This window comes from Diplotaxodon limnothrissa, linkage group LG1 (genome assembly GCF_057381915.1).
Source record: "Diplotaxodon limnothrissa isolate DT_005_m linkage group LG1, D_limnothrissa_male_GT1.1, whole genome shotgun sequence".
Classification (NCBI taxonomy): domain Eukaryota; kingdom Metazoa; phylum Chordata; class Actinopteri; order Cichliformes; family Cichlidae; genus Diplotaxodon; species Diplotaxodon limnothrissa.
The window spans coordinates 8,076,908-8,195,257 of NC_140596.1; the positions used below are offsets into that span (position 1 = coordinate 8,076,908).

General features: G+C 39.0%; 5 protein-coding genes across 6 annotated transcripts; 3 read left to right on the forward strand and 2 right to left on the reverse strand.

Annotated features, from left to right (window-relative positions):
- Positions 1-1,436: 1,436 nt before the first annotated feature.
- Positions 1,437-4,065, forward strand: cox5ab (cytochrome c oxidase subunit 5Ab). The gene is made up of 5 exons (XM_085352033.1): positions 1,437-1,573; positions 3,116-3,232; positions 3,343-3,464; positions 3,609-3,731; positions 3,942-4,065. The coding sequence occupies exons 1-4, from the start codon at positions 1,501-1,503 to the stop codon at positions 3,720-3,722; spliced, it is 426 nt and encodes a 141-aa protein (XP_085208159.1). The 5' UTR covers positions 1,437-1,500; the 3' UTR covers positions 3,723-3,731; positions 3,942-4,065.
- Positions 4,066-5,217: 1,152 nt separating this feature from the next.
- fam219b (family with sequence similarity 219 member B) lies at positions 5,218-13,085 on the forward strand. Its single transcript, XM_085352044.1, has 7 exons — positions 5,218-5,405; positions 7,282-7,390; positions 8,118-8,211; positions 8,344-8,421; positions 9,308-9,359; positions 10,689-10,839; positions 10,930-13,085. The coding sequence occupies exons 1-6, from the start codon at positions 5,331-5,333 to the stop codon at positions 10,836-10,838; spliced, it is 558 nt and encodes a 185-aa protein (XP_085208170.1). The 5' UTR covers positions 5,218-5,330; the 3' UTR covers position 10,839; positions 10,930-13,085.
- A 3,860-nt stretch (positions 13,086-16,945) lies between these two features.
- On the forward strand, positions 16,946-73,979 carry LOC146639358 (AT-rich interactive domain-containing protein 3B). Of its 2 annotated transcripts, none has more exons than XM_085361739.1 (9): positions 16,946-17,299; positions 18,281-18,913; positions 47,535-47,609; positions 48,273-48,345; positions 66,343-66,526; positions 68,519-68,778; positions 71,116-71,388; positions 72,154-72,246; positions 73,399-73,979. In XM_085361739.1, the coding sequence occupies exons 1-9, from the start codon at positions 17,264-17,266 to the stop codon at positions 73,599-73,601; spliced, it is 1,830 nt and encodes a 609-aa protein (XP_085217865.1). In that variant the 5' UTR covers positions 16,946-17,263; the 3' UTR covers positions 73,602-73,979. The 2 variants fall into 2 exon arrangements, with proteins under 2 accessions (XP_085217865.1, XP_085217914.1); XM_085361788.1 differs by lacking the exon at positions 16,946-17,299 and adding an exon at positions 17,342-17,452.
- An 8,509-nt stretch (positions 73,980-82,488) lies between these two features.
- LOC146639359 (semaphorin-7A-like) lies at positions 82,489-96,666 on the reverse strand. Its single transcript, XM_085361832.1, has 14 exons — positions 96,444-96,666; positions 93,832-93,959; positions 93,679-93,717; positions 93,480-93,578; positions 93,102-93,189; positions 92,721-92,837; positions 92,480-92,622; positions 92,199-92,377; positions 91,570-91,675; positions 90,952-91,147; positions 89,235-89,350; positions 88,863-89,008; positions 85,313-85,368; positions 82,489-83,076 (listed from the first exon to the last, which is right to left on the reverse strand). The coding sequence occupies exons 1-14, from the start codon at positions 96,538-96,540 to the stop codon at positions 82,706-82,708; spliced, it is 1,881 nt and encodes a 626-aa protein (XP_085217958.1). The 5' UTR covers positions 96,541-96,666; the 3' UTR covers positions 82,489-82,705.
- Positions 96,667-100,513: 3,847 nt separating this feature from the next.
- On the reverse strand, positions 100,514-112,786 carry LOC146639360 (semaphorin-7A-like). The gene is made up of 14 exons (XM_085361846.1): positions 112,585-112,786; positions 110,574-110,704; positions 110,414-110,464; positions 110,227-110,325; positions 108,541-108,649; positions 108,210-108,317; positions 107,968-108,110; positions 107,687-107,865; positions 107,277-107,382; positions 106,737-106,932; positions 104,914-105,026; positions 104,578-104,723; positions 103,740-103,801; positions 100,514-100,846 (listed from the first exon to the last, which is right to left on the reverse strand). The coding sequence occupies exons 1-14, from the start codon at positions 112,682-112,684 to the stop codon at positions 100,524-100,526; spliced, it is 1,866 nt and encodes a 621-aa protein (XP_085217972.1). The 5' UTR covers positions 112,685-112,786; the 3' UTR covers positions 100,514-100,523.
- Positions 112,787-118,350: the final 5,564 nt, after the last annotated feature.

Below are 118,350 nucleotides of genomic sequence, written 5' to 3' on the forward strand. Positions count from 1 at the left end.
TTCCAGATGACTTTACATAAGAACAGTAACTTAAATTGTAAAGACTCTTATAAGAGTCTAATATCATTTCAAACTCATATGGGAACATGAATGTTCTGTGTAAATCCAATTTAAGAAAATGGTTTTTTTTCTGCTGCTGTTCCATGGTGAGGTCAGAGGTCAGGGAGCTTATCTAATTACATGTTTAAAGGAATTCTGAAATTGAGGCTAAATGCCTAAACATACAACGTCAACATGGATATTTACAGAGAAAAGAAGAAAATAAAAGCCTGACTCGGATAGAGAAAGATAGAAAGAGACAGGCAGAGACAGAGAAGGAAAGATGTGCAGCAACACATTACACTAATGGACATCTACTGTGGTGCTCTGGGCTTAGGGGGGATTACAGTTCACCGCGTCACTAAGAACACACACACACACACACACACACACACAAACTTGAATCAACACATGACAGAGTGATCCACTGTACCTTAGTTACATCCACAGCAAAGGCCTGTCATGTGACTACAGACAACCCCCACATAAATCAGTATTTGAAAACTCTAAAGTATTTGATCATTTGTGTTTTGCATTGACATCTTCCACTTCTTTGACTTGGGCTGCACCTGCAGCCATACTAGAAAATTACTCGTGCTGTTACAACCAGAGGGCTAAAGACTATATTTTAAAACCAACAGCTCCCTCTGCTGGTGTTATAGGCCATTACCAGTGGTGTTACACTGTACCAACTTGAAATATGAATTTTAGTTTAGTAATTTACTAGTCTACTCCACTATTAAATTAGTTTACTAGTCTAATATATAAAACTATTAAACTAGTTTAGCTTATGAAGCCAAACTAGTTTGCTAGCCAAACCTCTGCTTAACTGATGTAATTATGGGACGGACAAATGATTTCGAAGATGGAACTGCCAGACAGGTGGAAAGGAGGATGACCACGGAGAAGATTCGTGTATTTAGTGAAGGAGTACATGCAGAGGATTGGGCTGACAGAGGAGGATGATCGGGATATTGTGAGCATCGATACTCAGCTATGGCGACCCCTAAAGGAAGCAGCCAAAAGAAGATAAGTGAAAGCAAAAATTCAACGCAAAATTCGAAAATATAAAACTGTAATAACTTTTATTTCTGCATATATGACTATATTGGGCATAATACTAATTTTCCATAATTGGAAAACGAAACTAAAAATAAAATGGAAACTAAAATGAAAAAAATATAAATGAGCAAGAAGAAAAAAATTCTTTTTAGAAATTTTATTGTTAAATCAATATATTTATATATTACTTTATAGTAGCAAAAAAACCCAAACAAAACAACAACAACAACAAAAAACAAAAAAACAACAAAAAACAAATCGCTCACGTCAACGGCCTGGAGGAGGCATTCGGCTGGCTTCGTTCAGTCACGTGACCATGGCGCCCTCGTCGTGTCCTTCCGTAGGTCCAGAGTACCCCTTTCTAGCACGTACAGGACGGTTAGTATCCAGTGCGGTAACATGTTCCGTGCCGTTTTCCGACTGTCAGCTTCAGGAGCGCGGAGTCTGACTCGGTCACGACCCTGCTACTCAGGTAGGACCGTCTGCTTTGCACCTTACTTGAAATTAAACAAACTGTGTGATAAATTAAGTAAAATGGGCTCGTATAGCTACCCAGCTAGCTTAGCTAACCCTGTGTGCTTGTATGTAGCTAGAAGCTAACATGGGGTGACATTGAATTAAAGTTGTGACCTGCTGTGTTTAAGGGTCTGAAATTAAAATAGTCTGGTGTTTTCACCTTTCGTTGTGTGATTTAAATATTGAGGCGCGAAGTGACTTAATGCGTAAAAGTCACGACCTTGCGATGACCCTCCTCGGTTTGTTTGAGAGAGTCAGCGACCGCAGTTTGCACGCAGCTCATATCAACACGTTGAACTATGGTCAAAATTGAATGCAAATCACAATGCTACAGAGTTTGATCTAAGATTTACACCATGAGTATGTATTTTTGGCCTTTTTAATGCTGCTGTTCTCCTGAAATAACCGACCCGAGCTCACCTGTGCAGGTCATCTAATGTTAGTTGACGGTATATGGCAGACGGGTTTAGAACATTAATGAGTGCTATGTAAAAAGTTAATCATTATTCAGGATTGTTGGACTAAATAAATGGAGGCATTACAGTATTTGGTAGAAGTGGTTTTCACTATCTGTCCTTCAGTTAGTTTAAGAAGGTGCTCTGCTGCCTGTCCAGTAAGCGGTGCAGAGGGTCATCTGGATTATCCATAATGCATAACAGTTTGTTCAGTGACCTCCTCTCTACGACAAATTCTTAGTTTGCTGGCTTCCTACACTGGAAATAAAGAAACTGAAACCAAACTCGTTTACGTCTTCAAATGTACACGCAAACACCAGCTACTGTGATCAAGGCGATGTAGCAATAAATTGCATGACCCTATTTCACTTTACTCCCTCAAAATGTGTAACGACTACTGTTGTGCGTGTTTTCACTCTTTCTGTAATGCCGCTGGAATTTATAACTTTGGTACAGTACTTTGAGTTCTGTTTCTGTGTATAAAATGCAATTTCATACCAGAGTAGAAATGAAAAGGAATTAGAAGGTTTTTGACAATGTACCCTTGTTCAAAAGCCTCTGAGGTTGCATTCAGCCAGAGTGAAAAGTGATAAGAAGCAGCACTGTTAATGATAAGGCCATGCGAAGAGCAGTGGGGCTTTGAGTACTGTGGAAAAAAAATCAGTTTAACAGCAAAATGAACATATTGTTTTAAAATATATTGTTTGTTAAAAATGCTTTTGATATCTATTTAAAAAGGTAAATGTTTATTACTATGGTTCAGCACCAAGATGCACTTCCTGTTCATTTGTAGATGCAGGTAATTTTACAGTGTGTTCCAAAAGTTTAAAATGTCACTGTGTGTATGTTTGATTAAGGACCTGGAATGTTTTATTTACTTTAAGTACAATACAGTGTTTTAGAACTTTCTTTGTCTCGGGTAACAAAAAAAATAAATATGTTTTTTTTAAGTCCAAATTAGTTCAGTTTTAAACTGTATTATTTATGTATGTATGTAATACAAGTATGTCCTTGAAACTTATTTATTGAATCCTTTTTTCAAGCTCCCTTGGCCTCCAGGTGCTACTCCCATGGAAAGGTGGAGACAGATGAGGAGTTTGATTCCCGTTGGGTCACTTACTTCAGCAAGCCTGACTTAGATGCTTGGGAACTCAGGAAAGGTGACTTTGAGTGGATTATTTTTGTATTGTTATAGTTCAAATGAGGGTTACTCTAAAAATCATAACTTTAAAATGACGTTGCTACTTCTGTAAACTAAACACACACACAGGAATGAACACCCTAATTGGATATGATTTGGTACCTGAACCCAAGATCTTGGATTCGGCATTAAGAGCTTGTCGGAGGCTGAACGACCTGGCCAGTGCCATCCGCATCCTTGAAGCTGTCAAGGTGTGTAAGACTCATTTCAATAAAATATGCCATTAGAGGAAATGAAGTCACATAAATCGTAGTCTTTGAGATTACAATTGGATGTACACCTTGTTAGGATTTTTTTGTGCCTTACAGCTGATCACATTTTTATCTTTATCTTAGGACAAAGCAGGCCCCCATAAAGACATCTATCCCTACCTGATCCAAGAGCTAAAGCCCACCCTCACAGAACTCGGCATTTCAACACCAGAAGAGCTGGGAATTGACAAGTTGTAGATTATCAAGGTGAGACTGCACCATACTGCAGCATGCTACCTGGATGGGCAGTGTGGATTTTAAAAAGAATTGCTTCAGGCATTAGTAACTGATGCTGCCCAGTGCTACCTCGAACTGTGCATTTGCATGCTGTTCTACTTTATTGCACAATATTATTGCAGATTATGTGGCCCGTTACGTACTTTCAATTGCAAACTTGTTTTGTTTCTCTTTCCTCAGGTTATTAGATGTATAAAGAGATGAGCTTTCCCAATTCTCTCCATGCTGAATTGCCAATATTGTTTAAATCCTAGCTGTCCTGTGGTGTACAAAATAATGGACCTTATAAATAAACCAGAAATTGATGATGTGTGCTTGTTCTTTGTCTATGACTAATACATCCTTTGATGTACTTAATTACACCTTCATAAATATCTGATGTGAAGAATAGATAATAACCAGCTGAACTCTATTTAAAAGGATAGGAACTGTAGCATTTTTTTTTTTTTAAACGGATGGTCATGATGAATTCGATGAACCAGTGTTTTAGATTTTAGTCAGTCCTTACAGTACCCATGTTTATTGCCTATAAATTAAAAAAAACAAACAACAAAAAAAAAACCCCACTCCAAAACCTCCAGGGTCGCAAGCAAACAGGAGGCTGAAGACGATCAAAGGAGCAAAAGAAGTGTGTGAGCAAAATCCATTTTAGTGAATCAGAAGACTCCCTGATGGCTGCAGATCCTGACTGTAGACTATGCAGAGCTGGGCTAGTAATTACATCTCAAAGAGAGCAATTAATTTGTATTTTGAACTGTTTCTCATTCTCATATTTTTATATATTATATACACAGATGAAACCCTAATGAAAATGTAATTTTTAAAGTAATTCCCAAGTTAAAGAATTTTAAGTGTTTCCTTTTGCTCCTCTTGCTTTCTAAAGAAACCTAGTTTAGATATGCTATGTTAAAACTCCAAAGTTATTTTTAATAATAAAATATTTTTATCCAGATATTTAGGTGTATATGTAATACAAATGTAGACTTTTTATTTTTCACTTGGTCACAACCGTTTTAGACCTCTCTCTGGGCTCTTATTTTTGCCCATCAGGTGGCGATGAGAGGCTAGAAATCATCCTGGTTGTAACTATATATTTGCGTAAATAATATATTTAAATTGATACGTGTATCTTATTCATTTTTGCTTAATGTATTTATTGTATTACTGTAACTTGAAACCAAGTCATTGCTTGAAACTGCTTGAAAAAACTTTCGTTTAGTTTCACGTGAACCGTGAACATTAATTGGCAAATATGACAGTCTAGTATTATGACAGTTTAGTGACACATTTAAGGCCCCTTTAATATTTATCCCCAATTTTCTTAATAAGCTGGGCCGGGCTGCTTTGTCGTACTTCATGATTTTATAAACCATTTAAGGAAACATTCTCGAGTCGAGCAGGGTTTTATTTTGAAGTTTCTGATTCCCGGAAGTAGTATGAAACCTGTCCCGCGAGAGCACAGCTAGCTAACAGAAGTTCCTGTTTGCTTATGGACTAAAAGTCCCTTCCCAATGGGGCAGCTGTCAACATGGGTGTGTTGCGGCGTAAACTGTGACAACTAAAGCCAAGATGATGAACGACATTTTGGAGGAGCCGGAGAAGGACTCCCTGCTGGAGGCACAGCAGGATTCGCAGGGTTTGTCGGTAATGTCAGCTAAACCTAGCTAACGGGGGAGGATAGCTAACTAGCTTAGCTTTTGATTTTTGACATTTCGCTAATTGGGAAATCATTTCAAAATCATTATAAGGATGAACAAGACTTCGTTGATAGACCTTAATAAGTGTGGGAGAAATTAATGGAGAGTGAGTGAAATGAAAAATTATCAGAAGTATAGCTGTTTTTGCAAATCGAAAGGACTACTATAGTTTTTAATTTCTCTTATATTCTTTGGCTGCTGCAATGTAATAGACAGCCCTGGGGAGGAGCTGGAGCTAAATCAAAAATGAATCCAAACGAGATTCGTTGCAATATTAAACATATTAACTAATTAATTCAGTTTCTATTTCTGTTTTGTAAATAATAGCACTAGGATATTTTTCTAAAAAGATGATTAATTACAATAATATTTGACTGATGTACAGTACTGTGCAATTGTCTTGGGTAGCTTCTCATTTCTGTATATTGTTCTGCAAAAATGGGAAATAGTTGCAGTGATTTTTTTTTTAAACTTGTGCAAGTGTGCATGAAAATAAGGCTGTTGCTTGGTCTGAAATACACTGGGAAGCCATGTTGGGAGAAAATCCTCCTGAGTTTCTGTGACAAACCTGCTACATAAAATACAGCAGTGCTGTTACAGTTTTTATTCTTTCTTCCTGGTTGGTGACTGGCATTCATTCATATGCATCTTTGCTGATTTGACAAAAGTCCAACTGGGATAACCGCATGTTTTAAGAGCTTTCTTTACACACCTATATTACTTTTCTTTCTGTCGGTGCTATAGAGTGCTGGCTATCCCAAGTTTGTGTTCCAGTGGCTGGTGGAAAGTGTGTGTTTCCAGTAAACTTAAAGGTTTAGGCTTCTATCCTCCTCAATGATCACAGCACAGACCAGGGACAATAACCTATTATGCTTCGTATCCTCCCTGGTGAACCTTGTTTTTATCCACTGTTGATTTGTTTGGTATAGGCTTCTACTTGTTTTTTGACCCAGTTGTCATCCATGTATCAGTACCAGTGGCTAGGTGTTATCCCTTTGAAGGAGCCCAAAGCTTTAATTTCCACTTCCTCTGTGTAAAGGTTATGTACAATGGGTTATAGGGGGAGCCCATGGTACATCCGTGCTTATGTCTGTAGCAATTCTAATTGTTTTTGATACATGTGGTGGTAAGGCAAAAGTGTACTGCAGTGCAAATCTGATTGTAAAGCTGGTTCTGTTGTGTAAGGAACTTTCTTTACTCTTACTATACTCATTTAATGACTGTCTCCAATGCCTCGGTTGTAGGTAGGTATACAAACGAAAAGGTAGACAACATCAAAGGACCCTATGGTTTAATCTGGAATGAGTGCAAGTTTGCGGACCTTGTTGGTGAAGTCAGTGGAGTTTTTGAACAAATGTGTTTTTTGTAACAGGCTACTGATAAGAAATTGGTTTTTCTTATGGTTTCTCTTATATGTAGATGCAACACTATTTTATACCTTAAGTTAAGTGTTTTTCATGGTTGAATGTTTCATAAGTCTGTGTGAAGTGGTTTTGAAAAACTTTGAAAGACCTTCAAAAGCTGAGAGAACTGTTGCTCAAGACATGTGAAAAGATTAGAAGACAGCTTCTTGGAATCAAAATACTTTAAAAAAATGAGTGGTGTTTCAAGACTTTACACGGTGCTGTATATCTTGTTCTGTCCTTTTGTTCCACCCTGTTATTGTAACATGTAAACCATTTTATCTTTTCAGTGATTTTCACCATATAAAGGACAGTCACTTCATTTCATTGTACAGTACATTGTATTTTGACAGTGAAGCTGATGATTGAGTAATTTATTAAGTAAGATACTGATTGTGCTTTCAATTTTTGAAACTTGAGGGGCCAAGTAGTGGCACAAGACCTAAGAGCATAGATGGCGGCATCAGGCCTGTGGAAAAAAGAGGACCTTACATCATGTCCAGAGCGCCAGCCATCCATCTCAAACTACGTAAGTATTTCCTCACCTCAAACAGTTGGTGGCATAAACACGTCAATTTTATCTCTGTCTGTAGGTCACCAGTCCTCCTGTGATTGTTGTTTTTATGAGGTGATTTATGCTGATGTGCATGAATTGTGTTGAATGTGCACCTAGCAGGAAAACAAATCCTGAGTCATATGACACTGTTGGGCACTCTCAGCTTAACTTAGCCACAAAATATCTTCCTCTTCTTTTTTTTTTGTTGTTGTTGTTTGTTTGTTTTAATGCAGTCCTGCCTAGGGGCCTGAAGATCTTAGCCTAGTCTTTTTTTGGGGCCCTGTCCCTTGCACAGAGTTTCTTTTGGATTTTCTAAATCTTGTAATGATACCCCGTACAATGTACAATAAGACTCTCATCTTATGTTTTTCGCAGAGTGGTAAACCACTGCCAGTCTGCCTCTCCCTGGGATGTTCTTTATATCCAAAGTCATGTTACTTATTAACTAAATAGATGTTAGACATTTCATTGGATACAAAACTTTTCTAGTCAATGGTTCATACATCTCAATTTATTTTTAAAAGTGCATAGGAGTGTTTTTAGTCTGACTCACTATGAAATTCGTAGGTGTTATGAAAATGGGTTATAGGTTATATAGGTTAAATTTTTCTGCCTGTGTAAACTGTCAGTGTTTACTTTCATTCTCCACTCCCTCTATGGTCAGTTCTGCCCTAACAAAAATGTCTTTTGTTATCTCAAGAGAAACACAGGGAGATGGCGAGGAAAGCGCTGAAGAAGAAAGCTCTCTCACCGGGGCCTCCAGTGACGCACCAGCCCAGACAGGGAGCCAAGAGGTCAGAAGAAAAGAATATCAGAGGAAGCAGCTTTTTGTGATGTCAGCATAATGAAGATGAACTGTGATTTATTATTCTAATGTTGTTTCTGGTTGTCTTTTGGGTTTGTTTGTTTGTTTGTTTGTTTTTTAGGATGGTGAAATATAACAAGGGCTATGCTGCTTTGAGTCAGCACGCTGAGGATACTTTGGTTGCAATTGACTCAGACAGGTATGGTCAAACCTGGTATTCATGTTATTAGGTTAAAACAGTAGTACACTAAGGACTAACGGTCTGGTGTTATCATTCAAATCCTTACCTACTTAACTCTGTCCAAAGAATGTAAGATGAATCAAGATGTTAAACTCATTTAGACGTTAAATAACCACATGATGTCTAACCCACCATATTTCATATCTTACCAATTCAGGTTAGTGTCTGTAAACCTATACTCTACAATCTACAATCTAAAATGTAAACCTGTTAAAAAAAGGCAATGTCTTTTTCAAATCGTCAAAGAGAAAGCACACCATTTCAAATATTAAACAAACCAGAACACTTCATAAATTACAGTTGCACTGTTAGGTTTGATATTTATTTATAGGAGTTTTGAACTCTTCCAGCAAGCTCAAAACATTAACATATAGTGCATTATGATTGGTGTTTGGGTCCTTAAAAGTGGAGGAATCTAGAAGAGGTAAAATCACAGCAGCTGTTTGTAAAAGACAAGCGATTACATAGAATAAGATGTGGGTATTTGTCCAGTATAGTTTTGTAAATAGAAAGTATACCAGTGCTTCTGGGCTAATGAAGGCCAAGAAGCCAGATTATAAAGTACACTCATGATGTGCGATCGATAATGAATTTGATATAAACTGTAACACAGAATATACGAATGTAGTCCAAAGGCAACAGCATGTATGCATATAAGTAAAGTTACTATAATGAATAGCGTTTAATAACTTGGTCTGTACAAGTATTTTCCTAACTGTTAAATTAAAACAGGCCCATTTTCTGTAATTCAGTCTAACCTTAATTTTCTTCACTGGGTTCTCAATTTGCTTTCTAAAATTGTGCCTCCTAAGTTATGAAGAATCTGTCCTTCATGTCTTAACAGTGATGAGGAGATTGATTTTGAGCAGTATTCCTCTGGATACTCTTCAGCTGAGGTGAGTTATTTCCACAGGACATTTTTTAGATTCTCTTCGAATCTGTTAGCATTGTGTCAAACTGGTTGGGTGACTTTTAGCCACAGCATGCTGAACTATAGTTTATGTTCTTATCAAATCTGGCTTTTTGATTTTTGTTTTAATTTTAGCTCCCTGCCTTGGTGCTTTGGTGCTTTTTTCACAAACACATTGGATTGACTTGTCAGCACACACCACTGAAACGAGACCACTGAACACACTACCCTTTGCACCACCAAATTACATGCAACCTTGGGATTTTTTTTTCTTCATTAGCATTCAAATCTCTCAATGAATACAGAAGAGAGACTTACCACAAAGCAAGAAAGCACGAGATAAGGCTAATCAAAAAGGTATTGGCTGAAGCACATGATTATTATGCCAACAAAGGTCATTCAGCAAGCAGCTCATTTACAGCTGCACCAGAAATGCATCAGACATTCACAACTGGTAGCAAATTGTTTTTTGTTTGAATTTGTACGCATGCTAGAAACGACATGTACTGAGTACATTTGTGAATAAATGTGAGAATAAAGGATAAGTTTTACTTCTGTTATTTGTCTTTCCCAGGCACTGAGTCTCGTGATTTAAGATTATTATCTTGGTTTGTACCTTGTGGCAAACTGTCTTGTTCTATTCTAACAAGACATACAGAGACTGAGTCATAAAATCTGGAAATAACTTGGCATGTTTCACTTCCAGTTCCTTCCTCTTGAGGTTGGTGGGTTTTTTGAAGGTTTTCTGGTGACAAAAGCTTTAGACACTTTCAAGTTTACTGTCCAGCATGCAGGATGCAAGTAGATACCCCCATCATGAATTTGGACCCTTTTACATGTCCCAGAAGTGTTTGCTAAAGAAGACTTCAGAGGTTGTCAGCTATAATGGATACATTACAGCTGAATGACTTCCACATTGTCACCACAATGTTTCTGACATTAGTGTTTTAAGTTTGATCAAGGCTGCATTGATTTTTAAAGATTTACATTCCAAAACGAATATAATAAAGTAACATAACAAAATAACATAACAACACTTCCAAGCTGGCTTACAAAACTATGTGCTAAATGGACTGGTACTCATCAAGAGCCAGGGAATCAAATCATATGCCTTCTGTTTAATAAATGAACTGTTCTACTTCATGAGCACAGCCTCTCACAGAGTGCAGCAGCCCTTGATAGACTTGCCTTTAAATATGTAATTTTGAGGGGGGCAGACTTTCCATGTAAAAATTCATTAAGTAACATTATTTTTAAGTGGTTACACTATTCTGGTTGCATCACATCTCACTTATATTCTGTCTTTGCTCTCCAGATCCATCCTGATTTGAGCAAGCAGCTGCTTCAGGATGGCTATCGCCTGGATGAGATCCCTGACGATGAGGACCTGGACCTGATTCCACCCAAAGCCATGGGCTCCTCTGTGTGCTGCTGCTCTGAGGGCCCATCCTGCCCCATACAGTGATGTCAGTGCAGTGACTCAAATCTAACAAAGTCTTGGCTCCTGCTTCAGCTTACTTTAATGACTGGTGCCTGACGCCTTCTTTGTCACGCAGCTCCACTGCTGCACTGCTAGAGGACTTCCAGCTCTAAAGCCAAACACCTCTTCATGCAGGACTGCGTGCACTGAGATTGCTCAACCCCCTTTGAAAATGCAGGTGGACGTGAGAACAAGCCTTATCCACTGTGACCCCAAAGCTTGACCTATTTTTTTTTATTTATTCTTTTTTTCTTTTGTTTCTTAAAAAAAATAGGACTGTGTGAAATGCTAACTACACTACTGCTCCTAACAGATTAATTCAACATTTAGGATGATGCCCTTGTTAACCCAAGGGTGAACTGGTTACTGTCTTTTGTAATCAGGCAGTTACTTGTGCAACCCTCTAAGCATGACATGCATACAGATATGCTATACAGTCTTACTGTTTCAGCTCTTTGGTGAATCTGCATTACCCAGTTATCAACCAACAGCTACATGAAGTAATTGTACCTTGTTTTATCAATGACATTCCCAGATCACTGAAGTATTAACTATTTTTTTTTCTTTAAAATTACATTTGAGTTTTATTCCTAAATGAAATGGCCACCACATAAATAGTCATGTCTCAACAAAAATAACTACTTACAATCTGAAAGATATAGTTTTTGAGTGGACTCATTAATAACACAAATAATCACTATAAAAGGTCACTACGTTTTACAAGTTGTAATTGAGAAAACTGCGACAAACCGAGGAGGACTAAGCCATCATCTCCTTAAAAAAAACAAAACAAAAAAAAGGTCATTGGACAGGACTGGATAAGGAGAAAGTGAAGCATACTAGTATTCTAGTTGGCAAATGCCACACTGCTGTTTAAGGCACAGCTGTGAGCAGATGGAATAAAGTGCTTTGATACATTTAACTACATTTGGACTTCATAGAAGTCATTATGTGACATTTGCATTTCAGTTTTTTTTTATTCGATATGCATTAAGTAACATGGTGTGGTTGAGAAAAATTCAAATATGGATTTATGTTAAAAACTTTTGTGTTCAAAGATGGATATGTAGCATTTTGATTTAGAGCCTCATTCAGGGTATGATTCAACTAAGAGTTACTTTATTTTATTTATATATATATATATATATTTGTCATTATTTGTTGAAGACACTAACTATTGTGACACGATAACATGACAGCAGATCACCATTAGAATCAAACTTTTAGTCCAGCCTTATGTTATTTTATTAAGCTTATACTATATGTTGGCCTCATTTTCTGTGTTATGTGTTGCTGATGCCTACATAATGGACGCACTTATGTACTGAAAAAAATTAAACTGGAAGACAATTTTTCTTTTTCCACTTTTAAAAATGTATGTGTTCACTGACATGCTACAGCCTGGGTGATATTTTACTGTTAACTGTTTGAAACCGTAGTAAAAGGAAAAGATGTTAAATGTCAGAGTAAGTGGTAGTGATCACTTCTCAGGAGATTTATTTGTGTGTATGTGTGTGCATGCGTGAGTGATGGATGGATGGGTGGGTGTATGATCATAAATAGAAATGATTTGGTTTTCCACTTACATTTACGAAATAGAAATTAGGAAACTGCACAACGAGTCAAGTGCAGGGAGGACATGTGGCTGCTATTTTTACTGAGATACTGGCCACTCTGTTACTTCCTTTGCTGTGATGTTAACTCTCAGTGGTGTGAATAAATGATATAGCATACCACTTGATCAACATAACAAATTGAGGACTGGAAAAGTGACATTTTGTGCAATGACAAAGTAGGAACCTTGGTTTGTACTTTACAAAGTTGGAATCAGTTCCTTTTTTCCCCTTACACCTTTGCACTGTAAGGTGTTAGAAAATCTTACCTTACTAGTATTTGTCACGCACACCATCTCCTCCCAGCACTACTTGGTTGTAATGTGGTTGTTTAAGGAATAAAAGCTGATTCTACTATAACACTTAAGTGTGAGTTACTCGATACAGGTGTGAACTAAATGCTTTATAATGGACCAGCTGAATTTATAGTGTATTGACGCCGGCCCTGGCTCTGCACGTTCTTATGTACATACAATTTTGCACTTAACACCAGTGGTCAGTAGCAAGTACACTTGACTCACCTGTACTATGCAACTATTGGGACAATCTGTATGGTGTACATCCCTGTGATGAGATAGTGTTGTTGCGTGCAAAATGCAATAACAGGTTGTTTTTTTTATGATGGTAAATGCTAATCTTTTTATTTGAATTGTATTGTTAATTGGTTTACATTAAAAAATAAAAATCAGTTGATTATGCTTATGTGTCTTATTTTTGATTAGCTATTATTAGTTGTTCTTTGGTAAATGGGTAGTAACCACTTGCCTGCTACTATGTGGATTTTCAAGATATTAAAACTCATGAACTCTTTAAAACTTCTCAAGGTTTCCTGTAATATCAGGCACGTAGACATTTGCAGCTTTAAATCCTGGATTTTTTTGAGTCCTGGACCTTTATGGATTGGACATCCCACAGACTCTCAGTCAAAATAAGATTTGGGGAATTTGTAGAACAACCTTTTGTCATGTCCCTCAAAGATTTTATGCTACTGAACCATTGTTGCTCTATCAGAATACATTTTGCTCTTTCTTTTAGTGTTTAGTTACATTTACATTTACATGAATGTTACGTTTCATAGCAGAACATTCACCAGAATAGCACATAGTTCTTCTGTGTTTTGCTGCCATTTCTTTTAGGTAAAAAAAACTGCAAACACACCTGAAACTGTCAGTGACACCTGGAACATCTCAGAGGACACGCACATTTTGATCACATTTTTCATCAATCAGTAATTAAAAAAAAAAAAAAAAAAAATCCACCTTAGATGTTACTTTAATAATAATCAGCACAACAGCATCAATAGCCTAATTTGTTTTTTCCCCCCCTAACAGCCCTCCCCATCCTTATTTATATTAGTTTCACTTCATATTTTTCTCCAACTTGTCTGTGCCCCACCAGTGGGGACCCACCCAACCCCTCACAGTTTCAGAACCACTGCTGTCAGGAGATATTCAGTATTACAGACTGCACCTATCTGTGTCTTCACTGACACGGCTGACTACTGCAGTTGTTGTAGTTTTCACTCGTTTTTACTTTCATTCAGCACTTTTGTTTTCATTACTTTCCAGGCTGCATTTTCTCACTTCAATTTGATTTTTGTTGGCAAGTTTTATGGAAACACATTATAATAATCACACACTATTAAGCCTTTGCAAGATGTTAGTTAATATGTATTTCATCATCAAAGTATTACTTCTTCTTAGTATGTCGTTTATAAACACTGATATAAATGCTTTACTGTTCCTTAACAAGCTCACCTATAACGTGTTCAACGACAGCATTTTTATATTTTATAAATGACGGATTAACAATTTCTAAATACAGTTACATCAATTACATCAAGCACAAACAAATGTTTTATAAATACTTGTACTACATTGTAATTCATGAATAATTAAAACAGCTACTAGTCGTTAGTAAAGCATTTTGTGTGAATCTAAAGGGAAGACAATCTATGTCTGACAAAGCTTTACAAATGAAACTGAACGGTCAGCAGGACCTCAAGACTCAAACAGGCCTCAGCTATCTTCACAAGAGACAAAGGAAAGACACAAAGCACAAGGGGATCCAGCACATACAAATTTCTACTGCATGATGCAAACATAATTCACTGTTTTCAGAATAATGAAATGTATGTTGGGCCAGAGACACAGCGTTTAGCACTCTTTAATATGGTTATCAGCCCACCCTGTGCAGCTATAACAGCTTCAACTCTTCTAGAAAGCTTTCCACAAGTTTTAGGAGAGTGTTTATGGGAATTTTTGTCCATTCTTCCAGAACCGCATTTGTAAGATCAGACACTGATGTTGGGCAAGAACGCCCGGCTCGTAGTCTTCAATCCGATTCATCCCAGAGGTGTTCTATCGGCACTGTGGTCGGCATGAAGCTGGACACTCTGGTGACAGTGGCAGAGAAAAGGACATTAAAGAAACTGATGGACATTATGAACAATGCTGGGCATCCTCTGCACACGGCCATTAACAACCAGAAGAGTCTGTTCAGTGACAGGTTGCTTCTCCCAAAGACAAGAACTAACAGACTTAAAAACTCCTTTGTCCCACACGCCATCAGACTGTTTAACTCCTCTCTGGAGGGGAGAGGGAGGGGAAACAGGAGGACAAAGGAGGGAACAACTAAGCTGTAGTGCCTCTTCACCTCACTGTGCAATACCTTTTGTGCAATACTTTTGTAAATAGTCAACGGTGCAATAGACTCAATACTTGAAATGTGCAATTCACTTGTATTTTTATTTTTATTCCTATTTATTCTATTTATCCCCTTCGTATATTTTATTTATATTGTCTCTGTATTTATATATATATGTGTGTGTGTATAACTCTGTAACTTCTGTCGGTGCTGTGCTTTTTTGGAAATCGAATTTCCCAGAGGAACCCACCCGAGGGATTAATAAAGTTCTATCTTATCTTATCTTATCTTACTTCTATCAGCACTCTGTGTCGGCCAGTTAAGTTCTTCCACACCAAACTCGCTCATCCATGTCTTTATGGACCTTGCTTTGTGCACTGGTGTGTAGTCATGTTGGAACAGGAAGGAAATTGTCCAAAATGCCTTGGAATGCTATAGTATCAACAGTTCATTTCACTGGAACTAAGGGGGTGAGCCAAACTCTTTCAAATCAACACCATACAATAATCCCCACTCCACCAAACTTTACATTTTGCACAGTGAAGTCACACAAGTACCGTTCTCCTGCCAACCACCAAACCCAGAGTCATTCTTTGGATTTCCAGATGATTTTCTGTCTAGAGAACAGGTTTCGACTGCTCTAGAGTCCGGTGGTGGCGTGCTTTACATAACTGCACCTGATTTTTTGGTGGTGTGAGGTTTAAACGCAGTTGTTCAGCTACAAAAACCTATTTCATTAAGCTCTCTACACACTGTTCTTGAGCTAATCTGAAGGGCACATGAAGTTTAGAGGTCTGTAGCAAAAGTCCGCTGACCCTGCTACTGTAGTAGTAGGGTAAATATTTAGTAGTGAGAAAATTTCACAACTGGACTTGCTGCACAAGTGGCATCCTGTCACAGTACCACACTGAAATTCACTGAACTTCTGTGTGGGTTCTCAATCACCTAGGTCATTTTCGTCTAAGGGACTACCATGGAAAGAAAGTTTTTTGAAAGTTAAAGAAGTGGGTATTCGTCAGGGTTCAGAGGAATTAATGTACAACACAAACACCGAACCAACAGCCATCTACATATCTCAGTTTCAAAACACATAAGCACCAAAGCCTTGTGACCAAAATGATAAAGAATAAAAGTAATATTGTTTATATATAGTTTTTGGTTACTTTATATAAAGTCTATTTTTTTTAAATTTCAGTTTACTATAAAATTTTCCCCAACACGTTTTAGTTCTTAGTTTAGTTTTAGTTAACTGTAATGGCCTCGGATCAGTTTACGAGCTAAGCAGCATGAACCATACACTGTCTGTGGTTTCCTCAAGGGGGTAGCAGGGAGCCACACTGCAATTTAATGATTATGCTGCGCTTCAACCTCAGCACAGCCCTGTCCCATTAACTTTTTGTAGAATTATTTTAAACCTTGCTTAATAATGGTTCATGTTTCATTTTAAAAATTAATAGAACAGGTTGTTTTCTTTAAACTTACTAACCGTCTACCTATTGAGAGACCAATATCCATGTGCAGAAAGATCAATTTCAAGCTTTAAAACTATCCATTTGTAACTGACAACATCCACATCTACTTGTGCTTACATTTTCATATATTGTGCCTGCATTTGGCACTTTAAAATCAGTTCAATACCTTCTGAAAATATACCAATTTGGTTCGAGTTTTTAGTTGATCTTATGCGAAGAATCGGAATTAACACATTACAGGTAAAAGAGCTTAATAAAAGTGGTGAACTGAAAAGGGCTGATACTTGTTGCTGTCGCTGGGCGGGCCTAACGCTGTAGTGCGCCATGCTGGGGGTGTCAATTGAAGGCGAGGAAAAAAACCGACTGGGAGTTACCTCAGCGCTTTCCGAGATATGAGATCTGGCCGTTTTCCAGTCGGTGCACTTTTTTATTAAAGAAGAAAACCCCGAAAATCACGGGGCAAAAAAAAAAGAAAGAAAGAGACGCACACGCATTTGAAGAGGTCACCCAGAAAAACAGCGTTCAGCGGCTTTCTGCCGGCGGATCAGTCGGAATCTGCGGTGTACGCTCGGAGTCTCTCTCCCCCAACCCCCCCGTGCGCGCGCGCGCGTGTGTGCGTGTGTTTACAAGTGTTTGAACGACTGCCAAAAGAAGGGAGGAAAACGCCAAGGAAGGAGGGATGGTGGACAATTCAAGCAGTAGTAAGGCACAAATGGTGAGTCGGGGTTCTGCTTCTCGCCCTTTTGCACTTTCCTAAACGGCAGCGAGCTGAAAACGCTCCGATTGTTTTTTTTAATTTTACGCCATTGGCTCGTTCAACGTTGTAAAATTCAAAGAAAAAAACTTTTTAGGGGTAATCTGACTTTTGGTAGGTTACTTTTATTTATTCATTTGATAGTTTTTCGACAACACTGTAATGACTTTATTCATTTTTCCCTAAAGCGTTGTTGCATATTTTGCATTTGTTGGGAGTATCCTGAAATCGTATCCAGGTTTGAGGTTGTGGCACCTCACTATATAAACGCGGAAAATGTGTTTTGCCAGTTTTTTTTCTTCTCTTTTTTTCACTTTGATGGTTGTTTATCTAGTTTAGTTAAACTAGTAGTTAATCTAGTTTATCGGGATAACTACTTTTATGATTGTAGATACATGAATATCCGTTTAACTTTCTTACTAATACACACCTCTTACTGCGTTGTCGTTTTGACAAATTATTGCAATACTTCCTTAAGAGCTTAGCAAAACTCAGGGTGGGTTACTGCATTTTAATTATTTCCTCTAATCTTAACAGAGATTTTTCTGTGGCTGGTTACTGTAATGTTAACTTTCCAAACTCTTTATGTAGATTAGTCCTTTGTGTAAAAGTTTGATTTGGCTACTTTCTAGTCTAGTATTTTTTTCTGCTTTTATTCATGCTCAGGTTTTAAGAGCTCCAGTTACCAGCGAGATTTTTGTAATTTTTTTTCAATTTCTTTATTTAGCTTAAAATAATTTAAATTTGTTGTTGGGATATTGTAGGTTTAAAAGTACACAAGCGTTTTACTTCTTTAATCTGAGGAAAATCATGTGGGTGAATTATCCAAATTTGTTTGAGTTAATGTTTAAATCGGGCTTCGTTGGCTCCACTGTAGCTTTCAGGAGTAATTAGGTTTCAGTATACAGTAAGTCATCCATGACTCCTCTCTTCCTCTCACAGCCCGGAATGTCTCAGGAGCCTGGTGTGGCCTTTCCTCCAAGCACCTCCGCAGGAGGAATGAAACTCGAAGCAGTGATGGAGCAGCTCCAGCGCCAGCAGCAGGCACGATTAGAAATGGAGCGCAAGGAGAGAAAGATACGAGAAGCCCACATCATGTACGCTCAGCAGGTTGCTGCCCAACAGGCCATCTTAGCAGCTGCCCGGGCTTCTGGAGCCAGCTTCATGGGGAAAGGCCTGCCTGGAGGCATCGCTGGTGGTGGATTGCCTCCCCGGGTGTCCAATCAGAGCAGTGTAGACTCAGACAGAGAGGACGACGAGGACAGAGGTCGGGATTCTGGAGATGAGGACGATGACAATGAGATGATGGAAGGGGATGAGGGCAGCGATGATGATGAGGGAAGCGCCAGTGGTCTGGAGTTCCTCCGCAAGCAAACCCTTGCTTTACAGCAGAATGCCTCGCGAATCCCAGCCCGTCCATTTGGCAGTTACTCTGCATCGGCTCCCCAGAGGGCTGCTTCCCCACCTGTTAGAGTGAAGCAGGAACCTGACGAGGGCCTGTCTCCTGCAGGGGCACACTCTGCTACTTCTCCTAATGGACAAGCTGACTGGGGCTTTGATGACCACTTTAGACAGGTTAGTATCTTGCCAGTTGTTGCCCTTCTTTCCACAGGATTTCCTTTGTAATCCATCTGATCCTATTATGTCCTTTCACAGTTATCTCATTCAAATATGAGTATAAAACTTCAGAATTTAAAATTGTCCATCTTTCCTTAAATATTGCAAATCAAGGCAGAATTTTTTTTTGTTTTGTTTTTTTTATAATTTAAATTGTCACTATAGTTTACTGAGATCCCAATGAGTATGTCCTTATACTGCTTGTCAGTTTTCCATTTAGGGTCTTGTTTGTATTCTAAGTCCAGCCCCCTGCCGTGAGAGACAACTTAATCTTAACTGTGGCTTGAACCGCTCCAGGAGTATCTTTGTGAGTCCCTTCAAATCTCTGCGGAGGTTTGACCGCCGATTGGCTTTTGTGGCAAAAAAAAAAAAAAACTACTAAGTGACTGCTGGCAGAGGGCCAGGCCAAGGCGCAATGTTTTCACGCTCACTAGTTCTCTCCCCACGCGCTCTCATTTTGTATGCCTCTCTCACTCTGTGTCCCTCTTGGCGCTTTGCTTGGGCTCTGGTTTGGCTCTGATCCAGGTAGTGGAGTCAGGCGAGACATAGCTGCTGTAAGGCTGTGGGTGGTTTGCTGGGTCAGTTGGAGGATTTCGGGTGGGTGGAAAGGTTGGATGTAGTACACAGCAGAAGCAGTCTGTCACACCCCACTCTCGCCTCCCCAAGAGTCAGGGCTCTGTGCCAAGTGTAGGCTACTTTCACTTGAAAGTAAATATTGCCTCAGCACAGTCTTACTGAACTCTGGAATGCCAACTGGGAACCAAGCCGAGCTGCATGTTTTAGCATCATGGCAGGTTAAAGAGAGCGCAGCAGGCTGCGGGTGATATAAAAAGCCTTAGCTGTGCAGTAGTTGGCAGTGTCGCAAATATATATGTGCTCTATCAGTGGGCTGAGGGTGCTGGACTATCATGTGTCGGGATTTTATTACTGTCTATTTAAAGGTAAATGTCTTTGCATGGTGCTTCTCTAGTTCACATTTCCAAATTTAGCTTTAGAGCGTGTACATTTGGTAGTGACACGTAGAAGTGCCACAGCGTGAGATGGTGAGAGAAGCCAGTATATACATGTTGTGGAAGGAGGCACAACGTTCTTTATATTGTTCATTTGCTAAAGTCACCGGCTTCACATGAATCTTCACACTTTATCAAAGGGATGCTGCTGGGACTGTTTAAATGGAGAATAAATGAAACTGTCTTTCTTATGTTCTTCAATATTTATTATTTTAAGTGCTGCTGAAATGTGCAAAACTTGGCAGTAGATGTCATTGGCAGTGTCAACACCAGCAGCCTTATTTTCTTTCGGGTTAATTTCCATGTCATGCCAGCATGAGACACCATTGACTGTCATCAGATGAAGGTAGCCTGTGGGTTTAATGGCCATTGTTCTGGTATCTGGGCTAAGGGGTACATTTCCAAGAAGCTAATAGCTGATTGTTTTCAGATTGGACAATGTCTTCCTCTCTTGCTCTTCCCATGGACCGCTTGTGTGCATCGAGCCATATGCTCGCTCAAATGTGATTGGTCAGTGATACTTTCATTATGAAAGAAAACCAGAAAGTAGGGCTGAACGATATATCGCATTTGCGATAATATCGCGACATGATCAAGTGCAATTTTCTAACCGCAAAGGCTGCGATTATACTGCGATTATAAGGCTGTCCAAATTACTACCATATCCCAGAATTCATAGCGCGGCCCAGCCAAACTCCAGTTTCCAGCAATGGCGGCCGCTACTAAGTTTTAAAATTACTCATACTAATCTTTCTGGGTCACAAAATAAACTTTTAACATATTTTCAGGCGAGAAAGTAGTTGTGTAAACATCAAATATCTGCTCGGTTTATCAAGATATCCCATATTCGCAAAAGTGCTTCGACGTTTTCAGAGGCGTCTGCTACCCACCAGCTCGACAGCTAGCCGGGAGCTCGAGGATTACTGATGCGGCCGAGAACGGCACAACTCCCGGCACATCATTTTCAGATCACCGCGGAGTTTCGCTGCTCGGGTTAAACGTAATATATAAGTCACTTAGACAACCTAAAAATGTTATTGTTGGGCTTTTTTCAGTGTTTTGTTTGTTCGTGAGTAAATCGGTTTGGCTGAGATTAAAGTTATTAGATTAGATAAAATAAAACTTTATTAATCCCCCGGGTGGGTTCCTCCTTGGTTTTCACACAGCTGACTAAACGTCAAACAGAAAACTTATTAAACAGAAGTATGAGACAGTCGAGAATTTACACCAGTGTCTGGTTATATTTTAGATAGCAAGAAGCAGACGGCCGAGTTTAATAAACTCCACCGAGACAGCGGTGACGCTAATCAGAACTAGACCGTCCAATTTCACGCCTTTAAACTTTAAAGGCGTGTTTGTGTGTGTGTTTATACAATTGCTATTATGTTTGCACTTTGTGTAATGTTACTGACTGCAGAGATCAGTAAGATGTGTGTATTTTTTATTTATTAGTTTTATTTATTTAATATTATTTTTTAATTGAATGACTGTCTAGTAGTTCACAGATGTCGAAAAACTGAGTGTGGTAAAGCCACTGATTTTTTTTATGTATATTTCTGCAATCTGCACATTGTACTGACTTTCATTTTAATGTTTACACCAGGGTTCCTTGTCAGCACTTTATGCTCAGATGTTTGTAAGCTAAAAATAAACTATTGTGTATGTTCAAATATACTGTTGTGATTGAAGAAGTTAAATAAAAATGTCAGTCATCAATTCATGCATCACCTCATGTCATCATAACAGAGGTCTGTCTTCCAGGAAAGAACAGTTTAAAATTAATGTAATATAGTATTGGCCATACTATATGATGTATTGCTTGTCTTTGTTTAATAATACAGAAGACAAAGACCTTAAAAAATAATCGCATATCGCATCGCAATCGCAATATTGGGGCAAAAAATCGCAATTAGATTATTTTCCATAATCGTTCAGCCCTACCAGAAAGCCTGTTTTTTTTCTTATGCCCATTGCCTATAGATTCTGCATAGTCATATACAGAATCTGTACATAGAAACACACTCCTGTTCCTGTTCTTATCAGGATAATTTTACCCTTACAGACACTCTCATTGATTCTACTCTGAATGAAACCAGGTATGTGTGCAATTAGTCAACTAGATCAATTTTTTAAAAAGTTGGTAAAAACTGTTTTTACTTCATTAATATACAAAGGCAGTTAACTGTTGGGTCTGAGATTTCATCCCCTGGAGGTGACAATGGAAATTTGTAAGCAAGCAAAGTTAAAATAACACAGTTGAACGGCCCCGCAAACAGTTGCACTTCTCGTGCAGTTATTTTAGAAAACTAATCGTTATATGTAGACTTTGTCAACATCAACTCTGGACAAGCATGTGAAGTTTTTTTTTGTTTTTTTTTTTTTTTTTTAAAAAGCTACTGGTATAGCAAAACTAGCATTAGCCACTCTCGGCAAACTACGCTGTTACACATGGGGCTAAGTCAGCAGCATTTAAAATGTTTTAGCAGCTTCAAAAGTCTTTTAAATACTAGAGTATTTCTACGAAAGACCTTTAACGTCTATTCTTAAAAATTGTGTTTTTTCAAATTTTCAAAGGTTTTCTTAGTGTTTTTGATTTTAGACTTGCCAATTTGTAAAACTTTCTACTCGCATTTCATTAACAAATTAGTCACTAGGAGAATCTTTGCTTAATTTGCAAGCTAATCTGCTAAGATAAGCAGGTATGAGCTTGTTTCAGAATATGCCTCTGGCATCAAGTGCTGCATTAATCTGAACAGTTAGAAGTGTTCATTAGATTATATATTTTATTAAATTAAATTAAACGACTATTTCTGGACGTGACTAACAGGCATATCAAAGTTTGATTGTCATGTGACAAATCAAACGTGACAAATGATGACTATATAGTTTCTGTTTCTGAATATATGTATAAAATTGGGCTTTCCTGCATTGTGTGGGATGTGTTTTAGTTCCAGATGTCAAGGTGTCAGAATGAGTGGATGAGTATTATTTGCAGGGATGAGCAGGCTTTGTCTCGGCATTGTTAGAGCTGAAGATCATAGCAGCAAAGTTGTTGCTGACCAGTGTCCTATCTGTGGCCTGGTGTCTTTTATTATAGAGTGAAGGCTGAGCCAGGGGGTTGGGGGAGGCATTATGGGACGAGAATTGGTCTGGCCTTTTTTTTTTTTTTTTTTTTGTTTCCTCCCTTTTATCTTTCCTGTCATTATGTCAGCTCTGCAGTATTTAATGACGGCTCATCTCTTCAGGCAGTTTCAGGTTGCACCGCTGTAGGGGGAGGGGGGGCAGTAGAGGCAGAACAGTTTTTTTTCTTTCCTTTTTCTTTCTTTCTTTTTTTTTTTTGATGTCATTGTCTTCTAGAGGCCAGAGACAAGCCTGGCGGATGCCGCAAATACCAACCCGCTATAATAATGGGGGGAGCACATTTATTATGTTCTAAAAGCAGTGACAGAGGAAAGATGAGACGACAGCTAAAGAGCCAGTTGGATGGAAGACCATTTACATTAACATTTAAATTTCATGTAAACGGTCAGATTGGACCAAGGCTTTTATCCAAAGAACTCTTTGTATGATATCTGCCATGCTTCTTGAATCATAGCAAACCACATTCAGAGAGAGACTCTGGATTTCATTCAGCACATGACATATTAATGACATATGAATAAAATAATAATACTCATGTGCTAGTTCACCAACAGTTTACTGAAATAAAAGTGTTGATTGTAATGATCTCTAAACAATAGGTAGAGTGTGTCAGATATGATGATGAACAATCAGTGTATATATGTAACATATAGATATGAAGGGTTATTTGTTTTAGTTTTTTTTGACCGCACACAAATGTTGATGGACTATACAGGTCAGACTGAGTGGACAGACATGGTAGCCAGTGTTTTCTTGTCAGTGATGTATGTATGGTGACCTCAGCCCCATCCTAAACAGCAGAGTAAATAATTGTCAAACAAGGAGATGGACAAAGGCGTCGCGTGGTGAGAGAGCTGGACCGGATAACCGACCGGCCCCAGCGCTCTGGCCTTTGGACAGAGGCTACATGACCTCTGTAATCCAGCACCCACCCGCCCCACCTCTCCTGTCACAAACACACACATATCCAATGTCCTCCTCTTCTTGCCATAATCAGTCTGTGACTAATTGTTTTAATTGTGCCTGCAGATTGTGTACTATGTCCAACTCTATTGGCAGCGATATTGCTTTGGTTGGATTAGCTGGATGTTTAACATGTTGGGTGTTGTGTCTGTAGAAGCAGTAGCCTTGTTTTAGGTTCAAGAGTTTACCAGTTTACATCCAGATTTTATTTGAGGTTTTGAGTTTTATGTATGTGACCTATGTCGTTGTAGACTATTGAGAGCAAAACGGTTTGGTTCAATCTTCCTTGTGTCACATAAACTAATGGCGATGAATATTAGCACAGGACATTTAGATTATAGTTTTGCATGGTAATACATTTGCATGCAGTTGATTTACATGGTACCTGAGTAATTACCCTTTGCAGCCTGATTAGATTTGTAATTTTATTTGCTTAGACTGGATGACTTTTTGTTATGGAGATGCTGAAAACCTACTTGCCTTAGCATTTCAGGCTTAAGTAAGTCAGTGCAACAAATGAGGCCCAGTCAGAACAGAAAAAAGGCAGAATAGGTGTTCGAGTTGGATGAAGGATGCGTAACACAGGGAAGTGGTAGAGATGCACTGATTGATTACCTGATGACTGGAGTTGGGTGTTTTATTTAAGTTGATCTGCCATGGCTGGCTTGTCAGCCATAATTGAACAATCATTTTATCTGACGTTCTCATAATGATAACAGTGTAGCCAGTAATGTCACTGCTGCCTTTATGGACGTCTATTCAGAAGATCACTGGTTCAGTTCTAGTCGGAGACAAAAATCCTATTTGGGTTTGTGTCAGAAAGGGAATCTGGCATGAAGGTAGAGGTAGAGCAGATTATCAACCAATTACAAGGTTGGTGGTTTAATCCTTGGCTGCTTCAGTCTGCATGCCAAAGTATCCCTGGGGAAGATACTGAACCCCACGTTGCTCTCCCATGCATTCATTGGCGTGTGGCATAGAAAAATGTGTATGAATGGGTGAATTAAGCATTTGCGATAGAGCACTACACCACAGAGTGCTACAGTAGAGTAGAAACACACTATATAAGAACAAGTCCACTTACCAAATCTTCTGTCCTTTATATATTGCAGCAATTTCAGTAAAAGTGATGATCATGCCACAGATGGATTTAATGACCAACTCAGTTATGCCAAGATTGTTTACATAAGGTATGCAGTTGTGGAGAAGACGTAAAACTACACCTAGAAGGGATTAAAGAAAATATGCAGCCAACCGGACCAACTTGAATCCGATGTCTGGCCAATGGTTATGAATAAGCCCTGGCATCGCTATCACTCTTAAGCCCTCTTTTTGCTATTTACTACTTCTGTTGAGGCAGCGCTGTTGCATAATTTAGCTGTCGCCCCAGCAACATCAGCCAGGAAGTGGGGAGCTACACAGCTGCAGCAAGGAGATCAATAAGGATTGTGAATGAGCTTTAAGAGGTTTGAGTGTTTGCCCGAATTTTCCCCTCATTTATGATAGATGAGCAGGACATTGTATTTAGCAAACTGACTTTTAGTTAGAATTTTGACAGGTTTGCGGAGACTTTACCAGCAGGTTGCTGTTTTTGTTGGGCGCATACAGCTGTTTCTCCGTGTCTTATGTTGAAGTGGGAGAAAGGAGGCCTCACTGCCATATATGCCACTCTGACCTTGTTTGTGCTTTCTCAGTGTTATGTTGTTTTCCCATATGCCATAACTGTCAGTGGGTTTTAAAAGTACTGTGTATTATTTTGTTTACTGGAATTCCTGTTATGTTGATTTTATGAGGCTGGAATTGCTGTCTGACCTCTGCTTCCACAAACTGCCTGCAAATGGAGGTCATTCAGATGAGACATAATGAGGAAGGCTGAGTTCCTTTAAAACATGCTGCAGTGCTTGTTCAGAAGAAGAAGCTGCACGGTAATGCGTGAGAACTGCATCATTTCTGCCATGCTGTTGAGCCACACAAGGAATTGAAAGCCTCAACCCTGACCGTTCACTTATTGGTGTAAGTCCTAACAACTGCTTGCATTTTCAATTAATTAATAATTGAAAAACGCTGAAAAAATCCTCTTTGACAGCCCAATAGGCATTTCTAAATTTCGTACTTGTCATTTAGCACAGTGTAGGTGGGATATGTTCGTTTGGTTCTTTTTTTTAATCTTGCATATGTGTAGCACTTTTGCAAGTAAAAATTCTATCTACTTCTTTTTGTTTGTGGCAAAGTAAATTCCACAGTTTCTTTGTTACACGCTTTACTGATTTGCACTCGAATCAAAGTCCTTCTAGATGCCACTCAGCATCTTTAGTTCCTTTTGGGCAGTCATTTTGGGATTACAGTCAGTTGCGGATTATCTCAACTGGCTGTAATTTCAGTTTCACACTGACAACCAAACTGCATGTATATGCAGTTTATCTGCCAGATTTGATAACATGCTTAAAAGGTTTGGTGCCTAAAACCTAAAATAAGGTTTGAAAAGCATTTCTTTTTCCCCACTGGAGCTTATGCTTTTATTATGATCTATACTTCTGTGGAGTCCTACAGATTTCAGTTTAGATTTTGTGTGTTTCTCTAATATCGATGGTCAAGTATATTTCTTGTTCAGTCTTTCTTCTGAGCACAATTCTTTTTAAAAACCTTTTCAGCTTTTTTGTCATGTAGATAATGACTGCTTTGGACATTAAAACGATTTTACCTAATTTCTAAATCTGCCACATTGATTTCAGATTAGACTGGCTAAAAAGGTCATATTTCAGCTGTGTTTTTAGCGCATTAGTGTGAGTCCCTTTCTTTCTATATGTCTTCATGTCATACATAAAATCAGCCACAGCAGCATAATAATGAATGTGAATCTTAAACTGTTTACTGTTTAAGTTCCCATAAACATGTTCGGGTTTGTTCCTCAAGCACTTAACTCTTAAAACTCATTTCCCACACTTTGTTTGGGGATCTTTAAACAGATCTTTTATAACACAGTGAGGTTGTCTTATATCCGTGGTTCAGTGCTGAGTGAACTTTGGTTTACCTCATTAAGGCCAGATGTAAGCTGGCTGGATTGGATGGAGATGTCTGGGCTTTTAGCCTTGTGTTTCCATCTTTAATGTCTGATTGATGCTGCTCTTAATGTAGCTTAATGTTGGTCACTGGCTATGGCTCCACTCGAATTTGTGTCAGGATGGAAACAAATAAAGGTGACGCATAATTGTGTTTTGCACCCCCATTTGCTAGTCGAAATATTGTAGAAGTAACATCAGAACATCTAACTTCATTTCATCTGCCCATTGTCTTAAATTGATACATATGAGGAAATCAAAAGAATAAAAAGCACATTATCTAAAAATTATTAGAATTAATTCACTTAATAATCTCAGTGCTGTAGTGCAACTGTTTGCTCAAACTTTAAGCAATAAAATACATTATTCTCTTTTTTTCTGATAAAAGCAGCCAGCTTATCAAACATCTAGTTGAGAATGTTTTCTCATTCGAATCTCTGAATCAGTGTGTAAAGTGTAATTGCCCTGGTTATAAAACAAGCCTCATTTTGTGCAGAGCTCCTCTTAACAGTTAAGTGCAAAAGACCCCCCCCCCCCCCCCCCATCTGAAATAGAGGTATTGAATTTAGTAGGGAGATGAAGGGGGAGGGAAAGGGGGAGGAGATGCTATGGAACTAGAAGAGGGTTTAGTGGTCTGGCTCAGCACACTAAACTGCCCCACCCAGAGGAAACATTCCAGACAGAATTAAAGAGTTAACTCTTCAAACAGTGAACATTCCCACTGGGGGCTCCCATTGAGGGGGTTTGATGGGGGTGGGTGGGTGCATGCCCATGTTGTAATCGTGCCTCTGATTGGTGATCTTTCTATTCATTTTGCTCAGTGTCACAGGGGCTGTAAAAGAAAGAAAGCCAAAGGCCCTGAATGGGAGGAGCTGGATGGGAGGACACAGTAGTCCAGGCAGAGACAGTTTTTTATTTGTCTGAGTCCCAAAGGGCACATCTGCTGCTGACAGGCAGGAGGAAGCTTCTCATAGTGAAACCAGTCACCTCTGTCACAGTGTGGCTTGGTTAAACGCAGCACTAACTACCAGTCTTGAGTCTGCCATCCACGCTCAAAACTATAACACTTATAGTTAATCTTATAGTAGTGTTTCACATGCTGGGCACAGCAGGCATTTGCCTGTAAAAAGTTACATTTTAAAAAATGTCTTTGCACATTCAGAAGATAAAAATGTTATCATTTATCTTTTGAGGGGATACTCCCACTGGGTTTAAATCTGGGACTCTCCACCATTTGACCCTTAGAACTGAAGAAGCTTCTCGGATGAGAGGTGAAACATCTTCAAGCAACTTAAAGAAGTCCAGACGCTTTTCTTTCCAAGCTCCTTAGACTACGGTGACCTGGATGACTGAGAACCTTCACAGACATGTTGTCATTTATTATCATTTTTGAAGTTTAAATAATAGTTTGAGTTATTACAGATACGAGCCATGGTATCAGTGGCAACAGCTGTAATAGGTGGTTGTGTGTAAGAGTGCTTTTACATCCATTTATGGACTATTGAAGCTTGTATATGTTTTCCTGTTTTCACTGTGATTTAGATCAAACTACACCGGCTTACACATAAGTCAGATATTAATCTAATACTTTATTTGAGCCTAGCAGATAAGAAGGGATGAAAAAAAGATTATTGTATAGTAATGGTCGTGTATACAGTATACCTGTTTACCGGACATGATGTCTTATTACATCAATTTCAAACAGGGAGACATCTGTAGTGATGTGCAGCACATAAATACATTCAGATAGAGGAGACAATACTGCCATTCTTAGACTGTAAAGTGCCATAAATAGTGTCTAATGAAGAAAAAAAACAAAGCTTGAAAGAGAGCTACAACGTCTGCCTTCTTTCTCACCTCTAATCAGCTGGCCCCTCGTGGCCTGAATGTCAGTTTGTCAGGGTTGGAAAGTTACAGATAATAGGCGACACAGTCAGTGAAGTTGACTTTGGAAAAGTGTGGGCGTGAAGAGATTTCCAGTGCCACCTGACAGGCACTCAGACAGTTTGATGGATTGCTTCTGCAACATCATGCAAATGACATTTAAAAAGACCCATCTTGTCTGGCAGTGATGGCCACAGTTTTCCTTTCTGTTTAATTGAATTGAATAACAAAAATTGTCTCATTTAAATGCAGATTGCGCATATCCGTTGGGGTTATTACACTCTTAAATTGACCCTGGAGGATTGACTTTCTTGCTTCTAATGGAACTGGAGTTACTGATGTATGCTGTAATTTGATCGGTTTGTAGTAAAACCACAAGCCCCCACCCTTCGCACACCATCTCTGGTTCTTTTTGTTTTTTACAAGCACTTCTACTGAACATATCTCAACACCTGCTCTTTAATGACGGCAAACATAGAAAGAGGAATAGCCAATAGAGCAGGGCGATATGGCCAAAAATATTTATCACGATATATATTTGAAAATTTGCGATAACGATATAACCGACGATATAATTGATGCGAGACAAAATACAACTCCACAACATTACTAGCGCAAAAAGACAACCTTCCATTTATTTTCACTTAAACAAGAAGCTGGTTTTTATGTACATTAAAGCTTTATAAAAATATAACAGTGCAAATGCAAATTCCTTGCTGAAAGTTTAACCAAAAGGCATTTCCAGTAGAAATGGGCTGACATATCCTGAGCATAACCATGTATAATATCCACTGAAGTTAAAAAGAGGTGCTTTGCAACATTAAACTGCAGTGTGCAGTACGTATTTTTCGTACCATAAGGTGCACGGGATTATAAGGCATATTAAGCGAAACAAAGCAGTCAGATAAATCAAACTTTATTAAACTCATTCTTCTTGCTTCCTCCACTTCTGTACCATTGATTCATTAATGTTGAATTCTCTGGCAGCTGCTCTATTCCCATGTTGCTGCAGTATATTAATGACTAACCTCGTATTGTGGATGGATTATCTCAGTTGTTCTCCTGACTGAAGTTTGGTCCGTTTACAGCATCCTGCCATGCGATTGCATTTGTCTCTAACCATGAAGAACCTTCACGTTAACTTTTATAAGTGGAAAAGTGTTAGTGTTCGTCCTCCAGCTTCACTGTTTATGTTATGCTAACATAGCTGTGTCGCTAGCGATCACGTAGCACATCATTATATACCAGCTAGCCCAACTTCAGTAACCCTACAAACGTCACTGCTGTTTAGTTTCCCGTCTTCATTTATGTTGGAAGTGATAGCAGAGCTGTACGTTTGATTTTTTTCAGAAATCTCTCAGTCAGAACATGCAATATCATGCTTAGGTAACTAGCGAAACTAGCGAGCTAACTTCCGCTAGCTTCCTGCTAACTTCTAACTCCGTTAAATGTAATAACTTTTGTTTTCATGGATGCCTGGAAGTTAAACTTCATAGTTACACCTGGTAAAGCAGCAATGCTGATCGTTTTATTAAAGATGAAAGAATTTAGACAGTTCTTAACTCTAAGTGATGCTGCAGTGTTGTTTGACCTGAAGCATACGGAGTTTAGGACCCAGATTACTCCCAGATTTAAGAGCATCTTAGTCCGACAAATATGACAATAACAACGGCCGCTTGCATGTTCTGCAAAAAAATGTGCTTTGTTGTGTATCTGATGGACAAACACCAAACCAGTTCCACATCACGGAAGTTGCACCATTTTTACAAACCAATTCTGGTTCATCTGTTTCACTCAACAATCGGCCATGTGCGTATGAAAACAAAGGCACTGCGCACGCGCGTTTTACTCCCATTCTATCGCGATATTTCATTTTCCTATCGTTGCCTAACATTATACCGGTATTACCGTGAACGGTATAATATGGCCCAGCCCTAATAGCCAAATTAAAACGGAGAGACACCCGGCCTCAACTTTGGCAGCTGGGGGGAAACAGAGGCAAGGTCATATGACACCTTGGAGAGAAGTCTCCTTGAGTTTTATATAGGTTGGCACCATATAACAGTATGTACAGTGCACGTGTGAATCTGTTACTGTTAACACTCGTGCAGTGACTCTTGGCACACTATGTGAGGTCATGTTGTCCCCGTGATGTGTATGCTCTTATTTGTCTATCTTGAGTTCATAAAATTAATTACATTTTAATGAATGATGTGCTTTATGTGACATGTAAAAACAAAACAATGTTATAGCTGCTTTTTTGCTAGCACAAAGTCTGTAAAGCAACTCACATCTAACCAGTGTTAGTTTAGTAGCTCTCACATTAGCTTTCCCCCACTGTCCGCCATTTTCCTAAGGTGGTTTCTCCGTCACTGGCAGCTAATTACCATTGGTTCTTAATAATTAAGGGAGCTATACCACAAGGAGTCATTAAGCAGTGACTCTGGTAAGTCAAACTGGTGGGTGGAATTTGTTGGAGCACCAGCATGTTCAAATAAAAGAGAACGTGAAGTGATATTTTTGTCGTATAGATATTTTGTCCCATCCTTTTTACATATCTTTGAATCTTGATGTGAATACTTTGCATTGAGACGTATAAACAAATGTTAGTCTTTTTGCAAGAGATGCAAAAAGAATAAAATAAGCATGTAATGAAAACATTGTCTGCCTCGATTGTGTCCTCGCTCAGGGTGAACCTTTTTCAAGGGTGCTGTCAGGGAGTTCTATGAGGAGCTCTATTCTCAAATGAGCTCAGTCAGACAAATTGAAATAGTGTTTGTGAGAAAATTACTTGGAATTATTTGAATTGGAAATTGGCTTTAGTCGTTTTTCATTGTCTAGTGGCTCTTTTTTTTTTACATCATTCTTTGAATAAGGAAGCTAAATGGCAGATTTTTTTTTCTTCTGTGTGTTCGCAATAGCGGATGGAAATGCACAGAAATGCTTAAATGATTTTCACATCCATACACTTTCTTAACTAACTTCGTTGAAGGTTTTAGTGTTGTAGTCCAGATTGGATTATGGGATTATTATCTTGATACTGATAACCTAAAAATATCCCAGCCCTGCCAAAATCACCAACAGCAGGTGTTTCAGAAACATAATGCAATTAAGGTATAGACCTTGTCATGGGAGGAACATAAAGCAGCGTGACATTTATGAGGCTGTCTGTGTTGTAGCCACAACATCCTCCAAATGGTAAATTGCAGATGGAGTCAAAAGATATGGTCTCTTTTTTGCACCTTGTAGAAAGGCAGAGGCTGTGATGAGGTGAAGGGTGAGAGTTGTCTATTGTTTTTGGCTTTCTTGGCCGTCTCGTGCTACTGGTTTGGCTCAGCTCCAGGCTAGAGTGAGGGGGCTAAAAGTGCTAACTGGACCACTGTGTCAAGGCACTTGGGTAAACATTGCAGCTGACTGGGACCTGGCACAAAGCCACGCAGAGTAGAACAAGTTGAAAGAGGTGCAAAAGGGTTTCCTTTCACTGTTGCCTCTCTGCTTTTCAGTCTCCATTCCACTGGCTGCCAAAATCCCATGTAGTTTATAATAGCTTGTGGCCAGATTGTTTTTCAGCCAAGTCTTCAAACACAAGCTTAGTATAATCATGTACTTGTGAGAGGGAGAAAGGAGCAAAAAAAAAAAAAAAAAAAAAACCAGACTCCCATACGCTCAGAAAATGCAATGTGTTCAGACTCCGCCATCCAACATTTACATTCTACGTTCAGGGATTTACATGCCCCAAGTTTCACAGTTCCTGAATCACAATCACCACAAGAAGTGAGCTTTAAGTGGAGTGTCTGTAAAAAAGCCACAGGCTAACCACTGGGTAAATCCTAAATGTTGTAAAGGTTTATGGAAAGTTTCATATTAAAGAAAAAAGAAGCTTGTTTTTTATTATTTATATGAGTTTTGGATATATTATTTGATAGTATCTTGTAGGGCTGTGCGATAGGACCAAAATCTCATATCCCGATATAAGAATTCTATCGTCCCGATAACGATATAAATCACAAAAATGTGACATTTTCTGTAAATTCTGTGAATCTCGGGCAGCTCGTCTTGCGGGAAGTGTTTCCAGCTGCGCGTCATGTACCCTGAGTCGAGTGTTTTAACCGATGCATGAAACGATACATTTTTAGACATAAGTTGTAACGGCCACCGTTTTCTTTGTGAGTATTTATTACACGGCGTGCTGCGGGGAAAAGCCTGTTCTAACGTTTGAGTCTAAGGTTTATTTTTTAGCACCTGGCGGCTCTTTTTAAATTCTCATCCGTAAATAATCTGCTCTTTCACGTGATTCAGTTTATTTTGAAAAGTCTCAACAGGATCTTGAGCTTTATTGTGAAAGGTTAATGTGGAACATAAGCAAGCGGACACGCGATGCTGTTACCGTCGTTGTTGCTAACGACAACGCATAAAAACATGCGCTTGTCCATCTGTAGTGTGGTTATATTAAATATAAGAGAAAGAGAGAACTTTAAGAAATGAATATAGCCACTACAGTGACCATCAAAACGATGAAAAAATATTGCCGTAAAGAGTTTATTTTGTAAACATGTAACAAACGATAGTGGAAAATGAAACGATAGACGTTTTTATATCGTCATCCGATATATATCGTTATATCGAACAGCCCTAGTATCTTGTACAAAACTAAATAATCAAAAAAGAAACTGATAGTATATTTTAAGAAGCGTAATGAAACTTCAAGCTTTCATTATTGTAGAGATTGTAGATTAATGTCAGCAGCATATATATTGTTAGATTCACCAATGAATTGCTTATACTGAATTATATCAGTTGCCAAAAAACCCACCAGGCTCTGACCTGCAGTCGATCTGGTTAATAGACAATCGCTCTGTGAATGGAACTATGGACCACATCAACTTAAGTCGATAATTTCAAAAGCCACGGTAGTAAATGATTAAAGAGTAGCACAGAAAATTAGAATTAGTAACAGCAGGGGCTTCACTGCACCCACATTATTATAAGAAATACGTGTAGTGGCTTTAAGAAACACAAGAAAACTACACCTCCATTGTTCAGTTTCTTCTCAGCCTGTAATGTATGGAGATTTTCTGTTGAGTTCAATTATTAGTCAAAATATAATGTATACTGCTGTCAGTGCCCAGGCATTGATCTTTTCCGAAGAAGCTCTTTTTCTAAAAAAGACAAGCATAAACATGGGACTTTTTTCAATAATGTTTGTCACAGATTTGGGAGTCCCCCCAACCCCCAGTGGAGCCAGCCTAATTAGCCAGCCATCTGGTCAAACAAAGACAACTCAGGTTTTTCCTGCCCTAAATAAATGTGATTAGAAAACCTAAAGAGGCCCTGTGCTTTCAGTAAAATAAGGATGTGTGGAGGCAGACGTTCATAAATTCCAAAAGGATTAAAATATGAAGTGAAATGTAATATTTGCAGACAGTAATTTAAGTTTCTCATTTAGAATTTGGAAATAAGTTGTTGTGAATGCATACTTTAAGTGGGTGCGCATAGATAGAAAATGAAAGTGCAACAATGATGTTTGTGAAAGTTTAGCATGCTTTTCTTTTTCATATATTTGAGGCACTGGCAAAATGTTAATTGATTTCAATATAAAAACTGCACTGTTTTTTTTTTTTTTTTTTTTTTTGCTTTTTTTAAAATTTATGTATTTATTTATCATGTCTTTCAAGCTGTATTTAATCTGCAGTTATGTATACTTTAAGCTGAACACCACTGTAGTAAGTGACCAAATATTTTCCAAAGTGTCTCGAGCTTTTGGTGTTGAGGTTGAAGCTGCGAGGAGGTGGGGGTTTTCTGTTTTTAAATCGGTCAATATTAGTCATCTTTAGGTATAAATATAAATATAATAATTAATATTTAAATACTTATATATTATTTAAGTTCAATTCAGTTTTGTTTGTATCATGCCAGATCACAAGAACAGTTGCCTCAAGGCGATTATCATTACTCCCCATCCATTTGAGAGATGAAGCTACTGCTGTCTAAATGTAGAGCAAGGTTTCAGTTCTTCATCTATAGATTGCCTACCTTGGTGTGGGCAGGTGGTCCTGCAGAAGGCAGTGGGAGGGGAAACGCATAGTTTACAAAACACACAGTTTTTAAGCCGTGTAAACTCTCTATTTGCACATGTTTGCCTAAATACATTTACATCTATTTTTAGTATAAAAAGCAAATAAAAAATTTGGCTCAGATTTAAATATTTAGATAGACTAAGCACAATACTTGCATGCCAAATTTCCCTTTATACCAGCCTGTGCAGAAAAAAAATGAACTTGCACAGGACCTTTTCTAAACTCAGTTTTGTAAGATATGTACAGTGCTGTGAAAAAGTATTTGCCCCTTTCCTTATTTCTTAGTCTTTAGCATATTTGTCGAATTGAAATTTTCAGATCATAAAAAAATTGTAATATTAGACAGAGATGATACACATTATGTAGTAGGACAGCGATCCGAAACACACTAGCAAGCGCACCCCTGAATGGCTAAAATTAAGCTTTTCGAGTGACCTATGTCCAGGCTCACATCAGATTAAGATGCTTTGTCCCGATCTCAAATAGGTTGTTCATGCTCGAAAATCTTCTAATATGGATTAATTAAAACAATTCTGCAAACAAGAATTGGCTAAAACTCCTCCACAGTGATGTGAAAAACACACTGCAAATTATTGCAGTTGCTTGATTGCGATGTTGGCTTTCATGGACGGCACAACCAATTACGGTGTTAGGGAAGTTTAGTTCTAGGTGTATTTTTTCACACATGGCCTTAATAAATGAAATTCTCAAATAAAACAGCTTTTTTCAGGTTATCTGTATCTAGTATTAAAAATGTGTTTAATGATTAGAAACATGCAAGTGTAACAAATGTGCAAAAAACTAAAAGAAAATAAATCAGGAAGGTAGCAAATACTTTTTCATTGCTCTATATATTCTGGTACAACTAAAAACAAACCAACAACAACAACAACAACAAAATTATGTAGGTCCCCTCATGCTGCCCAAACTGCTCTGACCTGTGAAGGTACAGACTCTATGTCTAGAGGTGTCCTTTGGTATCAGACATGATGACAGTCAGAGATCCTTTTAGCCCTAAGTTGGGAATTGGAGCCTCCATGGATTGAACTTGTTTTTTCAAGAGATCAAGACACCAAGTCAACACCTCTTTGTGATATTCCTTAGTCCATTCCTGAACACAAATGTGAATGGGTGCATTATCCTGCTCAAAGTAGCCAGTGCGGTTAGAGAATAACATGTTCATGTTCAAGCGGTGTATGTCTACCATTACTCCATTATCCTGTTCTAATGCCAACATGTCTATTGCGGGTACTTTTAAGTGGTGGACAGGAGATTGCGATGCAAGCTTTTTTACAGTGTTTTGAAGCTCTTCGCTAGTATTAAGGTTTTCATCCATGTGATCTTCTGTGGGAGTGGGCCACAAAGACCACCCATTTCACTCCATGTTTTAAGAGGCCTAGTGTGCTGATGATGGAATCAGTTGTTGTCATTCATTTACTTGCCACTTTTGGTAGCTGCTAATTATTGCAGACAGGTAACAACATCTGTCTTTTTGGAGATGCTCTAACTGGTTGTCAGTCCATTGCCACCCTGAGATCCATGCACTTATTCATTTCCCTGCTGCCAAACCATCAACTTCAAGAACTGATTATTAACTTGACATTGACAGTTGTCTTAATGTTATGGCTCATCAATGCATATGCTAAATGTATGTGGAAGCAGGTGTGGCTAAATGCAAGTTAAGCTGTTTGATCCCGATGGCCTGCCAATGACTTACATAGATGCTCGTCTGCTTTGGGTGTGTCTTCGTGTGATTTGTTGAATAAGAAATAGTTTCAAGTGCTTTGTAGAACCATTATGGTTATAAGTTCAAGCCATTTCCACTATATCTTAATGTATAAATGGTGACTGAGTAATGACAAGTAAGAATCTGGTTGATCAAGAAGTGTGAACAACATTATTCTATAGGTATTTGCAGTATTCTGCAAAGCACAATTGATCCCAATGAACAACCACGATATGGCATTTCTGGAAGAGTATGTTTTGTTACAAAGATAGCTTTCTCATTATTAAACTGTCAACAGACACTTTGATTTTTTTTTAGTTTTGATTTGGTAGTTTCCACAGTTACTGTGAGTTTTAGTGTTTGTTCGTTTCAAGGTTTTGGTCGTTTCAGCTATTCTCTGCACCCAGTAAAGATGTAGCATATTGACGGGCTGTGGAGATGAGCTCCAGATGCGTGACGATTGCAACATCTCGGCCCCGATCCCCAGGGGGTGCTGGCCTGTCAGCGGTGGAATGCCCCTGCACACTTAACGCTAGCTGAGAGGAAACAGATCCCTTTGGTTCGGAAGAGAGCGATCACATCCTATCGATTAGACTCTACATAAAGCTGTGAATTGGGCTTATGGTTTTAACATTTGATAGTGCAAATTCAGAGAGGCAGTCATAACATTAGCGTCTCAGATAGCGCGCCTACCCCCAGCCCGTATCTGCCCCACTGTTATAAGCCTGACAAAGAAGTAATTTACCCATCTGACTGCAGGCATTGCGACCTTTGTCATTTCACATGTAATTAAATGTGACGTGAAGGTTTTTTACTTGATTGTGAATATATCAAGTTCCTGCCACTGTCAGTATAATGAAAATGTCTATAAAGGCCTATCAGGTGTGTGTGATGTCTCCAGCTGCCATTAACGTGGGGGTGAAGTGGATGCTTGCTCTTTGAAAGATGTGAGATATGCAAGGTATTTTTAACCAAAGCTTTTAACCTAGAAGTAGTAGCTAATAGCTCCTTTAGCCTCAATGCAGTGCTATGGCTTCTCGCTTAAAGAGTCGCCAGTGACACGTGGAGTCAAAATATACATTTATTATCCAGCCATTAGCTTTCAAGCTCTTCGAGAATCTTCATACTCTTGTGTCATTGTCATATAATCTAATATCTATCAAGTATGATAGAGGAAGCAAAGGGGATAGGCACCAAGGGGCCAATGTTTTACCTTAAAGTTAAGTTTTAATTATAAACACTATGGTAAGGAGTTAAAGTATGAAGTACTGTATGTGATTGACTAAAATGTTTGCCTGTGAAAGGGTCTTTGAACCAATGAGTGTGAACTTCTGGCCACACCACCCTACAAACGTTGCATTTGTGTGAGGCAGCGAGAGGGGCCAGCTATGTGATGGGGGATGGGGCCTCTGCCTGTGGAATGTGGTGTCTTGGTGAAAGGGCTGGAGCTGAACAAATGCAGTTTATTTGGCAAACCAGACCTGCTGGTCACCAACAGACATGTTTACCCAAGGACTAAATAGGGAGATTCACCTCTCTCCTCATGTCTATCTTTTTTGGTTCGAGTGCAGCCACTTTCTCACACTCTCTGGCTTTAAAATTGTACAAATGCATCGATCCATCTGGACGTTTGTTTTTCCCATCTGTGTGCCTGACTACCTGTCTATCTTTGTCTTTCTATCCATTACCTTTCACCCCCCACACCTTTCTTTTTCTCTGTTTCTCTTTTTCAGCTTTGTAATTGGAGTGATTAATGGAGGGAGGGGTGGTCTTGCCTGAAGGCCTGTTTTTCAGTGGCTTATTCAAAGGTGCAGCACCGCTGAGGCCAGGGCAGGTAGCAACACGTTCTGCCCCTGGACGTTTAGCCCCTTGTCCCCGCCACTTTGTCTGTTCCCTTAAAAGCCAGAAATCTCTCAAACATGACTGGACACTCAGAGGCAGGCACGCCCCTGGGTCCTGTTCTCTGCTGCCGGTCTGCTCTCATGTGATTTGTGACCTTTTTTATGCTCCATAATAATTCTTAATGAGAGCACAGAGTAAGGAGTGGATCTGGCCGTAAGCAAGAATTTTACCATATGTTCCCGAGTGGCAGTGAGATTTACTTACATCTTGTCACACATGGGATCACGATTAGCCCTTTGTTGGCGGTGGTGTATGACCAGCTCACCATGAGATTATTTTCAGTAATTAGGAGATAAAGGACGCCATCCACTCAGCTCAACTTCCCATGCACCCACCACTCGCCCTCCACCCCCTCCTGATAGACAGTGCCCCAATAAATGATTCCTGGAGTCCTACAGAGGGATCAAGACCCCAATTATTTGATTAGGATTAGAGATGTCTGCCCCCGACATTGTTCGTTATTACTGCCATGCTGAGAGGAAGCACATTCACTTTCTTTGAGATCGTGAAGGCAAATTGGCAGATGGGCTAATTGATGGCTAGGCTTTTATTCTCTAGTAAATGTAGAAAACTAGGGATGCACCAGTTATCAACATACTTTTTTTTTTTAGTTTGTTTGCCTTTTTGACACCGATAGAATAAATAAATAAATCTTTCAAAAATAAATTTAAAGCTCTTTGTGACTATTTTTGTTTTGGGACACTGTGCAAAACAAAACTGTTGTGATACTACAAATAGACATCAGCAATTGTCATCTTATTTGGGAGAAAATAAACAACTGTAAATGTAATCTTCTTTATTCTCATGTCCAGTTTATTACAGAAATATAAACACGTGCTTGTATTTACTTATTTCAGATCTGCACGTTGCATTGTTACCAGCTTTTTAATAGCAGACAATGAATAATATTACTGGCCATTTCAGTCAACTATCCAAAAAATCAGGTTTAACAACAAAGCAGGCCTGTAGCCTCTTTCGTGGGTACTTCCCATTTATCACTATTGTTGGCTGCAATCCAGATATGTGCTGGAGGCCTTGATTGTGATTAAATTACTGCTGCCGTGTCTGTTTAAAAGATTTTCTTTGCTGAACTGTTTTGACAGGCAGCAATTTGGCTAAAAAAGATTAGTCCGGGAATGAGATGTTAAGAGTACCTGTGGGATGAGAGGGGCTCTCCTGTTATTGTGAGATCCTGTTTCTGGTGTACAGGAATGTTGGTGAATTTAAAGCCAACCTCCCTCCTATCTGTTCTGGCAGAGCTCGCACTGAACTTTCTGTTGCCCTTCATTTAGTGCCTGCGGTTGCTATAGGGATTTTGCTTGTATGAGCATGTATTTTGTTTTCATTGAGGTTAGGTGTGGCTGCCTTACATTGTTTATTTTAGTAAAACAGCAATTTGATGAGGGTCCTCTTTGAAAACCTGTGCCGTGTTACTTAAAGTAAGGTTGCGTTGATGAAGGTGCAGAGGAAGGTTAACTCTGGGAGCAGTGATCTTGCCCTCGTCTCAGTCTCTCTGGCTTGGCGGTAGATGACTGAGGATGATGAGTATTGACTTATGCTGTGAGATTGCGTCCGGAGGGGGCTGGGGACTTCCCTGTGTTTGCACATCCAGGGCTATTGATTTGGACTGCCTGTTCAATGGCTGCGGCCCAGGGGACTTGGTTTGCAATGTTCAGCTGTGTAGGGTGCGACACAGGGCTGTAACGGTGCGTGAATAAGGAAGACGGGGGTTATGGGTATGTCTCAGGGCTAACAGGGTTCTAATATGGCACAGACATGCGCCTCTTGTCATTAGCCTTTGTTTAGTCTACAGGGTCACTCTTGCAGTCTGCAGAACAACAACTATTTTGTACTCCATGCTTTAGATGAGCTTGCTTTTACTCCCATCCCAACAGTCATCAACCTGTTATCTATAGTATGAAAACGACCTACTTCCCTCAGGTGCAGTACTGCTTACAGGCTATTCAAATGGATGCTAATCTGTTTTAAAAAACAAATGTGGAAGTTTTCTTAGTCTATTTTTCCTCCCAGCTGCTTTTAATATCTTAAAACAATTCCCAACTAGTTGAAAAGTGATTATTTTCTAAGCTGAGTGGTTGGTATTTGAGTCTCCTCCATCTGCCTTCATCAGGAGTGAAGGCAAATCACATGATGCTTTTATTAAGAGCAAGCCTCTTCATCTAATAACAGCACCGCTATCAAATTGGAGAAGTGCTGTCAACATCCTGAGCAATCAATGCCATCCATCCCCCTCTCCCCAAGCAGCAGCCATTAACCCTTCTTGTTCCGGCATGCCTGGCCTCACTAAAATGGTGGCTCTTCCTCAGACATCTTTCTATAATGGCTGAGTAGAATTACCTCCAAGCTATTCACCAACATTCAAGTATGAGTGCGTGCTGTGTTGTTTGTCCAGTGCAGGGTGATTCAAAGAATGTCGGCTTGTTAAAGGTTGTGCACTGAAATGTGTGGCAGTAATGTTGCACAAATGCACACTGCATTTGTCTGCATTTTTATTTTATTTTTTGCCAAAATTGCATGTTTTACTCAAGGACCAGCAGATTAACGCTATCTCTGTCAGTGCCTACCTTTTTCTTTCTTTCTTTTTACTGAGATGATTTAACAAAAACTGCATAATTAAATATTAGCTTTAGCTTTATAGTGGAGCCTGGTTTTTATTCACCTGTGTGCTACAAAGTCTTTAAAGTCAATCTATGAAAATGTTCATCATCTCTGGGAAGCTTTGGCCCCCATTTAGAAACGATTTCTATGGGGAGAACTTGTCCAGGCACAGAGGTGTGATCTGTATGTCAACGTGTGCACAGATTTTCCTTCATCCCCCTGTGGGATGACAAACTCCTGCACACTAATGGTCATCTACCTTATTCTTATCCCTGATTTGGCGCTGTGCCAGTCAGTCACGTATGGCCGTAATGTGATTAGGCCACCCACAGCCTGTCCAGTAAACCTGCTAAGAGCATGTGAGAAACGGCGAGAGAACACAGGCTGTTTAAACATATGAAGGCTTCTGTTTATCTTCCACCCAACACACACACACACACACACACACACACGTATAGACATCCGCATGTGTAACTAGTACAAATGCATAGACACACACACATACACGTGCCATACCTGGAAAAGATATATAATATCATTTGACCCTAATTGAAATATTAGCTCACATAAATATACTCTGGCCATAAGTTCAAAATGTAAAAACTGTCTAGAATCTATACTGCACTAAAAAAGTTACTTGAAGTATAGGTGCTAATGTAAAGACACATGTTTCCAGCAGTTCATTGAAGCAATTACAAATTATATCAGACAAGCCAGGCCTTGTATATGACTGCCATAAATATAAGCAGGGTGTGGGAATCGCTTTCTTTAAGAACTGCTTTCTGGGTTGAGCACTGAAAGTGATGTAGGGTATGAATCGACTTATCATAAGGAGTGTTTCCAACATTTCACTATCCACTCTAGCATTTAAAACAACAACAACATAGTGTTAACATTCCTCAGCTGACCAAGGTCTCAATTCAAGAGCCAACATGTCTATTCAGGGTTAATCGCTTCCATCTTACAATTACTGTGCTTTTTTTGACCCAACTGAAGAAGCAGAGGGTCTTCTATAGAGCCATCTGAACGTATTCACATTCTTACAAGTGGCAGCTGAATTTACACTCTAAGACTTAATTATAGGGAATCTGTCATAGTAGAGCCTGAGCTCGGCACTCATTTTTAGGGAGTAAAATATCCAGCTATTGATTTTTTTTTTTTTACCATATACAAAAAGATAGTGTGACACTATTTTCCATTTTTTGTTATGTCACATTTTAATACATTTTCCAATAATGTTTAAATAATTAGGAACCTAACATGAAAACAGGGGAGTGTCACTATGTACGTTTGTGTGCTGCAGGCATCACTGAGGGTTAGAATATTTCCAATGACTAATTTAATAGTGTTAATCATTTCAATCATTTCAAACCATTAATCACATTCTTCAAGAAGTAGCTTTCTTTTCCTTACTATTTTCTTTTTCTTTTTCTTGCTTGTATGCTTGCTGATTCTGACGCTGGGTACAACTGTTCATTTTCAAAGTGCTGATGAGCTATGCTGTTTCTATGGCTGTGAACTGTCTTACTTTCCGCCTTGCTTGTTTACAGCTTCCTGGCTCAGATAGAAAGAAGAAATTTTCTGTTGAAAACTAGTGAGGGAAGCAACATTTAGGCTTCTGTTCAGCATGCCACATTCATCCCTAGTTAAGAGTAGTTTCCTTCATTCAGTTTTCACTTCATTCATCACTGTAGATTAGAGTCAAAGCTACTCTGATGGATACATTATGTGAGAAGACAGTTTATAATATCATCAGTGCTTATCTTCTGTAATATAATCTGGTGACAAAATGGAAAAAATATTAATATGCAGACATATTGGACAATATATGTGGAAATGGTTATCCGTCAGCCAAAAACTGATATCTTATTTCGCCTCTACTTTGAAGTTGTTGGTTTAAAGACCAAAAAAGTATTGTAAAAACATCAACATTGATCCAGCAAAGTGGTGCAGACATTTCATTTTAGCAGGAAGGCAGTTAGTTGTTGTGGCTTTGGTTAAGATGTCTAGTTGAAGTAACTGATAATACCTTTTAAAGTCGTTGTCTGTTTCATCACATGTTAGTTTGCAGTTAACTGTTTTTATCTTGGCCACCATCTGCTCTTTATCACATCAGCCACTCTACTTTTCCTTTATTGCAGCTGAAGAGGAAAAACTGAAGGTCGTGGTTTAGAGCAGGAAAGCACTCCACAGTTGCAGTAGTCTAATGTGTGTGTTTGTGTCGGTTTTAAATGTGTGCTTGTATTGTGTGTTTTTAAATTAAAAACAAAAAACAACAACATATAAACTTTAAAGTAGTCACATTATTACATTTCTCCTCATCTTTCACCTTTGTTTACAACAGTGAAACTGTAATTACCCTTTATGCTCGTTGTTCTCAGCCTCATAAACAACACCACAAAAAGTTAAATTTACATCAACTGGCATAAGCTGCACTTTGGTGTGTTTTTGGCCGCTCGTACGCATCTCAGTTTTTGAAACCTTGCTTAAACAGTGACTAGTTTTGCTGCCATTTTAAGGATATTTCAGTACAGAAGCTCAGAGATTCAGATGTACAGCGGTTTTCATTTTGACAGCAAATTTTGTTTTAGTTTCAGTCATAGTCTTTTGACTAAAATGCCATTTAGTTTTAGTCATAATTTAGACATTTATTCTGATATTTAGTCAGAAATAAGCCTAATTATCATAAGATTATCACAGACTAAATCCAAAGTTGATTCAGCTCACTAAAGTCTCAAGTGTAAAAGTTTGCCATGTTTTTTCCAGGGAGAGTTGTTCCACGCGTTTTACAAAGCGTCTTATTTTCCTTGACATCAAATGTTGAACGTGTCCATGTGTCTACTCTTCTCTTCCTCCCAAATCTTGACATTCTTGAAATTTTGTCACGTTTTCATGAGAAACTGAGAGCATGCGAGCTCCCCCCTCACTACCTGTCTTTGCGGCAGCAGCTCAAATGTGCGCATCTAACCTTACTGCACAAGGAGATTACTTCTGATTGGATCACCTCAAAACTCCTCCTGCCTTTTTACACAACTTAATTAGTTCTGATTTGATCATTGAATCGCATTTTCATCTTGTTTTTATTTGCTGATGAAAATGCCAGTACATTTCATCGTATTTATCATCCTCTTGCATTAGTTTTTATTTAGTTATTGTCTCGCTTTCGTCAGGAAAAAAGGTATTAGATGAAAATATGCAGAAAATTATTGATCCATGAAATTAATACTGTTGTACAGAGAGATGAGACTTTCTGGAAATAATTTCTGTTTCGTTGTTTCTGGTTTTGACGTCTTCTCTTCCTGTACCTCTTGTTGTGGAGGTTTTGATGTGGAGTTTTTGTTTTTGCTGACAATGGTTATTCAGGAGAACACTGCAGAGAGTACTGACACCCTCAGCGCTGGTATAAATGGTACAAAGCGACACTGTTGTCGCTGTTTGCACGCAACATGAACAATGCGGTGAGAATAATAGGCCTAAGGCATAGAGAAGGTATATGTGTGGGCAACTAGGTGGGAATGAAATGTTAATAACCACTGGTCTGCAAATACATCTTTAGTAAATTCTTAGATATTAGATGTTACTCCTTTCACTGAACGAGGAATAGATAATTAGACAAAGTAATAGAAGATCTGGTGCCTCTTGTTGTATTGTCTGAAAGATTAGAAAAAGTATGTCAACTGTAGAAAGCATTTTCTTTAATATTATTATATTCGTCTTTTAGATATGGGACTAGATGTACTCACAAGTGAGGATATAGCAGTAAGCCTTTCATTGACTGGACACTGGTGTTCTGTCACTTTAGACCTTTGTTCCAGGCTAACATCAGGAACACCTTGACCCCTGCACTCCCATGACAGAAGTGTCACTCAGGGAAGTGTGATGTTTGTATGCGTGCCTGCAACCCATACGCTACAGTCTGCTTCTTTTGTTTTAACATCTAACACTGATGAACTGGGAGCTAATTGTAATGTTGCAAGTCCCAAAATAATTTACTTTGAATAAGAGCACCTGTTAAATAGTAAGAATTTTTGGACTATGAATCAATAAACAAACACTTTGTGTCCTCTCAGTGCAGAAACGTAACCATCTTGATCTTGAAATATTGAACTCGGGGTCACAGAATGGGGAACATCCTGTTTGTATAAAAGGTGCTGCCAGCAGTTTTTTCCTAACCATGTAGAACTACATATGGCTGCAATGTGAATTATCTTCCCTTATAATCATTTATAATGGTTAAAGTTTAACAGACGTGGTCAATTGTGAGCAAAGGTCTATAGGCCCTTCAGATGTACCATAACTTATGTTTACTTTTACATGATATGTTAATCTGGATCACATATAAGAGATTGTATAATATAGGAAGCTGTTTTTGATGATGAAAAAGGTTTTGTTGTGCACACATTTTCAATACAACACTTCACAGTCTGTGAAGTCCAGTAGGATAACGTAGTGTTGATTTTTTTTTTTTTTTTTTAAGTTTTGAACATTGAACTTTAGAACTATACGTTTTTTACACAGGGGAAGCATTTTCGAACAAACCCTTTTATGGTTGCTCAAGGAAAAGAAAACATTTTATCACATGTCGTCATTGCCCCTGTTAACAGCATTGCAGCATTGGATAGTTTGTGCTTGTGGTGTGGTGCAGACCATGTTTGCCCTTCTAAATAGCAGATGTCTCATTTTGTCTTCATGCTTTTGCCTTGAAACCCACCATTTGCAGTAGGTTTTCAACTTGATGGCTGATGGTATTTGTATAGGGAGCAATTGTTGACAACCGTTACACATACTGAGAGTGAGAGGGTGAAAATGACTTGCTCTCAGGGGCCTTGACAACCTTTGCCCCCCTGGCTCTTGTTTCAGGCCCTGTAATTGCCACTGACCAATGGGCTCCTGGTTGAAACTAGACTCCAGGCTGCAGCTATTAACGTCCCCCTCCAAACGGATCTTGTTTTGATTCCTGATGCTTTTATAGGTTTTGTCTTTAGGAGACATTCCTGGTCGGCACATACCGTGCACCCCTTTCTGCCCTTATTTTCCTTCCTTCCCGTCTTGTGGGGCCATTGGCCCCCCCTTCCTGCACTCACAAACATACACATAGCCTTGATCAGCTTTTGCGTTTGTGTGTATGTGTGTGAGAGTGTACGTGTGTGTGTGTGTGTGTGTATGTGTGGGCGCCAAGGCTGCTGACCAGCCCACCCTTCTCTGGCCCCTCCTGACTGCCATCTACACTCCATGAACTTGGCCACCCGTCACAGCTGCGTTAAGATTGAAGGATGGGGGGCCCTTGTATCCAGCTGGGTCGGAAGACATTGTTGGGGGCAGGGCAGGCCCAGATGCAGATGGTTTAGGTCAAATGGAGATGTTTGAGGATGAAGGGGGAGGGGGGATTTAGGAGCTCAGAGGTACCATAACTCCAGAGGTTACTACTTCAACCCCTGGACTATGCACCCTTAGTCTTTGAGTATATATTTGTTTTGATAAGTGTGTATTGCAGATTGTACTTTGTCCTATCTAGCTTAGCGAATGCGCCACTTTTAAAGCTTGTTGCAAACTATTTGAAGGGAATTCAGGCTTAACTTAATAAATGTTTGGTGTAACAACAGATGAATACATTTTTTTTTCATGGAAATGAGTCAGTTTTCTAAAAATAATAAATTTGTATATACATTAGTGTTGCAGTATATGTTTTTGCTTGATTAAACAAATGTTAAACTGGAAGAATGTGGGTTCAATGGGAAGCATTCACATTTACGGCAAAGTTCTTTATGTTATGGACTCCTTGGCAAGGGTTTGAGTCCAACACAGAGAGGGTCGTCTCCTCAGCCGATTCAGCACCCACAGACTGGAGCCTTAACATTTTGTCGAAATTTCCCAGTGGAGATGCAGTTAACAATGTGCCTATTTGGGATTGTCAAATCACACATTACCTACTTCTGCCCACCTGAAATTAGTGCAGCTAATTTCTAAGTTTGCTCTACGCAGCCAACTTCCCAACTCACCCAAATGGAGCATTTTCAGTAGTATTTTCAGTAATTTGTATATTTCAGTAGTTAGAATGCATCTGAAGCAGACTGTCTCCTGTTTTGTGTCAAAACTTGAATTACCTAAAGTTATCCAGAGCTGATGTGTGAAAACCTGCTTATTTGTTTGTTTCGTTTTTTTACTGACCTCATCTGTATTTACTCTCATTTGTTGCAGAATGGCAGTGCAGGATGGGCAGATGAGGCTGACAGCAGCAGAGGAAGAGGAGAGGCCTCCAGAGACTTTGCTAAGGTGAAAAACAAAATCAAGGAAAAAAACAAATAAAATCCCAAAAGTTTTGTTACAAAAGTAGCAAAAGGAGCCCTTTATGACAGTTATGTGATAACATACATTCTCATTTCAGTAGCACATGTGGGACATGTATATAGGTCAACCTTTTGAAGTATTATACAATTGCAGAACTATAAAAATGCAGGATCTATGTGTTCCTGAAACTCTAAGCCAGCTTCAAAGAACTAAAAGTGTCGAAGCCTGAAAGATTCATCTGTGCACACCTCAAAGATAACAGTTAGCTGCTGACATGTATGTTTTGTGGTTAAGTGAGATGAAAGCATGTGTTCTAAAAAGAACATTTCAGGGAGAAAAAAGAACAAATGTCTTCCAGACAAACATTATGTATAGAGTATATGAGTCATAACAATGGTGCAATTACAACGTTTTGCAATGCTATTATGAACTATCATCATACAGTCTAACATTAAAAAGAGCAGTAGAGAAAATACATTCAGGATTAAGCACTGGACAATAAACTGTATACTTAAGCACTTTGAGGCGACTGTTGTTGTGATTTGGTGCTATATATAAAATTGAATTGAGTAGACACTGTGGCTGAGCAGCCACACAGCTCTACTTTTAGCAAACAGTACCCTAATAACGTTCTATTTTTCTTTACAGCTGTATGAGCTTGATAATGACCCAAAAAGAAAAGAGTTTTTGGATGATCTCTTTGCCTTCATGCAAAAAAGAGGTAAGCATACAAAAATATTATTTTACTAATATCAGATCCTGTGGCTTGGCATGTACTGGATGGAGCATTGAATTGGAGGTTTATTCGGGACCTAGATAACTTTTAGACTTTAAGGAAGACTACAAGTTATCATCATTATACTTCAAAGTTATAATATTTTCTGAGATGGAAATTATTATATTGTTGCATTCCTACTCTCAAAACATGTAGGGTGCTTTAAACTTTAACTTTCAGTGTGACTCTATGGGAATTGCCACAGATGTGTTACTAAAGTTAATTTCTTTTTTTAGAGAGCACCAGGAATTTCAGTGTTGATTGAGCAATGTCACACCTGCAGCACAAATAGATTACTTCTTCATACAATTGCTAGAAGCCATACAAAATCAACGAGGATGAAAGTACATACAGAATGTAACTCCTTGTCTGATGCCAGTGAAACATGTTTTGCCACTAAACAACTCACACACTGGCTGAGAAATACTTCATTAATTCCCCTCTCAAGCATAAAGGCCATAAGGTATCAGCAGGTAAGATCTGCCTCAGCTGATCCTGTGTTTCTGTAGCATCAGAGTCAAGTGGATCTGGCAGTGGCCTAGCTTAGTTGGCCAGCAGGCTTCATGGATCAGCTGACTTTGTGCTGCTTTGACACTGCTTACGAGACCTGTCTGACCAGGGCTGCTAATGCACTTAGGCTTTTATCAGACAAACCTATTGCAAAGCAAATTACACTGCTTGAGCAATACCTCCCAAGGTGAATCACAATGTTATTACAGTGGTGCATACTTCACATTATGTTTTGGCAGGCTGTGATAGGTGATGATAATCTGTGAGTGTGTGTGTGTGTGTGTGTGTGTGTGTGTGGTTCACTTCAATATGTTTTGCTACAGGCTTCAGTGGTCGGTACCGTACATGAGTGAAACTTTATTTGATGCATAGTTTGTTTTGTCGGACTGACAGATGATCACTTTGTGCAATTATTATTTTTTTGGGTAAATGGGCCCGTGTGCATCGACACCTATGTGTATGTACTTGCATATGTGTGTTTACCCACTAAGGTGCACGAGAGCAGCAGCTTCTGAGAGACTGGTTAGGTCTTACCACCCAGAGGTCTTGTTTGGTGGGTGATGAATTAAGCCGAGTAGGAGAGGGAGGGACGGGATCTGTCAAGGCCCTGTTAGCATCTCTGTCCAGTGGCAGACGCTGGGAGTGGCTGCCTGACCCTTTACTCACGCTGGTCAGATGGAGAAATCCATCAAGCTGACTAAATCGCCACCTGACAGCAGATAACTAGCTGATTACAGTGTCACATTATTTTTCATGCAGTTTGAAACGAGTCAGCACAAACATTGAGTGAATAATAACACTGATTTAAAACAAACAAATTAACATGTAACTTGTAAATTATATTGCCATAAAGTAAATTAGGACAAAGCACAGTCCTGGTAACTCTTTGGTGTTTAACTTGTTTAACTGAATTACATTTCCAAAGAGAATTATCGTGAGTGTAACTGGAATCGGCTTACGCGTTTCAGGTTCCCATGTCAACATTAATACAGGTGATCAATATTGAGTCCAAGAGTCAGTGCTAGTTGTTGCAGTTATCACTAAATTTCCAGAGTGCTCATCTACAAGAGAAAGATACTGAAAAGACAAAGGAAAGATATTGTGAGATTAAAAAGTATTATTTATTTGAATAGTTTTATTTTACAGTTACAAGTGCAAAGTTGAAATCTAAATATCCATGGCTGCACAGTGCTTTAAATATAGATGCAGGATATGATATTAGAGACTTGATGAAACCATTGTACAAGAGAGGGTATAATTTCAGCTAGACTAGAGTGCCGTCTTCACCCCTCCCTTAAGTCAGGAGCCACTTGGCTGACCTATGCTGTCCCTCAAGCCGGAGTCTTAATCATAGGGCATTGCTTGGCTGGATTTCTTTTACACTCAGTGCCAAGAGTAAATGAGATGAAGAGCAAGCCTCTCTAAGCTCTTATTCACGCTACCCTCTAATTTCTGTGCATTGGCTCCTCCCTCCATTTCATTTCATAGATATGTTGTCAAGATTATTGCAGTCCATTTTTTGTAATTAAAGAGCACTTAGGAAGCCTGTTTTGTTTTTTTTCTTTAAATGCAATGTCATTATTTGAGACTTTCTAAGAAGGGCGTAGCAAAGGGAAAATACCTCTTAAATTGAATGAGATTACAAGTGGACTCTGAAAAATGAGGCAGAGTGTGAGGTTAAGTTAAATCCAGTGGAAACTCTGGCGAGAGTGAGACAAATGGTGAAGTGCTTTTCCCACCTTGGCGTGGGGCCTCTGAGCCCTGAGAGGGAAGCAAACGGCGGAAGGAAAACTTACGAGGGATTCGCATTTCCTGCCTCTGCTGCTTAAAAACAGGCACATGTGTTTGTGTGTGTGCGTGTCTGTGCGTTAATGCTTGAGGAATTTTACCAGCTGTCCTAAATAGAGTCTGAGTGTAAAGGGAACCCATTGATGGGCTTTGAATCACAGACATGACAGAAGACACACATACAACCCCCCGCCTCTTTTTGTCACAGATGACCACTGTAGGGTCAGAGGAATATTTGTTACATCCATTACTGAACCCAGCCAGCTTTCACCACTGACCTCTGTGCTATTTGTTGCTTGTAAGGAGCTCAGCCTCATTCAGCTGGAGACCCTCATGTATATATTAGTCATTTGCTCCAGGTAGAAACATTAGCTAATGGCCTGACATGTACATGTAAATGCACTAGGGCTGCTCACATAGAAAGAGCGCGGGTGGAGGATATTAGCCAAGATGAGTTACGGTGACATCACTGTTCATTACATCCATTACAGGTTTTCCTGTCTCACCCCCAATTGCTGCAAAGAAAGCTTGGCGGTGGCTTGATGCTTTTAACCACCTCAAAGGTTTCGATTAAGCATATGGGTGATTGTTTGTTTTGGTTTGACACTCGACCGCTTTGTCATTGGGGATGGGGGTTTGGACCAGGAGGTGGGCTTTTGAGAAGGTGGGGGAGCAGGCAGTAAATGAGGCAACAGTTGCTCGATGAAGAAAAAAAAAAAGGGAAGAAACTCAGAGAGTGATGCAGCCAACTGCCTGTCAGTGCTGTCCACTTGAGATGATTAATGGCCACGAGCTGTGATGGACAGAGCCAGAGAGGGAGAGAGAGAGAGGCTCCTGTTCAGTGAAGTCACCAGTCGAGAACCCCTGCCCCGCCCCACAAAGTGTTTTACTCGTTCTCCTCTCACCAGAAAACCACACACATCGTGGTCAGAGATCAAGATCCATCTCAGTGTGACACTCTTAATTGGAAGTGTAGCTTCAGCTTAAGAGGGACCACATGCTGTGCTATCACAGCTTTAGAGTTATTTTAGAGGAAAATCCCAGATTTAGCTCTGTTAATAGTAATAAAATGGTAAGCAGGACTTGTCTGTGTGATTAAATTATAGTCCTGATGTTGTGGCTAGGGGAAGATTTATAGAATGAAATGAAGGGTTCTTATTTAGCTGTAGCTCCACAGTGAATTGCACGAGGAGAGCAGTGTTTGTTCCTTTGAAGCTCCCAGAATTTGCTGCAGGAGACAGAAAAATGGCACTAAAGGGATTTTGATCAAAACAGAGCAAGTCAGCAATTTAGTGACGTAGCATTATTTGCATATTCCTTTACACTCAATTTCTTTTTGACTAAAAAACAAATGTTAAACATGCCTTTGTATTACCTTTTACAAAGCACAGCATTTTTCGCTCCAAGGTTTAGATGGATTTTATTTGAAGTATTTGTGGTGTGGGAACAGTGGCCTCCCAGCAGGACATTAGAGGAAGTTCCCCAACTGTAACCCAGAGACCGAGTGCTCTGTCCGCACCAATTACAGCATGAATGGGCTCTGGGGGATCCACGTATGCATTATATTACTCCCCTGGTCAGCCTCACACTGGCCCTCGTAACAGGCAGCCCCTCTGTACAAACACCACACCACAATAGGAACATTCTCTGGCTCTGTGATATGGACTCGTTTTCCTTTAGTTAACACCCCACAACTTCTGGAAAGTGGCAGCACCTGGTTGGTTTAACAACAAAGTCCAAGGTTTTGTGAGCATATTTGTCCATTTCCGATGAAGTGTTGGGTTATAGTTAAAAGGATTTTTTTTTTCAGGTGGTGGTGGCGGTGGTGAGGTGTAGGGGCAGAACTAGAATCCTGCTAATTGATTTGGCAGGTAAAAGGCTGTAGATGTAAAAGTTTTCATTCATAATTTTGTGATAACCTTGTTTTCCTATTACAGTTATAATCTGAATCATGACAGATCTTCTCCTTAAAGCCTGTGAAGCATGTTTTACACAGAATCCACCAATAAAATAGAAAGAAGAAATGACATTATGTCCTCTCTTTTCATTCCCGTCCTCTTCCTTTGCACCCACTGAATTCTCCTCCCCTCTCTGTTTATTGTGCTACAGTTACAACCGCTGAAACTTGATAACACCATGGGGGATAGGGTTGGAGGGCCGCACTGTGGCCTGCTTGCTTGGTGAGACCGAGGGAAGGAAGGACTGGCTGGATTAAGGGGCCTCCTGTCCTACGCACAATGATTAATGATCTCTAAATAAGTGGAGGCAAGTCTTTTAGATATGGTAACCCTGATAGACATCAGACATGTGACTGTCACATGTCTGATGTCTGTGAAGAGGACAAAAGAAAGGATGAGGGATGAATGTGGCCAACATGGAAGTAAGAGCCGAGTGCAGACGGGGTGCCAGGGTTACTGAGGAGAGGTTAAAGGAGACATCAGGCAGCTTGTATGGGAGAACGCAGTGTTCTTTGATTTCCCTTTCAAAGCACTTTGCCAGTGGTCTGAAACTGACTGAGGTTACCAATCAGACTGAAAGATAATGAGGGAACTGTACAAGAAGATTAGAACTGGTAGTAAAGGGGCCCTTCTCTCAGCATAGGGTGGAAACCCAAATGATACATAGATTCCAACCACCGCTTTCTAATCATTTTCCAAAAGAAGAGATGAAACTCTGCCTTTTGGACACATCCTCCCATGCATTTTTCATCAAAGATTTGGTGGTAACTGCCCTGATACATTTGAGGGTTGAGATTGTCTTTGGTTTGGGCAAACCCCACCCATCCCCTGCCAAATTACAGCCCAGCCTTAAGGGCACAAGCATCTAGAGTGGTTATCCATTTCCTTCAAAACAAAAGGAAATAGTAGTTTTCCTGATGTTTTGCGTGTGGGATGGTTTATTGTGGGAAGCTTAGATTAAAATCTTGTGACTTTTTATTTTTTTTTGTTTTTGCTTCTTTCTTTCCAACTAAGGCTACTCTTTGTGTCCTTTCCTCTCTGTGTTTCTTCATCCCAGCCCCCAATTACTTCCACCCCCTGTTATTTCCTCTGTTCTGTGGCCAGACTATTCCACAGCCCTAGATTGCCACTGTGCTGTCCATCTTTAATTACAACCGTACTGTACTGGGATTTGAGACCCTAAATCGCCATGGTCATATGACCAGGCAAGAGGACAAGTGCAGGCCCTCAAACAGATTCATGCTTCCCAGTGAGGTCATCGGTCAGGGTAAAAATAATACTGGCTGGCTGCTCTGTCCATTCACCCATCTTGTTTTGCACTCACTGAAAAATACTTACAAGTGAATGCTCTTATGGGAAATGGGAAAGTAATAGGGTAGAGGATGTTATTGAATGGAAAAAATAACACGACTTGTGATACAAGTTGAATAAAATAGTAACGGTTTGAAGAAAGAAATTCAGAAAACTGTGGCTGAAAGTGAAACAGCAAGAAATCTGTTCCTCAAACAATGTATGCAATACAGGAACTTAAAATGTAGTATGTATATTCCTGCTTAAAGGAAGTAGGCCGCAGTGTATATTGTAAATTAAGTTAAAGAAACGCAAAGTTAAAAGTAAGAGATTTCAATAATTACAAATGATTTGTGTAAGTTGATTCATAAGCACATTAATAATATTGTGCCAAATCAAGCTTTTCTGTAAATATATGTATGCTTTTAATTTTGTATTTGTGTTCATTGGAAACTTGTTTACTTCATTGTGCTGTTTCATATAAAATATATTTAATCTTTAGGCAATCAAAATGGGGTTTGTGGTTCCATCGTAAAGCTTTCTGCGCACAGAATTCTCCTGTGATCGGCAAATTCCCTAAGCCTCTGCTATCTGTATATCTGCATGTCTTGCTTCTCCATCTGTGTCCTGTGTGTGCTCTTAAAGCAATGTTTCCTGGCCTCCACACCCTTGTGATGGATGGTATGAAATGCATTACAGCCCCCAGAGGAGCCCTACACCCGTACAATAGCCCTGAGCTCACTTCCACTGCAGCTTTGCAGCCTTGCTCCATAAGCCACACAGCAGCAGAGGTCTGAGTGCCTAATGGAAAACAAGACGTTTGATTTGAGGGAAGAAATGGACATGAAACACACAAGTGCTGTTGTCTCTTTGCCAGTGGCGCTTTAGTTGATGTGGTTTATTGTTTGGGGTACATGATTACATAAAGCCAGTGGTTACTTAACAAGTGGTGATATATGAGTGTGAGATGAGTTATCATCATTTGCAGTTAGGCTTAAAATAAAATTTTCAGTGTTGCAGTATACAGTGTGTCATCATCAGTTTTCTAGTGGTTTACTTTCTTTTGTATCGTTGACTCCAAAAGAAAAAATAAATTGTAGAGTTTTAAGCCCTAAATTAACAAATAACCTTTATCGAGAATTCACTAAAAGGGTTTTATTGCACTTGTATGTTACTTACAAATGAAAGCTTTTTTCTGATGTTGATTTCATTTTCAGTCACTCTGCATTAGCATCAGCTAAGACCCTGAAAGCTAAACATATGACCCACTCTCATGGATCTTAGAAGTCAAAAGTAATTAGCATTGACAAGAGGTAAAATTTGCAAGATGAGTGCACAACCCCCAACAACCCCCTTATGTGCGTGAACAGATTCCCCTTTCTCCCAGGCTTATAGCATTTGATGTCTCCGGTATTGATCAGCGGTGCTCGGCCTCAAATGGTGCTCATCAGCTGATGGCTTTATCCGTCAATCCGGGTGGTCATTGATTGAAGCAGTTAGCTGTGTTATAAAGCTTGCTTTATGGGACAGAGGGCCCCCTCAGTGCATCAGTAAAGTCATCACTGCCTCATGTGTACTCCTTAATCCAGCAAAAACTAGTTTGACTAGTGACTTGTCACCAGTGTTGGCCAGGCGTATTTTGGTCTCAGGATATCCTGCAGAACCCAGGTGTCCATAGCCAAAAGTTTTATTTATGTCCACTGTGGAATAGTCAGACCCAGGCATCTGTAGCCAACAGAGTTACAACATGTGAAATGCTGTTTTAATTCAAAAGATGGCCTTTCTTAAACCTGAAGTACTTTTGTTACTACAACTAAAGATAACTAAAGGAGGAAAAAATGTTTTGTGTGTAGTCCTGTCCTGTTTGTCCTGTTTGTCTACCTCACCACTTCTTTTCTCCCCTTGTGTATTTTTTAACCTCCTAGGACCTGGCGTCCACATATGTGAACATCACATTTTGGATTATTTAGACCAAAATATTCCATTTTGCGCTACAAGGGCCTGATATCCAGTTACGAGGACATTATACTGACACTGTTCTGTCGAAATTTTATACGAATATCCTTATATGTGGCTCTCATTTTTCTTAGAAGCACAAATCAGGTTAAAAAAAATCTGGTAATTCTTTGTTTTTACATTCATCGGGTCCCAATATTCCCAAATATCAAAGAGAAATTAAAAATGTATGCCGTGGAAGAGTTCGAGTATTAGGAGGTTAAAGCAGAAAGACCTGAAACCCAAGTTTTCTCTATCACACTGCCTTCAGTTCTTAGAACTTATAGCCCTCAACTGAAGCCATAAAGTAACGTGCAAAAATACATGTAAAACAGTCCTTTTATGAAGCCTGGGGGGGCTATTGTACTTACTAAATAGCTGTTGTGTGTCTGTTTGCACCATGGCATTTTCCCCTCTTTCTATTTGTCTCCAGGCCTCCTTCCTCTAGTTGTTGTTGTTTTTAAGCTTTATCTGTGTTCTTTTTATTTGGTCTAAATAGTACTCCTTCCCCTCACTGTCGTACTCTTCCTGGCTTCAGTTGAATTTGAAGGGTGGAAAATTTTAAGCCTCACCTCAGCAGCTTAATCAGTGAAACACCTCCACCCCCTTCTCCCCCCTTTCATGCGTAGAACAAGCTGTATTCTCGTAGCTGTCACATATACATTCTTTACACTTTTTACTGGACGATCAGAGATGTTTGTTTTCAGCCAGTCTGCTCGGTTACTGTAGTCTCACTTGATTTTCAAGTTAGGCAGAGATTTAGAGCAGAAGTTATCCTTGATATATGGCCTAGTTTTAAAGTTTGACATTAGGATATAAAAAGGCAACATGGCATTTTATATTCTCTTGTTGAATACGAGTTCCAGCAGTTTTGGCAAACATGTAAATAGCAATCATGCATACTAATTTTTAACCTATAATAAATTGCTTTTGAGGACTAAAAATATGTGTACAAAACAGCTTTCACTGATCTTTTTTCCAAGTGAGAGTAACTCATAGGACAGGCCTGTATCATTAGTTTTACTACATGTGTTAACAAACATTTTCCCTCCCAACACTCACACACTGCAACACTCTTGCTGTTTTCTGCTGTTAGCCCCTGTATCTGTACCATGCTCATAGATTTTTTTCTAATCCAGTCATAGCTATAAGTCACAGAAAAGGAAACACCATCACACAATTTTAATAACGTCAAGCTTTAACAGAACAAATTGTAAATACATTTCATGCATGAGTTGCACAACAGGTTTCAGTAGTTCCTGCAGCTTGGCTGGAAACATACAGCCTGTAATGATAAATGTTGTTAGAGAACATTCAAGCACTTCAACAAGGTAAAGAATTGTTAAAAGAACATCCTGACAATCTCTCTGACCACAGATGTTTTCAAACGCATTCCTGTGACAATGTTTGCTTAGTTTCAATTAAAAGCTGTTGGGTGGAGTAACTTAACCAGATCTGTGATAAGTAAAAACACCCTGAAGGACTTGTAGGTGGATCCATAAACATCTGTTGACCATTGGTCAGTCAATAATCTTACTTTTTGTCAAACACTAAGCAGAGCAGAATTTAATGACTTTAATACAATTTATAGGAGACGGACAGAAAGCATCTGTCAGGATGTCCCGATCAATCAGTGACTTTAAATATATACCTAACCTTTGTCTAAATTTAATATAGCCTAATCTTATTATTTTAAACCTTGAAGGAGTTTTTCCTTTACTGCTTTGGGCTTACTTTGAAGGAAGCAGAAATACTACACATGGTCCTACAACGTTTCCCATTTTATATAAATAGGTTTTCCCTTGATATACTTATCAACAAGCAAAATATTCTCTCTCTGGACTGGGATAAATGTGCTGAATGTATGTTTCCCTTCTCTCTTTCTGATGTACAAGACATTTTAAAAATACCAGTGACTTTGAATAACCCTGCAGCATAAGACACCCCAACCACCACTTTTATCCATCCATCCACCCGTCCACTCATCCATCTCTCTGATGGCTCCGGTGTTGATTGGGGTCTGGTCAGTTGATCTGCCTGGTCTCTGGGAATCGAGGGGACTTGAGTTACAAATGGAGAGGCCGTCTCACTTTTCGCGCCATCCAACCTTTTCAATCCCCTTCCCCCTCTATTTCAACAGGTGACCCATCTTCATGACCCACAGAGAAGGAGTCATGTTTCTTTTCTTTTTGTCTTTCTTTCTGTACATCTATCCATCTCACCTCTGAGATACTTTACTGACAGAGCTGTCATAAGATTAAGGAGGTCAATCCACCAATACTTAAAACACCATATAAAATCTTGTCCACTTTATCGTTGCAGAGATTTCTTGACAAATTGCACTTGAAAAATTGTCAAATTCAGTTTCTAATAGTGTCATTGTGTGTATTCTTGACAGACTTCCCAGTGTGTGAACAGCAGCCTTTGAGATTTACAGCTTCAGACTTTTGTCTGGAGACTTGCCAGCTTTGCGATGTTCTACACCAGGGGTGCTCACACTTTTTCCTCATGTGAGCTACTTATAAAATGACCAAGTCAAAATGATCTACCCACTACAAAAATCCAAAACATATACTTATTTATAAATATATTGAGGATTCTTTATATCTACAATGTATATACATGCATAACCGCAATATCCAATATTTCACAACACAATTAACTATGTAAATTTTTTGTCATTACCTGAGTTTACTCTGATGACTTGCACTGAATTGAATCAGCCAGGGATGCATAGTCCGGACAGTAGCTGCTGACGGCCAGGTTTAAGAGAAAAAACCGAGAGCTAAAAATTGGAGTTAACTCGCTGACTAGCTTGTCAGTTTTACTACACTTCGCGCCGCTGTTTGCGCATGCGCAGCGACCTAAGCGTCAGAAAAAATCTGCTGTCATCTGACTGGCTTCCCTGTATCAATCAAGTGACGGGATGGATGATAGGCTGGCATCTATTTTTTTAATGCCATGCGATCTACCAATACTACCTTTGCGATCGACTGGTCGATCGCGATCGACGTATTGAGCACCCCTGTTCTACACGATCCCAGAGCAGTTGACAGTGCACAGAAGACAGCTCCTTTAATATACTGGCTGCCTGCTCACTGTAATAATTCTTACTAAGAAGCTCCTCTCCCTGTTTTCTAAGCAAATATAGCTTCAAGTGAATTATCCATCACTGAGTGTTTGCCTTTTTCCCCTTAAGTATTGTTCTTTTTATTGAGGTAAAAGGAAAACCTGGATGAAGGAAGAGAGAGGATCTGCTGGCTTTTGAATAAAAAAAAAAAAAAAGGAATTTATTAACCTTTTATTTAATTTTTCATCAACAAAGGGACATGTTAAATTCATCATATGAGAAAATGTTATTATTTGTGTAAGTCTGTAAGCTGATAATGGTGCCTTATGTAGTCCTTACATTGGTTAATCTCTTTACTGTGCTGTTGTTGGTATAGTGACATCATGCAGTGGCCGGGCTTGATAATGTTGTCACACATTATCTCTGTAGATGGATGAATGTGGCTTAACTTGTTCCAGTGTAATTCATTCTACGTGGCGTCCTTTATTTTGACTTCAACCTCACAGAGCAATAGAAAGCCTTTGTTTTTCTTGGTTTTTGTGTTCCTTATCACAGCAGCGGTCAAATACAGTTGACAGAAGATAAGTCATTTCTTGGCTTTTCCTGTCTTTTCTTTTTTTCCTTTGTCTGCCTGTCACCTCACATTAATTGCATTTTATTGACATGAAAGTAATGAAACCTCTGCAGCCAGAGATACAGGAGTATATTGACTGACTTATATTATATAGACTTTATTAGATGACTCTCTCTCTCTTTATGTGACTCTGCCAGCTGCAGCTTTAGCTTCATGCTTAGAATAGCAATGCATCTATAGTGTAATGTTACATTTAACTTCCCTTAGGTGGAGGGCACTACATATCTTAACACTTGATATGAATTGGTCCGTCGTGTGAGGCTTGGCTCTGTCTGGACTAAAGATAGCAAATTCCATGCACTCAAGGCTTTTTTACCTTTTATGTCCCTGGCCGTGCATTAAAAATAAAACAAACATGCCCCAGTGAACACCAGGGTCCTGACAATATTCTAGCCTGAAGTATGAACATAAACTAAACAGCCAGGGGCTGCCTACATAAAGTAAACTCCCAGCATGTGGAGCCCAGACACTTATCTCCCTTGTCAGTGTCTCCCTGCCCCAGGTTAATGAAGGGTTTGGGCTGGTCTGTGTTGGTATTCTCTAAAAATGAAAACATATTTTTCTGTATTTAGATGCAATGTCATCAGACAAAATTCCTTCAAGATGGATGGGAACAAGGATTTCTTTCTATTGAGAGTAGTATCTAATATACATGCACAGAAAACATCAGAAGCAGCATATTAGGGATTCATAAAAACTTCATCTCAGCACTTCAGAGTATAAAATATCATCAGTAAGATCGGAGCAGTCTCAAGGAAGTAAATATTCTGGTATTATTGTTTAACTAACAGTGAATGTACTTAAATTGAGATGAGGAAACATAAGTTAAAAGAAACAAGAGATAACTTTGGTTTAGTCTGATCTGCTGTGTAGACGTGGTGTTTGAGGTAGCGAGGAGGAAGAGGAGAAAGGTCTCGGTCAGCGGCACTCTAAAAGGGTTCAGACACTGCTACAAGGCCAGGGGCTGTTTGTGCTGGCTGACACCTTTCTTACTGCAGTAAGAATCCAGTAATCCAGTCTTTCTCCAGCTGGCTAGCTACCACACCTCCCCCTTCCTTTTCTCCTTCCTTACACCCTTCCTTTCTTCCCTCCAAAGGGGAATTTCAAGATATTAAAGTCATATTAAAAATAAAAATAAAAAAATCTAATCATCCCTGCGAGGAATTTCTAAATTGATCGGAAGAGGTAAAGAAACCAAAAACGATGAGGTGATGTGATGTGATGTGGTGTTTAATCCTCTCCCTCCTCTTTTCCCTGTCTTTCTTCACTGTAGATGACAGTGAAACCTCACACCAGTCAATGTTCATTTAGTAAAAAATTCATTTCCTGTGTGTTGTCCGCTGTAAGGCTGTCAGGCTGTCACTTAATTATTTAAAGAAATGCCCATCAAGTGAAGTCAGCAATATTTAATTTACCACTACTGGCGTCAGGGGCACACAACTGATTTATTATACAGACCCTGTAATGTGAACAGCTGTTTCCTGCTAAAAATAGGTCAGAGGTCAGATAAAATGAACTTGTTCCTTTTTTTTGGTCATTTAGATACAAAGTCATGCATTTTATTCTCTCTCTAAGCAATAATTATAATACATCAAAAGGGCAAAATGGGTTCTTTTTTCTTTATCTGGTTTATTTCTGCCATATTTCCTTATGAAGTGATCACAAGCCTCTGAAATGATTTTTAGATACTGTTTTATTTATTTCATATGATACTGTGTTATTGTGAGTTTTTTAGATGAGGAGTTTATATTTCATAGTTGAACGCACTTGAATCATTACGGGAAAGCATCTTAATTATAAAATATAAGAATAATGATTTGTTTTTACTCCTCAAAATATTGTTCCACGAATACATTCCTCTTGCATTTTTGTCCTTATAATCTGCATCCGTTATCGTCTGAAGTCGAGTTGTTTGAAGGCTAGCCCTGTGGCTCTTGTGTTCTTGGTGGAAGTTGGAGGAAAGAGTTGGGTAGTGGTTCGGGGGCCCTCAGCCACGGCACTTCCCACCAGAGCGACCTCTGACCTCTGGTGCCATTAATCACTAGGCTTCTGATGGCCGTGTCCCTGGGGAAAAATCAGTCCGGGGCAAAGGATGATGGGAGGTGAGGCCTGCAGCCAATTACAGATAGACTCAGAGCAGACCAATGGACAAATCAGGTCTTTACAGAGAGATGAAACGCCCAATAGCTGTCTGCTTGAGGAAGAGATGGTCTTGTGTTGGTTGTGTTGGTAATCATAAAGTCTCTAGTCTTCTCTAGTGGAAATTAAGCATTGAGGTTGAAGTGGGAACAGGTATTCCACCAGAGCAGAGTGCATGCGAGGCAGAGTGCCACTGTGATCAAAAGAGATGTTTGGGCCTGGTCTAATTAAGCCTGTTAGAGCTAAATGTCTCCAGGGTTGGAAAGGGAGCAGATGTTGAACACCAAAGGCTGGTGACATGCTGGTTTTCGCAAATGAGGGAACTGTCTCTGGCTAACTGCCCAAGCCTTGCTAATGTGATTTTTGCTCAATTACAGTATTATTAAAGGTGTTTTCCCACTGCTTTCACACGTGGCTGAGCAATGTTGAAATGTGAAACGTGACTGATGTCACACATGGAATAATTAATCCTTTTTTTTTTGTTTTTTAAAACCACATCTGGTCCACTGAAGATGTATAAATGGATATTTGTGTTTGTTTTCTTCTGTCTGAAATTGTTAACTTTTTGGCTTTATGGGTTATGTTCTAAAATTGTATGTAATTAATAAAGTCTTGTTTTGACTTTATTGTACAGCAAATGATGACAGAGGTGTTGGCGTGAATAAAAATCCTAACCAGCTGCTGGCCTGTCACTATGGGGCCAGCGTTGTTGTCTCATTTGTTGTGCTGTCATTGTTCACAGCCTGGCCTGTATGAAAACATGGCTTCCTGCTGACCTGCAGTTTAATTCACACATCAATAACCCCTGGCTGATCTCTGACCCCCTTAGTTGTATTAATTGTTTAATGTAGGATTGATGTCCAGCACTGCACCAAAGAATGATGGTCGCAGCGTAGCGCTGCTGGTCCTTTTGATGCATTGCTTGTTAGTAGAAAATTTAGTAGAAGCTCTCCATTCTTCACCTGCTACATTTGAACATGTCAATTGGCCAATGGCAGCTGTTTTGCTGGTTTTTGCTTTGTGTTGATGTTGTGTTTTTATATATATATATATATATATATATATATATATATATATATATATATATATATATATATATATATATATATATATATATATATATATATATATATATATATATATATATATATATATATATATATATATACATACAATTTCACTATCAGTCAAGCTTTGAAGTCAAACTTTGATGGAAGCTGGCACCTTCACCCAGATATTAGCACCAAAGAAAAAGCTGCATGCCAAAATGAAAACAAAACTGAGCGGTTTAAATCATTCTAGAAAATTTTATTCATTCATTTATTGGGGTGAATGAGCAATTTATCCAAATCTGTTTAAAAAAACAACATTGCAACAATATAAATTTAAATTTGGTGTTGCTCTTTCCACCTTACTCCCTCTAATACACAGCAACTAATCCACACTATTATTACTCCAATTCTTTCCTTCCTTATTGCACATATTTCATCATTTTAGCAGGTTTTATTTACTTATTTTGATAATCAAATGATCAGAGATAGTGGCGCAACAACTGTGTAACCAAAATAAAAATGTCCCAATTCTAATTCACTAATTCGTCCTTCGATACTCTGGTAAAACTTTTAGTGCCCAGCTAGTCTGGTGCAAACAAATGGGCTGTAAATATGACACATTAATAGTTTAAGTTTTGTTATTCATGATCTTATAATGATTAAGTGGTTAAAAGTACTTCCCTCTAAATATATCCCTCAAAAGGAAAAAGTGAGGTAGGACTTTTGTTCATTAGGATTATGGTTAATTTAATGTTTTGCTAAATCCAGTGGAAATGCACACCTAGTCTTAAACAGAAACCTTAAACAAATTCTTGTTCCTTTCTACGACTCATCTTCTCTCTCTTACCACAGGACTCAAACTCAAATAATCTATAAAAGAAACTAGCATCTTGACAAGCTCACTCTTGATTTTCCATTAATTGGCTGTGAAGATAGGATCCCCTTTTCCCACAACAATTTTGTGCAGCTTTAACAAACTAAAAAAAATCCATCAGCTATAAATACTACATTAGATGTCACCATCGACTGTGTTATTTATTTATATGAATAAAGGTGAACTTTTTTAATTTACTTCATTTTACAGATACGGTGGTCTGTTGTGTGTGTGTGTGTGTGTGTGTGTGGGTGGGTGGGTGGGTGGGTGGGTGGTATTCTTTTAGGTGTTTTCTGCTTTTTATGTGTTATCGTACCTACCAGCTTTCTGGACTGTCCTTAAATGCTTAACCCTTAGCAGCAGGATCCAAAAGCCTTCAGGCTTGATTAGTGCACAGAATAATGAAAAAGTAGCACCAAAGTTAGCCTGTACTTCCAAAGCCCGTTTAGAGAAAGACTTGTTAATAGTGACTTTTGTGTAACAGGTTAGAGACGATTGATTTTCAGTGGATACAGTAGTAGTAAAAGATTTCCTTGACCACTAACATTAAGACACCTAAAAGGTCATAGTGCTTTGCTAGTGCCATCATGGTGTCTTGATCTCCCCACTCCAAAGGTCCATGTGTTCACCTAGGACCTTTGCACATGGCTTAAAGACATGTTGCTAACTTAGGAAAATGAATCGGGGCTAATCTTCATGGCCTGATCACACTGCTATTTCACAGAGTCATTAATGAGTCCAATTCCAGGTTAAGAGCAGCCTGTGGAGGGGCTGGCGGATTGACTGGCATTAACTGTGAAGACAAATCTGTACGATTCCCCTGTGCTGGGCCTGGCAGCAGTAACGCAGAGGGGTGTGGATTTACTCCGTGCAATCCTCTAAATAAGCTTCATTATACCAGCCTATCCATGAGCCCCCCCCCCCCCCTCACACACCCTACCCACCGCTGCCTGTGGATTAGCAGGTTGTCACGATCCTTCAGTCCCCTCCTCCTGCCTCATGCTTACACGGTTGCACATTGCACTTTTTGATTCTGTTTCGTACAGGAACCGCCCACTACCCCTCCCTCTTCATCCACCCACCGTATCCTCCCCTCAAGCTCCCAGCAAGCTTCGCTGCAGATAAGCTGTTGACAAGATTAATGCATCTGTATCAAAAGTCTAGAGCAGCTTTGCTTTGTGTTGTTTGTGAATCCCCTTTTCCAGGTCAAGCTAAATTGCTTAACTGGGCTAATGTGTTTTCAAGGCAAATTTCACAGGAAGTAGCCCTTGCCACCCATGTCTAACCAGTATCCTAACAACCCTTAACAATATGTAGAGGTCACAAAAGTATATTGGGCGCTTCACCATTGACTGATATTTTGAAGCAGAATCCAATTTTCACTGAAAAAACTTCAAATCAAAGTCATTCTTGCCTCTAGGCCGATTTGTGTTGGCAAGACAAAGTGCCTGTTTTAATTAATTAAGAGTCATAACTTTTACTTCAAATGTCACTCAGAAACTGTATGTGTATGTAAGGCTGATAAAAATGCTTAAAGTTTAGTGTTGTTGGCCCACAATGAGCTTAAGCATGTTTTCGCACAGGTTATATTTATAGTACACATGCTCAGTGTTTCATCACAATACAGCTTTTATTTCTGGCTCAATCCAGACTGCTGGCCTAATCAGCCTCACTCAACCTACCAGAGCTCTGAACAAACGCTCACATGTTTATTTGCGATCTGATTACCAGAAAGAAAAACGGTGAGGACACTTTAAAACTTTACCACAATAAAAAGTAGATATGCCTGCCAACACACATTTCTATCTGTCATGGAACTCAACTGTGTAATTGCATCAATGTAGCAACATGATTGACTCATATGATTCCCCTATCTCACATTTGCTTGACTCTTTGTGTGACTCTTTGCTATTAAGATATTCCTTCAGGACTTTCTCCTCTAGTGTCTCTACAAGTCAAGATATTTCAGCAGAAATTCGAGTGTTAAACACAGGTCCTTTTCCATTGTATTAACATTTACACCTTTTTGCATGTTCCAACCACAGACCACTCTAAGGGTTGTGCTCGTGGGAGTTCACGAGTACTTCTGAGTGGCCCTGGAAAAAGAAAAACTGCTGGCTGGGCTCACTGTGACTAATTAAACTGGAAACAACTGCCATTTTTTTTTAACATAGCAGAGGAAAGGTTTATGGTCATTAACTTTAGCCATGCACTGTGCTTAAATAGCAACACAGCCAGTATGTTGATTCTCTCTGCTGCTTCTGTTATTGTTGCTGCTCTGCCTTGCTTTGAATTGACGTGGCAGTCAAAGTGGTTGTTCAGTGCATTAAAAACAAAAAACTTGAAACGGCTGATTAGGATTGTTCCACCTTGCTCCCGCCTTATTTTTTTATTAGATTTTTTTTCCAAAGTAAAGATGACTATTGGTAAAAGTATTTCATTTTAGAGGGAACTCCATTGTGTGTCAGTATTTGGTCAGAAAGAGCCCATTCTCAGCGTTAAGGTTCAATGTCTGAGTATTAAAAACTTTATCCATGTGAGACATAAATGCACTTTGAACCAAAGACATCCTTTGTAAGACATTGTTTATAATTAACTGAGCCATATTTGTTTTCTTTTCCTGTCTTCCGTAGGAACCCCAGTCAATCGTATTCCAATCATGGCCAAGCAGGTCCTAGATCTGTACATGCTGTACAAGCTGGTGACAGAAAAGGGAGGCCTCGTCGAGGTTATCAATAAGAAGATCTGGAGAGAAATCACAAAGGGACTCAACCTGCCTACCTCCATCACCAGTGCTGCTTTTACTCTGCGGACACAGTAGGTCTTTGCATTTGTGACACAAAGCTAACTAATTAAAGGTGCTGGAACCGATTAAAGAATTTCAGCAGCTTTCCTCACCGTGTGGAAGCCAAAAGCTTCTTCAGGCACTAAATATGTTCATTTCGGGAGCATTTCAGCCATCATTTCCAGTTGTCCTTCTCACTATGTCTTTTATTTTAATAATTCCAGCTGTCTAGAGAATTGTTGCGACAGCTAGTTTTACTTCCTAGTATACATACGGAAACACGCCTCCTGCACGCACATGCAAGGATCCGCTCTGGCTGCAGCTTCTAAGTAGACATGTTGTTAGGAGTGTTTGGATTTGTGTGTTGGAATGAGTATGAATGTCATTCATTAGAACCCATACCTGTGTATTTATACACACACACAAGTTTTCTCCACTGGCCAAACTTTTCTCTTTACCCCGAACCCCTCAGTGCATTACATCACACATGATTGATTTCCATCGATTTAATGATGTGAATTTGGTCAGAGTTCACAGTGACTAAGGTGGGGTTTGATTGACAGCTTATAATGTCGAACCCTGACTAAAACTATATCGCTCTCTGGATGGGAACCCTTTAGCAGAGGTAACACCTCTATCTTGTCCAGCAGTACATATCCCTAATGAGCCTTGATGTATTTTTAATGTTGCTGGACTGTTGTGTAGCATTGGTCGGCTAGCTCTGTCTAATGGATGCTGCTGCTCATGCTTCTTATTGATCCTTGGTACTTCTATCCCACCATTATGCAGTAAGCACGCATAATGTGTATAGTGTGCTCATTTATGGCATGGAAAACATTGCAGAGCTGTGACTCTGCATACTTGCAGTGCTGCTGTGATGTCATGCAAAGTGCACCAAACATGTTTTGAGCAAAGCTTTAAAGCAGTAAATTCTATATAAATTCATACATTTAAGAAAGGAGGTTACTTTCAGTTTACTGAAGTGGCTTGATTTATAAATATGCAACCTAATGTCTGTTGTAAGGATCAAATATTAGAGAAATAAAGTTGCAAATGGTTTTTAATGTGTGAACGTGCACAAAGGATTGGACAGAATCATTGTGACAGCACTGCTGGAGATAAAAGGTTAGGTCTTTATTCAAAGCAGTCTGTTTTTTGTTCTAAACTAAAGTACAGACAAAAAAACAAAGTCGCAGTGAAATAAAACAGAATTATCTCTACTATCTGAACAAATACACTGAGCTATATACACATTCGGATAAACAGTGCATCTCTCGGTGCACATGTATTGCTTGAAGCAGAATCCAATCTATGTACTGCAGTTTTAAATGTCCCCATGTGTGCTTTTTTTATGTTCTGTCACATTAATAGAGTGCTGGATGCTCATCTTAAAAAAAATGGTCAGAGTGTGTTAGCATATGTGCAAGTAATCTTTGTAATAATTTTTTTTGCCTAGTCTTAGCTCTCTGTGTGAGAAAATTGTTAATAGGTTCATCTCAGGTGTTAATCTCTAACTGTGGTCTGAGAAGCCCCGCCCATTTGCTGTGCAAATATTTGTTTGCAGCCAGTCAGAGGAAAAAAAAAGTCGTCTTGAAGTTAAGGGAAATGGAACTAACACAACTTGCTTTGGAAAATAAGGACTATTTTAAACTGTAAATGGTGGGAGCCTACTGTAGAACAGCCCAACAGTAGCTAGGAGTAAATTACCAGAATAGGTTCACCTTAAGTCAAATAGCACTGGACAGTTTTTGAAGAACCAAAATGTTAGACTATTGACAGGCTATTAATGAGACATATTCAGTTTCATATTGGAAGAAGGAGAAAAATGTTTTCTTTTCTTACATATTCATAAAAAAGGGTGCTGATGCCACTGCTGTACATGCTAACAGATTCTCTCATTTAATATTATGTTTCAGCTGTAATGTTTTGATGTAGTCAAATATTACAATATTATTTCTGATATTTTCTGTGCAAATCTTTCTGTCGTGATCTCACGTGTTACTGTGCTTTGCGTTTTCCTTAAGGTACATGAAATACCTGTACCCGTATGAGTGTGAGAGGAAAGGCCTCAGCTCCCCAGGCGAGCTTCAGGCTGCCATCGATAGTAACCGACGTGAGGGTCGCCGTCCGTCCTACAGCAGCAGCCTCTTCCGCTTTTCTCCCTCTCCCAGCACTGCTCCCCACATCCTCTCACCCCCAAAGATGCACCTTTCCAGTCTGGGAGCGGGGGCCTCAGTAGCTATCAATGGCCTTCAGGCCTCACCGGGACCCTCTTTGAAGAAAGGTACGTGTTTGAAAGCTTGAGGTTAAAGAAAACACCAGAATCTGATCTATGCCCTTTGGTTAATAAATAGAAGTGGGGTTTACTTTCTGTTGCCTATCTGGCAGCTCTCAGATGTATATACTGTGTGTTAGTCTAAAGGTCCTTTGGATCAATTAAGGCCACAATGAACTAAGTAAATGTTCATATCAGAAACTTCATACTGGTTACTATAGCTGGGTGCTGCTTGTTAAGAACTTGAAAGAGATTGTAGAGAAATGCTGCCCTCTGTTGCAGTTTTGAAAAACTACACCTGTGAAAACAATTGATAAACCATAAAATAAAACATTAGCTACAGGAACGGCTCCGGTTTTAGTAATTTGATGAGGACTTTTCCCTACATATGGTGCCTGACACTTCGTAGCATTGTGGTCTGTTTTTGTCAAATATCCATGTGAATGTGAGTGTCTGCTTCCGTGTGTGTCCCTGTGTGTTTGTGCATTTTTAGTGTTCATGTCTTTGTATATGTATGGAGTTATCTGGGTGGAACCAATTCTGCCTCAGGCTATCGAGGCCCTCACCTTTATTACGGCTTAATAACATAGTTGGGGACACTTTGTGAACTTTGCCTTTAGTCCACATAGTTGGGATCTGGTTGATAACTGTCATTACACTGCTATCTTTTCTGAAGTTACTTTAACTTTGTTGGTGTGCGACTCAGTTGTGAACCCCAGCAGAATCTGTGCTTTAATTTAAAAAAAAAAGGATTTTGACTCATATATTGGATGTAGCTACAAACCAGTTCTACTTTGTTATAAATCAGTGCGTTAAAAAATATTTATAACAACAGAAATTAAATCAGATGGCTAAAGATCAGTTTAATCAAAACGTTTTAGAGACATGTAGAAGGCTTGCAGTTTCTTCTTTGTTTCTCTTTTTGTGTACTTATACTGCTTTCATTACAATCTGAACCAAAACACAGCCAAATGCATTTGTTAAAAAATGTAAAGGAGTCCAGCATAAAGTTTCAGACACAAATTTTGCTTGTCTTCTGCAAAAATCTGACATTCAGTCTGTTTTTTCTGCTGTTCAGCTAAACATTTCTCACACAAAATGCAACTTTTTTGGAGATAGATATACATACTAGTAAAATATAACCGTAACCTATACTGAGTTTTCCATGGTTTTTTAGAGGTTGTGTTTCTGGGAAGTGGTGGTGTTATTTTAAGGTTGTTTCCCTGTGATTGTTTTATTTTATTTTATTTTATTTTATTTTATTTTATAGAGAATAACCCTTGTAGTACCCCTGTACTTATAGTCCAAAGTCTTTAATCTTCACAAAATAACATGTTTTAGAAATAATGCAAACTTATGTGGATAACTTTAACTTGCACACATAAAAAGAATAAACATGATTTATCAACACAACTCCATTTGTGGAGTAAGCGTAGTCAGGGCCTACAAGTTTCTGGCTGTTGTATATATTTGTTTTTGCTGGTGAAACACCAAGTTACCGGAGTATTTGTGTTGTGTTACCAGCGCCTCTCTTTAGAAAAGTTCAGTCCTGGGTAACCTGTATATGTTGTAGTTCAAGTGTCCCATTGTGTGAAGTAATGCTGCCTGCTTGTAGCCACTGTGAAACGCATGCCGATAGGGGTGATTGGGTTACTATAATTCGGCTGTGAATAGGAGACATTTCAGTATAACAGTTACTCAGATGTTGCGTACTATCTTCACTGCCCCAGAAAAGGAAATGATACATGTAACCTAAAACCAGATGTCTCCCTACTTCACTTAGAAATTGTGGATCTTCTTGACAGATACATTTGGGGCTTGTCTAAACTCTGGTGTCTTGCAGAATTTGAGGCTCTTTCACACAGCACTCACATAAGCCTTTCTTGAAACATAATAATCATTTGTGATCATTTCATTAAAATTTGTAGTTCCAGTTGCCAGCTTACCTTTTGTCTGAGAGCAAGAAACCATATACATATTTTTGTTTTGTTTTGTTTTGCCAACACACAGACCTCACACTTTTGTTTTTCCATCCATTCTGATGTATGTTGCCTAAATACAAAATTGGAATCATTTGGCTGAGCAAAAACATTGAGGTCCTTCATATCAGCTTTTCTATAGTAGAAAAAACCCCTTAAGTACTGGGTTTAGTATAGTACTATGGATAGTACATATACCCACTTGTCCAATCAAGGTGTGGGCTTTACTATTATAGCTCCCATTAGGTAGGACTGATAACCTTTCACATTCACCTTGATAGATTCATGCATTTCAGTTTTCAAGTTACACAGAATCACGAATCACTCCTTTTGACTTATTCAGACTAAACTTCCATTTTTCCTCCAGATGATCTGACCCCACCGATTATGGCTGCAAGACCTTCCATGGCGCTGGCTCTGGGTCAGCAGCAGGTTGCTGGCTTGGCCAGGGCTGCCACACTGGAGCAGCTTAGAGAAAAGCTGGAGACTGGTGGTGGAGAGGGGCCAGAGAGGAAGATGGCCCGCCTGGCAGAAGAGCAGCAGCGCCTGATGCAGCAGGCTTTCCAACATAATCTACTGGCCATGGCTTCCCAAATGCCTATGAACCTGCGTCTGGGAGCCCCTGCTATGCCTACCAGAGGTCAGTGTTGAGAAGTTTGTTGAGATTATGTCTAAAAAAACCCTGGAAATGAAATACAGTGTTTGTTTTTCTATTGAAGTTAGAGGTATCATATCATGGAATCACAGTTTTAGTGTGTTTTGAGACATCTGTAAACTTTGGTGAATGTTTGTGGTGAATATCCACCAATATTCTCCAAAGTCTGGATATCTCTAAAGAGCATGCTGCTATCATGGACCCAAACCTATTGCTGTACATGGGATTGGTAGCAAAGCATGCATTAGCCAACAGAAAAAAATCTTTAAGTGTAAGATATTGTTAACATCTTTTCACTGCTTAAATTTTTTCTTTCTGTGGGGAAACCTGAGCTCGTTTCTTGTTCTCATCAAACCTACCAGGCTAACTCTTCTGCCAAAAACAAATGTGTTTTCCGTTGCAGAGCATGTAGCTGCAACCGATTTACCAAAGCCCATCAGTTAATATGTTTTAAGCTGCAGCAAGAGTTTGCAGAAATCTGCATACATTCTATTCTGTAATTATTTGAATAATTTCATGTATTTCAGGAATAGCTGACAGTGCTCTTCCCTTGGTTAGATGTTGTTAAATTGTTTTTCTTGACCATGGAAATAATTCTGTCATCATGCACATTAGTTGTGTAGTTTAGCATAAACTGTCATGGGTCAAGGGTCAAGAAACTGACTAAATACATATTATGTATTAATGGTGAAATTATCAAGAAAGAAAATACACAAAAATAATCTCTCCACTCTTATTTATGTTTTTCAGAAGAGAAGCAGCAAGACATGTCTCTGAGTATCTCAACCAATGGAAATTCCAGCATTACTGTCTCAGTAGAGGTCAATGGCACAATCTACTCAGGTGTGTATAATAATAATAATAATAATAATAATACATTTTATTTATAGGCGCCTTTCAGACCCTCAAGGTCACCTTACAGTAACACATAAACAATATGACAGATCAGGTGCAATTCTAAACAGATGGGTTTTGAGTAGTGATTTAAAAGTGGTGAGACAGTGTGTGGTCCGTAGAGCAAGTGGAAGTGCATCCAAAGTCTCGGGGCAGAACAACTAAAGGCTCTGAGTCCCATGGTAGTCAGGCGAGCAGGTGGAACTGACAGAAGGGAAGCTGAAGAAGAGCGGATTGTACGAAGGGGTGAGTATGTATGGAGAAGATCGGATAGATATGGGGGAGTAAGGTTATGAAGCGCTTTGAAAGTGAGGAACAGGATCTTGAAATTGACACGGAGGTGAATTGGGAGCCAATGGAGCTGTTTAAGAACAGGTGTTATATGTTCAGTGGATCTAGTTCTGGAAATAATACGAGCAGCTGTATTTTGAACCAACTGCAGTTTATGGAGGGATTTATGAGGTAAACCATAGAGAAGAGAATTACAGACGAGATGTGACAAGAGCATTGACAAGTATGGCGGTACTGTGTGGTGTGAGTGAGGAACGAAGACGGTTAATATTACGGAGATGAAAGTAGGAAGACCGAGTGATATTATTTATATGTGCTGTGAAGGACAGAGTGCTATCGAGGATGACACAAAGACTCTTAACCTGAGGGGAGGGTGTGACAACAGAGTTATCAATGGATAACGAAAGACTGGTTGGAACTGTAGTCAGTTTTGATCTGGTGCCTGTTAAAATGAATTCTGTTTTATTGCCATTAAGTTTAAGAAAGTTGTGAGTAAACCAGACCTTGATTTCACTTAAACAGTCAGAAATGGATGTGGGTGGGAGAGTAGCTGTGGGTTTGGAGGATAGGTAGAGCTGGGTGTCATCTGCGTAGCAGTGAAACTGGATGTTATGCTTCCTAAAAATATTACCTAGGGGTAGGAGATAGATGATAAAAAGTAAAGGACCCAGGACAGAGCCTTGGGGTACACCGGAATTAACTGGAGTAGATACGAGGGTGGGATTAGGTAAATTTATTTTGCTTAACCTCTGGAAGGATTCAAGCATCAATGTTCATTTTTAACTAATGACATTTCTCCTTTTTCTTTAGGAACCCTGTTCGCCCAGAAGTCTGGTGGGGCCCCGGGGCCATCTGTGTCTGCTGCTACTGCTACTGCTGTTTCAGCCTCCCCTGCTGGAACCAGCGCAAGCTTTGGTTTTTCCGCACCTCAGGCCCAGAGCCTCAGCCCCGCATCCTCCTCCTCCTCCAAGGGTCCCGGCTCGGCTGAGCCGACCCCCACCGGGTCACCCTAACTCAGGCTGCCCTTTGTACCTTCTCCCCAGGCCTCTGCTCCTGCAGGAGGCCCAGCATGAATATACAGTACAATAAGAAACCGAAAAGAAACTGTTGCACAACAAATACCTCATCAACCTGTCTTGGCTGTCCAATCATGAACACAGAGCCTGAAAATTTAATGATATATCCAAAATAAATTGCTATGCATTTTATTTTGATCTAACACACACACACACACACACACACACACACACATGCACGCACATACACATAGGAACACAACACTACAACCACATCATGCACAGACACACATCACATATATATACTTGTTAATCCTAATCGACATGCTAAACACAATCAGCTCAGCCAAAACCCACTGACAGGTGTAGTCACAACCGAACTTGAAAAGTTTTATCTTAGAACATTTTGTTTGTTTGTTGCCATTTTGTTGTCTTTTTTGATTTTGTGTTTTAGAATGATTTTTTTTTTAGTTTTTTTTTTTTTTTTTTTTTTAGTTTTTCTCCTTTTACATACCTCAAATCAAATAACCTGCAGTGGTGTCTTTACCTCAGGAGCTGTAGTATATTTAACCTGAATCAACTTTATTTTTATATTCTTTTTGACCTAGTTGCAATCAGGGGAAGTTGGGTAACTGTCACCAGTGGAAACCTGTGTACAGAGCACCCCCCCTCACAGTGATGGGCCTCCAACTGGGGCTGCTCAGGTGTCTTCAACGTGCTGTGGCGTCAAACTGGTGATGATCTGATACTGTAGATCAGCAGATTAAATACCTCATTTCATCCTTTCAGCTGCCCTCAGTTGAGCTCTTGAGAAGTCCATTAGAAAGGTTGCAAAGCTAAAGTTTAAGTAGTTTCAGCTCCACGTGCGCGCACAAAGTTGGGTTAACAGTAACAGGCCCGTTAGAGCTTGCGATTTGTGTTTCACCCATAGCGGTACAGAGAGGTAATACTGAGGCATTCCTAGCTCCTGCAGACCAGATTTGAGTTTGTTGTTCCCCTATTTTTATTTTTTTGTGTGCATCCTTCCTCCAGCTGAATGTCGAGTTGGGTGGCATCGTCATCTCTGACCACACATTGGCCTCTCTGCTTTGGGGAGGGGGGGCAGCGTCTCTCTCAGGAAAAGCAATGTGACAACTGCAAGGAATCACTGTCAGTTTAAAAAGACACAAAAAAAGAGGATTAATACGTGAAGAATGCACAAGCCTATGTGACTGTTTCAAAAATACCTCATCAGACTCTCTGAAAAGGAGAGTAACACTACATACCTCAAAAGGCTGTGAAGCCATCGAGACTTGACGCCCCGAATCCTACGTGAACTGAAACTGTTATGGGCGTGCTGTCACACTGCTGGTGGTTTTTGGGGACAAAGAAGTGGGATGGGCTTGATATATTTCTCCTGTATTTACTTGTAGAACGTGTTTCATGCTTGCTTCTTCTTTGTTTTTTGTTTTTTTCCCCCTTTTTTAGGTTCATCAGGTTGTCTGAGAAGAATGATATATCTGAGGTGCTTTTTCAGCAGAGAGGAACAGACAAGTTATTTTTTCATTGACATGTTAATTTTCTTTCTTAAAAAAACAAAACAAAAAAAAAAACCAATGGTGTTTCCATAGGGGTAAGAAAACAACCTTAAGTTTGACTGTGTATGTTGAAATTGCATCTTTTTTGTGACAATGGCAAAATCATGATATGCATTTGAACAATCATGTGACCAGTGTTTGTTTTTTTTTTTTACACCTCCATCCTCTGGTTATTGCACAGCTACATACCAAAGACTAGCACAGTCAGTCCTTATGAACTCTTTGTACAATCCTGCTAACAGGATGCTGATGCACAGCAAGCAGGTCTGTGTTGGACTGCAAAAGGTGTCTCTTTCAGACTCTTTCAAACTGACTGTGAGGTTTTTTTTTCACAATTAGTTAGTGGAAAGTGCATTTAAAACTGTAAAGACTGAAAACCCAATTACATGACTTGTACAGGTGGGCATATTCGACCCTTTTAACAGATTCCATTATTTAAAACTGAAGGCCGGATACAGTGGCCTCATTAACAGTTGCATTTGAATAGTTTGTTTAACCTGTTTGTGCAGTCCCTCACAGACAATGTGGACAGTAGCCCGCATTTTCTTTTATCAATTTACCCCAGGCACAGCTTGATTATGATGAACATGTTATTGTAGGATGCTTTTCTCCCTTTAAAGATTTTTTTAAAAGCATTGAAACCCCACAAAAGAACAACATTTTCTAGCTTTACTTGTGTTGAATGTAAGGCATTTTAACTGTTTAGACCTTTTTACGCCTAGTGTGGTCTGAGGTGGGCAGCTTTGTTGCTTTTCTTAGATTGTATTTTAGCAATTATGTGTCAGGTTTTGCAGTGCAGATCGCAGGTCAGGGTTTAAGAACCTTTGAGAACTGCGCTGTTAGTCTGTCAGTATAGCCTTCGCAACCTTGTATGACACATAACTGTATTTTATAAAAGGTGAGGAGTATAGATGCTGCCTTAAAATTAGTTGCTGGTGAGATGCAGTCCATGCAGGCTTCCCTATGAAAGTTTTTCTCTTCAGGCTTAATCGTTTTGCTGCCCCCCCCCCCTTTTTTAATTTTATTTTAAAAATCACACGTTAGACACAAGTTATCCCTCAGTTTCTTGTGTTATCAAGTGAGTTTTGATATTTATTTGTTTTTTCCCTTTTCCTGGTGGACCTTGCTTTTAGTAACAATCTGCATTATTTAGGCTGCCACTAAAATATTTTCTGTTTTCCAAGTCCATTCTTTCTGTTTCTTGTGCTCATTCTAAGCAATGACTGTTTGATGATGTAGCTTCACTACCTTTGTACATTAGTGTGTTTGTGTGTGTGTGCAAGCAGGTGCAGTATATTGAGTAAGTAATAACATTAAAGGCACTGCAGGTGGCGCCACTGGTGAATTTTTTTTTTTTTAATGCTGAATGAGGAGGTGAAAAATGACTTTTAAGAAATATTTAAGTAGATAAGGTTTATCCACATTTTTCTGCTATATACTCGTACAGTTCCGGTTTGTTCCGAGGTTGAAGGGCATTTTTGGTGGTTCCTCATAGACTGAGTAAAGGGTCACTTTTCTTCCTCAGTGTTTGCTTCAACCCGGCAACCACTCTGGTCACTGTCTTTCAAGGCTCCTGTCACTTGCCACTTGTATGGATAGGTGCATTATGTATAATGTGTTGTGCCTGTATACCTGCATCCATGTGTGGAGTGTGAGTGAGTGTGTGTGCCCCCCCTCCACTTCTTCATACCACATTACCTCAGGGCAGGGAGCTGCATTCAGTGTTGCATACGATGTTGAAGCTGCATTGAGGGATAAATGCTGATAGAAGCTGCGGTCACTTCACAGAATGCTACTTTGGATTTGGTGTCTCTTTTCTTTTTCTTTTTGTCGTCAATAACTGCATTATGGCAAGGTCTCGTTACTCAGGAAGCTGTGAAGTTGGAAGTATGCGGAACCTTTTGATTTTGGAGTCAGTTCAATTTTAAATTGTTTAAAAACTAACCTGATCTGTGTACAAACAGGTGCATATGCAAGTGGTTATTGAATACCTCATTTATCAATTTTATGTTGTTTTTGGCTTGTACAATGCTCCGTATATTAATTCAACTGTGGGGTTTGTGCATATTTTTGTACTGTTATTATTATTATGGACATGATAATAATGATATTACTGATATTATAGTTTTCTCTTTGATTAAAGCAAACAAAAAATAGGACAAAACATGAATGCTTGTAAAAACTGGTTTGTGCTGATTGTATTTATGAGGAGCACTTTTCTAAAGTGGTTTTCACACATTCAGTTTTGTTCATATCAGTTAATATAAAGATATGGTTCTCAGGGCTTTTAACTTGTATGTCATGATAAAGTTTTACTTTATATCCTATGTCCCTGTGTGTTGGTTAGTTGCTTTCTTTCCCCCTTTTTCATCTGAGATCACCATATAGGAACACACTAACATGCAATCAACACTCTTGGGGGGGCTTATTGTACATTTTTGCCTTGAAGCTTAAATATTGAAAAGCATTTTTACAATCCTTCAAGTTAATTTCCAGTAAAGCTAACTTTCTCTTCGTAAACAGTCCTTATTAGGTTAAGTCATTTCAATACCAATACCAAGAAGTACAGTATTGTGCAAAAGTGTCGAGTCACCCTTTGTTTCTTTATACTTTGCTTCACTAAATGGCTAGGGTGTCTTCTTTGTTGTTCTTGTTTTCTTAGGTGATCTTCAAGATTTTGAAAGACAGCAGGTCATGTGGAATCAAGAATATGCAAATGTTAAATTTTTGATTTGAACTGTAAAACACATTGGAGGCCGTGTCATGGCTTGGGCCTGCATTTCAGCCAGTGGCAGTAGGGATGTAAAAGTAAAAGCAAGCTTTTGCCTCACTATTATTCAGGCACTGTGTGATCTTGACAGCAAATGGAATAAAAGTCAGCAGGCCTCCAAAGACTAGCGTTGAATGTCCTTCGAGAAGCCTGGAGAACATTTCTGAAGACAACTTAAACAAATTATACAAAGGCTTGCTTGAGAGAGTTCAGACTATTTGGAAGAATTAATGTATGTAGTAATATCAAATATAGAATTCTACACACTCTGTTTTATGTCTTATATATTGTATTTTCATATATGCTTACACATTTAAATAAATAGCTGCACCTATTGTATTTCCTCTTTTTACTAGCAAAATAGAAATAAATGCGAGGTGGCTCAAGGTTTTTGCACAGTACTATGTCTCAAGACTGAAATCTTTGGTTTAGCAGTGTGAGTTGTTATTGGTTTCTCAAGGGACTATGAAGACACAACACTTGCAAACCAGCAAGTTCCAGGAACATTGTGTTCAGGAAATAATGTAATACAAGCAGTAACAATTCTTATCTTTCCATCAGCCCAGTGTGTTTCATAGACTTAAAAAAAAAAAACACAAAACAAGTTTATTGATCATTAACAAGCAAACATGAATTTGTATTTTGAGTTGATGAACGTGGAGCTGTGGGAACTGAGAAGGTGACGTTATGTAGGTGGAGCCGCAATGAAGGAGGACCTGGTTATATCAGAGCTCTCATGTTAATAACTGACAGATGCTCAGGCAGATCGTTCCTGTTGATGGCCCCTTAAAATCTCTATGGTGATGTACACAGCATGTTGGGGATGATGCTGCACCATCAGATCCACAGTTTGGGGGCAGTCTGCCCTCTCCAGTCTGCCCCCAAACTGTGTCTCCAGTCTTGAAGTTCTTAAACTCTTCCTGAGTCAATTTATTCAGCCCTTCAAAAGCAGCACTTTGATCTGTGCTCGACTTTTACACTTTATAGTATGTGTCATAGACTGATATAAATAGTCAATGGTGCATACATATGGAGATGTGAAAAGTGTTTGCCACTTTCATGGTTCCTTTTTTTTTTTTTATTTGCATATTTGTCACATTTCAGATCCCCATGTCATTACTTGAAATGGCCTAGTCGAAGTCCTGACCTGAAGCCAATTGAGATGCTGTGGCATGACCTTAAATAGGCAGTTCACACTTTAAAACCCTCTATTGTGGCTGGATTATAACAATTCTGCAAAGATGAGTGGCCTAAAATTCTTCCACAGTGCTGTAAAAGACTCATTGCCAGTAATCACAAACACTTGATTGCAGCTGTTGCTGCTAAGGGTGGCCCAACCAGTTATTAGATTTAGGAAGCAACCACTTTTTCACACAGAGCCATGTAGCTTTGAAATTTCATGTCCTTCCCCTTAATAATAAACACTTTCATTTAGAAACTGCATTTCATGTTAACTTGTGTAAACTTTTGTATATTTGTGTGACAAACATACAAAAAAATCAGGAAGGGGGGAAACACTTTTTCACACCACTATACAGAAACATATGAACATATTTTTCAGGGCTGAAAAGCAGAAAAAAAACCTTAATTATTAGTAATGCCCAGAACAAAGGAGTGACTCCTATGGTTGCAAAAAAAAGTGGTTCTATAGTAATCTTAAACATGTCCACAGCTCTGTTGATTTTACGGATTACCGTCCTAATGACTTTGTCTCCATCTCTAGTTTTAAACCCTATTAAATATATCATGATGCTCACTGTTACAGCATGGTAGGGGAAAACAGAGCACAACACAAATGTGGCCCCCTGCACCTTTGCACCCACAGAAGGACCAGTGTGACCACAAAATTTGCTGTCTGGACAGCTGTTTTATTTGTCTTTTTCACACAGAACAATATTAGCGTGGGTGCAGCTAAAACAACAAGCTATATATATATATATATATATATATATATATATATATATATATATATATATATATATATATATATATATATATATTATATATATATATATATATATATATATATATATATTAAAAAAACAACAGCAACAACAACAATGCAACACAAAAATGAATTAACCTAGCACGTGGCAAGGCTGTTGAAAGAAAAAGACTACACCTACCAGGACTGCTTGTAAAAAAATACATATTTTGAATATGTACAAAATTGCTGCCACTTTGCAAGTCAGAAAACACACACACACACCACTATAAACACATTCACACAGCACCCACTGACTAGAAATCAGGAAGTAGAGGGAACTGGTCTTTTTTGGTCCTAATTTAAAATTAGCACTTCAGTCTCCAATCAATGTCCAGCTGCTAAATAGAGCTTGTGAAATCTAAAACATGGAACAGAATGAACAACACCACGTTGTACAAGGTAGAATAATATGGTATAATGATAATATTTTACAGTCACTTTGTTTATTATGATCGCCATTACTGCAACAGACTGACAACCTGTCCAGGGTGCACCCCGTCTCTCACTGTTTTACAGCTGGGATAGGTTCCAGCCTTCTGTGACCGGGACCCCCATTCAGTGTCTGCAGAACAGGCTTCACTACCCTATGATTGTATTCTCATTGGCTGGCATTTTTTCTAGAGTAACTTTTTCCCAGTCAGAATGTCACGTTAAGTTTCACAGTGTCATAATGATGACATTGAAAATACTCAGGCGGAACATTCAATAACTGGTGTGTAGCATTACAATATGTACATTCAACTTTCGTATGCAACTTCTGGTATAAAAGTTAATTACTTATAAACTGTGTGTGTGTGCTTTTTCAATACAGGTATGTTTTAAGGAAGGTAAATATCACAGTTCCTCTGAGACTGAAACATGGAAATGATTCATGGTGGCAGCTATTCTCTTTTTAAAGATTTAGTCAGGTTTTGACGAACTAAACTCGGTATAAAAAAAGGAAGGAAGCTGTGGCATAAAAAAGAATTATCCTTATATGGAAAAACTATGTACACTATATAAGATTTGCTTATGTATGTTTTTTTAAACGTACAGATCAGTTCAAAAGCTCAAAGTTCAAAAGTGAAATTCACTGATACTGAATAGATTATGAAAGATTTGCATGAAAACACACACACATATGCACAGACACAACCCTGTATTGCATTCACAACCTCCATCTACAAACAGCCCCACACATCCATCCACCCAGTGGTCAATTTCATTAAGGTTGGCATATTTAAAGGTAACAAGGCCGACCGAAGTGCAAGTTTAAAATAAGCAAAATAAAACCACTGATCAAAAAAAATAAATACAAAAAAGATAAAAGCAAACAAATGAAATATAATTAACTACAAATAATTTATGGCCTGCGATTACTAAATGTGGAAAAGCTTGCTGTGTTGGGCCAAATTAGAAATCAGAAAGTGAGTATTTTGGTAATTTTGCAGCACAGCATGAATTTAATAACACACTGTATTCTCTCCTGTATTTTGCTAGGCATCACAGAACAAAAGATCTAATAAAATTAATTTGGCATTTGTACTTTGTACTGTCAGCTCAAGTATTTGGCAGTGCAGCAACTTATTTGCAATTTGAAACCTGAGGGACAAAAAAATGTGTTGATGCAGAAACAGCCTTCAACAATAGCTGCTATTAACAAAAGATGTGTGAATGTTAAAACTGACACAGGGTCTCAGTCTTGTGAAATCTAACGCTTGAGGTAGCAGACATGACAGGATTTTTTAAAGTGCGAAACATACATTCAGATAAAATTTCACATTACAGGAAACCAATGTAACATTCAGTGCTGTGAAAAAGTATTCACTTCCACATTCGTCACACTTAAATGTTTCAGATCATCAAACAAACTTTAGACAAAGGTTCACTTAAATAGAGCCTGTCTGACAAAGAGAAGCAGCTAACAGATCTCAAAAAGCAACCCATCAGGCCACAATCTAAAGACACAGCTGAGAAACAACATAGTGGTGGGAAGTGTGATTGTCTGGGGACTAGCCATAACAGAACCATGAATTCTGATCTCTACCAGAGGATCCTGGAGGAGAATGTAAGGCCATAAATTAGTAACCGGAAGCTCAGGTGCACTTGGGTTATGCAGCAGGAGAATGATCAGAAACACACTAGCAAATTCCTCTGTGATTGGCTCAAGGCCACTCCACAAAATAATGTGTCTGATTTAAAACAATTATGCAAAAAAGAATGGTCAAAAATGTCTCTACAGTGATGTGATTGCCAATTATTGCAATTACTTGATTTCAGTTCTTGCTGCAAAGGTTGGCAGAACCAGTTACTTTTTCACAAAAAACTTAAAAAAATCAGAAAGGGGCCAAATATTTTTTCACAGCACGTCAATAACAGTAAAGATTAGAAATAGAAAGTTTCATAATGCAACATGTGCATGAATAAAAATGCTCTAAAACACTGGCAGTCTTTTCAAAACACATAAGGGCTTCTTAGCAATTTGTAAAGAAAGAGTTAAAAGAATGTTTACATTTTCATACAATTCATAAGGTCATTATTTGTTTAAAAAAAACGACATATATTGCAGAGAGTTGATATTGCACTGGAAAAACCAAACAAAATAACGCGAATGGCTTGCATTACCTGTCTGAGCCACAGCTGTTACAGATGTTTACACAGATGTTGGAAGTGCAGTTAATTAATGGAAGGAAAGAAACAATAAATGTCACTGAAAAAACAGTAATTGTAACAAATTTCGGATTTTAGACAATCACAGATTCAGCCTCTAACTTACATCACTGAGGAACTAAAAGGACAAACTCTTAATCAGAGCCATCATTACACAAACCCAGATCACTGGGCTTGTCTTTCGGCCCTCTGCCTTATTCGGCCACAGTTGTTGGTACTGTTGGGTCTTCGCGTCATTCTCCACCTGTAGTTCGTACTGTACCAGGACTTTACTGTAACCCATCTCCTGTGATATACATTTGTAAGTTCCCTTGCACTCACTGTCCATGTTGTCAATCAGATAAAGGCACTGCTCTTTCTCCGAGCTACAGGCTGTAGAGTTTTCATCGTGCTGCCAACTGTACTGAGCATGACGGGATGACACTGGGCATTGAAGGAAATACTTTGAGTAACGTGGGACTGGGACTGGGTCACCTGTATAATTTGATGCTGTGGAAACAACAGAAGAGGGACAACTTCAGTTCTGCTTTTCGTTTTGTCTGTTTATTTTTAAACCAGTCAGATTTCAAATGTAGTGTAGTTAACCTAAATCAAACTGGTTTCCTTCCCTCAGGTGAATGTTCATATAAGGACCAAGGGCAATGTAGCTTTAAAGCAAACAACAGAGAAAATGCGGTTGTATATTTTAACAATCATTGTTTACATAGTGTAAAACTGACATTGTGTCTATTTATGCATTTGAGTTTTCCACTGCAGTCAGCTCAACAAATACCTAATGGTGTGTAAGTGTTTCAGTTGTTAATTATAGAATATAAAGCATAAGAGAACTTCAAGTTAAAAGAGGAAGTTGATCAGCTATAAGGGTTGGAAGTATTTATAAAGAATAACAGAATAAAATAGAAGAACTATATCATATGCAAATAAACATAAAAGGATTACTATGAGATATTATTAATGTAAATTATTTAAATTTTAAAGGGTAAATGTTTGTAATGATGAAAGCACAAGTTGTGGAATAAAAACTTTTTTTAGTAACTCAGATAAACATGATCTTAAGATGTTGATAAGATTAAAACTGAAGCACATTTGACCACAGATGGCACCAATGATGAGTATCATTGCAGAAGCGTGTGGCATACAGATGCACAGCTATAAGAAGAAACAAATCTAGTTTTTGTTCCCCTTAACGTGTGACCTATTTGGCGAGACAGGAAGCTAAACTATGATGAATAAAGGCTATGCTGTCTGCTGTGCGTTTGAATCCCCCTTGCATATGGAGGAATACAATGTGCACACTCTCACCTACCAAGCTATTCAAATGAGTCTTATTGGCTGGTGGTAACTGGTTTCTGGTTCTGTCTTGAATTTGCGGTTTGCATCAATTTGCTGGAAAATTTGTGTGTTACATTACTTGTGTAGGTTTTCTGAAATATGTCACTCAAAAATGTGCTGCGAGTGTATTAATTTGTCCTTTTAACATACATTTTGCCGTATTTGAAATGTTTGATTAGTGTATAGACAGAGCTTGTGTTACTTGTGTTGCTGCTGTTGATTTTTTTTGTTTTTGCTTTGTATATGAGGAAACAGCGCCATGGGTTACTAACGGAAACCACAGAGGAAGCGAGAGCGGGGTCTTTATGCGCTTGCATATGCTCATACATCTACACAGTATATTTTGCAAAGACTTTTATAACTTTATAAGAGATCAGTTTCCTACCTATAATTGAATTATGTATAAGTGTATTGTGATATTTTTCCATTCACTTATTTTGCTCTTGTTTTGACTCTGCTAAAGTAGCTTTACACAATTCACACCAATATAAGATAAAAAAAATCCTTATTTTTCTTTCATGCTGTCCATTCTGCATTTAAACAATCCACATTTTAGCCATTTTTCCTCTAATGCCAGTCAACAGACTTTACTGCTCAACTGCATTGACTCAGCTCTTTGTGAGAGTTTGTCAAGTTAGTTAATAATTAACCACATTTAAAAAATTTTTTTACATGTACGTTTGATAATTACTGTTATGACACCAGGCATTTCTTTATCAGTCAGTTTTATAATAGAGGAAGAGAAACTGAACTGAAGGGCTTCTTCATGATCTGGTAAAAATTAAATAAAGATTATTTTGAATGGCAAACCATTCAAATCTATTCAAGTGAACCAAAGACTGAAAATAGTAGGAAATTACGATCATGCAGTCTCCTGGGCTACAGCTAAAATGGCCCTTTTACTCAATCTTAGCTTTTTAGACTACCTAATAAAAAATAATACATTTATATTATATGATAAAGCCAATAGTGTATTTCTTAAATATCAGATAAATATATAAACAGTTAAAGGACAGTTAATGATAACACTAACAGGCCTCACAAACTGTGTTTAGTTTTTGTATTAGGTTTCTGAACTAGCATCACAAAAGATAAGAAAGGGAGAGGATACATTTGGGTAATTTTCAGCTAAGAAAGTACCAACTACCAGTGTATACAGCACTGTATTGTTTTGTGGTGCATCTAATAGCTCTTGTGTTCGGAATACAAGAAAATAAAATTCAAATACCCCCAAAATATTTAAACAATTCCTTCTATGATTGTTCATAGACTATCGTTTGATCTTTGGGTTTTTCCTCTGCTATGCAGGGTCTTCACCTTAAAGTGTCCCAAGATTAGTTTTGTTGTGAATAGGCATTATGCAGTAAAGTAAAACTGAAATGAATTTAAATACCATTGTGCTCATTACAGACGGAAAGGTCCCCAGTGGCTGCATCATCCCAGCTCCCCCTGAAAAAGATAATGTATGAGTAAATTAGGCCGTATGGAATGATTATGCTTAACAATCGATTTAAAAAAATTAACATGTTACTGGAACCAGTGGAAAGTTTTGATCTGTGTATATTGTTTTCTAACTAAAACATCTTTGATTAGAAAATAATTTTTGGTAGTGTGTAAGATAGTCAATACCAACTTCAGTATTTTTCATTCACACAACACTCTTTGACTGTACTGGGATTTTGAAGCAAAAGGAAATCTAAACAGATCAAAAGAAAAAAAGTGGAATGATTCAATAACTGTAACATTACAACATATAGTACTGTCCCCACTCATAAATGTGCTCCAAGAGAGCTTCCACATCTACATGGTTTGGAGTTTTTAGGAGTTTTACTATTACTAATATTCTGAAATTTGTTATCCCTCTTAACTGTCAAGAAAAAGGGATTTCTCCCCATCTGTGGGCAACTTAGCCTGATCTTTTCATAAGTGGAGGATTAATATGAAGTGAACCTTGACAACATTTTATCAGAGAAAAAGATCCTTAGCGGTTAGTAATCTCCCACATAAAACGAAAAAATCATCTGCATGTGTGGAGCTGCAAAAACCCAGCTGTACTTTTGCATGCAGTGTGGTTGTGTTTGTAAGTTTGTTGGTTGAGGTTTGAGTAGCACTAATTTTACCTCACTAGACCCTGTTCTCTTTTCACTATAATGTTGTGTAAATGTTCCCATTTACAGTTAAAGGTGCCTTCCCTTTTAAGAGGTAAATTTCATCTTCAAGTCAAATTTCTGTGGAACAAAACTAGAATCACAAAGTGAGAATGAAAATACCAGTGCATTGATATAGTTCAATATAGTTCCTATAAAGGTATTTACAGAAATTAACAAATTGCCATGTGAGAAGAAAAATGTTGGGAAAGTTTAAGTGAACACATCTCTTTAGAATGAAAAAAATTCTCGTGTCATTATCAGATTTATGTTGAAAAACGTAATTTCCTTGATAGTTTGCGTAGTATGCTTTTTTAAACCCGCATTTCCTGAAAGATAACAGCTGCTGAATGTGAAAAACAAAATCACACATTTTTTTACAGCAACGCATTTCTAAGTGTACAAACCTAGTGCCATTTCTGAATTGCTGTGCTTAATAATAAGATTAACAATAGCATTACTTTCATTGAGCCATGCAAATGATCAGGATTACGCTCATGGATGAGCAGGGCTGTGGACCACAGAGAAAAGGATTTGTTACCCCGATCAATGTGACAATGTTATTAGTTCATCTGTGGACTGATTTGCATGAAAAATGCATGACTAGAATGAGGCTTGGATCCAGGAATTTTTGGAAGGACTAACATTGCAAAACAGGGAAAAACATGACATTTTGCATCATATCTTCACAAATGCATCTTAATCAAGTTGGAGAAAAAAAAGGGGAAATTAGTGCACGCTATCTTGATGTTCAAGAAAATGTCACGAACTAATATAGATATCCATCTGAATCCAGGTATTCAGTCCTTGCAAGGTGTGCAGGGAAATATTCTTGTTTTTTTCAGTCTGAGTCTGCCAGTGTGTGCACAGACAAGTCTGGAAAGTCACAACAGACTGGAGGGCCTGCAGGCATCTGGAGGGAATCTTGCAATCACCCACCAATGAAATATGCGTTACTCATACTAAGGTAGACACATGCACACTGTAGACATGGAAACTGACATATTCTTAGAGCTCAGGTACTGTTTAGTTGCCAAAATCCTTATTGCATACATGTGACACAATATCCTGTACTCGACTAAAGCAAAATGTCTTGACACATGGCTGCATATAACTGATTTGTGGTTACTGGTCCAATTAAACTGCCTGGAGTTGGCTGTTATATTCTTTGTTGTTGTCTGTGAAGGTTCTCAGTCATCCAGGTCATTGTAGTCTAAGGAGCTTGGAAAGAAAAGCATCTGGACTTCTTTACGTTGCTTGAAGATGTTTCACCTCTCATCCGAGAAGCTTCTTCAGTTCTAGGGTCAAATGGTGGAGAGCCCCACATTTAAACCCTGTAGGAGTATCTCCCCAAGAGGGACAAAATAACCCCCTAATGATAAAAAAGAGGCCATTTATGTCCACTGTGAGTGACCATCTTTGAACAGAGGTGGTGGCTTACGACACCAACTGTCTGCATCTATAATCCAGTTTTGAGATCCCTTCCCAGACGCCTTAACGCCCACTCACATCCTGGGCCATCTGACCTCAGGAAATCACAAGATAGGGTGGGGCTAGGTTTCACAATGAGCTCACCCGAAACCTTGACTGATTGTGACCTACACCCGTTTTCGCACATTGGCTCATGTGATTAGGTAGAGGATCTATAGGGGGTCCTTTTGTCCCTCTTTGGGGGACACTCCCACAGGGCTTAAATCTGTGACTCTCCACCATTTGACCCTAGAACTGAAGAAGCTTCTCAGATGAGAGGTGAAACGTCTTCAAGAAATTCCAGACACTTTTCTTTCCAAGCTCCTTAGACATTCTTTGTTGTTCTTCTATGTTTCTCTATGCTATCTCTAACTCTAGTAGTGTCTAAGACCATACAATATAAAATGCATTGAGATCACTCTCTTTTGTGAACTGGCACTATGTAAATGAAATTTGCTCAATTTAATGCACATTATCTTGTTTTGGTATATGTGCTCTTTAATCTATGAGTAATATACAAAATATACTCATGATTTTCTTGGTTATTTATGTTAATATTTTCTCAGTTGAACAAAAGTCACCTGTTGGCTGATACCTGATCGGTACACAGAACACTAGTCTTTCATAAAGCAGTAGAGCTACAGTAGGACAAATTCACAAACGGCTCCAAGTGTCAATATGTGCTGAAATATTGTGACAACATGATTTACGGGACATTGTAATTCCCGAGTGTTGCTTCATCCTAGATTAAGTTTGCAGTAACTCATCTGTCGAGCTTTGTCAGGTGGCACAAGGCAAAAAGTACACTAATGATGTTGCATAATCATTTATACTCTTCGGGGCGTGCGAGCACGACTTTGTAGTATCTGAATCAAACCTGTGTATGATTCAAAAGGTACACTAATGAGTGTTTAAATACTACAGAGTAATGTTTGTATAAATATGACCATGTTTTTACATGGTCATATTTGGTATTAGTAATGTTGGTATTAATAAACAGTCCTGATTCTGCTTTTATTGCCTTTTGACTGTTGACCAGCAGCAGCAGTAGTAATGGGCAAAGAAACATACCAGCATAGGCAAAGAAAATTAATGTGACTAAACATGAATATAAAAAATGAACATATTTCATATTTCTGTTTAGGGAAGGAAAAGCATTCAACACAACTGTGAAGCTGACTTGTTGTTCGCTTGGATGACTTACCTCAAATTAGGATAAACACTTATTTTAATTTACTGTTGGAAACGTTTAATGCAATTGTTGGCTGTGAAGAATTATTCTTCATATTTTATAGATACGAGTTCCATAAAGCTCTGAGGTCTTACTTTGTGTCACGTATGCACTGGGTGCCATCCCAGCCACAGTAAGGATCTCTGGATAACATACAGTCCTGGCAGGTATCTCCATACTGGGAACAGTCTGCTACATCAAGTTGGACCAGTTGTCTTCCATCATTCACATACAGCTTTTTCTGTAATGATGGACAGGTTTTCTTAATGTACTGGGCTTTTTCGTAAAATTCATTGGAAAAAAAGATTGAAATGATTTCAAAGTTATTGATTAGATGCTACAGTAGATTCTTTAGGAGATAAAATTGTCAATTTTTCCCCTTTCGTCCACAAAAACCATTTATTCCATATGAGTAATCTTTGTGGTTTGATTGGGACATTGGTTACACAGTGATCATTGTTACTCACAAAGGTAGACTGAAGGATGATGCTGAGAACGTGTGCTTTTTGTTTGAATGGTTGATACTCAGCAATTACAAAGGTGTGACTTTCATTCTGCAGCACCTTATGAATCCCTCCATTATCTGTGGAAAGACACAATGGGGGTGAGGGGTGAGGGAGGAAATGACTAACAGTTAAAAACTGTCTAACCACTCTAACCCACCTCTGCCATCCCACTCACTCTCTGGATCTGTTACCTTATATGATACTACATTTTGTCTTCAGAACCTGTATAAACTCATCAAATAAATTTGTTAACCAGTGACTAACTGTGATCTCAGCACCACACACATCACAAGGCGCAATCCACTCTGTATAGTAGCCTGTGGGGTAGTCATTCAACAGTCACATCTAACTCATCACATACTTTAATACTCTTCTGATCATATTTAGAAAAGGCTGACTTAGTAGTCACGGAGGTCAAAGTACAAACAGTGTGCGTTGACTCAACATGTTATTTTAAGGGGAACTGGAGTAAAAGGAAAACCAAAAGTGTCAGGGCCAGCGGGGGCAGACCATGTGGAGAGTGTGTGTGGTGGACCCAGGCGCGAACACAGGCGAGGAGACGGGAGTGAACTTAAACTGAAAGCGAGCCTTTAATTGGGCCGATGCAGAAGGGAGTAGACAAAACATAACAGGGACAGAGACTGCAACTAACCAAAAACCTAAACTGGAAAAACACTAACCTGACTGAAAGGAATAACTATGATCACTGTGAACAGAATGCTGTGCAGATGCATGGAAACTGAACCAAATGGCATGACAAAACAGACATGAACATGACCTGCACGGAACCTCATCGTGCGGCTGCATGAAAAACAACATAAACCAAATGGCAAACATGAACTGCACAGAATCCTGAAAAACACTTAACTTGACCAGAGGGGAGGGACACAGACGACACGACAACAAACAAAGGAAGACTGAGGACTTAAATACACACATGAGGTGATCAGGGGAAGTGGAGACACATGAGAACACAGCTGACTCGAATGAAACATAATGACAATACAGAGGAGAGTAATACTAACTACAATGAACAAAGAACACCAGACTCTTACAAAATAAAACAGGAAACACGGAGACATAGACATGGAGATTAAACATGACATGAACTTAACCGCATAGACATGAAATGTAGATGCAGGAACCAGGGAGACTGAGTACAGGCGGAGATGACAGAAATAACTAAGAAATAAGGTCTGAACAGCAACCTAGAATTTAACTAGATTGAAAATGAATACAAAAAATACCTAAAACTCAAACACTGGGTCACACGACCCAGTACCGTGACAAAAAGCCTGTTATGTCAACATAAAAAAGGAAAAAGAGGAAGTTTATATCTGGGAGTTTTATGTTACATTCAGATTGTGCCACACCTGTTCTTCTACTCGTCACCTTTGTGTGAAGACCCCAGCAGGTGTGATCATACAGGAAACTTTCGGTTTCTGGTTTTGCAGGTTACACCACCCACCTACGTTTGCCCTTTAGTAAATAATTCCTCTTCATTACAACCCAGTCCCACTCAGTCTGTTCCGATGTGTGCCTTATTTTACTAGACATATACTAGTAATGACTACTTTAATATTATGTCCTGTTTCTACTCACCTTCCACTGTAGACAAACACACAGAACATTCTTCTTAACATTTAGTATTTTATCATTTAGATTTTTTTTTACTCACTTAAAGACAGGAAGATGACGTTCTGATTACTACTTCTGCTGTTTGGTTTACTGTCAACTTGGATGTGGGTATAGTTGTGATGATTAAAGAAAAGAAGGCCAGGGTTGCCGACAGGATGAACCAACTGCTCCATCTCTGAAATCTTTTCAATCTTCTTCAGGGTGTCCACTGAAAGCTTGGAGCTATCAGGAGCGCACTGAAGAAGAAAAAAGTGCTCTATTTAATAGAGCTTCATACCACGTGTGGCCCCATTTACCCCTTGAAGATGTGAAGCCTTTTGTTTTCTCTTGCTGCATATGAAAACTTTACTCTGATAATGCTGTCGGAGTAACCATTTAAAATTCAAAAGCTGTTATAGGATCAGTGAATTAGGAGAAAATCATGTCTCTAATTTCCAAGTTACTTGTTTCAAACAAGTTTAATACACTCGATTTATTTGGCAATTTAATGAGGCCTGTGTTTACCAAAAGATATAGCTAAAAAGATCAGGCCACTTTGTGCTTTTAAGTATAATTACGCAGTTGGTTTGAAAGATATCAGCCATAAAATACATGAATCTTTGTGTAGTGGCACTGTTTGTTACACTTTTCTCTTCAGACCAGTTTAAATGTCTCATACCGTCCTTGGTCTGTCCATTTGGTCTTTTTTGTAGCCATTGAAAGGAGAGTTTTCGAAGATTTTGTTGATGTCTTCAATCGTGTAGACACAGACAGCACTCATCCCCCTGCAGGGAGACTCATAGTCAGCAGGTTTGTCTGACACATTTAAAGCAAAATGGCTGGAAAAACAAAAACAGCTGACCATACAGACTGAAAAAAGGGGAAAAATAAACAGAACATGGCTTAAAACTACAGAGGACATAAAGTGTCACCTGACCAAATAAATCTAAGTTAAATCATAAAAGCACTATGAGGGTGGCATTTTTTTCTATTACAATTTTCCCAAGTTCCTGTGTTTTACTTCTGTGTAAAAATTCCAAATCAAGCAGCCAAATCATTCTGGTTTAAACCTTTGGTTACTGGTTTAACATCCATGTGATGTTAAACCAGTCATGATCATATTTTGAAAAATAAAACAGCACATGACTCAGTTACACAAACACTGAGTCATAAAAACAGACAATAACTGTATTATAACTATTATTTCATGTTAAATCAAATGTAGAAATGTGAATAATATTACCATAATAATGACATATATTAACTATGATAGAGTAGAAGCATCAAAATCAATGATAATAGTCCTACCATTCATTTCTAAAGAGTGCATAGATCTTTGTATCCTGCCATCGATCTGCATCCACAGTGGAAACATCCACCAGCTCAGAGAAATGCTGTTTTCTCTCCTGATCTCCACAGAAGAGCCTGGCATTCATCTGGGATGTCCAAGTAAACTGCAAGTTGTTCTTAGGACCACCAACATCTGTCTAGAAGCAATGGACAGTCAATCATTATGTATTTATGTTTATTTATTTATTTTTTATTGTTGGTGGCACTTAATACAAATTTTCAAACTATTTTGGTCTTACCATGCAAACCTGGGTCACAAAGGGGAGCCACATTTCACTGAACAGTCCAGTGTCTTCGGTTTTCTCCTTATAAAAGCCATAAACTCTGTTCTGGGAGGGATCCTCTTCACGTTTGCTGAGCACCAATCCTACATAATGCTGCTCTAAACATTGAAAGAGAAATATTTATTTGTCTCCAAACATTCATAGTGATGTGATTTCACTAAATAAGGTCTCTGTGGCTCTAACTTTATGAAAATACCTTTATGGTGGTTCTTTGGCCCCACTTCTGCTTTACCAAATTTGTGAATGCCAACAGATTCAACAGATCCATCAGATCCAGAGCGTGTTATGTAGAGATCTGTACTTTGTTCAGATTCTGGAACAAACAGTGGCAAATTGACGTTTTATAGGGATGTACAAACAGGGAGAAACTAGTTCAATATTATAGTAATAGGGAGAAGAAGCAACCTTTAAAAGGGACTGATTTAAATAAAAGATGTTAGTAGTTTTGACAAAAGTACAGACTTTCTGTAAACACACAAGAAGGATTAAAATTACAGACTCATAGAAAAAGGTGAATGAGGAAGGAGGGATTCATCAGCAGATTTATTCAAAAGCATCTTGTGTGTAAAAAACTCACCTGCAAGGGCCGACAGGTCACCCTCCTTTATGTTAAATGAGCTTATATCTTTTATATCCTTGCATATCGGTGACTGCTCTGCCAAATTCTATTAAAAAGAAAGAACAGTTTATCTTAATGTATCCCAACTAATGTACATCACAGATGATAAACATGTATAGCCAACACCCTGTATCTAACAGATAGTTCAAAAAAATTATAAAGCAAAAACAAATATGGCTAAACAGGAAGTGCTGTGATGTATTTGCTTTGTTTGCAGAAGAGGGCTGTTTCAATTAAACCAGAAGTAGCTTCGCTTAGTATCAACCCTGAGCAGAAACAACACAACTACCAGTTCCCAGTATTATATCAGTTCTCTGTCACAGTACTCTGTCCTACCGAGTTACAGCAAACTGTTTCATCGTCAGTGGTTCCACACACAAACAACTGGTTAGCATCTTCCATAAGGTGGGCCAAAGTGATGTTATAGCTGCAATCCTAAATAACAAGATTGTTGTTAGATTTTTTGAGTGTTCAAACAATACAATTTAACAAACTACTTAATTTTGCTCTGTTTATCTGTTCACTGCTTACTTACATCACTGTTGCAATTCTCCAACCGCATACGTCTTTGATTCTGTGGAAATACATAATGCATGACTATTACTTTCCCATGATATTAATATGAAGATCCATTTATTTCAGAGCATTCAATACATTAATTTAGTGTGATTATACAGCTATGTTCTACCTTTTTCTGGTTTTTAATGTAGGTATTCAGGTATGTTTTTCCAACAGCTAAGACAGTGTCCGGTTGCTCTTTTAGAAAAATCCGCACCGGTGGATCATGAGGAAGATCTAACCTATTCATTGCAGCTTCTAGAATTAAGAATAAAAAACAAACAAACATATATTAAAGGATAAACACAGCCAATGATGTAAAATTGCCAAGCACAGCACAAGGACAAAATGTTACTGTACACATGTTTATACATGAATAACCTGTTCTCAGTCCGTCTGGTCCTGCCTGGAACATCTCCCAATATCTATAGCATGTACCACAATGAGGCTCAACAGTTAACCCATTTATGTAGTATAGTGCTGCCACTAAAGTCATATATTTTTTGTTTTTAATTATTTTTTTCCCGTCATCCTGAGAATGAATCCTAAACCCTTTGGGGATCCATTTTTGTTACTTTGTTACGCCCTCACCCACATTACAGAAATCAGAATGTGAGAGTTTTAGGTTTTTACTGTAATAAACTTGCTAATATAAGCTTTTAGTTATAAATATTAAGTTTATTCTGTGTTTAAAGGTGAAGGTTTTCTTTTTGTTTCAAACTATTACTTTTGTAATCTGAGAAGAAAAGTACACATCAGCAGATGTTAGTGCTTACTGAAAGTACAGGGCGTTGACCTGATGTTAATCAACTGACTGAAGCAATTTTTTGGTTTGCACACTTTTACTGAGAAAGTCAGTGTGCTTTATAAGCTAAATTACTTCTTCTACCTGCAGCAATGACGGGGCTTTCTGAAAAATGTAATCAAAAGAGCAATGGTCTCATACGAAATAAAATGATATAAATGTTAATATTATATAATATATTAATTAGCTAAACCCAGTATGAACTCTATCAAACCCCTGAAACTGGAGAAGCTAAATGGAATTCAGTGTAAGTGTCAAAACGTGGTGAAAAAGTCAATAATTAAACTTCCACTAATTGAAACCCTAACGTCTTTATTCTTTTACATGCCTTCCTTTGTACATAGAACCTTTTAAACATTTCTTTAAATGGATGCAACTCTTTATTTCATGGGACACTTGACCAGCAAACAATGTTATGAAAATATAAATTAAAGCAACAACACATAAATATAGGAAATTAGAACAAACAAAGAACATTATCAAAGTCCAGCTTAGTAACACAATTTGCACTCTGCAGCTACAGAATTCTTTATAAGTGCTTTGGGCTCAAACACACTTGTCCCATAAACAGGAAGCAAATAAGACTTTGATGTCCGACCAAGTTGTAGAATTTGGGCACCCAGCATAAGCAGCAAGTGATAGCAACTTACAGCTCACTAGCTGGAAACACCACAAGACACTCAGCTCACTAGCTGGAAACACCACAAGACACTCAGCTCACTAGCTGGAAACACCACAAGACACTCAGCTCACTAGCTGGAAACACCACAAGACACTCAGCTCACTAGCTGGACCCACACAAAATGGCACTCTGGCCCAGAGCTCACCCTGCTCTGGGCTTAAATACCCTTAATTGCTGATGGGAGTCAGCTGTACAGGAGGGAAAGGTGGCATCTCAGGCAGGGGAGGTAGTGGGACACGCCCACACAGGCACCCTCAGGAGAGAGAGAGAGGCTAGGGCCGTAACACATAGATAAGAAGGAAATGTATCAACATGGCTTTGGCTTTCTTACCACGATTGAGCAACTTCGTGGTATACAATGATGTCTGCAGCTGTTCAAAAACAGCCAGACGTTCCTCAAGTTTGACTCAGAAGAGCCTAAAACATCTGTGTAAAGATTCTCTTTACATGTTAACATAGCATTCCAGGTGTTATTTGCAACTATAGAAGAAAAAACTAAAGAACAGGGGGCCTAAGACTGAACAGCGTAGGAGTCTTTCTGAAAAAAACAGGAAACTTAACGTCTGTCCATCCAAAGCCACGTGTAGACCCTTTTTTAGGGGTGCACAACCACCCCCTAAATTTCATCATATCGTCCCTAAAGATAACTTTAGCATAGGTAGTAATAATAATGCAGTTTTAGTATTATATTCTGACATTGTATTCTAATGTTATGTTAACAGTGTGCCTTATCATTATTAAATAAGACTTTTTTTGCAACAGCTGGAGAGACGAACATGAAGATATTTCATGACAAGTATCAGTGTTGGAGACTTAAAACACACTTTACCTGAAACATCCCAAAAGTGCAAACTATTCTCATAATACGGAGACATTGCTGGGGGCGCTGTCATCAAGTGATGGCTTATGTAGCCCCCCAATAATGTAAAAATATACATTTATGTGCATTTTTTTCTATATAGCGTCAGAGATTATTAGGCAATGATGATCTTCTGAGCCATATGTATGGTGGACACACACTTTAACGGGATTGAATAATATCTACTGTACTTTTGAAAGGAATATGTCGTGTTTTTGTCCTGAATCACAATGATTCATATTGAGTATAGTCATAGACTATAGACTTTAATAGACGTAAAGTATGCCAGGAAGTCACTTAACATGATTGAGAAGATTTTCCCGATTTTGGGCTTTATGACTCATGTTTACTCAATTTTTTATCTTAGCTAAAAAGAGAAAAAAACCCATTTCCTACCTTTCTCTGTGAATATCATCCTCGGAGAACGATCGCTTCCCACAGCCAGACAACAGATGTGTAAAAAAAATAGACATGCCACTAATGAGAACCTCATCTTCCAGATCTTCAGGCACGATATTATAAGATGGATCCAATAGTTCAGAAAATTATTTTCCCAATTACTTGTTCTTGATCTCGATAGAAAATAGCATTGAAAGAGAAATGTTTTCAGGTCTAGAGGTACTACACAGCTGCACCGCCCATATATGAGAAAGCCACGTAATTTTATTTTTTTTATATATCACGCCTACATTTTATGGTCTCATGACGTTTCGAGAGGGCGCAAAGTCACAAGTCGTACCTTTTTCTAAGCACGTAAACAGGGAAGAGCAGAAAATGTGACCATCTTTTAAAAAATTAAACAAAAGAGGAAATGTTTGAAGAGTCCACCTTTCTCCTTTGTATAGTCCAGCTCTTCCTGGAGACACTCTTTTGCGTGATGTAGCTACTGAGATTAATTTCCGCGTCACAGTTAGTATGAATGAGAAAAGTAAACACACCGTATCCGTATTTGCTTTTCCTGCCATATCCATTTTGGGACTTGTGTCAAACTAGACTCCAGTTTTTTTGGGGAAGGAGCGAGATGGAACGAGGCACGGCTGGGTCCTGTACTACCTGGGTGGGTGCGGTCAAAAAGACAACGATGTTAGTTTTTTACTCTTTTTTTGTGTGTTTATGTATGTCAAGAGTGAATTTGATGTTTCTAAGAGTGAGCTTCGAACGTAAAATAAATAGTCAGGCTGCAAAACGTGAAAATACTAAAGTCTGAGAATGCACATGTGATGACTGATAAACATTAAAGTGAAATCTTAACAAAAGGATGCATGAATGTGACAGGTGAGACCTGGGTCTGGGAACCGCCCCTGGTAGGCGGGGCTGGGTTTTTCCTTTTATGAGCACAGGTGCAGGTAGAAAACTTGTAGTGGACTCCGCCACCTCTTAGTGAAGGGGTAAATAAGTAGTGAAGTAAGGAATGCGTTACCATATTGGAAAGCCAGTCTGATTAGACTGAATGCAAAGTGGAAATGCCTTAAACAACTGTTTGTTTGTTTTTCGCATTGCTTGCTTATGGCCTCGGTTAGTCCAAAAAGACGATGACGCGGGGACCTTCTTGTGATGGTCAGGTCTCCTTGGTTTTTCAGTCTGATCTGTCCCTCTTTTGCAATGTTCTGCTTGAGAACAACAAGGTGATGGACTTCTTACAGACCTCAGTAACTGATGAGTGACTGATAGGAAAGGTTACCTATCAGTTTCCTATCGTGGTGGCTATGCTCAAATATTATATGTATAGCAAATCCAACTTCACTACATGAAACATATTTTTACATTAACTAGTGTTAAAGTAATATTCTGTTATCAGAATCAGCATACTTTATTAATCCCTCGGGAAATTATGTGGGTTACAGTTGCTCCAATACAGTAACAGAAACAGACGAGACTATTTAACAATACAATATGTTACAGATTTACAAATGTAGGAAATTGCACAATATAGACAAATCACTCAATAATAAATATCAATGATTTACTGAGGTATTTATGAATTAATATCAAGAATATTCACAGCAACATTACTGAGTAGAAAAGAGTGTGTGCAAAAAGGGTGTAACTATTGCAGTGTTTACATTGTATTAGATAGAGGAGTTGTACAGGGAGATGGCCACGGGCAGGAATGGTTTCCTGTGTCGTTCAGTGGTGCTTTTTGATCATCTCAGTCTCTCGCTGAACGTGCATCCCCACAACATTACTGGCCTTGCGGATCAGTTTATTTAGTCTGTTGGCATCAGCAACCTTCAACCTACTCCCCCAGCATGCAACAGCATAGAGGATAGCACTGTTCAAAGCAGACTCATAGAAAAATCTTTATCTTTCTTAATGTAACAGTGCCATCCACAGCCTGGTTTGTGAAAGGAAGTGTTAGTGTTCGCACACTTACTGCACAACCTCATTAATAGTTTAATGTTTCTATCTGTATATACTATGAGCACTATATGCAGTTTACTTAAGTGGGTTTCTGCTTTTGCTGACACTTTAAAAAACGAAATAAAAACATTGTAAACCTATAAGTGTTCTGATTTTTTTTTCCCCCAAGTAGCTTCAGCTAAAACTTTATTTTGGAAAGTTCTGCTGTAATCGAACTTCTTCTATTCAATTCAATTCAATTCAATTCAATTCAATAAAACTTTATTGATCCTGAAGGTTGACCCCGAAGGAAATTGGGTTAAGGCTGCCGACCTTTGCCAGCGCCATCTTACCCTTCTGACCATACATACATGATACAAACATCACATGGGGAAGACAGGTCAGAGGTATAACAATGGAAAATGCACAACATGAGGAAAGATAAGGAGAAAAAAATAACTCCCCCCAGACTGAGCTCCAACAGGGAGATCAGTTTGAGAACAGAAAAAAACACCTCTGTACATAGCACATGAAAAAAAAAAAACCCTCTTAATACACCAAAGAAACACATGACAAGCAACAGGGGTGGGTAAAGGGTGAGACACAGCCAATGTACACAGTGCATCCGGGCCTGCAGCATAAGCGCTGGTCTCCTTGATCCACCGTCAGCATCGGAGGGGAATAAGCGTCGAAGGCGTTTGGAGGGGGAGGGGGGATGAGTGTACATCTGCATGTGTATATATGTCCAGAGTTCAGCTGAGACAGTGTCCTTCGCCCTGCCAGGCTAAGTAAACAGTCTTCCAGCTCCGTTTAGCTGTGTGCTCAGTGTGTCCTGTGCTTCTCCAATAAAGCCTAGTTAGTTCCTAGTTTCTCCTGAATGACTCCTAATCTGCCTGGCACATGTGCTCCATAACAACACCATGCTAAAGGTTTGTCTAAAATAGACCACTATATATATAAAAAAAAAGGGTTTGCTATCATTGTGGATCAGCACTAGCATGAATGCAGATGAAAGATGTGAGGTGCCAAAATAACCCTTTTCTTTATGGATGTTAACCAGGAGGTTCACATGGTAATGGTCTGTGTTTATATTGTGAGAGGTGTTTATTCACTTTATGGAGAATGAGACCCAGCAGCGCGTTTTTTGTGGTAACATGTTTGGACTTGTTTATCATCAGACACTAACATGAGAGACTTTGAAAAAGACAGACGCATGTTGTAAACATTTGCAGTTTATTTCCTTTAGTTTATATGTTGAAAAGATGGTTGAGATGTTTAGATGTGGTATTTTTTTGGACTCGCGTAACTGCAAAAATGTGATAAATTAAATCTCTTTTTGTTTTGTTTGTAGCTTCATTTGTACTGCCAGGTTAAGGATTTGAAAAGCAGCAACTTGCTTGCTATCCTAAAGCACTGTGAGGTCAAAAGTCTTACCTTTCTACTTGGAATTTATGATCAGGTTTCACTCAAAAATAGGGGAAAAGTGTCTGAGTGTTTCTTCTCTTTATTAACCGAACTCTGAACAAACAGAAACTGGGTCAGTGTTTGGAAATCTACATGAGCTAAGACACATGGCCGGAAATTTATAACGTGCACTGTGTACATTCTGGCAGAATTTCAAATTACAGGAAACAGATGCAACAGTTACAGGAAAGAATAAAAAAAAAGGAATCAATCAATATTGATTGACATGCGTGCATGTACTGCATGCAACACTGCAATTAATTTCTAAAAATTACCACAGACAGCATTTTATACCATTGAACTTCAGCTTTTAATACTGTCAACAAGCCTGAGTCCAACTGATATTCAATATATTTTTTCCATAAGAAGAAAAAAATGAATGAATTAGCCCCTCAAAAAAAGAAAAGCTTTGGAGCGTGGCTGTATAACTGCAGTTTGTTTTTTAATCTATCTCTCTTACACACGCTAATGAATGCATTGGTGGCAATTGATCTCATCCAAGGACATTTGCGAAACCAGATATCAAAACTCTACAATAATGGCTTGCTCTACATCCCGAGCTGCAGCTCAAAGTATTAGAAGTAATAGAGTTTTATTTTAGTTAAAAAAATAAAAATAAATTAAAGAATAATGAATTTTTTTTTATAGTATCACAACTCTGAGGAACTAACATCACAACATCTGAATCAGAACCACCATGAGACAAACCCAGATCATTGGCTTTGACTGTAAACCAACCACCTTGTTCCCCAGCTGTAGTTGGTACTGTGCCAGGATTTTCCTGTAACCCATTTCCTCTGATACACAGGTATGAGTTCCTTCCTGCTCAGGTCCCATGCTGTTGATCAAATAAAGGCAATGATCTGGCTTCCCGATGCAAGATGAAGAGTTTTGAAGGTGGTGCCAACTGTACTGAGCATGACGGGAGGATACTGGGCATTGCAGAAAATGCTTTGCGTGAAATCTGACAACATCTTTTTCTGGATTTGGAAATTCTGCGGAAAAAAACACAAGAACGCCCATTTAGCTTAGCCATGTTTTTGTTTTACATCTTTTTTTTTTTTTTAATTTCTGATTTCTTCTCACAAATCCAGTGCACTAAGCTCTTTGGGAAAATGGTTGAAACCTTTTTTTTAGGAAGCAATAGATAAGCCATCAGATTGAAAATGTATCAGTAAAAACCTTTCAAATGTCTCATTAAAAGTTTTGATAGTGTCAGAAATTTAATATAACCATGTGACTGCTGCTAAAACCCACATCTACATTCCAACCAATAGGAAAACAACATGAAAGAGAGCATATCGTGAAAAAAAGAAGACAAAAAAAAGAAGACAAACCAAGATTTCTTCCAGTTGCTGGAATGCATTCACAATAATAATAATAATGGATTGCATTTATATAGCGCTTTTTGAGACCCTCAAAGCGCTTTACAATACCACTATTCATTCACTCTCACATTCACACACTGGTGGAGGCAAGCTACAGTTGTAGCCAAGCTACAGTTGTAGCCACAGCTGCCCTGGAGCAGACTGACAGAAGCGAGGCTGCCACACATCACTTTCACTCAAGACCAGGTTCAGAGGCAAATGAGGAGGCAAGGTTGCTGGACCAGATGGACTGAGTCCCCGTGTCCTCAAGGCCTGTGCCCCCCAGCTTTGTGGAGTCTTTCATAAACTGTTCATGTTGAGTCTGAGTGTGCAGAGGGTCCCAGTGCTGACCCCCAGGATTACAGGCCTGTGGGCACTGACCTACCACATCAAGAAAATCCTGGGAAGACTCATCCTGGACCTACTCCGACCCATAGTCAGACCACATCAGAATCCCCTTCAATTTGCTTACCAGTCCTTACTCGGAAATGAGGACGCCATCATCTCTACCTGCTCAATCGTGTCTACACCCATTTGGACCAGCCAGCGAGTGCTGCATAGGTCATGTTTTTTGACTTTTCCAGTGCATTCAACACCATCAGGCCGACCTTCCTGGGTGATAAACTAACAGCAATGCAAGTGGATGCTTCTCTGGTGTCTTGGATTTTTGATTACCTGACAAGAAGACCACAATATGTGTGGTCTCATTGTGTCTGACAAGGTAATCAGCAACACAGGGGAAACAAAAGGGACTGTCCTCTCCCCCTTCCTCTTCACCCTCTACACCACAGACTTCAGCCACTGCACAGAGACCTGCTATCTCCAGAAGTTTTCTGATGACTCTGCAGTGGTTGGATGCATCAGCAGGGGTGATGAGTCAGAGTACTGCGCTGTGGTCGACTCCTTTGTCATGTGGTGTGAGCAGAAACATCTGCAGCTCAACATGGGAAAGACCAAGGAATTGACTGTTGATTTTAGGAAGACCAGAAAACCCTTGACCCCTGTTTCAATCCATGGGGTCAACGTGGAGTACACATAGACAATAAAGTGGACTGGGTTAAAAACACTACTGCACTTTATAGGAAGGGCGAGAGTCGTCTCTATTTTCTGAGGCGACCGAGGTCCTTCAACATCTGTCGGACAATACTCAGGATTTTCTACAAGTCTGTTGTGGCCAGTGCTATCCTCTATGCTGTTGCATGCTGGGGGAGCAGGTTAAGGATTGCTGATGCCGACAGACTAAATAAAGTTATCTGCAGGGCCAGTAATGTGGATATGGAGCTGGACTCTCTTAAGGTGGTGTCAGAGGGGCGAAAGTTTTTCCAAGATAAAGACAATGTTGGATAATACCTCCCACCCACTCCATGACACGCTGGCTAGTCACAGGAGCACGTTCAGTGAGAGACTGAGATTACCAAAAAGCACCACTGAACGACACAGGAAATCATTCCTGCCTGTGGCCATCTCCCTGTACAACTCCTCTATCTAATACAATGTAAACACTGCAATAGTTACATCCTTTTTGCACACACTCTTTTCTACTCAATAATGTTGCTGTGAATATTCTTGATAGTTATTTATAATTGCATCTGTCAACCCTGGATATTTATTATTTGGTGATTTGTATATATTGTGCTATTCCTTGTATGTTAACATATTGTATTGTTAAATAGTTCAGTCTATTTTTGTTAATGTTACTGTGCTGGAGCAGCTGTAACCCACATAATTTCCCGAGGGATTAATAAAGTGGTTGCTGGAGTACTTTTCTATGCTGTGGTGTGCTGGGGGAGCAGCACAGCAAAGAAGGACTCATCCAGGCTGGAGAAACTGATCAGGAAGGCTAGCTCTGTGGTCGGCATGAAGCTGGACACTCTGGTAACAGTGGCAGAGAAAAGGACACTGAAAAAACTGCTGGACATTATGAACAATGCTGGGCATCCTCTGCACACGGCCATTAACAACCAGAAGAGTCTGTTCAGTGACAGGTTGCTTCTCCCCAAGACAAGAACTAACAGACTTAAAAACTTCTTTGTCCCACACGCCATCAGACTGTTTAACTCCTCTCTGGAGGGGAGAGGGAGGGGAAACAGGTGGACAAAGGAAGGGGGAACAACTAAGCTGTAGTGCCTCTTCACTTCACTGTGCAATACCTTTTGTGCAATACTTTTGTTAATAGTCAACGGTGCAATAGACTCCATACTTGAAATGTGCAATTCACTTGTATTTTCATTTTTATTCCTATTTATTCTATTTATCCCCTCCGTATATTTTATTTATATATGTATCTGTATTTATATGTGTGTGTGTGTGTGTGTGTGTGTGTGTGTGTGTGTGTAACTTCTGTCGGTGCTGTGCTTTTGGAAACCGAATTTCCCAGAGGAACCCACCCGAGGGATTAATAAAGTTTTATCTTATCTTATCTTATCTTATCTTATCTTATCTTAAAGTATGCTGATTCTGATATATCTATCAGATAGTTTGGGGCTCTGTCCAAATTTTACAGGTGCATGAATTTAAATACCTTTTTCAGCGTGTTCTTGACAGATGGCTAGGTTCCCAGTGGCTGCATCATGCCATATCCCACTGCAAAACATAGTGTATGTTTACATTAGACAGTATGTAACCAACATCCTGGCAGTTGATAGAAAACTAACATTTACAGGAACCCACAGGAACCTTACTCCTCCCAAGTATATCCCTTTAAATTAATTGAAATTATGCTGAAGTATCTTGACTTGCATCAGCTTTAGTTAGTTGAACAAAAAAGCCTAACACCCGTTGGATGATAACTGGTTGTTACACAGTACACTAGCTTTTCATAAAGCAGTAGAGCTGTACTACAGTAGGACAAATTCATAAACAAAAGCTCCAATGAGTGTCAGTGAGTGTTGAAATATTGTGATAACATGATTTACGGGACATTGTATTTCCTAAGTGCTGCTTCATCCTTGATGAAGTGTGCAATGATTCATCCATCAAGCTTTGTCAGGTGGTGCAACACCACTGGCAAAAAGTAAGCTAATAATGTTGCATATTATGTACACATTTCAGGGCGTGCTAGTATGACGTTATAGGATGTGAATCACACCTGTGTATGAATCAAGAGGTACACTGAGGAGTGTTTGAATACTAAGGAACATTGTTTTTATAAATATGACCATCTTTTACAATGTACATGATCTTGCAACCTATGGTGGTAACATTGGTAGGTTCTTAATAATGTTTGTATTAGTAAACATTACATTTTTATTTCAGCTTGCTGTTAGAAAAATGTAAGGCTACTTCATGCAATCTTTGGTTGCGAAGAATTATTCTGCATATTCTCCAGATATGAGTTCCATAAAGCTCTGAGGTCTTACTTTGTGTCACGTATGCACTGGGTGCCATCCCAGCCACAGTAAGGATCTCTGGATAACATACAGTCCTGGCAGGTATCTCCATACTGGGAGCAGTCTGCTACATCAAGTTGGACCAGTTGACTTCCATTGTTCACATACAGCTTTTTCTGTAACGATGGACAAGTTTTCTTAATGTACTCGGCCATTTCTAAACAAAAACAAAAAACTCCACTGGAGTTAATTTACAGATCTAAGTTTGATGTTCCTTTTCAGGAGCATCTAAGTTGTTTTCCATACTCACACACCTATATGGTTTAGTGGAGGATATATTGTTCTGTAGGGAACACTGGTACTCACAGAAGATGGGTGAAGGATGAAGCTGATCTGTTCTGTGTAGTTGAATGGTCGAAACTCAGCAATGAGAAAGGTATCATTTTTATTGTGCAATACTTTATGAATTCCTCCATTGTCTGCGGAAAACCACAAAAAGAAGCAGGGATGATACTAAATATTAAAACCCATCTAAATTAGAGATGGCACGATACCACTTTTTTATGTCCGATACCGATACCGATATCATAAATTTGGATATCTGCCGATACCGATATGAATCCGATATAGTGTTTTTTAATCAACAAAACTGTTTTTTAAATATCTTGCTGCATTTTGTATAAGTTCATACTCAAGTTTAAAACAACAAGTACACTAAAGCTATTCTGTTATACCTGTATGCAAAAAAATATATTTCATAGTTCAGCAATACTGATCAATCTAATAAACTTAAACCTACACCATCCTCCCTATTCTGGTATTTTAAAGAGTACTTAGCATAAATATTAAGCAACCTAACTAATAGGGTTCCAACTCCCAGCAACAACAAAAATAAATAAATAAAAAATAGGGAACCACCCCTCACGCTCCACCTCATGATGCTTAATCGACGTAATCAACCTTAATTTGATGCAGTGTGAAAAAAAATGCACAGAAATCAATTATTTTTCAAGAAATATTAAATAGATTCAACATCTTTCTTCAACAAAATTGCAGACTGCACAGATGGTACCTTCCCAAAGGAAAAAGTACTATAGCTTACTAGGGTATATATATTAGACTTAATAGTTACTATATACAGTAATTGACTTCTATTCATTTTACATCAAATTAAAACTTTGGGTCTCAGATAATTATTTATTAAAAGCTAGACATTTTAAATGAGAATAAGAAAGAAAAGTATGTCTTTGTGCCCCCTTTTCCCTGTTAATGCCCTATCGGCCCCCCTGGCTAAACTTTGCTAGATCCGCCCCTGCACAGTTACCAGCGTCAGCTACGTAGAAAAAGATCCTCGAGTAGAAAGTAATATTAAATACATTCTAACAATAGCTGATCAAGCTTAAACGTGCTGCTGTTGTTCAGCCGCTGGTTTCCTCTTTCTGGTGCAAAGTGGGCCAAAAGCAAACTAGAGACAGGGACTCGCGACAGAAAAGCCGATCAGCTGATCGTTAAGCAGTTTCATGATTGAAGTAGCAGCAGGAGAGGCAGTCGCTTGTTAAGCTTAACGCAGGAATGCTTTACAAACATTCAGAGATGGACTTACACACTTGCTTTACTTCTCTCGGGATAACTTTGTCGGAGATGAAATGCCGGGTTGCTAGCGAAGCTCCACATGCTATCCAGACCACCGACAGGTCCCGCATGCCACAGCCGCTCTATCAGGTGATGCATACTGCTCCGACGTGCTAACGTTCTGAGGTGAGTTACGGCGTGTTGCAAGTTTTGTGAGGTGCTTTCGTGATATTTAATGGATCGGATTACATTTTTTATTTTTCTCCGATATCCGATCCAGTAATTTAGGTCAGTATCGGACCGATACCGATACGTAATATCGGATCGGTCCATCTCTAATCTAAATGCACAAATGCACCTCAGCCACCCCACTCTCTCTCTCTGAGGTTCTGTTACTTTTTGGTCTTCAAACTCAGGTAAACCCGTTGAATAATATTATATTCTTTTAATACATTCATAATTACATGGCTGTGATCACAGCACCTCCCGCATCAATCAAGGAGATTTGGTTACTGCACTATTTTCGCCCTGAGGTATGATCTCAGATATACACAAACATACATTATAGCATATTCTTCTTAGCATTTTTACTACTTCAGATTATTGTTTTTACTCACTTAAAGATAAGAAGATAACAGTGTGGTGACTGGTTCTCCTGTTTGGTGAGCCATCAATTTGGATGTGAGTATAGCTCTGGTGATTGAAGAGAAGAAGGCCAGAGTTTCCCACAGGATGAACCAGCTGCTCCATCTCTGAAGTCTTTTCAATCTTCTTCAGGGTTTCCACTGGAAGCTTGGTGCTATCATCAACGCACTGAAGAAATAAGGTGCTTAACTTAGACTGGCTGAACACCAGATGACTGGTCAATAAGCCTGTAAACCTCTGGTTTACTTTTTCAGTTTCCAAATGACTGTTTTAAAAACAAATCTAAAACCTTTTAATTTAGTTTTTTAATTAATTTAATATCGTAAAGGTGAAAGAAAATATTTAAAAGCTATTTTTCACTCAGTGACTACACTTAACCATTGGTTTAAATTATAATAAAGGGCTATTCTATTCTTGTCTATATACTCCGCCCCCCCAAAAAGGCAGGGATCTTCTTGTGATGGTAGCCGTTATTAAATTTTTCACTTTAGACCAATTTGAATATTCCATACCTTCCTTGGCCTGTCCATCTCAGCTTTTGTGTAGCCTTTGAATGGGGAGTTTGTGAAGATTTTGTCAATGTCTCCTATTGTGTAGATGCAGACAGCACTCATCCCCCTGCAGGGAGACACATTGTAGGTTTGTCTGAGACATTTGCAGCAAAATGAGTAGACTGGTCCAAGGTAAAAAAAAAAAAAGAGAGAGAGTTGAAAAAGCAGCTGACCACACAGAATGAGAAAATAAGAAACTGGTAGGGAACGGCTTAAAAAGAACAAAGTGTCCTTTTATCATCATGAAAGGATATTGTTTGGAAGTTTGGAAGCAGATGATTCGATTACACAAATAGCTAGTCACAGAAACAGAGTAAATTATAACTATATCATTATTATTAGCATCAAAATAAATATCATCAGAGTCCTACCATTCATTTCTAAAGAGTGCATAAATCTTTGTATCCTGCCATCGATCTGCATCCACAGTGGAAACACCCACCAGTTCAGAGAAATGCTGTTTTCTGTTACGATCTCCACAGAAGAGCCTGGCATTCATTTGGGATGTCCAGGTAAACTGCAAATTGTTCTTGGGACCACCAACATCTGCCTAGAAGCAATGGACAGTCAATCAGTCATGATGTATTTATGTTTATTTAATTTTTAATGTTGGTGGCACTTAATATAAATTTTCAAACTATTTTGGTCTTACCATGCAAACCCGGGTCACAAAGGGGAGCCACATTTCACGGAACAGTCCATTGTCTTTGCTTTTCTCCCTATAGAAGCCATAAAGTCTGTTCTGGGAGGGATCCTCTTCACGTTTGCTGAGCACCAATCCTACATAATGCTGCTCTAAACATTGAAAGACAAAATATTTATTTGAATCCAAACATTTAGAGTGATGTGATTTCACTAAATAAGGTGTCTCTGGCTCTAACTTTATGAAAATACCTTTATCGTGGTTCTTTGGCCGCACTATTGCTTTACCAAATTTCTGAATACCAACAGATTCATCAGATCCAGAGTGTGTTATGTAGAGAGCTGCACTCTGTTCAGAATCTGGAAAAAACAGTTGCAAATGAAGGTTTTATAGGGTTGAATATAATAGCAATAAGAAAAAGAAACAACCTTTAGAATGGATTGAGTTGATTAAAGGATGTTAGTAGTTTTGACAAGAGTACAGACTTTCTGCAAATTACACAATCATTGAAAACAAATGAATGAAATAGCAGGGATTCATCAGGAGATTTATTATAGAGCATCCTCATGTAGAAAAACTCACCTATAAAAACTGATGGTTCACCCTCCTTTATGTTAAATCTTTCTATACCTTCTATTAAGTTTGCGATATTTTCAGAGGAAAGGCACATGGGGGCCTCCACTGTTAAATCCTATAAAAGAAAGCACAGCACATCTTAATGTATGGTCCCCTCAAGATCGGTGGTGACCATGGTGGCCATTTAGAAGTCGGCCATCTTGGATACAACTTTTGTTTTTTCAATGGGAAGAGGGCCATGTGACACATCAAACTTATTGGTAATGTCTCAAGAAAAACAATGGTGTGCTTGGTTTCAACGTAACTTTATTCTTTCATGAGTTATTTACAAGTTTCTCTTTGTTCACAGCCATTGACATGTCAAAGAGGTTAACACGTGAGGAGCGCATCAAAATCATGTTGATATCTGGTGAACGCAGTAACCGGGCCATTGCAGCAGATTTCAATGCAAGACACCCTACGAGACCACCCATCTCCCATGCTACAGGCAGCAAACTGCTTGCTAAGTTTCGTGAAACTGGTTCAGAGTTGGATTTGCCAAAATGTGGACGCAAGAAAGCTGTCACTAATGTCCTAGCTTCATTCAGCAAGAGCCCACAGCGTAGCACTCACTGCATGTCACTGGAGAGTGGCATTAGTCGAACATCCCTTTGGCGGATTAGCTACTCACAAATGGCACCCTTACAAACTCCAGCTACTGCAGCATCTCAACGAGGATGACCCAGATCGGCGCACAGAATTTGCAGAATGGGCAAAACAAAAATTGCAACAGGACCCTCAGTTCACACAGAAGATTTTGTTCAGTGATGAGGCAAACTTTTATGTGAATGGTGATGTTAACAAACAAAACCACTGCTATTGGTCTGACACTAACCCACATTGGATGGATCCTTCCAAGGCTGTTGGAACAACAAAAGAGATGGTTTGGTGTGGTATATGGGGACAACGATAGTGGGTCCATTCTTCATCAATGGAAACCTCAAGGCCACTGGATATTTGAAATTGCTACATGATGATGTGTTTCCCTCTTTATGCACTGAAGCTGGCACGTTCCCTGAGTTTTTCCAGCAAGATTGTGCACCACCACATTATGGGTGCCAGGTCCGAGCATTCCTAGATGAACAGTTTCCTGGAAAGTGGATTGGTCATCGTGGGCCAGTTGAAGGGTCATCTGAAGGCAATTGTCTATGGTGTGAAGATATGAGATGTGCAGCACCTGAAACTACAGATACTGGATGCCTGTGCTGGCATTTCTCCTGCGGTGTTACTATCAGTGTGTGAAGAGTGGGAGAAGAGGGTTGCATTGACAATCCAACACAATGAACACATTGAACACATTTTATAAGTGGTCAGAAACTTGTAAATAACTAATGAAAGAATAAAGTTACGTTGAAACCAAGCACACCATTGTTTTTCTTGTGACATTACCAATAAGTTTGATGTGTCACATGGCCCTCTTCCTATTGAAAAAAACAAAAGTTGTATCCGAGATGGCCGACTTCTAAATGGCCACCATGGTCACTCACCACCCATCTTGAGGAGTTTGCCCCCACACATATACTAATGTGCCACAAACAGGACTTTAATATCACCAACCATTCCCATGTCATTACGGTGTATCCATATAAATGGCCCACCCTGTATTTGTGGTGATGTTAACAGTTCTCAATGACAATGATGCCAGTGTCCTACCGTGTTACAGCAAACCCTTTCATTGCCATCTGTTCCACACACAAACAACTGGTTAGCATCTTTCTTCCGGTGGACCAAAGTGATGTTATAGCTGCAATCCTTAAAGACAAGACAAATATTGTTTGTTATATTTCTTCAGTGGTCAAACAATCAAATCTAACCAACTAAATTTGTTTGTTTTACTTACATGTTCACTGCTTATGCTGTTGCATTTCTCCCACTGCATAAACTTGTGGCTCTATGTAGATATATGATGCAGGACTATTACTTTCCCATGATATTATTATGAATATTATTTCAATGATCTCAGTATAATCATTTACTGTGGTTGTACAGATTTCTACTACCGTCTTATGGTTTTGAAAGTTGTAGGTATTCAGGTATGATTGTCCAGCAGCTAAAACAGTGTCTGATTGGTCTTCTAAAAGAATCTGTACAGGTGGGTCATGGGGAAGACTGAACCGTGTCATTGCTTTTTCTAAAAACAAACCCAGCAAAAACAAGAAAAGAAAGATAAAATGTATGAATGTATTATGAGATTCATCAGGTAAACCCATAATGTAGTATCATAAACAACAAGAATGATTTTTCGCCCCTGGAAGGCAAGGAGTATGTCATCAGTTCATTTTATTTATCTGTTTGTTAGTAGTGCAAGATCCACATACCCATAACAGTTTGAGCTGATTAAATTTTGTTGAAAACCAGGTCAAGATCACACCAAATGTGAAAATCTTTATATTACGCACAATTGTTTTTATGGATCCTCTCCAAACTTCACAACAATATACACAACAGTATAGAGGTTGAATAAGTGTTTAGCCTTGAACTTCATTGTTAGTACCCAGTATATACATATATTTGAAATGCTTGATGCATGTTAGTACAGGTCTCCTAAGAATGAAACTCAAACACTTTGGTGATCCTATTTCTGCCATCCCTCTTGCACTTTTTTGTAACTCCAAAAACCATTGGCCTTGTCTTACAGTGAGAATAATAATGATAATCTTATGGTTTTCTTGCATTTTTAAAGGCACATTCTTAACTCTTTCCCACATAAAGATGGCATTTGTAAGCAACAGGTGTCCAAAGATGTATTGTGTCTACTTAAAGTAGACAGTGGTAATCCAGTTTTATTAAGTAAGATGTAAAAAAGCTGAACAAAGTTTTTTCCCACACTACTGTCAATATGAAAGTGACACTGCTTTACATGTCCAGTTACTTCTTCAAAAAGAGGTTTATGGTAGCATTGTTGGTGCTGTTTTGAAAACTTAGCTGAAGGGAGAAAATGAAACCTACCCTCTGCAGTTGTCAGAAGAGTTTACCATTGCTTACATAAACAAAATAACAAGTGCAAAAAGTTTCAGTTAGATGAAGTCTGACACTCTACTAAAATATCACGTTGTTCTGTTAATGTTATACAGATAAACTTTTTTGAAATCTTTATTTAATCATTGAGTCCCTTAGCATTAAAATCGTGGGAGACCTGCCCAAGAAAGCACGTCATGAAAAGATTTCAGAAATATAATAAACGGCAAATAGACTAAAATAAAGTAGAACAAACAAAAACATTTTTTAGAAATAAAAATTGCACTCCACAGAATTCTTCAACTCTTTAACTTTTGAACTCTATCAGGGAGACAAAACCAGTGAGACTGCGTCTTGTAAATGTTACGACGTACGAAGGGCACCCACCATAAGCAGCTGTCTGTGCACGATAAGAAATTACATAGATAAGCAGTTTATCCACTTTGTAAATAACAATATGCTAATGCGTTTAGCTAAACGAAGTCAGTGACGTGCACTGGAGGGTGAAGTAGAGTTTTGTTAATATTGTCAAAACTTAAAGAACTATGATACAGGGACAATGTGTAGAACATAGTCTTCACAGCCATTTCTGTCCAGAAGAGGGTGTGTAAAAGCTCTCTTTGCCTTTATACGTATCATTCCTAATTTCTTTTGTAACTATAGAAAAAATAGAAAATAAAAAAACAACATCTAAATCTAAACCATCATCCTGCCAGTGAGTCCTAACCACTACTCATTGTTGAAAAAATTGTCCACAGACAAACAAAGAAACATTGTAAGGCACAAAGCTGCCTTCTGTCCAACACATCGCCTTGTGGTTAACATGGGCATGTTGTCCTCCTCTGACGATAATGGAACTGCATAATACGGACTGTACGTTTGAAAGAAAGACTTGATGTTTTTTTCCTGAATCACAATGACCAAGTCATTTAATACATATTCATTCACCTCACTGCATACTTTAAAGCGCTGATAAAAATCCCTTCGCAGTCCCTTTTAACTTTTTAGCATTTGATATCTCATAAATGAAGAAAAATCATTTCCTTTTTTTACCTTTTTCTGTGAAGATCATCCTCGGAGAAGGATCAACGTTCCCCATAGCCAAATTACAGAGATGTAAAAATAACAAATATGTCGCTAATGAGAGCGTCATCTTCGTCGTTACTGTCCAAAACAGTATTTCCGTCCCTAATTACTTGCCCTTCACCTCGATGGAACACATTCTCTGGAAAAAATGCACTCAGGACTTTGGAGAAGTGCATGACAGCTGGGGTGTAGTTTACAGTCAGAGTCTCTTCGCCCGCCCACGGGCACGAGGAAGAGAGGTGTAGACAAACCAACCCTCTGAGCAATCATTTTGTCAGTTGCATAATAAAGTTATCATAGTTGACACAGCTGCTTTATTAATCATTTAGCCTGCCCACAGCTGCATTTTATGATGTACAGTGTAACAGTGCTCATGATATTTAGGGTTAATTTTAATTATGAAGAGATTTCTTACCTTTTTTTCGAACACGTAAACAATGGAGGGCAAACAGTTTGATCATTTCAAATAACTAAAACAACATATGAGTACAGAGGAGTTATTTGAGGAGTTCTCCTTCCTTGTATGTTCCAGCTGTGTGCCACACTTTCTAGACTCTATAACACACACATCCTCTGATATGTCTCCGCTGTCCTCTTTACTCCAGAATAATTTCAGAAATTGAGAGACCCTTCAGATGACACTGATTTCTAGGTCAAATGGGGGACGGTGGAGGAGAAACGAGACAAAAAAAAGACGCACAAATTGAAGAAGCGAGAAAGCACAGGTGTATCCACTATTACGTTTGATCCTATTTTCACTTTTTAATTACCTTTACCTGTATGATTGAAGTTAAGCTAAAGCTCACCCCCCCTCCTTTATTTATGCTGTAAAACAGCTTAAACAAGATTATAATACCAACATCATAGCGAAGGACAGATAAGTAAAAATGGTTAACATGAGCCATCTTCCAAAATTCTCCCGTGATCACATGCTATAGCTCAGCTGCTCTCGACATGATACAATGCTTTCTTTTATCATATCCTGTTGTGCATCACAATTACTACTTAGCTGCCCCCCCCCCCCATTTTATTTTTAAATAACAGGTCGAGTTTTTAGAACGGATGCTCTCGCTTAATACTCATATGTGAATAATGCTACTGTGTGTTAAATTTAGTGGTACATTATCAGCATGGCTAATTAACAGTTTCTATCTTCAGCCTTTTTTTTGTAAATTTGCATATTTTGTGGGTTTAAAATGTTTTTTATTTTTTTTATTTTGTTTGTTTGCAGCCATAACTCATAATTCATTTTCAGAATCAACACCTGCAGTTGCTCTAACATGTATTGTGTTATTGTGTCAGAATACTTTGGATGTCAGACTTCAGTGACACATATCTTGTGGCAAAAGAGCATATGACAGGATTACATGCACTGCTTACAAGTGCTGACCAAATAGAAACCTACAAAATCGCTTCCCCTTCATGAAACACACTCAGCTACCAGAAAATAAGCAGGTGGTTCTGTGTAGCTCAAGCAACTAAAAGGGAAACGAGAGGAAAATCTCAAATTCGAGAAGGACTATGTAAGGTTTTTGGAAAACGTCATCAAAGAACGATCGACTCAAAAGAATCAGAGAATCAGCTGATGCAGCACAGCGGTACTAGATCGATATTAATCAAACAACTCTAGAAGCCTCATTGTTACACAGCTGTTCTGTTCAAACTGGCTTTTGGGACCTGATTTTCAGCGAGACAAAGTGTTTGGGAGTCAAATAATCAAAGTCAACTCCAAAGCATCTAGTGGGCAATTCTGTGGTCAGAATAAGACAAGAACTACAAATAAAAGCAGTGAAAAGCCTTAAAGGATTCTTAAAATAGCATGCAGCAATAAAAGTAGATTCAACAACTCGCCAAAATAGCAAAATAACATGTCAAAGAGAGGAAAAACAGAAGTCGAATGCTTGTAAAATTGGCACAAAGGCCTAGCTTAAAAAGGAAGTAAAAACACTGAATCATGGCAAACTGTCAGGAAGCGAGATGTTGTTCTAGGGGTGAGAGGGCAGTTACCGAACGTTTTCTTATCTCTCAACTTGAAGCATCTAGTAATTCTACCAAAGTGTGGCAGTTACACGTTTGATTTTGTAACTGCCATGGAAAGACTCAACATTAAGGCAAAGGACAACCCATGAATCAAATGAGAGAAGAAAATTCATGGATAATATAAAAACACGATACAAAACCAGAAGGTGGAATCAATCATTTCTCTGTTCGGTTTCACTTGGTCTGTCAAGTTCCTACCAAGACCCATGGAAAAACCTACTGTCCATCCACGTTCCAGTAAATGAAGTTGATTAACACTGTGAGGAGAGTTACAGATGATTTGATGATGACTATGATGATGATGAAGGGCAAAGTTCCCTTAGAGGTGAGAAGATCCAGCAGGGGTCAACGTGAAGCATCAGTATCTGATAGACTTGTAGTCAAGACCGCCTAATCCGAGACCAAGACAAGACCAAGACCAGAGGGTATCGAGACAAAGACAAGACCAAGACCAAGTCGAGACGAGACCAAGACCAAGACAAAAAAGTCTTTAAACTGCAGCCAGATGCTGCTTCGTTTATGGGTGTCAGGCATATTTATGTGTTTTTGCTTTCGCACAGCCCTCCTCACCGCTGTCTACTGTCTCACTCACTTACTCAGAGGACAGATGCACACTCCACTTGACTGTCGCGTCTCTCACCCTCTCTGTTTTTCACATAATGATATTATCCTATATCCTCGCATGTAATTGGACACAATATGGAGGGATTGGAGCATAGCTGAGCCACTGTGTGAGAGCTGAGCAGCGAAAGGAGATTAAGTGAGGGTAGAAATGACTGAAAAATTAATAAGCTCTGTTTTGATTTTTGTTCAAAAAAGAATGACTTCATATAGGAAAAAATATATATATCACATATGCAGGACACCTTAAACTAGGTTTTTAATTAAGCAGCAAGGCAGAAGAACAAAGTCAGGGTTGTATCAAAACATGAGGACTAAACCCCAATTCAACCAGACCCAGAACTGATTCGGAATTAAAACAGGACTACAACAGTTCAAAATCAGGACTACTTAGAACTTAACCAAAGATCCAGAACCAGAATCAAAACTAGATCATAGTAGCACTAAAAATCATCATAGACCTGCACTACCCTTATTTTTTAATTCTACCAAAGTCCACTATTTAGATTCAGAAAAGTTTATATAATTATTTAGCCTTGTTGTGCAAACAAGCCTGCATAACTTAATAAATACAGAATTTGAAAAGTAACAAATGGAATCTAAAAAGAAACACTAGGTACGAGATACATGTTCTGATGAGTTTTGGCAAACAACCATTTGACTAACATGTGTGTCTCACATGCTCTTGTTCCATCTCTGCTCCTCTCTCTCTCTCTTTGTTTCTCTCTCTCCCTCTTTGTGCTGACAATCAAGCCAAACACCAACATCATCAAATATACAGTTGAAACCAGGGCCCTGTTTCAGGAAGCCGGTTTAGTGCAAACTTTGAGTAAGTATACCCTGAGTTAACGAAAACTCTGGGTTTTCGGTTTCACAAAGCGAGTTCAGATGAAGCCTCAGTGAGTCACTATGACGACACACTCCGTGAAGCTAACCTGCCCCCTAGCAGGTTTACTACAACTAACCCTGACTGTCTCCGCCCCTTTGTCGGAAACCTGACAGTAGGAAGTGTCGGACATGGCGTGCCCCTTCCTTGAAGAGCCAGTAGATCGTGAAGCCCAAATTCTCCGCAGAGCTCTCCGCCGGGAGAGAGTGATCAGAGCGCGTTTGGACATTTTATCATTTCCTGATGATTTTCTGTGTGAACGTTACCGTTTCTCAGCACAATCTATAATTTATTTGAATAACATCCTCAGGCCATATATTACGCATGTGACACATCGTGGACATCCTCTCAGTTCTGTACATATTATTTGTATTGCACTTCGGTTTTTTGCAAACGGGAGCTTTCTGTATAATATTGGTGACGCTGAGCACGTTTCCAAGGCTACCGTCTGTCGGGCAGTCAGGAATGTTACAGTTGCACTGAAACGTCTCCTGTACCCGTTTGTGGTGTTCCCCGGTCATAGACCCACAAGATTTATCAAAGAGGGATGCCACAAAATTGCAGGTATCAGGATGACCAAAACTTAATTTATGATGTGGTGATACTTGGACTACTACTTAAATTTTACATTTATTCTCACGGTTCCCAGGCGTGATTGGCTGTACAGATGGCACTCACATTCCAATCATTGCTCCTTCAGTAAATGAAGGAGACTATGTGAACAGGAAGTCTTTCCACAGCATTAATGTGCAGGTACATAGTTCCCTGTAGCATTTCAAACTAACAAATTATTTCATTATAGTAATGGATGCTAATTTGTGTTCTCTGCACTGTGAAGATCATATGTGATGCTGCCAACATTATCACAAATGTGGAAGCCAAGTGGCCAGGCTCTGTCCATGACTCACAAATATTCCGTGAATGTACACTGAGCACAAAATTTGGACATGGTGAGTTGAGAATACTTTAAAATATATAAAGACCAATTGCTTCAGGGACATTTGAACTGAAGTGTACCCTTCTGTCTTAGGAGAGTTCACTGGCTACTTGCTTGGTGATAGGGGGTATCCATGTTTACCCTATTTGCTTACCCCTTACCCTGACCCTGAACCGGGCCCACAGCAGCAATATAATCTGGCTAATTGCAGGACAAGAGCCAGAATTGAAATGACTATCGGAATGCTTAAGGCCCGGTTCCAGTGCCTGCAAAGACTCAGGGTCACCCCAGAAAGGGCATGTGACATTATTGTGGCATGTGTGATTCTTCACAACATTGCCACAATTAGAGGAGAACACTGTCCTTCTGAACCAAACATCAGCAGTGATCCAAACCATGAACATCCTGACCCTCCCACGGACATACAAGATGGAAGCGCAGTCAGAGACACCATATGTCACAATCATTTCCTTTGACCCATCACCTCAACATGTTGAAAGAAGAATAAACAGATTTTTTGTTCAACTGGCTTTATTGGTCGCCTGTGTTTCCTGTACACAAAGTATTAAAAGATGTAAACCTCATAAAGTGTCTCTGTTGCTTCCTCCTCTGTAACAGCTGTCAATGTTTCTTCATTATTTTCCTGTAGTAAAGAAATAGACAACATTGCTGTTCTACTGTAAACTCATATAATCTGTGGAGTATTACTCACAACTGCATGTTGGTCTGGCTCAACAGGAGGCTGCACCAGATGCAGTACACCACCACCATCAACTGATAGAATATGAGGTTTATACAGGTCACTTATAACTTACAAGGGACCAAATGGCAATTAACAAACATACCAATCACCTTACACTTCATTGTCATTATGCTCTCAAAGACAACCAAGACTGAGGGAAGGCAAAATCAGTCGGAAAATAACTTCACTACAAAATAATCCATTATGGTAAAGAGTTTATCAAATGAATGAGTAGCACTGCAAAGGTGACTGTGAAGAAAGGATGTATGCACATCATGTATTATTTTGAATTTACCCCCTATGTAGGCACTTGTGTCTTGCGGGGTTATTGACTCAGAGGATGTCCCCGCAGAGATGCCTTCGGCCACAGGGCGCCCACTGTTTTGGCTGAGGGCCAACTGCTCAGCCTCTGTGAGTGGTGGAGGACCCCCACCTGTTTTTCGGGCCTCCGCTTTTTTTCTGTTGGCTATAACGGGGTCACATTTGAGCATACAGAGTAAGCAAATA

What these genes read in the sequence shown, in the direction of transcription:
- LOC146639359 (XM_085361832.1), bottom strand. Translation starts at nt 96,540, where the DNA reads ATGAGGTTCTCATTAGTGGCATGTCTATTTTTTTTACACATCTGTTGT. An exon ending in TCATCCTTCAGTCTACCTTT is followed by an intron (nt 89,009 to 89,234) that starts GTGAGTAACAAT and finishes CCATCATTACAG; the next exon opens with AAAAAGCTGTATGTGAATGA. An exon ending in CGTCTGTAATGAGCACAATG is followed by an intron (nt 83,077 to 85,312) that starts GTATTTAAATTC and finishes TTGTTTCCACAG; the next exon opens with CATCAAATTATACAGGTGAC.
- fam219b (XM_085352044.1), top strand. Translation starts at nt 5,331, where the DNA reads ATGATGAACGACATTTTGGAGGAGCCGGAGAAGGACTCCCTGCTGGAG. An exon ending in AGCCATCCATCTCAAACTAC is followed by an intron (nt 7,391 to 8,117) that starts GTAAGTATTTCC and finishes TGTTATCTCAAG; the next exon opens with AGAAACACAGGGAGATGGCG. An exon ending in GTTGCAATTGACTCAGACAG is followed by an intron (nt 8,422 to 9,307) that starts GTATGGTCAAAC and finishes ATGTCTTAACAG; the next exon opens with TGATGAGGAGATTGATTTTG.
- LOC146639360 (XM_085361846.1), bottom strand. Translation starts at nt 112,684, where the DNA reads ATGACGCTCTCATTAGCGACATATTTGTTATTTTTACATCTCTGTAAT. An exon ending in AGATGGACAGGCCAAGGAAG is followed by an intron (nt 106,933 to 107,276) that starts GTATGGAATATT and finishes TTATTTCTTCAG; the next exon opens with TGCGTTGATGATAGCACCAA. An exon ending in TCATCCTTCACCCATCTTCT is followed by an intron (nt 104,724 to 104,913) that starts GTGAGTACCAGT and finishes CCATCGTTACAG; the next exon opens with AAAAAGCTGTATGTGAACAA.
- cox5ab (XM_085352033.1), top strand. Translation starts at nt 1,501, where the DNA reads ATGTTCCGTGCCGTTTTCCGACTGTCAGCTTCAGGAGCGCGGAGTCTG. An exon ending in GTCACGACCCTGCTACTCAG is followed by an intron (nt 1,574 to 3,115) that starts GTAGGACCGTCT and finishes CCTTTTTTCAAG; the next exon opens with CTCCCTTGGCCTCCAGGTGC. An exon ending in TGCTTGGGAACTCAGGAAAG is followed by an intron (nt 3,233 to 3,342) that starts GTGACTTTGAGT and finishes ACACACACACAG; the next exon opens with GAATGAACACCCTAATTGGA.
- LOC146639358 (XM_085361739.1), top strand. Translation starts at nt 17,264, where the DNA reads ATGGTGGACAATTCAAGCAGTAGTAAGGCACAAATG. An exon ending in CCTCCAGAGACTTTGCTAAG is followed by an intron (nt 47,610 to 48,272) that starts GTGAAAAACAAA and finishes TTTTCTTTACAG; the next exon opens with CTGTATGAGCTTGATAATGA. An exon ending in GCTTTTACTCTGCGGACACA is followed by an intron (nt 66,527 to 68,518) that starts GTAGGTCTTTGC and finishes GTTTTCCTTAAG; the next exon opens with GTACATGAAATACCTGTACC.